Raw genomic sequence first — 144,179 nt, 5'->3', positions numbered from 1 at the left:
TATTATAATATTATATATATATAGTATATAATATTATATACTATTATTTCATGAAGAGAGGTGAGGCCCTGCCTCCCCTGCCTCCCCTGACCGCACGTCACTGTATGTATGTATGTATGTATGTACATATATATATATATATATATATATATATATATATATATATATATATATATATAGTCTCCCTTTATTTATTTATCAGTACAAATACAACACACACACACACACACACACACATACATATACATATATACATATATTTATACATATACAAATAATTACATTAACTGAAACAGTTTTAAGACTTAGTAATAATTTTCATTTAAAAACACATTTACAAAATTAAAATGCTGGCTTATCATTTGCATTTTAAAATAAGTCAACACACACACACACACAAATGAAATACCATGGATGCCCTAACAAAATGGCTGTCATGATAACATTTCCCACTTGTAAAATTACTGCTGTAGTGGGCATAGCTAACATCAAACACCCATTTGCCAGAAGACAAACTCAGGAGAATGTTCCCCATCATACCGTGAAATTCCTTATCCATGTCCAGCTACCTTTGATCCTTTTTAAGCCCTTTGGCAAGTGGTACATTTCTCAAGAAAGTCATGGATTATAGCCACATTTCTTTCAGCGATTAAAAATAAAAGCAAAAAAGCCACTTACGATAAGTTGCCAATTGATCTTCAAGGGAGATGACAATAGGCACAGTGTCCCAGAGCACTTTCTGTCACTACCCTGTTCTCTAGACATGGAGCACAAGGATTGGTTTATTTCTTCTTCTTCTCAAAAGAAAATCGCATTAGTAATCCAGATTATTGCATTAACATCATTGTCTTCCTTTAAAAAGTGAATTGTTCATGAGCGCTTTCCAAAATGTTCCTATCAGTTTCTCCATTCCTTTTTGGCTTTAATAGTATCTTAGCATCGATTGTTCTAAGCACTCTCAATGTTTCCATGCTTGTCATAGCAAACTACTTTCCAAAGAGGGATTTTCATTGCCTGTTTTATCATTATAGGTGGCCAGTCTTATTTGTGAGGGGTTGGAAGGGTTGTTCCAGCGTAGATCCATGGATAATTAAACTGTGAATAACAAAACTTTGCATCTATACAATTGGTGGAATTAGGCACCAGAGCTTGTGGTTGCTCTGTTCTTCCTTCCACAGGTTTGTTTTGTCTCTTTCTCCTATAGTATTTTCTTCCCAATGTATCTATATTAGTCCTCTCTTCTTATGTGTTTATGTCAGATCTCACTGGTTAGCCTGGTTGTGGGGCTTCATGTGATTTCTTGCAGCTGCTGGGCTTCTGCTTCTTTGGAGTAACTTCTCAACTGATGTCTATGGAGATTCTCAGTCATCCAGGTCATGGTTGTCCCAAAGGTGCTTCTTTTTCCAAAGGCAACTGGTCTTTCTGGGTTTTTTTTTTTTTTTTGAAGATGTTTTACTTCTCATCCAAAAAGCATCTCAGCTGATGACTGAGAGAATTGCACTGCACTATACTGCACTCGTGGTTCATGCTAACCTGTCTTCTTTGAATGGCTCTTCATAATATCAGCCCTCCTGATCATTCTGCTAGAAAGTAGTACTGCCTGCAGAGCACTTGATCATCTGGCCATGCTTTGCATATGCTCAAATATCAGTGCAGATTACCAAGACCAAGTTCTTATCTCCCGATATTACTTTAAACCCATTAACAGTGACAGTTCACACATTAAACTGCAAACCACCAAGTGATGAGAGATCTGAATGACAGAAATGCATGTAACAGCCAACTCCTTGATAGGCTTCTCACTTTTGAGGACAACATTTATTCCACCAAAGCACAAAGGAAAACCACCTACTTTTGAAAATGAAAACATGAAAACATGAGTAATCTCTGCCATGATGACTGATATTCAAATTCTCCTGAAAACTTTTAAGTTATCTAAGTTCTGGTCACGTTAGCCATCTGTCTTTTGGAGATGAAACATACTACTGCCACCTTGTTAGCTACTGCTGATGAGTTTTTCAGCAGCACTTTGAGAACTTTCAAAGATCCACATTTATTTTAGACTGTAACTAGATACCTTGTTTTAGGATTTGGCCATGCAAGAAATCAATCATGCCTGGAGATTCCAGAGCACCTAAAATCTAAGCAACTTTTCAAAGCACTTGGCAAAATTTATATAATAAGCTGTCATTCACAATCAAGAAGAATTGGGTTCTTTCTACACATCATTAAACTTGATACATATATTGAAGACAGAAATAGTTTCTATGTCGCAGAACATTAGAAGAACTATGGCTGTACAGTTAAATTTTGGCTGCTTGATATTGTAGACTAGTGTGATTGACCTAGTTCACAGAAGATTGGGGGTTATGATCCTGTACTTTCTTTTTAAAAATGCAAGTTGAAACAAGCCACATGATTTTTTAAAAAAGTGTTTTTTTGGATTAAATTTGTTCTATGCTGGCAATTTCTATTGAATTTAATGATGCAGAATCTCATTACTTCACAAAGAATACTATGTATTCTTTACTCAAATGATTTAAATTAAAATGATCAAAATATTTTAATCCAAATCCAGCATCATGTGATTTCTTTCTGATCAGAAACCCTGCATATAATTCTCATTTTTAATGGTAGTCCTTTCTAACTAGGCATGATTTTTTAGACTACTGGATTTAAAAACTGAGTATTGTATCTATTGAAAGTTAGACCTTTTTTCATGGATTATGGAAACAAATATAGACACATTACTACTTTAACATTCTGTATTTGCCAAAAATATGAGCAATTAGACATTTAGGCTGCATTCCTTAAATCATAAACCTACACATAATGTAAAAGTAGTGACAATGCACTACTTTACATAGCTCCAATTATTTAGATCAATAAAAAGTTTATTTTGAAGCAATAAAGCACTGAAATGCCTTACACCACAAAGTAAATTAATCTGTTTCAACTACATACTCTAATCACAGATTATTGTATTGCAGTTTGGATACTTAAATCAGTAATTGTCCACAAATCAGACCTTAACAATGATTTGCAAAGTATGCTGAACAAATGTCAATAGTAATTTTAATAGTAAACTACTATTTCTGGAAATTACGTTCCTATCAAAATCCATTGCCCAAACTTAAATGCAATGAAATTGTTTTATGTGAACGTTTATTCACTAAAAAAAAATGCTTGTACTCATAGAGGCATGTTTTCAAAATATTGTATGTTTTGTAGCTTTAAACTTTATGCATCAAAGTTATTACATAAGCAGTTCTGAATGAGAGAACCTGGTAACCATTTGGTAGTGCTTCTAAAGATGTACTGGAGAAGAAATTGCTAATTACCTTACTTTTTCGCTTGCCCCAAAGGATATTTTCAAAGACAGTTTACTAAGATCTCAGGGGCCCTTTTAATAAGGATTACAGTGGGCCCAACACACTGATTTATAGCCTGTTAGTGTGAAGGTTGCCAAAAATATAGATGCCTGGTTCTAAACATAATTTTATTTGCAATAAATACTGTGTCAATAATCAAACTATACAATTTGTATTTCTCACTTACAAGAAATATTCATCCAAGTGGATGACCTGTAAGTGTGTGTGTGTGTGCATTACAATAGTATTCTTTTAATAAATTCTTTTAATAAATCCCTAGAACATATAAATATATATAATATATTTGTGAATGCCCCAACACTGGAAGTCTTTAAGAAGATGTTGGATAGCCATTTGTCTGGAACGGTATAGGGTTTCCTGCCTAGGCAGGGGGTTGGACTAGAAGACCTCCAAGGTCCCTTCCAACTCTACTATTGTATTGTATATTGTATATAAAAAAGAATGATTATGGTGTCATCAATATTTCAAGAATTTTTTTAAAAAATCCAAATACCTAGCGTTGTTTTCTTACTTGTTCATTAAGGGACAGTTTATATAACCAATTAAGTTAGTGATATAATTAAATGCTTATCGCCTAACCTTCTAGCACAACTCCTCTCACTTTTCTGCACAGTATCTAAGGCAGCCTCACCTGTCACATCTAAGAGAAAACAGCAAGAAGGGTGAAATCACTAATGATTGGCATTAGAAGGGAACAAGTGACTATCTCCCCACACACACACACCTTCTGTTGTCATCCGTACCAGATCATTTCTGTTACTTCTGCTATTCTTGGTCAATGACACTGCCCCTACCTATTTCACAACTAAGAATTTAACAAGTCTTCTTTCAACTACATTCTGGATGAAAAGTAACTTTTCCTCTTTAAACCAATGGAATCCTCGCACAGCCACAAAATGTATATAATCAGTGCCATCCCACTTATTTTTAGGATAAGTAGACCATCTGATATAGTACCCTAGGCATAGATCTATTTGGAAATATGTTTGTGCCCCTTTCCTTGGGTTAATGAGAAAAATTCACTGACATGAACCATTAGCTGGAAAAAAGCATATAGGCCAGTCTTACCTCTGTCACAGTATAGGAAGCCAGATCAAAGTACAGTATACCCAACGGATAGCTGTCCAATTTCTCTGCTTGACCACAAATGGGAGCCCATAACCAGCACAGGATGAGCATTACTTCCTTTGGAAATTATTTCCACTACTAAGTATTCTTGTTCTTTGAAATGCTTTGCTAACCTTCAGCTAGAATCTGCCTATTTACTTAGAACCATTATTTCATATTTCACATTCAAAGAGGCTGAATTGGAAGTAACGTTTTGCTAAGTGACAACTGTTTAAATACTTTAAGAATGCCATTATACTTTCGAAATAGAGTTTCTTATCTCTTGATTATCTCTGTCCCATTTGGTTGATCTTGCTTCAGTTTCCCTGAATCTTTTTTATAGTCTGGCTAGTGCAGAAAAGAGCCTGTTTTTTCTGAAACAGAAATTATGATCTGAAAGCTCGTAGCTTTGGAAATATTGTACTATTCATGAATGCAATTCTTACTTCATGATTTGTTGACAAGTTTCCTCTAAATCCTTTGTTTTTTGTTCTGAGAAACAGTCTCAGATGAGGCCAGTAGACTTTATACTCTGGTATTAGACTTGCCATAAGCACCTAGTTAGTGTTGGAGGATACAATGAAGTCTTGATCTGCTACCGTAGGCTTCCATATTTATATATTATATTTATATATTATACAAATATATGAAGAACATAATCTAATTTTCATGTATCTTAATATTTTCCACAATCTTCATAAATTCTACGTGATAATTGAGTATTTAAATCTAAGCTATGAATACACAATCTCCATCTAAAATATTTTTTATAAAAATAATAGTGATGGTTGATTTAATATCTTAATTTAGCACAGAATGACATTGATTTAAATGTATATACTGGAGTCTATTTAATATATACATGAATAAACCAATATTACTGAAAACACAGAAACACAGAAACATGTGCACATGAGTGCACACACACACACACACACACACACACACACACACACACACACACATCTCTCAAGGGAATTTAACCTGTATTGTTAATTTGATGGAGTGCTAATAGGTCTCCTAGGTGTCACTGATTTTTCATAGCAGTTGTAATTTAAATGCTTATTTCTTGTTGGATCAACAAAAAGAATAGGTTCATCTTATAAAAATATGGAAAGATCCTTTGAGTAGCCTTGTAGGTATATTTCAAATGGAAATATTCATATTTCCATATTCATATTTATATTCTTCAGTAATTATATATGTCACTTTCCTAAATAATATATCATGTAAAGCTATCCGTTATTTTTGAATTATTGTCCAGACAAAAGTTTTGTTCTCAGCTGAGGAATAGGCCACAATGGAGTTTTTATCACACTTAACTTCAGTGTTCTTTGCTCAATTCCGTGTGAAAGACAAGTAGATAAGAGTGACTAAGTGAGGAACAGCCTGAAGGGGAAATGGGTCCAGATTCAATAATACAAACATCAGAATATATGTAGTTTAAGCTGCCATGTTTCATTTTGTCTTTCCCATCTAAGCATCATTAATCAGAGAACGACCATTATTTTTGACCTTTTGTGGTTCAGGGTGCAAGGTTAGAAGATTTTCTCTAATAATTACCAATCAGTCTGACAAAGTAACCTTAATTAGTGGGGCTTTTTTAATATTGCAGATAGGAAAGGAGCTTAAGTGAGAATACATGTTATTATGATTTAACACCTTGTTCACATCTCACATATATTCATTTTTTTCTTCTGACACCAATGTAATTAGAGAACCGAGATACAACAGATTTTGATGTTATCAATACCTCCTCAATTCTCTGTATTTCCAACAGGAAGGGAAGAGTTTATAGTCTACTTTTGCCATTTATTTTGTTTCTTCCTTTTAATCTGTTAAAGATTTAATATTTAATAATACAAAAATACAATGAACTGTTTTCAATGTATTTTTGTTACTACTCTTAATCTCTTAAATTGTTGCTTTGTACTGAGAAACCTGCAATCATAGAAAAACAAGGCAAAGCAGAAGAACATGTTTTCTGTTTTACAGGATTTCCAAAAGTGATCTTTTCAATACATTACAGTTCACCTGAAAAAGTTTCCTTTATCTGGTAGGCTACAATAACGTCTAATCATCATTGTGCACCCCCAATTCATAATTCTATATACAAGCCAAAGGAAAAACTTCAGGACGAGCTGCTGAAATAGGCTAGAGAGAAAAGGAGGAGGAGCAGAAGACTGAGCTTCGAAAGGAAAACAATACAGTCAGCAGAGAATCATAATCAGAGTTGGCTCTTCCCTGGTGGTCCTTTAAGATTGGCCACACTGTAAAAGGTTATACGGTCCAGTTTTTTTTAAAAAAAAAGAAGACAGAGACCTTCCCATCGAGGTGCTTAGCAGTTTGAATGGGCACACAAGACATCTTACTCATTCTCAGTGTGGTAAGAAGTAGAGTGTTTTATTAGTATCGATGTCATTGTGTGTCTCGGACTCACTTCACCAAAGTTTCTCTTGCCATAAAAATAGTACAGTTCTCCTCAGAACTGTGATTCTTTTTCAGCAAAGCATTCCAATGGGCCTCGGAACGTCATCAGGCGTCTCAGTTAGCTGGAAGAAATTTCTATGATGATTTATTTATGTATTTAGTTTGTCAAACATGTACGAGAAAACAGGTATAAGTATAAACATGGACATGAACACAGGAAATGGGTACAAATAAATGGGGACAGTAGGACAGGGACGGTAGGCATGCTGGTGTGCTTATGCACACCCCCTTACAGACCTCTTAGGAAAAGGGTGAGGCCCACGCTAGACAGCTTGAGGTTAAAGTTATGGGGGTTGTTATGATGCAGAATCTTTTTCTCCCGTCAACTATTGGCGCTTCGATCAGCTTGCAGAGAAAACTTTTGCCGGCTAACATAACTAACAGAAGAGTCATAGCAGATGAAGAAAGGCAAAGAAAGGCCTCTGGGTTTCACTTTTTAAAATGAGCGGACCACCTGCCTTCTCAAAAGAGTGGTAACGAAATGATTCAGTTAGAGCATGTTTGAAGCAAGCACTCTTTTGAAGCTTTACACAAGGGCAATAATTGGTTTGAAATTTTTACCTAGGCATGTAGATTTCCCTATTTCCCTGTTTCTAGCCCAGATCTACTTTATGGCTGGAGGTTAATAGTCCAATTCTCTGTACAATGCAGATAATTAGAGCTTCTGAATCTCTGACAGATAGCATTTAGCATCCATGGTAGAGATTGCTCATCCCGCTGGGCATTTCTTTCCATTGTCTTATTGTCAAGTTTCTCCTAATATTGAATAAAATCCTAAAAGGCCCTCATAACTGATCTTGCTATCTAGGGTAGGAGTTCCTCTTTTATAAGGCAGTACTTTAGATTTTGAAGATATCTATATAGTCTGCTTATTACCAGTTTCATTTTTATTTACTACCTTATACGGAAAAGCCATCAAATTGCCATTGCATAGATTCAAAATAGCCCATTACTAAATTCAAAGAGAGATGGACCTTATAATTTTTATTGATGTCGTACCTTTAAATGATTACTTGCACTATCTAAAGAACTTGCATGTCAGCTACTTTTTTTAGTGTGCAATGACTATATGTCATAAGGTGGGGCTCTCTATTTATTTAAGAATATAGGTCATTAAGGCCACATACAAGATGAAGAACCAACTAGATCAAACTATGTTGCACTTATTTTGGTGCATGTTGGAGCCTGGAAAAAGAAACGAAGGAGTTGAGGGGTAGGCTGAGAAATTAATTATGTAAAATGTGTTTATAACTATAGCAGGTTGGTACTGAATATAATTTGCATGCAAAGCAACAGTAAACTTGAAATTCACAATGATATCAATTCAGAATAGATTTTGCCATTTCAGGCTCACCCAGATGTTTCTGGATTCTGGTTCAGGCCAGCAGGAATATGATGAGATCTCAATATTTGGGAGACCATCAGGCTGGGGATGACTGCCTTGTAGATCTGCAAATCTAAGTGTTTAACAAAGCCAAACTATTAAGAAGATCACTTACCAATACCTAACCTGGAGAATAATTTCTGGATCCTGCAACTTGGCGTAGTAATTTTGATGTACATATAAAGTTTATGCACATAATCGAGGATTCAGCATTGCACATTGACTGGCAGGGGACTACATTGACCGCACATTGACCGTTCAGGGGAAATTTACATGCACAGCAGGAAGGCAGCCGTTGCTCCCTAGTTAGAGAGTGATTATTGATTCTGGAGACGGAATATGGCTAAGAAGACTAGTAGCAGTTGAAAAGACCTTCCTGCAGGTTTAAAATGGGAAAATCCAAATCTGATGGCCACAAATTCTATTTACATATGTATGGGTAATCAATTATATTTAAAATATATCAATTCCATTGAAAAATGAAAAAAAATATCATATTGAGATGGGAAGATAGCAGAATAAAATATAACCCAGTTAATATATTAGCTGCAAAAATATAATCTACTACACAAGTATACATTTGATTTCAAATAGACAACTTCGTTACATATAATTGAGATTAGAGATATTCAGAACAAAAGTTTCAAGTACATCTGAAATTGTCTACTCACTTGCATCTTTATTTAAACAACTTTCCCATTGTAATAAATTTATGCTACACCAACACTATCAAGGTCTCTTTATCCAAATAGCAAAAGTTCCCTTGTCAATATTTTTCTAAGTAAGCGAACAAATTCAACCTGACAGTTCCAGCTTTCTTAGAGCAGAAATAAATAAGGTATATTTGTTAAAAATATAGAGGCAACCTACGTATTCTATAAGGTAGAGTCATAAATGGTAAACAAAAATTGTAAACATCATCCTATTGGTTAATTATGCAATTGCCAAAATGATTCTGAGCTTAGATATTGCTAAAGAAATCTATCACTTCACAGAGAGTGGCATCTTTAACATATAATTTAGGGGTTAATGTAGCGTAAGTATCTGCTTTACACATTGTTGTCTAATGAAGACAGGGTGGTAATCTCATCAAAAATGCTAAAGGGTGTATAAGTCAACTGATTGTATGGAAGGCAGTGCCTTACTTCCTGTGCAAAATTATCATTAGAAGGAATTAGAAGAGGGGACAATCACCTATTCAAGCAGTTGAAACTAGTCTAGAGCTTTCTAGGATTCCTTAATTATCTTTTTCAAGAAAATTGAAGGAGAAAAATATGACAATAGCCAGATCAAAGTTATACAGAAATAGCTTTCAGTCTGCAGGCTGAGAAATCCGTATCAGAATATCAATTCTGAAACATAGTCAGATATCATAGTACAAGGAGGCAGGGAGGAGTGGTCAAAAAATCAAGCCACGACCAACATAACTGTAAATCATTCAACTATCTAATCAAAGATTATCTCTATTTAGCAAAGTTAATGTTCTAGCATTGTATTAGAACAAAGTTTGTTGGTTCTCACTTCTCACCTCTCATCATGCTAATAACAGAACAACAAAATGCATCTGAGACTTTGCCAATTCTTCTAGGCAGAAAGAGAAGTATTTTCACATGCCAAATGTCTATTCCTGAGTTATATATTTTTTTTATTTATTTGTATCCCGCCTTTATTATCTTTACAAATAATTCAAGGCAGCCAATACATCTTCCTCCTCCTATTTTCCCCACAACAGCAATCCTATGAAGTGAGTTGAGCTGAGGGACAGTGAATGGCTGGCCCAAGATAACCCAGCTGCCTTTCATGGCAGAAGGAAGACAATAAGAGATAAATGATGCATCATCGGGATAGGTACATTACATACCAGGGGGGGAAAGTGAGTAAATCTAATCAAAGTTTACCCATTATTATTTTTGAAAGTAATAGGCATATGTAAAAATATGTAATAAATGTAGTTTTTTAAAAAACAAAGCAAATTGCTGTTTGAATTTTTTCTTGCTGGTTTGATTTCATAGCAGCTGTAGAGCAAAGGTCAAGAGAGTTTCAATGACAAAAATTTCAACTTTAAATGCCTAATGTGGCCTCATCCTAATTATGATCCATTTTCTCCAGTTCTCTCTGGGGATGGGAGACTTGTTTGTTACAGGAGACGTATCTATTATTAATCTTAAAGTAGTTAGTGGAATCATTTGCAATGTTCATTAACCAGCATCACCTTATGGATTACTAAACAGCATCAATGTTTTTGCTAATGAGCCCCAGTAGTGCAATATTTTACATATATTATAGCTAGACAATTAGGGAATGCCATGATTTTTAGAGTGGATCTTAAAATAAATTGTTTTGGACATTAAGTAGATACAGTGATACAGACCTAAAATAGGAGGCTAACATTAGCTAATCTAATGTGATACAGAATAAAGCTTGTAAAAAATAGTATTTCCTTTCTTTTGTTTTTTAATTTCTGTAAGGACTATAACAGGGGACCATCTAGTACTCTCTAAGGACAGATCCTAGAATATTATTCAGCAATTCATGCCATAATATACTACAATTGCTTGCTCGCATCAATTGGTTTCAAATATGATCAGAATTCTGAAGCTGTTTGACCAATACAAAGTTGCCTCATCTATCTCTGAGAGCAACAGCAAATCTTTAGCTTTTGCCTTTAAATACATTAAAGCAGGGGTGTCAAACTCAAGGCCCACAGGCCAGATCTGGCCCATGGAGTGCTTAGATCTGGGGCCGCAGGGCCACCCTGGAAACAGTGAAAGACCGGCCCACGGTGCCACAGCCAGCCAAAACAGAGCTTGGAAGGACTGGATGCAGTCTACCAAACTCCGTTTTTGTTGGCAGAGGTTTGCAGGAGGTGGTCACAGCCGAAATCAGAGCTTGCGAGGGACACATGTGTCCCACCCAAGCTCCGTTTCACTGGCAGAGGGTTGCAGGAGGCCGTCGCAGCCGAAAACGGAGCTTAAAAGTCAATTTTCCCTGGAAGAGCACTCGGGCCACCACAGGCACCCCCCAACACAAGTGACATCAAGCTGACCATGCCCACCCCAGCCCCCTGAGATCAAACACAACCCTGATGCTGCCCTCCATGAAATTGAGTTTGACACCCCTACATTACAGTGATGTTACCATCTCAAGTTGGCATCCTTAGATTTTTGTATCAAGGTTTTAATTTCCTGGACAGCACCAGTGAATAATATTTTTTTAAAGGTAACGGTAAAAATGCCCTTGTGGATTTTACTCTGCTAGTTGTAGCCGACCATAGGGGCCATAGCTCATCTCCATTTCAAGGCCATTGAACCAGTGCTGTCCAAAGACATTTCCATGGTCTTATGTCCAGAAGAATGTCACAGAGCACTGTATTCTTCTCACTAAAGTGGTACCTATTTATTTACTCACATTTGCATGCTATGGAACTGCTAGGTTGGCAGGAGCTGGAGAGAGGACAGGAGCTCACCCTATTGTGCGGTGCTCAGGATTCGAACATGAACTGACAGCTTTCCAGCTGCCAAGCTGAGTATCTTAACTACTGAGCCATCATGCCATCATTAGTATTGGTGAATACTATGCAATAATAATAACAATATCCAATATTATCCAAATGGCATAACTTCAGGATATAAACTTTGCTACCTCACTATGTAATGAAGCCCAAGACCAGAAGCACAAATGCTCTATTTTGATTGCAGGATGGAACAACTCAGAAAATGAGCTGCATGTGCTATGCAAAAGAGAGTCACTGAAAATTTAAAAGAACACTACCATGGCAACAAACATATGCAACAAATATAGAAACATGCACTTCTAGAATCAGTAAACATTGAAAGGAACTGCTGGCTCTTCCTTGGGGTTTCTTCTTTGCTCCACCTGTTCTCTTGCTTCAGGGCCATGTTTTATTTTGGATCCCTGCTAGGGTGCATACCTCTACAGTGTTAAAACTAAAAAAAAAGTCTCATCCAAAATACTAAATTAAATGTGAAAAGATTTGCATTGAAGTTCACAGGTCGGTTGTCTGAATAGATGCAAAATTAGAAAGAGCAGAGGATAATTTAAATAGAAATCTACAGTACAGAACATTCTGCAGAAGAGCGCCCCAGGTGATCAATGTGCCACTTCTTCCAGTCTGTTGCTTTGAAATGGCACCTGGATTGGAGTGCTCTATCCTTATGAAGCAGAACACCTGCTTTCTCTGAGTATTATGAACATCTGGTATTCTATCCTTGAATTTAGTTTGAACTGCCCTGAGATAAGCAAAGGCCACAGGCTCACATGTGACAAAGTGGCTAATAATTTATAGAAAAGTGATGTATGCAAATCAGACCACTGGTTCACCTAACCAACTATTGGGTACAGCCAAATGGCTCCATTTCCATAGAGAAGGGATTTCACTTCCTAAACATATAGGAGAAGGGAGAATCAGAAAGAAGGAAAAAAGAACTCAGAATTGGTATTTAAGAGAGAGAAAACATCACTTGAAAACTAGAAATGGAATGTTTCATGTAATAGGGTATCATAATAAAAGTGAATACAGCATATAATTATAATTACAGTTACACTAAATCACAATAATAAAAATCCTATACCTGGTGATGGGAATTCCAGAACACCAAAATCTCAAATGTCTTCTTGAATAGCCAAATTTGATACACTTCTTAGAAGTTCATGAGAGTGCTACCTTTCTTGCATGAGGTGGGAGAGGTTTTCCAGAAGAGAACCCCCACAGAAAATGTCTACTTTTGGCCCACCTTCAATCACACCTCTTAATAAATAAGGCTCTTTAACAAGGAGTCTCTATGCCCTTGGATTGGGCAAATAGATGCTATGCAGGATAGGTGGCTTTAAGGTACCCACCCTTTGGGCCATATAGAACTATATAGGTGTCAGAGATCTGACTTGCTGGAAACATTCTGAGTGAGTGAGGCAAGATAGAGGAAATAGGACCTAAAAACACATTGTCACAGAGACAGGCAAGCTGCAGAATAACTGGCACAAGAAAATGCATTGGTAGACTTGCTACCTCATCCTTATTTTTAAAGCATGAGTTTGAACCAGTCTCTAAATATCAGCCTGGCACCCAGTCACTCATTTTTAAGACTGTCCAAATCATGCAGATCTTAAATCCATATTTAGAACATTGATAGCTGAACTGAAATCGCAGTTGTGTTAGCAGGATCAGCACAGAAATGAAGCATTTCATTAGCACAAAAGATCACATTGTCAGTGTTTATACTTGAAACTCTTAAAGAAGGTGAGAACTGAATAAAATAAACTGAAGGTCTAAGTAATACTAGATTAGGCGCCCAAAATTCACTGATAAGTAGATAATTTCATGAAAGAGTTAATCTCACTGGCCATATGCTCCTATTGGTGTGAGATAATCCACCACCTATTACCTTATTCTCTTATACAAATTGCAGCAATGTATGCTCCCTATATGAACCCCAAAAGCAGTAGATATATTAGATCTTCCATATGCTTCAGAGCTACCATATTTGATTTGAAATCTTCAAAGCAGATCTTTGTTTGAATTTGCAAATCAATATAGCGTTGTCAAATTAAATCACCCATTTTTTAAATGTGCTGTTCCTCTAGAAGCTAAAAGGGCACATATACCCTCTTCCACTATATTTCTACAATAACATCTCAGATGTATCACTTGATCAAAAGACACCAATAGAGTTTGCATGGTTGACAGGTTTCTCCAGACTCATCTGCCTAAACCTAGGCCAATACCTTACCCAATAAGAACCTTGTCTGTTGCCATGCTTTAGTTTTGCCCTGTTTGATGGCAGCCAGGAGAAAATGCTTTCCCACTAGCTATACATTTGAGTTATCTGGGAAAGGGTTCTTAATATGCACAGCAATCTAGGAACCAAGAGTCCTTCCATATGTACTGTGTGTGTATATGACTATATAGGGCCTTTTGAGGTATCTATCAGTCATGCATGTACCTATGAATAGATTTAAAAAGTAGAAGAAATTGGCTTACTTCTCATTTGAATTAAATCCCCAAAGGGTTTTCTAAGATTTCCTCTTACGCTAACTTGAATTCTAGTTATCCAGTTATGAATAGTCATAAACATGTGGCCGCTTATGTTACTTGAAGACAATATAAAATTATTTGCAGCAGCCAATTCCTGTTAAAGGAGTCCACTGAGTGCTGTATAAAACAATGCTGAAGAAGCCACTTTGCTCTTTTGCAAGTCCCTTGTGCACATTATCCCTAAAATATGTTTTCAGTGTTTACTATAAATGCAAAGTGTACTTCTGATTCACTTGACTGACAGGCAGGGAGAGAAGGAATAAGATTCCTCTCTGAAGAACAATCTGCTTGATTCTTAACAGGATGCTTGAGTTATTTTCCGTCTGAAATTCAACCTTATTTCTGTTCAATCTGTTATCTGGCAAAATGCCAATTGACCACAGACAATTAAATTATTACCAGGTTTACAACTCTGGAAATAAAATGAGCACTGATTTAGTTAATGACATGTAATGTTGATAATAACAAAAATCATCAGTCTGGCTGTGAATTAAAAATTACTATTCGCATACAACATTGTTACCAAAATATAAAGCTATTTTGAGTACCTTCAGTCAAGGATATGAGCTGTATTCTAGTCTCTAAATCAAGATGCTGCCAAAATGTGAACTCAGTTAATTCTAATATGTTTAAATGCATGACAAATCCTGAGTTCATGCCAAGGAACTTAATTTTTATTGTACTTCAGACTGAAACTGGTTATGCATTAATAGTTTGGGGATATTTTCTATATGGGTAAGCATATCAAGGAATTGGTTGGCAACATAGTGTCTCTAGGCACTATTATGTCCATTAGTATCTCCATTAGTATAATTATTTTCTTTGCAAAGAAAATAAAATAGTTTTATTTATAATGTACAAGCACACATTTTCTTAGAGCTGGGGAGATTTTGGAATACAATGAGTGTTTCCCATTCAACCAGATTAAAACCTGATAGCTGCTGATATTGCCATGCATGAAAAAAATAATAATCTAAAGCTACAATAACACAAGTACAATAGTAACATTGGAGAGTTAAGAAGCATGAGCCACCGAAAAGCTCAACACAATGAAAGATGAAGTGCATCAATTACACTCTGACATCCTGGACATCAGCAGATTGTAAGGACCTGGAACTGGATGATTTCAGATGGAACATCAAACGGTTTAGTCCTTAAACAAAAACAAAACCATTGCTTAACCATTGTTCAGGAAAGGACTGAGAACTCAGATTAACAGGGTTGGAAGGGACCTTGTAGGTCATCTGGTTCAACTCCCCACCCAAGCAGGAGACCCTACACCATTTATGACAAATGGCAGTCCAATCTCGTCTTGAAAGTCTCCAGTGATGAAGCTCCCACAACTTCTGAAGGCAAGCTGTTCCACTGGTAGATTGTTCATACTGTCAGAAAATTTCTCATGTCTAGGTTGAATCTCTCCTTGATTAGCTGTCATCCATTATTCCTTGCCTGGCCTTCAGGTGCCTTGGAAAATAGCTTCACCTGTTCCTCTCTGTGGCAACCCCTCCAATATTGGAACACTACTATCATGTCTCCCCTGGTCCTTCTCTTCACTAGACTAGCCACGCCCAGTTCTTTGTATGTTTTAGTCTTCAGTCTCCTAATCATCCTAGTTGCCTTCTCTGCCCTTTTTCTAGAATCTCAACATCTTTTTTACAATGTGGTGACCAAAACTGGATGCAGCATTCTAGGTGTGGTCTTACTAAGGCTTTACCTCACTTGATAACAAAAAGAGCAGTTAAGTAAAATGTAGTCAATAACCAAATCATATCAATTAGATTCTGTTTAATGTAACAGTTGTTGAAGTTTATGTTCTAATCACTCAAAAAGAAGAATAGGAAGTTGATGATTTTACAGGCAAATTCAAGTTGAAAATAACAGAATATGCAGGCAAGATGTAATGCTTATGGTTTGCAAATAGAATACCAAAGCTGGAAAGCATGTGGAAAACATAATTGGACTGTGTGGTCCAGGAAATATAAATTAAACAGGAGAACAATAAATCCGTTTCTTCCAATCCAATAGTTTCAACATTTCACACACATTCTTCAAATAATTCAATATATATACTATCCTTCATTTTAGGCTATCAATAGTATCAATAGTAAAGGAACCAGCTGACAAGCAGTATTACAGCAGACTAGTATTTGAGAGGGTAGCATTGAAGATCTTGGAAAAGACATCTCATATCATGATACAATCATTAAAAGCAAGCAGAGAATGGGTTTTCCTGTAGCACTTAATGTGGAGATGAAAATTGGTCTTTGAAGAAATATGAATGAACTTTGGTGTTGAAGAAGACCCTGAAAATATCATGGGTAGCCATAAAACAAATAGATCACAGATCACTCCAATCCAGAGTTTTCACTTGAGGTACAAATGGTCATGGCCAAACTATTATATATTGGACACATTTTGTAAAGACTCAATTCCCTTGAAGTTCATAAGATGAAAAAAATGAAAGGAAAAAGAGGTAGAAGACAACTAGTAGCAAGTGGTGGAGTCAAGTACAACTGGAACCTCTGAGTGTACCTAAAAGACCAGGTTAAGGTCGTTTTCTTAGAGCTGGGGTCTAAACTTAGAGCTTGAATTTAGAGCTTGATATGATGGTAGATTTTTAGGGGAAACCCTCCTGTACTACCATCTCTTACAATACTAAACAACACAGTATCAACAGTAGATACCTTCAAGTTTCTAGGTTCTATCATATCTGAAGACTTAAAAGGGACACCTATCATCAAAAACATCATCAAAAAAGCACAACAAAGAATGTTCTTCCTGTGCCAACTCAGAAAGCTCAAACTGCCCAAGGAGCTGCTGATTCAGTTCCACAGAGGAATTATTGAGTCTGTCATCTGCACCTCTATAACTGTCTGGTTTGGCTCCACAATCAAACAAGACAGACACAGACTTCAACGGATAATTAGAACTGGAGAAAAAATTATTGCTACCAACCTTCCTTCCATTGAGAACCTGTATACTGCCTGAGTTAAAAAAAAAGGTTGTGGAAATATCTAGAGACACCTCATATCCTGGACATAAATTGTTTCAACTTCTGACCTCAACGTTATAGAGCATTGCATACCAGAACAACTAGACACAAGAACAGTTTTTTTTTTCCTGCATGCCATCACTCTGCTAAACAACTAATTACCACAATAGTGTCAAATTATTTACTAGGACTATATTACCATTATTCTTTTCATCCTTCCCATTACCTATCTCCTTTTCTACTTATGACTATAACCTTGCTGCTTGTATCTTTCCAATTTATATTGTTCTATTTATTTTCCTAGTATGATTTTGATTGCTTATTTAGTATCCTATGAGCATCACTGTGTTGTATCTTATGATTCACGATGAATGTATTTATGTTGAGTATGATCATGATTTATCACTTATAGCTTTTATATACACTGAGAGTTTATGCACCGAAGACAAATTCCTTGTGTGTCCAATCACACTTGGCCAATAAAGAATTATATATATTCTATTTATCTAGATATGATTTTGGGAAAGTCAGTCTGTGTGTTTACACCAATTTGACTGCACTTAGTCAATTAATGACAACATCAGCAAGAATATTTATTTTTCCCACAATGCCAAATAGGCATTTTGTTTCTCTATCTGCAGCTCAGACTCTTATTTGTTTTAATATTTGGTACTATAAACAAATAGGAATATATTATAACAAGCAGTCAGAGAAAGGTGTATATTGATACATTATATGATGACACAAAAGAAAACAGAAAAGAGCACTGTTTTGCACACTTCAAGATGCACTTCATTGGCCTCCATAAACAAAAAGATAACATAAATAAAAAACATTCCAATAGGATTTTTATCTCATTATGTAATGTGATATTTGTAATCCCGCCATCTCCCTCATTAATTCCTGCTAAGTATTTCTTAACTTTTATTTGTTTTGAGGAGTTTCATATTTTAAAATCAACAATTCACTTAACAGTTATAACACCAGTTGAAACACTTGTCCTTTCTCCCTCCCTTCAATGCAACTCCAAAGAGATTATTACAAATCAAAGGGGAATAATTCATTTTCAGATCCCATTAAAATTTTCAGTCATGATGGCTAATGGGAGTTATCAGCTGGGGTACCAATTACTATCTTCCCTAGCGATGGCTGGTGCGGCTGTAAACTTCTATCTCCTGGATCCAAGATTCAGCAGACAATTCTCAGCAAGTTGGAATAGTATTGTGGACATGTACTAGATCAACACCCTGCAATCTCTCCTAGGAAACTGGCTTATTTTGATTATCTTGGCTACTGCAAGTCATAACAAAAGATAAGTGATGATTTTGGAAACTGGACGTTAAAGGTCCTGATCACTATCTTTAAAGCGCTCCATGGCTTAGGACCTAGTTACTTGCGGGATCGCATCCTCCCACATACATCCCTGCGGCCAATCCGCTCTCACAGGGAGGGACTTCTCCAGGTGCCGTCCACTAGGCAATGCCAGCGGGCGGTGCCAAGGAGTAGAGCCTTCTCTGTGATGGGCCCAACCCTCTGGAATGACCTCCCCCCCCGACATTAGAACCACCTTGGACTTCCGCTCCTCCTGACAAAAATTGAAGACTCACCTGTTCCGTTTAGCTGGCCTGGCATAATTATAAATGTTACATCTATGAACTTCTGGTAGTATACTCTCATCTGGTTATTTTAAGGGTAATGTTTTAATTTTAATTGTTTTTAGGGCTTTTAGCCCCATATTTATTCTTCTGTACAGTACTCTTAATTTTAACCTCCTCCACATATATATACGTATATTTATAGTTTTAGTGATATCTGTATTTTATCTGTTATTTATTGTGTGGACTGTACACCGCCCCGAGTCCCTTTTTGGGAGAGGGGGCGGTTTAGAAATGCGAAGAATAGAATAGAATAGAAAGGGGCCTTATGATTTTAAGCAGAAGGAAAAATGCAAGCTCACTTAAACTGGGACTTACAAAATGATACAAAGCATTATAATATAGAAACATTAAAGAAGATCTTTCAAGAACAGAGCCAGAAGTCAGTAAGTACAATATAAACCCTGTCAGTACTGATTTCTGCTTGTTGCAATGTCCTGGCAACTCTTGATACACTTTTCATTGACGCTAAGATTTAAAAGTTTATTTTTTATGGATTTGTTATAGAAAAAGAAATGGGGTATATTGGATTCTGTAAAGTTAAACAGAGCTATCTGTTTAACCTTATAGGAAGTGATCAGTTATTAACGTTGTTTATACTTTTTGTAATGAAGGTTGAACGTCACATCTTTATATATTGTGCCAAAGGTGTTTTTTCAGGAGTCAACTGGACTGTCTTGCTTTTTCTTTAAAGACGTTTCAGTTCTCATGCAAGAAGCTTCTTCAGCTCTGACAGGATAGTGGGGAATGGAAGGATTTATATTCCTTGCAGACAGCTGGGCATTTGCATCCTTTTAGAGGGCCACTGAAGGACTTGGAGGTTTTTCTGTGTTTTTCTGAGTTGCTCCTGGTTCCTGTAGTCTGCAGTTTATTTTCCCTGGAAATCCATTCCTACTCCCACACCAGTCAAAGGGTGTTCATCCCAAATTGTATAGCTAAAAGTCTGTAGAGATTCTCAGTCATCCAGGTAATGCTTGTCCCAAAGGTGCTTTTTCAGGAGGCATTTATATTCTTTGCAGACAGCAAATCAAGATGCTGCATTTAAAAATAGTTTTCGTTATTACGTATAGCATACATATGCCCAAGGAACCATGTCACTGGGAAACAAAATGTATTTATTTCTCATTTGCATTTTATTTCCGTTGTAAGTGTCTGAGAGCTATGGCCATGTTGGCTGAACAAGGCATAGGTTATTGTTTTCACATCTTAAATACATCATGATAAAATTTGCTATATTATACCTCCACCCCAAACTATCAGAATGATGTCATAATTGTCCCAATGCCTGAAAGCTTTAGGATCTGGGTGGGGTTCAGTAGCCTTCAGCTCAACTCTAGCAAGATTAAATGACTTTGGATCAGTGACGTGCGGTGAGGTTTATGGCTGGTGAGGCTGGTGACGTCATCAGGAAGGCGGGGAATGGGACCATGTGTGCTGGAGGCTGAGGCTGCCTCATCCTCCAGCACACGTGATCCCATTCCCCACCTTCCTGAGCGCGCTCCACCGGCTCGCACTCCGCGATCCCCAACAGCAGCTGCTTTTCAGTGCTTTTCTGTGCGTCTGGCGTTTAGGACATCCGGCTATCTACCTAAACGCCAGACGCACAGAAAAGCACTGAAAAGCACTTCACCGCCAAGCCACTTCATCTTGATGACGTCGCCGACGTCGCTGCTGGGCGTGGCCGGACGGAGGTAACCAGAGTGGCGCCGAGGGGTCCAGGCGGACGAAAGAGCGAGCGAGCGAGCGATGGAGGATCAGGCAGCCTGCTCCTCAGTCGCTCGTCCGCCGGACTGCCTCGGCGCCACTCTGGCTACCTCTGTCCATCCGCGCATGGCAGCTGCGGCGATGTCATCAAGCCCCTGCCACTTCTGGACGTCTATTGCAGTCGCGAGGAGCACACAAAGTATAGCGGAGGCAGGAAGGTTATGGGCACTTCCGAGAACCCTTCTGCCTCCGCCGGTTCCCCAGCTGGCACCGCCCCGCGCTCGCTCCTTCTCCTCCCTCCTCTTTCTCTTATATATATGAAACTCCCTCATGGATATTATTATTATATATCATCATTTCATGATGAGAGGTGAGGCTCTGCCTCCCCTGCCTCCCCTGACCGCACGTCCCTGCTTTGGATATTTGGGCTTTCCAGTGACAAGGTTTCTTCACCTTTCGTCCTGGATGGGATGACATCACTCCAAACAGAACCAGTGTGCAATTCGGGCATCCTCTTGGATTCATGGTTCCTGCTAGAAGAGCAGGTGGCAGCCATGGCTAGGAGATCCTTCCTATGCCTTCAGATTATGTATCAGCTGTAGTGGTCACCAGTGTGTTTCAGGTGCAATTCAATGTAGTGGTTTGTCACTGTTAAAGCCCTTCATGGCTTGAGACTAGGTTGCCCAAGAGACTGTCTTCTCCCAGTTATTTCCATTTGTCCAATTTGTTTCTATGGGTTGAGCATGCTCAAACCAAAGTATGTCAGATAACCAGGATTAGCAGGTATACCTTTTCTGCTGTAACCCCTGACTTCTGGAATATTCTCCAGAGGGTAGGATGGCTGCAACCTTGTTCCTTTTCCATAAGGCCTTGGAGACTAGGTTATGAGCCTGGGCCTGGAGCTCCAACAGGGCCCTGTTTCTTAGATATATTAACATATTATTATAACTTTTATCAATGTGTGTGTGTGTGTGTGTGTGTGTACATACATACATACATACATACATACATACATACATACATACATACAGTATACATATACACTCTGTATGTGTATGTTCATGTGTCATATGTATATGCATATGTACATGTGTAAGTATGTATTGTATAACCTAGAACTAAGGGCTCAGGTATTTGTCCAGAATAGTAAAAGATTTCCTACTTGAGCAGGGGGTCGGACTAGAAGATGTCCAAGGTCCCTTCCAACTCTGTTATATTATTTATTTATTTATTTATTTATTTATTTATTCATTCATTCATTCATTCATTCATTCATTTATAAAATATATAGGGCACTCCTCTCAAGGTAACTCATTATATTGTTACTATTACTAGATTTTTAACTGCTTTTATCATTGTTTACTGCCTAGCATCGCTTGCCTGAGATGGAGGCTATACAAATGTAGTAATAAATTAATCAAGATTTGTATTTCTGAAGAAAGAGATTTTTTTGTCATTAACATGATGTTTCAGGGTAATGGTCTTAAGACATCCTTTATAGCCACCAAAGAATATGATTATTTTTAAAAAGCCAACGAACAATGTAGCTGTTCATTCTTCCTTGTGGTGAAGTGAAGAAAATGCTAAGGATTCTAAGTATAAGCCTCAAATAAGCCTAAAGTGCAAGCCACATGTGACATAATTACTGGTACCTGGACATAATTTGTTCATTTACCTTGTTTAGTCATTTCCCTATATTCTTGTGGCAGGTACTTCAGTTCATAAGCACTTTGAAGTTCCCTATTGTTGATGTTTTTAATGAGTGCTTGGCAGAGATACATTCTTTTGGCTTGGCAATTTGCCATTATTTAATCAGTCAGAATCAAAGGATATATAAATAATGAGTACACTTATTTCTCAATAGTTTTGGAGTGAATGAGCAGATCTTTGTATTCGTCACTTGTAATCTTCTATTAGATTCTGGTGTTTGTATGTATATATATATATATATATATACATACATACCCTTTATTTATTTATCAGTACAAATAAAACACACACACACATATATGTACTATATATATATATATATATATATATATATATATATATATATATATATATATATATATATATATATATATATATATATTACATTTCGCAGTTGAAATAGATGCACTCGTTATTTATATATTAAAACTTCTTTTAGTTCTTTCTCTCTTAAGCAAAAATTAACAATTAAGATTTTCTGTAATCTACATGAAACTTCATTTGAAAAAATAAGAATGTTCTATTGAAAAAGTGGATTACATTTCATACATCATAATAAAAATGAACACACCTTGTCTCAAAAATGCTAAAATGAATACTATGTTTGTACTTCTCTTTGCGATTAAACTGTTTTGTGTACTATAAAGATTCAGGATCATCAGATGAGACCTACTATTCAGTTTATACGACTATTCAGTCGTATAATATAGTGGTATAACTATTCCACAATGATCTGTTCAAGTTGCACTAGCCCTCAAAGTATGAAGACCAATTTTTTTTCCAGTCTTGTTAGTTATAGCTAATTATACTAAAAGTTACATCTTGGGCAGTCTTTGGAACAAGAATGTCTTTCAAACTTTTTTTTAATGAAAAAGAAACTTTTATGTTATTCACACAAAAATAAGAAATATATTTTCATTTTCAGATTCCTGGAGAAGGAGAGGGCTTTCTAATTTCTTCTGCAATAAGAATACATTGCAGATTTATAATTTTTTCCTGATAATACATCCAAAGAAGAGAGAAGCTGTATAAACTGCTTTACAACATTCATCAAGGGTGCCACAGGTCTTTATGAAAAAAAGAGAGAGGAAGGGAGGGAGGGAGGAATTTAAACTCTTGTTACCAGCCCACCAACTTGCCCAATGTGTCAACTCCAATATAACTCACTGGCATTCAAATATGGAATATAGATTAAGAAAAAACAGATTGCAAAAGTATGTCATAGAAATGCAGTAATGAACGTAATAGCTTATACCTTAATTATGTATTCTGGATTGTTTATAAATCTTTTGTCAGTGGTTTCTATCTATACATTAACATAGATTTGACCATTATTTAGGAAAAGTTCTTGCCTTTTTGTGGTCATTTTAGAATTACTGTTATTCAGCATTTCTAGAACAGTCTTTAGAAGGACTGTGCCAAAGGCAATATGTTGATTTTATTACTGTCTCTAAAAGGCAGATGTTTCTTACAAGGAATTTCCTGCAATAAAAATCTGTGTCATTCCAAACAGGGAAGGTTGATGTTGTGAAACACCTTGCAGCTGAAATATGGTCTTTTTCAGATTGATCATGATGTAGGTCCTGCAGGTATTGTAAGAGCAGAAAGAGGAAGAGTCGAGGCTTTGCTGTTTTCCATCAAGTTGTCCCAATAAAAGGAAAATATTTATTTTGGGGGGGAAATGGCCAATGGGATCGTGTTTTGGGTCATGTGCCAGAGGTAACAGAGTACACTGAAATAACTAATTTTAAATTGTTCTTGGTTCCTCAGCCATTATCCAAATTGTTCTATTTTATAGAAAAATGCAGGGAAGTTGTGAGACAAAGGGGTACTTTCTGTACCAGTATCCTTCAGGTGTAGTAGTCAGGGTTTATAATCTCTGATCTCTTTCTGCTCTTTTGATCAGGAAGCTATTTTCACCAGGTCTAATTTTAATTTCTTCTTTTTAAAAAAATCAGTGAGAGAGCAGTGATGGGAAATTATGGGTCCTGAAGTTTGGCTGAGGGAATGGAATTCATCTCATGCTGCAGCTCACAGTCCATACGCTGAAAATGCATAGCTGTGAAAGTAACTAAAAGTATTTTCTCTCTGATTTCATGGCATCCCAGCCTAACTCCTGATTTTCTTTCTCAAGTGATGCTAAGGAAACAGTGGAAGTCTTGAAATGTTATTCAAGGGCACTGAGACTGGACAAATGGAAGAACAGGCAAAATTGAAATATGGTAATCATAGACAGGCTAACCTAAAATTGAGAAAACAACTTTTCCCAACATGAATTTAATTTGGGGGTGGTTCTGGATATGCTGGGGAATTGTCCAGAAATTTATTTATCCAACTATTAATGGTGTTCCAGCTTCATCTCTTCCTGAGAAAAGTTGATCTGGTCACAATGGTTCATGCCTTCAATATGCTGTGCTTGAAATGCTGTGAGTTGTTTTATGGCAGGTTGCTCATCAAAAGTGCATTAAAAATACAGATTAATATGCAGAGTTAATCCAAGCTTTCCAAGATACTTGAAGCCCCTTGGTGTTGGTGTTGGGGGGGGACATGTACATGCCCCCACCCCAAACACCAAGGGGCTTCAAGTATTTTGGAAAGCTTGGATTAACTCTGCATATTAATCTATACAAGTCCTGCTCCAGAAAAAAGGGCAGAAACAGCTGCACAGCATTTCTCCTGGATCTGCAGGACAATTTGGTTTTTCAGTGTCTTTCCCTTAGCTTCTCTTCTACCTCTAATATTGTCCACTCACTCTAGAAACTTTGGTTTCCCTCTCATCCTTGTTATCATGCACATTCTTCTTTTTGGTGCTCCTGGTGCTCAACAAAAAAGCACTGGCCAACTCAAACATGGAAAGATAGAAGTAGTTGCTGTAGTTGGGTGAAAACAATTGCCGTTACCCTAAAATAGTACATCTAAATTGTTGTCTACTATGGGGTTTACACATCATAAAACACCAGACTGTGAAATATGAACACAGACTTTCTATTTTTATCTTAACTGAATTCAAGTTTTTTTGTTTCTTACCTACAATGGTCTAAAATGAAGAAACAGGATAGGAAGAGTAACGATGCTTTTGAAAATTGGTGTTGGAGAAGACTCCCCAAAATGCCAAGAGCAGCCAAGAAAAAAGAAAAAAAAAGACCCAAGCAAACAAATCATCAAACAAATTGATACATGTTTTCCCTCAAGGCACAAATTATGAAACTCGAATTATCTTACTTCAGACACAATATGCAAAGTGCCTAGAAAAGGCTCCGATGCTGGGAAAGGCAGAAAGGAAAGAGAAAAGAGAGCCCAGAAGCAAGATGCATGAACTGAGTTACAGAACCAACTAGTTCAGTGATGGCTAACATTTTCCGGACCGAGTGCCCAAAGCGTGCATGCGTGTGCGCAAACCCTCAAAATGCAATGTGCATGTGGCTCACGCACACACCCTGCACCACCACCCTTGCACACATGCACACATTGCCTACTGCATGCACCCCCTGCACAGCCCTCCTCTGCACGCTCCCCGCCCCCATGCATGCACAGCAGAGACCTGAAGGTCAGCTGCTTGGCAGGAGACATGCGCACATGCGCACCGGAACTGAACTAAGGCAACAGCTTGTGTGCCCATAGAGAGGGTGCTGCATGCCACCCCTGGCACGTGTGTCATAGGTTCGCCATCACAGAACTAGTTCATTGTTGCAAGTCCATATGGATATAAGGGACTGTAATATTAGCCTAGTTCTAATCTAAGACTTTTAGGACACCTTTTTTCTCTACTGATCATTCTCGGAGTTAATTTGTATGATGATTTGGGGGGGGGTTGTCCACAGTGTTCTCTTTTCCAACACCAAAGTGTGCAAAAGTGTTGGAATTCTTTCTCTCCTTCTTCAAAAGTTCAATTTGCTTCCAGAGAATCACGATTCTGATCTTTGTAAGTATAGATGCATCACAGCATTTGAATATCTTTTCCAAAGCCTTCATGGCTACTTGAACAAAATGTTATAATGGGGCAAGCAGCTAACAGAAATAATGGATCAATGGAAAAGGGGACAAATATTTTTTATACTAGCTTAAAATTGCAACACACCTGCCAGTTTCTCAAGGTTTTGTTTGTATGGTGAATTGGCTAAATCAGAAATTCTGGCATTTCTAGCCTTTCTTTCACTCACAAACACGTCTTCTTGTACTAAAAAAAGTCAGACTTCAGAAATCAGGTTATGTAAATCATAGATGATTACCAGAGAGTGGTGAAAGGAGTATTTTTGTATAATGATATATACATATTTGACTGTTTGAATTTCTGAACTTATATTCATTTCAGCTGAGTTGCTGAATACAAAGCAGATGCCAAAACCATGGATTAAAGGTTACAAAGATGGATTTTCACATTGCTTTTGTTCAGTGCTTTTATCAACAGTACACATGAAAAAGATCTCGGAGGCTGAACTGAAGGCATTTAACTGATATAGATAAACAGATAATGAAAAGTTCAATTAACCCCCTTTTAAAATGCCCTAATAAGTGACGCAGCTTTAAATTCACAAGCATATAGTAGAATGGATGGAAAACTATATTGTAATATAATATTTGTTCATGGTCAAAACTGTTCATTTCCGCATTGCTACTTTCTTTTTATCAAAATGAATGTGTAGTTGGCCATTTATGGCCCACATGCAAAGTAATTTTGTGTCAGAAATACAATCTCTTTATGAAAAAAAAAAGTATTGTATATGGCATTTTACCTATAGAAAATAAAATCTGGAATAACTGCAGCTTTTTTATCTTAATCCATAAACTGGACTAGATTCCAAGGGCAGATCTCCTTTACTCTTAAAGACTATACAAATGGCAGAAGATATGTTTTTGAATACATGAATGAAAGTTATTAAAAGATGGGCATCTTAGTCTTTTTTCACTTGCCAACATTCTTCTTCTACATAACTAGATGTTCGTGAGATCCATCATTCTTGTCCTCTGGTCTGTGATGAGATAAGAAAGGTGGACACACAGATGCAATAACAGCAACAGATGGCTTATTCTATTTTCTCTTAAGGATGTTTTACCCTCTTTCCACATTAATATGTTAATTTAAATAAAATCACATGAAAACTCCACAGTGTAATATGTTCCCTGGCAAAGAAAACTTTCCTGGAATTTTTTATTTTTCAAAGATCTAAGTATATTGTATGTAGTTTTGTATGGATTTTGAGCTGATAATTGCATTCAGGGAAGTACAAAATTTAAAGAATACTTTCATTTTAATTACATATTAGCACTAGAAATTGGAACAGGTCAGATCACTTCAAATACAAACTGAATTAAACACTCAAGCATCTCTCATAAAGAACAGAACAGAACAGAATACGTGGGATTTACTATTGCCTGGTGGGGGTTAAAAGTGGCTATTTAATTGGAAAGCTCAAAAGACTGTTGTGCCAATTGGCAAGTTACATTATTTTAAGATGAAGTCAGCTTCTAATAAAATAAATTGTTGATAATAAGAGAAAGACGATATATTGTTGAATGTCTTCAATATATACTTGCTTATATCTGAGAAAGATTTCTTATGCCTAAGAAAGATGAGAGCCAATTTGGTCTAATGGTTAAGGCACCAGGCTAGAAACCGGGAAACTGGGAGTTCTAGACCTGCCTTAATTACAAAGCCAACTGAGTGGCTTTGGCCAGTCACTCTCTATCCGCCCTTGGAAGGAGGCAATAGCAAACCATTTCTGAAAGTTTGCCAGGAAAACTGCAGGGACTTGTCCAGGCAATTGTCAAGAGCCAATACTGACTTGAAAGGACTCCCCCCCCCAAAAAAAATTAAGTTTTTTCAACCTCCTTTCATATGCAAGCTTGAATTGCAAGGCTGAAATTTCACCCCATATTCTTCATGAAATGTAATTTGTCTCTGGAAAAAAGAATATGTTGAAAGGCGAACATGCAAACAATCTCCTATAGTTTCCATCAGGTCACTTTGGAAGAACCTCCATAAAGGTGCCTACTCTATAAACTGGTTTTGTTCTTCTGAATGGCTGCTTGTGGGTAAGAGAGTGACAGGTAAATCAGTCAATGGGAAAGAATCTTCTTTCTAGATAGTCATCCTGATCATTCTGTGTCCTGATCAACTGATGGACCATACTGGCGTAGGGTGATTGCATGTATTCAAGCATTGCTGACTTTCAATTGTTCACCATTGGCAACATTGAAATGCCATGTCCTGCTACCACTGCCACAACTCACAAATATTTCTGGTGCAATGCCCAAACTTTAAGAAAACCAGGAGCATATTGGGGGAGGCAAAATAACATCCATTCCATTCTGACATGCAAAATAAATTCTGAACTTCTAAATACAATTCTTTTGTACCTAAATTGGGTGGATTATTTGGACTGGAAAAGAAAAAGAAGACGATCCTTCATGCCTGCATCTGTTCTGATCACTGCTTAATTAAGGAATCAAATAATCAAAACTGTCTTGAGTTATTTGACTTAAAATTGATCTTTTATTCTGCTGAGTGGCTTGAGGTGCTGTTTGAAACCAAGCCTATAAGTGGAGGAAAAAGAGAATGTCGTACCTTTAGCAGCTAAAATATAAATGCCTTTATTTTCATTATTTCATTTCTACAGCCAGATGTTTTCTCCCTTACATACTCCCTCATATATAGACTTTCTTTATAAACCATTTTAGGAAATATGTCACCTCAAAAAACTTGAAAGTATAAATGTGCAGAGATCCTTATTCAAACTGCAGAATTATTTTATATGATGAAAGAATTATACCTGAAAAACATCTCAAGGTATCTGCAGATTAATGCATTTTTAAAATACATTCATATGTTGATCAACATATTACCTTTCTAGACCATTCATGACTCCTTGGATCATCACACCAAAAGTATTTCCTTATCTAAACAGGGAAATAGCATTACCCTAGGTGAGCAAAACAGAAAGTAGTAGAAACTACTTCCAAGAGTGAATTCCTGCTAGTTTCCATATTGACTTCCCTTGTAGGAAGCTGGCAGGAAGCATCGGAAATTATGGTATTGTGACTGCAACTGACTGCGACAACACCACCACAGGGGTAAAGCAGCCACAACTTTCAATCCAATAAAGTTGTGGGTAACAGATTTTGGACACATTCTGTAAGTTCAGCCATTTGAGGTAAGTTGATTCAAAAATTGTTGCCCTAGGGTACATTAATTCACCCAATTAAAGGTTACAAACAATTATCAAACAGCCAAAGAGGTTTTAGCAGTATATACCGTAGATAGTGGGGGAAACTATCTGCCTCTCCACAATTGCTTGTCAATGAGCATCACCAATGACTCAGGGCTTGGGTACCGAATAGTCCTCTCTTTCCAGATAGTTTTTATCTTCTTGGACAACCTGAGAGTTCCTGTTGAGAGGTCCCACTTATCAAGAGGTACAGGGGGGGAGTCTGGTAACTGACCTCTTTGTGGGAACTCTTCTCTAATGGAACAGCCTACCCTCTGAGGCAAGGATGGCCTCCAGTTTTATTTCTTCTCAGAAACTGGTATTTAGTTGTGGGACCCTGGTTGTCTAGATCAATGTATTATTGGAATTGGTGATTTATTGTTATTATTGAAAATTATCATTATTGCTGCCTTTACTTCATTTAAAAAAAACCTGTAAACCATGTAAAATTCCTCTGAATTGATGCAAAGATAAATCACATTTTTAAGAGAATGTTTGCTGCCTTTGTTTTTTTTTTTTTTTGCACTGCAATGGGACCTACTCCCATCTAAGAGGGTATCCAATGGCAACTCTAGTTAATTTTTAGAAATAATTAGTGTGCGTTGATATCCCACAAACAAACAAAAATATATGTAAAACACATATTCCCAAATCCAAGATGTTTACTTAAGAAAATGTGATTTGCATCCCATTCAGAGAGCCAAGCTTTTGCATATTTATCCATCTCATAAAGGCACATGGGGAGTAGAGTTTTCCTAGCTAAAAATCTTGGAAGCGTTCATTCTTAAAAATTGGCCCTTTTCCACTAAAGGAAGAGATGGCTTTATATTTCTAACAGCCATAAACAGTCTCATCATAAAAATGATGACTCAAAGTTTTGACAAGGTTTTAAAAATATTTTACACATGAGCATATGAAATCTTAATCTTAATCTGGGTTTCATATTGGGATAAATACATTCTTCTCACATGTGTCTGCCATTCTTTGCCTTCTGGGCCCTATAAATATAGCATTTATACATTTCATAGCAAACCAAAATAAAACATAACAAGCTGATCCCTACAGTTTGGGCGTGACTACACACAAACAAAAATAATGTTCCCAGAACAAAACTGGGAATAATAGAACAATAATGGCATGATTGCAAATTTAAAACCACAAAAATGTGCTCTTATCTGTCTCATCTTGTTATTGTTCTCTATTTATAAGATTGCATTTTAATAACACGTCTCTATATCCTAATTTAACACATGAATTATAAACAATCCAGACTATTTATTTATTAGACTTGCATTACACATATTTTAGTAAAAAAAAAATACATTATGTGGCTATTTATCTCAAGGCTTTTCCATAGATTTCTACAAAAAGTAAACAGTTAAAGATTCTTCCTCTTGAAATTAAATATTAGAAGCAGTTTGCAATTCTTGATGATTTCTTGTCCTCTCCATATCTTCATTTATTGATTGGAAACTTGAGAGAAGTGGTCTGAAATCAGAATCTAGACCATAGAGACAAAAACTTGAATTTTGGCAAGCAGATTTCCCTCCATTTCCACTCAGAAAACCTGGATCTGAAGGAAAACTGGATTGTTCACTTGATATAAGAGCAATTTTCAGTTTATTTTTAATAATTTTCTTTTAACAGCTGGTCTACTGTTACCAATTTCTCATTGCATCAGCATTAAGAAATTCCCCGAGGAATTTCAGGGAAGTAAGGAATGTTAGAAACACACTGATGTGTGGTGCTGCAAGATGCACATTGATTTGCTAGTAATAGTCCCTTTAAGATAAACTGCAGTCAATTCTTCATTACTCAATGGGAACATAATCCCTTTCACATACACCCCCTGAGTGCCTCAAGGCCTTACAACCTTTCCATTAGAAGCAACTGTCATCCCAAGCTCCGAATTTCATTATTTTCTGAAGGCACAACAGATAGGATGCTTTTAATACAGATACATAACCAACAAAAAGATCAGTTGCATGCATGACCCCTGAAAGTTACCCATTAACTCCCAAGGAGCTTTTATCACTATAATGTACACAGACACACACACAAGCCAAAGTGGGATTGATGTCAAGCACTCTGTTGACAACCATTGCCGAGGCTCACACAATATGCTATGCATGCACCTGCATTGTTTTGTTGTGCAATCTAATTCCTCAAACATCTGCATATATAGACTACATTAGAGTGACAAATGTAAGTTGTTGAGCTTCACCAGCTGTCCTTGCACATCTGGTTGGAAGTTGTTAGGAGGGAGAAAAGCATCCCTGCTTAACTCTTGTTGAAATTCACTTTGTTTCAATGCCTTCGTAGAATTTTTGGAGGGTGGATTCAAGACTTAAATGCTATGTAAATGATATACTACTGCTGGGTGTCAGGAGTCATGACTCAAATGGAAAGTCATTATTCAGCTTAGCCCCAACAAATAATTTTAAGAAGGCATGTGGTTAATGCCAGAATTGTTTAATCTTTCTACTTATTGCAAAAGACTTATTATCTGCACAAATCCGGACTATCATTAGATGGAAGCAAAGAGATACTGTACAGAAAACCTTTTGTAAACTTGTAATGGCCATCTGCATTTTGGCAGCCCAGATCCCGATAGCCCTTCTATAAATCAACATTTCTTTTTACTAATTCATCCTTCTTTTGCTTATTCTGAAATAATGGGTGCCGGCCTAACCGAAGAGTTTGTCATAGTCAAAATAGAGCAGTTAATTATATTCTAGGGAACCTATAAACTTGAAGATTCTGGATTTTCCAAAAGGGCCAGTTCACACCACTATGGAGCCCTGGTGGCGCAGTGGTTAAAATGCAGTATTACAGGCTAACTCTGCCCACAGTCTGGAATTTGATCTGAGGGACTCTACGTTGACGCAACCTTCCATCCTTGCGAGGTCGGTAAAATGAGGACCCAGATTGTGGGGTACAATATGCTGACATTGTAAAATCCTCAGTGAGTGCTGTAAAGCACTGTGGAGCAGTGTATAAGTCTAAGTGCGATTGTTATGTTGTTATATAAAAATAAATAAAGTAAAGTAAAACCATCAGGGGAAAAAACTTTTTTGAAGAACAAGAGATTTGTTTGTCTCCCACATGTGCTAGGAATTCAGCTCAGCACCTCTTGGCCGAGAATACAATTCTAAGTTTTCCATGAGGGAATGAGTCATCTTCTCTAGACAAGCGTCAGAGATATTTTGGAAATTCTACTGATGTTACTGAAACACATAATTAGCAGGCCCATAATACAATAATTCCCAAATGCATAACAAGCTCCTGTTCAAATGTGCCAAAAACTATAATATGTTCATAATTAAAAACAAGATTAACTACCAGTTAATTTCTCCTTTCATTGTCATCTGTACAGCTCACACAACTGGCTTGACAAATAGTATCCACTACCTTTGCTGAGACTCAGATCATGCTTGTTTTATCCCTTCAAGTAATTAGGAAGCGAATGTGTTTCTCCATGTTCTGAACACTCTTGTCTTTGACCTTTAGTTCTCTTTTCCTTTTTTTTTAAAGCAGAAAAATCATGTCATCATTATTCAGTGATTTACCACTAAATTTTAGCAGCAAGTTTTGAGGAAGCCAAGAAGTTCTAACAAAAAAAAAGTATGGTCTAATATTTTGCATATAGAACACATTGAAACGGTCCTACAACAATACACTGCAATACAGTAAGACTTTTAAAAATGAACTAAACTGAGCTGCCATGGTTGTGTGGTTAACATTTAACCATGACTCAAAGGTTTCAGCTCAGTTTTAACTCAATGCGACTATTAAATCATACTCAGATTCTAATCACATGAGCTCAATTCATTCATGTCCAGGAAATGCAGAATCCTTGATTAAGTGATTGAAACAAAAGTCAACAACAATGTTGCCCCATTATTTCACTAGCTTACTAGCTTTATCTGGATCATCCTCCAAACTAAGCAGGATTCAGAGCATGAAAAATGGCAGCTATCAGCAACACTGCCGAGTTTGTATATCGAAGCATGACGGACTCCAGATATATTTATTACCTCAAATTATTTATCAGCTATTCACCAAGTAGTAAAATATCTAAAGATGAATTAGCATAATACTCTGTGTGGAGTTGCTTTTTAAGGTGGTCAAGACTATTGACAGGCACTGATTGTAGAGACTATGTTAACCTTTTTAAAACTAATCCATCAGCCACCATTCTTTTGGAGGAACAATTCAAAGTGTGATGACATATACAATCCCCTCTAAATTAGGACTGGCCTAATTATACAATACAATACAATAATACAATACAATAGTAGAGTTGGAAGGGACCTTGGAGGTCTTCTAATCCAACCCCCTGCCTAGGCAGGAAACCCTACACCATTTCAGACAGATGGCTATCCAACATCTTCTTAAAGACTTCCAGTGTTGGGGCATTCACAACTTCTGGAGGCAAGCTGTTCCACTGATTAATTGTTCTAACTGTCAGGAAGTTTCTCCTCAGTTCTAAGTTGCTTCTCTCCTTGATTAGTTTCCACCCATTGCTTCTGGTTCTACCCTCAGGTCCCTCGGAGAATAGTTTGACTCCCTCTTCTTTGTGGCAACCCCTGAGATATTGGAACACTGCTATCATGTCTCCCCTAATCCTTCTTTCTCTTAAGCTAAACATACCCAGTTCCTGCAACTGTTCTTCATATGTTTTAGTCTCCAGTCCCCTAATCATCTTTGTTGCTCTTCTCTGCACTCTTTCTAGAGTCTCCACATCTTTTTTACATCGTGGCGACAAGAACTGAATGCAGTATATTGATAAACCAGAGACTGTCTTGCGAGCCTGCCTAAACTTAAAATATTTTTTTCAGAGAAAGTCCTTGTGAAAAGAACAACACAAAACCAAGAATGAATAAAATGGTCACAGCTTTATTAATTTAAAAAGCCTGGACATCACATGTAATCTGGACAGATAATAGACAGTAGCACATGTTAAGTATTTTCCAGCTTGTTGTTTACATAGTCAGGTCGTTTTCTAACAATACTTACCTGATCTGAAGGCAGACAAGGAATTCTTTCTTGTTCCACCTCTTTCTGGGAAGAACCTTTCAGGATCCCCATCCAAAAGCAATGAACTATAGACATGCGCAGGCTTCCTGACTTGTAGTCTTGAAGGTACTTACCAAATCATTTAAACCACTGTCCCCCCAACTTTTGGGGCACCAGAGACTGGTTCCAGTGGTGGGATTCAAATAATTTAACAACCAGTTCTCTGCCCTAATGACCAGCTGGGTAGGCGTGGCTCAGTGGTCATGTGACTGGGTGGGCATGGCCAACTCAATATCACTTATGTCGATGGGCGCTTCGCCTTAGCTGTTACAATGTAATAAGGGTTAATCAGAGAGGCAGTTTCTGTAAGCAGGGCAATAAAGATTAGGCTAGAAACAACACCAGAATGTTTCCTTCCTGCCTTCCTTACAGGATTAACCCTGTAAAGTGGAAAAAAACAAAAGGAGATTTCTTCCAACAACCAGTTTTCCGAACTGCTTAGAAAGCTAACAACCGGTTCTCCCGAATAGATTCGAACTGCCTGAATCCCACCACTGAATGGTTCTGTGGAGAGATGTTTTTCCATGGACTGGGGGGAGTGTGGTTTTGAGTGCAGCCTGTATCCCATGGATGGGGCTTCACTTATTTGCACAGCCTGGTTTCTGGCATGCTACAAACCAGCGCCGGTCCATGGATTGGGGTTGGGGACCCCGATCTAAACAATAGCCTACATGACTGGAGCTTCGAAAGTCTCTGATCAGAAGTAATTCAAATAAAATCAGGAAGGAATAGGTTTCCTCAAAGTTAGTCCTACTCAGCACCCACTAAAGAAGAAGTAGCAAATGCCTTAGTACAAATGGAGGAAGAAGAAAAAGTTTTCAGAAAAAACCTGGAGGGAAAGTGGATAGTCCCTGCCAAAGGAACAAAACTGGGTTTTGGGATAAACTCAGCCACATGCTCAATGAGAACCCATTAATATGTTCTCCCTGAAAAGGACACTGTTTTGGGACCAAGATCCTCTCAGTCTCACCCACTATCAACTCACATTTACTAATGATGCAGAAAAAGAACGCTCAGGATTTTCCCTGACAAAGATAGTTAAAGGAGCTTCTTCTCTATTATCTTCCAGGTTATGAGTCAACTTCTGAGAAGTGGATGCTGCAAATATTTTTGTTTGGGAAATATTCTCCATCTGTAGGCAGTGGGGAGGGGGGCCCATATAGTGTTTCTTATGATACAGCTACAAGTGTTGTTTTCTACAGAGACGTGGTTAGCTCACCCCTCTCAGTAGTGGTTTGCTGGCCCCATGTTCTTGCAGCAGAATCAATATTTACACTATATTTTGCAAGTAATCATTATTCATTGTCCAACTTAGAATTATATCTGTACAATGGTGTCCTTTGTTCAGTACCCTTAGGTGATCTGGTTACAGTTAATGTCGCTATTAAATAACTGAAAGGAGTTATTAAATAACTGAAAGGAGTCACTATTACCAAAGTGAAGGAAAATTGTTCTGAGGGAGTTCCATTTTGCCAATGAATGTGCCCTGAATGCTGGCTGAGAGCCAGAGATGCAAGCCAGTATGCACACATTTTTCTACAGCTTGTAAAACTTTGGAGTTACTACCAATATTCAAGTTACTGGCCTGCTCCTCATGCATCATATATAGGATCCAAAATCACAGTCAAAAGGCAGAAGCCAAAAGCAGCGGACCAGTTCAATTATTTTGGTAGGAGCCTCTACCAAATAGCAACCATTGATATGGAAATCAACTGCAGAATCGCAAAGGCAAGTTCTCTTTTTTGTAGACTGCACCCCATTGTGTGGGAATGTCAAAGAATGAGTGAAGCAGCAAAACTGAAGGTCTACAGCACTGAGGTACTCACTACCCTTCCATATGCCTGTGAAATGTGGACTGTATATTGAAGGCGTGCAAAGATAGCTGAATCATTCCCACCTGGCTTGTCTTTGCAGTATATTAGGCATGAGATGGCTTGATAAAATGCCAGATACTGAAGTTTTTTCTAGAGCACGTCTACTATCAATCCACACACACTGCTAATGAGCGTGCACAGATCCATTGAGTAGACAGATCATCCATATGTCAAGCAAGCGCATATCCAAGGTCTTTTCCAGGGAATTTTCTGATGGTAAATGCTGTGAAAAGCAGAAGAAACATTACAAAGTTACACTACACTCCCTGAAGTCACTTGACATAGATATTATCACCTGGGAAACCTCGCACAAAATCATTCCATCTTCCATAGCTTCATTCATAAGGGCTGTCAAACTTGCAAAGAAAAGCACACTGCAAAAGCACAACATAAGTCGCCTTCAGTTGCTTTGGATAGTGAGATGGGCAGCATATAAATATATAAATAAATAAACAAATAAATAAGCAAGCATGAACTGTGCAAGTCTAAAGGTATCAGTGCAATAATTGTTGTGTCTATACATGTTTGCCCAATGTGTGCTAGGACATTCCATTCCCAAATTGGCCTGACTGTCATCTTCAGACACATCACATTTAGTTTGAACATGACTGATTCGGGTTAAGGTCTTCATCCATGACAATGGACAAAACCAAAACATTCAATAGCTGCAGGAAACCTCTGCAAAGAAATCTGAAAGAGCTTCCTCTTTGATATTTACTGTAACCATACAGAGATGCAAACATTTACAAAGAGACAAGAGATGATTTTATGTTCTCATGCCTCTAGATAACGAATAGAAAATATTTCATTGTCTCTTTGGGGAAAACCAGATTCAAACCTGAACAGATTTTTAACAGGCCTATCGGTTCCTTCCCAACAGGTACACATGATTTAAAATAATGTTATTCTCCAAATCATGTCAATAATGCTATATAGATAGCAACTTGGTGGAGTTCCATCCCCTAAAACTGGGGATGTCTGTATAAAGCAGATAAAACTGATGCTATATAATGATTCTAGAAGTCTGAGGCCAGATGTCTGCCTGGTATGCATTTAAGATATGCAGTATGGAAAGCAGAAAAGTAGCTTGTATGGTTGAGCATTTAACAATCTCACAAAAACCTTTTAATTATATCAGTGAAAGTCTCTAGCCTCACTGGCTGCAGAGAAAACCTTGAATGCCCTCAGGAAAGGAGAGCCCAAGTCTAAGAAAGCAATGAGTCAGACGGAAGATGCTTCCAAGTTCAGCTAATTATTAAGCATGTACTTTGTTAGATCTGGGCAACGAGAGACAGACTGCGGACACGAAGTAACTTAACAGCTCTTTATTAGTAATAGTAGTGATCCAGCTTGCTCTGTGGTCGGAGGGTTCCCCTTTTATAGGGATTGGGCATGCCCCTTGACCAATCAGAGGAATACCTGTTTCCCGCTGTAGGAGCGGACCAGAGGGAAACCTTATCCCGATATATGTTAATATCTAACACCCCTCCCCTCCTAGATGGGACGTTACGGTAGGTGACATAGTCCTTTAGGTAGGTTGGTGTTTGTCTTGCTCGGGAGGAGCGTCGTAGTTCAGGTTGGGTTGAAGTGTTTGCAGGACTGGGTGCGTGTTGGTTCGAAGTAGTTGCAGGATCGGGTGCTTTTCCTATTTCCTGTTCTGGAGGTCTTTCGCTTTCGTTGCTTGGGCATTCCGGAGCTTGTTCGGCTGCGTTGACTGGGGGTTTCTCAGCTGCGTGCGTGTTGTCCTGTTCCGTGCTTCGCTTGCCGGTGTCGTTGTTTCCTGCGATGGAGTTTTCCTGCGGTTGGCTCTCTGTAGACAGGAAACTTTCATCTTCATCCCTAATGTTGGAGTGTGCAAGGCGACCCCGAAGTTGATCGATGTGCCTTTTCCAATTCCGCCCATCTTCTAGCTCCAGCAAGTATGATCGAGGACCCGTGATGCCAATGACCTTTGCCGGCATCCATAATGTTCCCCCCGTGTAGTTGTGAGCGTATACTGAATCCCCTACTCTGAAAGACCGGACCTTACTTGTAGAGTCTGGGGGAGCCGTGGCAGAGTAATTCGGGTGGAGCCGGTCTAGGTGAGACCGTAGGCGACGGCCCATGAGTAGTTCAGCGGGGCTCCTACCCGTCGTTGCGCTCGGGGTAATGTGTTGAATGAGGAGGTAATGGTCAATGCGTGTTTGCCAATCACCTGGACCCATCCTGGCGAGGGCCTCTTTTGCGAATCGCACCATTCTCTCTGCCTGACCGTTGGATGCTGGATGGAATGGCGCGATGAGGGCATGCCTGATTCCCAACCCCGCTAAAAATGTTTCAAACTGCATGGCCGTGAATTGGGGCCCGTTATCGGATACTACAAGATCTGGTAGACCATGGGTGGCGAAGAGCCGCCGAAGAACCTTTATGACTGCCTCTGCCGTGGTTGACGTCATTAGGACCACATCTAGCCATTTAGAATAAGCATCTACAACTATGAGGAATGTTTGACCATGGAATGGCCCTGCAAAATCAATGTGTATACGTGACCAGGGTGCCTTGGGTTTCTCCCATTCTGTGGCGGGCGCTTCTGGGGGTGCTGGTCTCGACTCCTGGCATGGGTCGCAAGTGGCCACCCACTCCTCTATTTCTTTGTCCATGTTAGGCCACCACACGTAACTTCTTGCTAACGCTTTCATTCTCACGATCCCCGGGTGACCCATATGCAAAGCATCTAATACTTTTTTTTGTAGAACATAAGGAATAACAACTCGATCCCCCCACAACAAACATCCCTGTAATACTGAGAGTTCGTCCCGTTTTGACCAAAACATTTTGAATTCCGGGCCCACATTTCCCTTCGGCCACCCCCTCCATACCCAAGTTTGCACTTGCTTTATTAAATTGTCTTTAGAGGAGAACCTTGCAACATCGTAGGACGAAACCGGTCCCGAATCCAAACAGTCAATGAGCAATACCGGTACTTCTGGAGTGGGGTCTGGCAAAATGTCTGGTAATGGGCAACGGCTGAGCGCGTCTGCGTGTCCTAGAGTGGAGCCCGGTCGATGAATTAACTTGTAGGAGTACGCGGCCAGGAAAACAGTCCACCTGGTCATGCGTGGAGAAAGGGAGACTGGAGTGGGGCGGTTTCCCGCCAAAAGTCCCAACAGCGGTTTGTGATCTGTGATCAGTTCAAAGTCGCGGCCGTAGAGGTATTCATGGAAACGTTTTACACCAGCTACGGCAGCCAGTGCTTCTCTGTCCATTTGGCTGTAGTTCCTTTCGGCCGATGAAAGAGTTCTGGAGTAGAAAGCAATGGGTGCTTCTTTTCCGTCGGGCATCCTGTGGCTGAGGACTGCTCCAACTCCGAAGGGCGATGCGTCGCAGGTCAATACCAGCGGTAGGGTCTGACTATATTGAACCAGCAGTGAGTCAGCGGTGAGCAGGCGCTTTACCCCGGCGAAAGCTGCAGCTTCGGCTCATCCCCATCTCCATGGTGCGTTCCTCTGGAGTAGACGGTGTAGTGGCTCAGCAACGGTCGCCTTCTGTCTCAGAAAAACGCTGTAGAAATTAAGTAATCCGAGGAAGGCCTGCAACTCGGTCTGATTTCGTGGTGTGGGGGCGTCCTGGATCGCCTTAATTTTCTTTGAAGTGGGGTGTATTCCCTGACCATCTATTCTATAACCCAGGAATTCTACGCTAGGTGCGTTAATTTGGCATTTTTCTTTTTTAAGGCGGAGACCCTTTTCTCTGATTCTGGCCAAAACAGTTCTGACTCTTTTGTTTAATTGCTCCTCATTTGCAGCGGACACCAAGATGTCGTCAAAATAGGGGACGACTCCTGGTATCCCTTGCAACAGTCGTTCCATGACGCTCTGGAACAATCCTGGGGCAATGCTTACGCCAAATTGTAGCCGGTTGCATTTGAATGCTCCTCTATGCGTCACTATAGTTTGGGCCTCCGCTGTGGCGCTATCAACTGGCAGTTGCTGGTAAGCTTGTGCCATGTCTAACTTTGCAAATACCTTTCCTGGTCCCAACGAGTGCAATAAGTGCTGTACTACTGGCACAGGATATGCGCTCTGTTGTAGCGCGACATTAATTGTGCACTTATAGTCCGCGCAGATGCGGACTGATCCGTCTGGCTTGACTGGGGTCACGATGGGCGTTTCCCAGCGCGCGTGATCTACCGGCTCAAGGATTCCTTGCTCCACTAACTTATCTATCTCTTTGTCTATTTTAGGGCGGAGTGCAAAAGGCACTCGTCTCGGTTTAAGTCGGATTGGCGCCACTTTAGGGTCTAAATTGAATGATATTGGTTTACCCACATACTTACCAAGACCGGGGCTGAACACATCCTCGAATTCCTTAAAAATCTGTTCAGCGCTGCTGTTTCTTACGGCGTTGATCCCGGTGACTTCTAACCCCAGGGCTTCAAACCAATCAAGCCCCAGAAGGTTCTGCAATGGCGCGCTGGCGATGGTCACGGGCAGCTGGGCTTCGATGTCCTTGAAACGGATGTGGAATGTGCCTTGGCCCACGATGGGGACTTGGTTCCCCTGGTAATCTCGTAGCAGGACGTCTGGGGTGTGTAGTTGGCTCTTTCTGAGGCTAGGGATAGCCTGTTTCATGGAAGCCCATGAAATGATCGTCAGGGTTGATCCTGTGTCAACTTCTAGCTCGCAGGGTGAGCCCTCCAAGAGGACTGTGACTTTCAGCCTTTTGGGCCGCTTAGGGCGGACCTGATGTATCGTGGTGAGATACGTTCGCAACTCCTCTCTCTGGGTCAACTCTATCTCATCGTCAACATCCTGAAAATACTCTTGTTGAGCGTCTTGATAGAACGCTCTTTCAGCTCTCTGTGTGTATTCTCTCTGGGGATACGCTCGCTCACTTCCTTGTGAGTAATCTCTCTGGGAATACGCTCGTTCAGCTCTTTGGAAATTTTCTCTCTGGGTAAACACTTGTGGATTTCTCTCTGGGCGCCCTTTTTGATTTCGCCAAGCCCCTGGGTTGGGCTTCTGTTGGCGGTACATGGGTGGCTGCCGTGAGGCAGGGACTCCGCTCCGGCACACTCGTGCGATGTGCCCAAGTTTGTTGCAGTGCGAACAAACAACGTTCCTGAACCTGCAAGTAGACCTGGGGTGATTCCCTCCGCAGCTTGCGCAGGGCGGCAAATGGGATCCGGGTCTCCCCCCAGGCCTCAAGTGACTGCTCTGCATCAGGTGACTGTCCTCGAACTCGGGATTTTCGTAGTCGGGGCTTGTGTCCTCGTAGTGAACTCTGGTTTGTCTCGGTGCTGGCTGGCTTACGCTGGCCCCTCGTTGTATGGTCACCGATGATTTCTCCGCTGATTCTGACGCTCTTGCTTCGTTTAACGCTGATTGTAGGGTTAAATTCGGGTTTGCCAACAGCTTCTTTTGCACAGAAATGTCTCTTATTCCACAGATGAGCTGGTCTAAGATGTGCTCTTCCAAATCCCTGTATTCACAGTGGGCTGCTGCTTTTCGTAGGGCTGCAACATATTGATTAATGGATTCTCCCACCCTCTGGGTCCTCATGTTGAATTCCTTTCGGCAGACATGGCGGGAAGGTTTTGGCGCGTAATGCGTTTGCAGAGCCTGTTGCAGCGTCGCCCATGAAACTGCTTGTATTGGAGTAGGTGCGGTGAGGTCTCTGGCCGTATTGAAGACTTCTTTTCCGCAGTAGCCGAGGAAGATGTTTTTCTTCCTTGCGTCGGTAATCCCCGAGTATTCGTTTGCTTCGAGAAAACACTCGAAGCGAATCATGAAGGCTTCCCATTCGTCGTTTGCTGGGTCGAAAGGAGCGGGGGGAGCGTGCATCGCCATCTTCTCGGTTTGAATTTGCCGCGCTGCGGTGATCTGAGATGGCTGCTGGAATTACTGCCGAATTCCTGGGCTGGATCAAATCCGGAGATTCTTGAAGTAGCATTCTTCGTCCTATCTGTCTCTCAATCCCATCCTCGTCGCCAATGTTAGATCTGGGCAACGAGAGACAGACTGCGGACACGAAGTGACTTAACAGCTCTTTATTAGTAATAGTAGTGATCCAGCTTGCTCTGTGGTCGGAGGGTTCCCCTTTTATAGGGATTGGGCATGCCCCTTGACCAATCAGAGGAATACCTGTTTCCCGCTGTAGGAGCGGACCAGAGGGAAACCTTATCCCGATATATGTTAATATCTAACATACTTCATTATCCTTTTGCAAGATCTTTAAACGGTTCCTTTGTACCTCAATCAGAGATACATGGAAGTTATGATTCCCTGTCACGTGACAGAATTATGGAATGTGGCATTTGGGGAAGAAGCTCAAGTTTCAATTTTAATAAAGAGTTTGTACTCAAGACCAAGGGTGCACTGGCATTTCAGGAAGAAATTGCTCTGGTTCAAGTTACTTTAGAATCCATGTTTTGCCTCAGATCCAAAGGGTGTTTCTGGTAAAACTAAAACTCTGCATCTTCTTACTGGCAAATTGACTGGGGGCTTAATTTATTCTCTCTCTCATTTTCTCTTTCCCTCTCACCCTTCTTCTGTCTGTCTACTTCAAATGGTTTTTAGAATTTTCTCAGGTGGTTTTTTCCCCCCTTTTTTTCTCAAGACAGAAGAATGTAAACGTTCAAGGTCAAGAGGTAACCTTTGTTATCGTTGTGTAGGGTGTCTATATACTGCCACAAATCTATTTGGAAACCAGGGTTTTGGTTCTTTTAAAGTAGATACATAAAATAAGTTTTAAATAAGAGAAAAAATCTAGTTCACCATAATAATAGGCCACTGCTAATCATTTACTGTTCCATGTGGATTAGCACCATGCCAAGGGACAGATATTGCTTTCCAAGTTCTATCTAAAAATTCCTAATATCTTGTTCTCAAGTGTCTATTTTCCTTTCCTTTCCTGGTTTTGGAACCCTCCCTCTGACCTTAGCCTTATGATTTATCATTTATTTTCTAGGAGATGGGGATACAATTCTGACCTATACTTCTGGTTTTAACTCAAGTGCTCCTTTTCCATGCTAATAAGCACAATAGAGTTATTCTTCAACTAATATGGAAACAATGAAAGCCATATGTGCAATTTGCTCGTACATTTTGTCTTTAATTCAAAGAAACCTGCTGAGAATCACTCCCTTCATCAGTGAGAAATGACTCTTGGGACAGGAAGATGCAAGAACTATAATACTCAACAAATACACTCTAATGGAAAAGTCATAAGATGGGGTCATTTTTTCTCCTCTTTTAGTCATGTATAAGCTTTCAAAGGGAAAAATTAGGATTGGGTTATTAGAGCATTAAGAGCAGATAATTATAAAAAAATTTACACAAGGGTGCACAAAAGGGTCTATGCTTGAAACAAACTTCCAAGTGTCCTATACTCAAAACAAAATCTAATGTTCTGAAACTTTTATTTCAAGGTTGAAACAAATTCTGATTGTTTTGAAACCAAATTCTGGCCAATCTAAGTCCCCTTGTTTCTCTTATACCAGGCTGTTCTGAGCATTGGAATTACTTTTTGTTCTTTGATGGGCGATTGTCTTGGTTTCTTCATCCAATTTTCCTACAAATTTCCCTCCAATATGCGCCCTTCCGCAGAAAAAACAGCCAAGCATAAAAATCACATTGTTGGGGGGGGGGGGGTTGGACAGATTAGGGTTGAAATTCAGTAGTGCTCACTGCAGTCTACATGTTTGACTTCTCTTGATGCAACCAAAGATGCACTTGGAAATGGTAGGGAAAAAAGAGATCCCGTGTGAAGTAGAATTCTACATTCATAAGAACAGAACTCAAAACGATGCTGAAAGTGGCATGAAGTTTTACCAACAACATAATTCGCTATATCAAGTGGATAGAATGGAATGAATACACATGGCTTATATAAATGAAAGACTGGCACCAAAACACTTATACACACAAGTAGCTTGAGCCTCCCTTAAGGATTTCTGCATGTTTTCTGCCACTGACGTTTATAATACTTCTTAAATCATGACACATCTAAAAAAATAATATCTGAAATATACTGAAAGGAACTAGAAGTGCAAGATTCCTGCTTCTGTCTATTATCACTGAACAGAAACTAGGCTTCAGGACTGTCTTTGAAGTCTTGCTCCCTCTTTCAACCTGCTCTACAAAAATGTTTACAAACACTTTGTGATAGGAGCTTTTTTTGGCAATGCTGTCTTCAAAATCCACCAGTCAGAGGCCTTGGCTCCATTCTAGCTCTTCTTTTAAGTGGCAAGTAAATCATCTGAAATAAAGAAAGAGAATCTGTGCTGAGCTCTTTTTATTTGTTTGTGACTTACCCCACCAGAGGTGAGAAATGTGGCCTTTGTGTAAAACCTCACCAGTCAGTCAACCACGTTCCCTGTGTAAACTCAGGCATTAATTCACAGGACAATTAATAGTGAAGGAGCAAGAAAGATTTTGTTTCTGGCTAGCTTTGGGGAGGATACTGTAATAAATGTCCACATTGTCTTCCTCAGAATCATCTCATTTCAACAGAATCTAGGTTGCAACACACAGTATCAATGATGAGTTGTTCTTACATAAGTATAATTGATGTCTAGGAAGTTAATGATATAGTCTTCTGCGTGGCTCCTTGCTCCTCTCCCCCTCTGCCATAAACTCCTGACCTTTTGACTAAAGCTATGCAAAAGATCAGGCAAAAAATTAATTGGAAATAATTCAGTTCCCTCATGATTTCCACTACATCAGCAAGGCTCTCAGGATTCCAACCGTTGGACACAGAAGCACAGAATGGGACAACTTGCCACAGACAACTCATCCTGGTCAACTTCCCATGAGCAATTTGTCGCAGCCATTTCACCACAGCCAACTCGACACCGGATAATTCACCATGGCCAACTCAACATGGGAGGCTAAGGGACAATTAACAAATCCTTTTAATTATTTAAAATTATTTTTAAAATTATTTTCTTTAATTATTCGATTCCACTGTTTCTTTAATATTAGTGTAACTCTTGCCCTGTGTCAAGTTGGCCTGTAGCGTGTTGGCCATGGTGAGCTGACCCTTGGGGAGTTGGCCGTGGTGAGTTGGTTGTGATAAGTTGGCTGTGGCGAGTTGTCGTAGACCCACAGAAGCAGCCCAGCCACCCACCCACCCGCAAACAACAAAAATCACATCCTACTAAAATTCTGAAAACTTAGGAAACTATAAATAGGTTTGGGGTAAAAGTCTCAGAGCTCAATTCAGTTCTGGTGCCTAGCATGTTCTTAGCTTTTAAAAATGTTTGTCATCTATGCCAGACTGTGGCTGAAAGATTTCAGTTCTGTGTGTGTGTGTTTTTTTTAAATAAGATATGTAACATATTTGGGAGATGGAGAGAAACAGACACTCAACTGCTCTGCAGCAGCTTTCTCCAATTTTTGTCTCCCAATCCCCTCCCCTCCCCCACACCAGCGCAGGATAATCAGGTTTGGAGGAAGACTATTTGTTCAGGATTCATCAAAACCTCATTATCAGACTTTCAACCTGTTCAAACAATGAATCAGGGACAGAACCGTTTGAAGCCAATTCCACAGAATTGAAGATCCCTTGCTCCCCTCTCTGTCCTCCCTCCCTTTTCATTTTGGCAAAAGCCCCATGCACTGCCTAAGCCTAGCGGAATTTTGAAAAAAGATGCCCCATCCCCCCACTTCTTTGCTTTCACTCTGTTTCAATAAATCAATCCCAAATCAACGTCTCCTCCTAAGCCTGGGAGACTGACTGGGGTTTAGCCTGTGAGCTTTTCCCCCCAGACAACAATTATGGGGAGAAACATCTGAATAAACACAGGATCATTTACTTAAAGAATTGACAGGCCTTCTACTTGAACTGCTTTAAATTAGTTGACGCCATTTTTTTGTGTTGGTCCCCCCCCCCCATAGAAACATATAATTACAGTCATTTTCCAATGGCTAAGGGGGAGGAATTAAGAGAAGCTTCAGCAGGCACATATGCATGCATACATAAACATCTTCTTGCCTATAGAAATATGGCCTGATTTGCAAAAGGTTCCATCCAAATAGCCACATTATGCCTTGATACAACTGCATTTCTTTGATCTGGTTTTTCCCAAGATCCGGGCTGCTTCGAGGTAGCTATTTCTCTCTTGGATTTGGCTGGGTCAGGATGGAGAACTAGTCCCCCGGTCCATATTTCCCATGAGTCAAATTAAGTCTGAGAAAGAGAAGATACACCCTCTCCTTCCAATAGTCTCTTCCTTCATTCAAACAGAAGCTGTGAGTAATTGCTCCCAGCCTCCCGCAAAGGAAAAGGTGACAACTTTGAAGTGGCATCTCCCCATTGAGTCAATGTTATTTGCTTCTGCCTTTTCCAAACAAGAGGGAGACCAGTGACTTTCGGTTGGAGGTGTTGTGGACCAAAGGAAGATGCTTGGTAAGTAGACAGGCATGGCCTCTTCCTTCCTTCCTGGCTGGGCTGTTTTTCATTTTATATTTACGTGAGGAGAAGACACTCTCTTAATGAAGAATGAAAGTCCTGCATTCATTCTTCCCAGGCTTTTAAGCTGATCAAAGGAAAAGCAGTGAGTTAGAACACAAGGCAATAATTATCTGGGGTACCAATTAGGGAAGAGACGGCTTCAAGGTGCTTTGAGAAGGTGTATGAAAGAATGTATCTGAGTGCATTCAGGGTGTCCTTGGCTGACAACTGAGGGACCCCAATCTACTCTCAAGCACTGGGCTTCTTTCCAAGATTATGAATGAATTTCATTTTCAAAAAGACCATTGAGAAAGCAAATAACCTAACCTTGTTTTAACTCATGCATCCTCCACTATTATGTCATTAACCCTTCAGGGGTGGGTTCCAGCAGACACTACTGCTGGTTTGCTTGTGTGTGTGCTCCGTGCATGCACTTGATGCGCACACATGCACAGTACAATTAAATTTGTTATGCGCATGCGCAGAATGGAAAAACAAGGTGGTGGCAGCCCCGGGTCGCTGGAACTGGTCCAAACCACTAGCGGTTCAGTCAAACTGGTCCAAACCGGTAGGAACCCACCAGTGGTGGGATACGACTGGTATGCCCTGATACGGGGCGTACTGGTGCCTGCTGGGAGCCCCAGGTACCTTTCCGTACAGTGCTCCAGAGGGCCCACCCACCTGCCCGCTCTCCTTACCGGTATTTGAGACGATTGGGGCTTTCGAGCACACGCACGGAGCATACGGCACTTGAGCGATGCCAGCTGGAGCATCGCGGGCGGTAAATACACATGCACGTGCTGCACGTGGGCTGCCCTTGTTCATGGGGTGGATGCCGGGCCTCGTTGCAGTGTACTGGTTGCAATGGGATCCAGAATCCATCACTGGAACCCTCGTGCTACTAAGAGTAATACTATTTTGGAAACTTTAGAACAGTGTTTCTCAACCTTGGCAACTTGAAGATGTCCGGACTTCAACTCCCAGAATTCCCCAGCCAGCATTCGCTGGCTGGGGAATTCTGGGAGTTGAAGTCCAGACATCTTCAAGTTACCAAGGTTGAGAAACACTGCTTTAGAAGACTATAACTCATGTGGACATTCCTATACCATCCTGAAGCTGAGGTAGCTGCCTCCTACCCTAGTTGCCTACACTGACTGCAGTTCAATGAGATTGATGCCTATAAGTTTACCTTTACAAGAGGGATATACAACTGCACCTTGAGCCACGCACAGCTCCCTTCCAGTGGTGGAATGGCGTCTAAAGCCCTGTGTTAAGACGTGGGAGTTATTAAATATATTGGAGGAAATGTTATAAAATATATTTAATTTCAACTTATTGAGTTGTTGCTCTAGCCCTCACTGTGTTTGTGACATGTTCTCCACTCATGGACAAACATTCTAATTCACGCTGGCTAGGGAATTCTGGGAGTTGGAATCCACAATCTTAAAGTTGCCAAGTTTGAGAAACAGTTGCTTTAACTGATTTTCTAACGTAAGAGCTGAAAGTGACTTTCAGGCTAAACTGGAGTCCAAACTCTCCTGATTTATAATTGGCACGTTTCCTGAAATGTTGCATGGGTGCAACACACTACCACCTTGTAAAATGGCATTGTTGCAACCGGCTGACATAAACCATCTTGCCAGTGATGAACTAATAACTTATACTGAGATGAAAATCAGTGGACAAAGATTTCTGCCTTCCAAAGCACTCTGGAGGGAACTTAAAGTAACCCACTTATATAGCTGATTTTGGTATGACTTAGTAGAGAACACACCATTGTGGGTTTTTTTCAACAAACCAGAATTAAGTGCAATTATTTGGGTCAAGCTAGGATGCTGCAAGGAAAACTCATCTTAAATTGACATCTAAACCTGCATTTGCTCTGAAAATTTATTCCCAGAGATCTTTATAAGCTAAAAAAAAACCTCAACATCTAACATGTGAAATGAAGATATTTCTGTGACATTCAAGTTCTGTACTTTATCTAAACTAGTCCCCTGCAAATCTGTCTGCATATAACTCTAATGTAAGTCCTCCAGTTGATTTCAAATGATAAAGTGAATGTTCTTAAAGCACAAACTTATATTTAAGTAACTAGCAAGTTTTATGATAGTCCATAAACCTATTCCTTTAATAATTATCTTTAAGATATAATCAAATGCTAATACAGTAGAAGTTTCCATCAGCTTCCATGGTTGTTTACATGTCAGTGGAACAAAGCTAGGGGGAGATTCACTCCCAACGCTATGCTTTGACTTTGGGAGTCCAAGGGTTTTAAAACTGAGGCTGAGTCCCCTGTTTGCCACTGGCCAAAGCCTCTGTTCCCCAGAGTTTGAGTGTAAATGATATGCCATGAAGTTCCTGCCTGCTAGATTGGGAATATTTTTTTGTTAATGGTTCCATTTCAGTGCTGGTTTCAGGCTGGTATCCACAAGTGATGATAACTGGTTCAGTCAATCCAGTTTCCTGGGCTGGTAGGAATAACACAGTAATCTAATCTAGCCACAAGGAATAGGTTTGCAGAACACAAGGCTATACACTCTGTCTAGACCAGGTGTCTCCAACCTTGGCAACTTTAAAACTTGGGGACTTCAGCTCGCAGAATTCACTGACTGAGGAATTTTGGGAGTTGAAATACACAAGTCTTAAAAAGTTGCCAAGGTTGGAGACCCCATGTAGATAACCTGTGGTTCAGCGTGCCGTTCAAACAGCAGCCACAGTGCATGTTCCTCTTGTTCGACCTAAACACAGCCAGCACCTCACTGGATTCACCTCCTCGCCTCCCAAGTGCTCGGAATTTCTCGACATTCATGGGAAAAGGGCAGATATGCTGGCGGCAGGCTGTGAGGGTAGGAAAGGAAACAGGCACGACCAATGTTTCAATGTTCAGAAGCCCTGCAAGCCAAGGGGAGGCCGCTCTTTAGCGGCGTGCTTGGGGGAGAGTATATGGGGCTAGAAGGGATCTGCACGGAGGAAAAAGAGAGACCAGGAAAAAAGATGCCATTCTTCTCAACGTCTAGGAAGGTTAAAAGTCTGTAGAGATCCTCAGTCATGCAGGTCATGGTTGTCCCAAAGGTACTTTTTTCAGAAGGCAACTAGACTTTCTTGGGGTGTTTTTTTCTTTTGAAGATGTTCCGCTTCTCATCCAAGAAGCTTCTTCAGCTCTGATAGGTTAGTGGGCAGTAGAAGGATTTAGCAACTGTTTGCAAGAAATATAAATCCTTCCCTTCACCACTCTTCTGTCAGAACTTTCCCTAGAGTGGGGATCCGAACTACTACGTTGTTAGCCCGACGGCGGCTGGCTGGAGAATTTTGGGAGTTGAAGTCCACAAGTCTTACAGTTGCCAAGTTTGGCAAGGACCCCTAGCCTAATGCAAGCAGGCTGCTGACTTCCCATCCCACCTGAATCATAATAACCGGCCCGGTAGCCTATCGCGTAAAAGAAGCCCAGCCATAGTGACTGAAGCAGCGCTTGCTTCCTGGAGAGCGCGCAGGGACGTCTCATACAAGCACCAGCATCTTGCCGCCGTCCGGCTAACAACGGGAAAGCCAGAATTCGCGAATTCACTCCAATGGCACGATGACGTCACGAGGCGCATGACATCATCCGTCTCCTCCATGGCAGACGCCCCCTACTGGCGGCCTGGAGCATTCTGCGCCTACGGTACCTCGGGCGCTCCAAGTTTCTTGCCTTCGCCGCTTCACCTACAAATCCAAGAGAGAAATAGCGTTGTAGCCCCCTTTAAAAGTCGGGGTGGGAGTTATTGTCAAATGTTAAAGAAAACTGGTGCTCTCCAATGGCGTTTAACTAGGACTTCCATTCAATTCCATGGATCTTGCCTTCAGCTTGGAAAAGATTGGAAAGGATGAGTTGGTATTGATGGTTCTTCCTATGGAAGAACATTATAAAAGCCACGATGTTTACGTTTGGGGAAAACAACATCAGGGACAGGGAGGGAGGAGAGAGAGGGGGAGGGAGGAAAGGGGAGAGATGGAAAGAGAAGGAGGGAGAGAAAGAGAGAGAGAGAAAAGGAAGAGAGAGAGGGAGGGAGGAGAGGGAAGGGGAGGGAGAGAAAGAGAAGGGGGAGAAAGAGAGAGGGAGAAGGAAGAGAGAGGAAGGGAGGGAAGAGGAGGGAGAGAACGAGAGAGGGGAGGGAGAGAACGAGAGAGGGGAGGGGGAAAGAGAGAGAAGGAAGAGAAAGGGAGGGAGGGAGGGAAGGGAGAGAGGTAGAATGAGAGGGAGGGAATGGGAGGCAGAGAAAGAGAAAGAGGGAGAGAAAGAGAGAGGGAGAAGGAAGAGAGGGAGGGAGGGGGGAGGGAAGGGAGAGAGCAAGAGGGAGCAAGTGAGATCAATGCGCCTCACCTTTGCTTAAAATCCAAGAGCAGAATAGAAACCTCAGTCCAACTGTTTTGTAACAAGCCTTTTTGTGGATCTGTTCTGCTGGGAGTTCCCCTTCCCTACTCCCCACCCCCTCTCCGTTTCTTCTCTAAAACGGCATATCGCTGGAAACATCCTTTGCTTTCAACCAGATTCCTGCGTCACTTTTCATTCCCTGTGGTGTCTCCATCCAGAGAGCTTTCGAATACAAGCCGCCAGTTCTCAGCTTAATGGCTTCGGGTCTCGGAACCTGCCTCCCCTTCACCGCCTAAAGATGAGTTGAAAGGTACCAGCAAACTTTCGAAGTTTTTTCTCATTTTTCCATCAGGAACGTGTTTTTTTTTAGTCCAAATATTCCCATTCAGTTTTTTAAGTTCAGATCACATCTCCCTACGCCCCTGTCTATAGGTTTTTTTCTCGCATAAACTAATTTAATTGAAAGCAGATCCCAATCTCTTGACACTTGAACGTGTATTATGCCCATTCTTTTGTCATTTGAAGTTCTCTCCAGCTCTGCGGACCAAGTAAGCACCGGCCTTTACGGCGTGAGGATTGGAGAACGTTTTCCTCGCCCTCCAGACTCCAACTCCCATCATCCTATTCAGAATCTGCATTATTGGGGCCGGTCACCTTATAGTCGGGAGGGAAGCTGAGAAGGTAAAGCTGGAGCGAAGGCACTTTCCTGATAGAGTACAACAATAATGTTCAGAACCGGGCCAAGCATAAAAAATAACATGCCGAAGTAATATCGGTGGCAACGTGGACGCTTCAACTTATCTAACAAAAGGCTACCAAACTCTTGGAAGTGGGGCGGAGGGTGGGGGGGGTAGGGAAAAAGAGAGAAGCAGAGGGCTTCCTTTTTAGTGGTGGTGGTGGTGGGGTTGTATTGGAAAGTATTTGACAGTCCAATAGCCCATCAATCAAACCCCAGAAGGAACAAAGCTTTCTAAATTGTCCGTCGTTTCCTGAGACTCACTGCGGATTCAGGAAGAGAAAAGGGTGAGTGTCCTTCTAGTCTCCTTACTAAATTTCATCCTACTTTCCAATAAGAGTAATCCCAAAGCAGGGATTACTTACCTCTAAGGAGACTTTCGTAGGATTGAGCTGTTCATCTCTCTCCGTGAAGCCGAATCAAATTCGATTGACTTAACTCTGCGGTCCACCCCCATTGGGGGAGATGAATAGAAGGCATCTCCGTTTGGGTACCCCTTTTTCAGCAGCCTCCAATTGGTGCCCTCCAGAGAGCTGGAACCATGACTCCCATTAGCCTGCTTGCAGGGAGATGATGGGAGTAGGAACTTCCAAGGCAACTGAGGCTCCCTTTTCCAGGCGAGGTGACAGCTATGCTGCACCGCTTTCCGTCTGCCTCTCCCCCTCCCATTCCCCAAAACGAGAACGTTCTTAAGCCCCCCCCCCCCCAGCCTGGCGCTTCGGAAGTTTAAAGAATGAATCCCCGTTTGGGTGAGGGTTTTCTCTGGGCTGGAAATGCCACCAGGTTCTTACCCGCTTCAAGTTGAAGAACTTGAGTTTTTCTAATTTATTCCGAGCTGATTTTTGGCATCGTGGAGAAGAAGGGAATGACGCGAAGAGAATAAACCCGGTTTTTCCAAATATCCAAGCCAAATGCCCGCCTTGAACTCCAGGCGTGACATCCGATTCCTGGGCATCCAAACCCTGGGGACGATTCGGCAGGCCAGTACCCTTCCGGAAGAGTGTCACAAGGGCTTTCTCCATTCCCAATTCAAAGAAAAAGGTTGCCTTTTGTGTGTGTGTGTTTGTGTGTTATTGGATCATTAGCCGGAAAGACACACCGGCAGGCCTGGAATGAGAGTGAGGCGCTTTCTCTTACCTCTCTTGGCCTTTGAGACGTCGATTGACACTTTTCAATAAAACGAATCCCAGCCCAAATTGGGGCTGAAAGAAGGACGGGCTACGAGAGATCTCTGTGTTTTGACCATTTTTTTTGCCACTTCCCTATTACAAAGGGAATAAGGCAACTAAGAAATGCTTTGGGGTTTAAGCCCCTCGGAATAGAAGACCCCCCCTTCCTTTCTCTGCTTGCAGAAGAGGCGAAGGGCCAATGCCTTTTAGTAAGTTACCTGCTCTTTTAATAACAACAACGACGGCAACCCCAGGTTAATAATAATAATAATAATAATAATAATAATAATAATAATAATAATAATAATAATAATAATAATAATAATAATAATAATAATAATAATAATAATAATAATAATAATAATAATAATAATAATGCTTTCTAAAGCCCAAAGGAGGCCATGCCGTGAATGGATAATAACCCTAGCTGAAAATTCCCTATCTAATTCGATAGTTAGTGCTAGGCAAAAGCTAGCCTTCGTAAATAATATACAAAGTAAGAAACCTAATCCAGCCGGCTAGAATGTTTAATTCATCATTATGCGAACTAATTGGAAGGTGATTATATGGTAATTGCTCATTAGTGGTGTATATTTATCGCTGTACCTTATGTCAAGGCCATGGGAATTGTGTAGAGTCTGTTCTCTCATTTCAAGATCAGTTTCAGGAGCCGGCTGGATCAAGTGGGTTCCTCCCCCACCCACCCACCCCGGCCAGCATCTTGACGTCAGGTCCAGCCAAGTGCAATAGGGAGCGGAGCTATAAATATTAGCCGGCTTTCCCTCACCGGGAGGGCAAGAGAAACAAGGAGGGCCGCATGTGGGGATAGTCAGAGGAGGAGGAGGAGGAGGAGGAGGAGGAGGAGGAGGAGGCGAGCGGGGTGCTGATCCCCACGGATAACTGCTTCACCAAAGGCATTTTAGGGGAAGCAAGAACCCTGAATCCTGGCTATTTGCCAGCGTAGGGAAGGGAGGAAGTAGGGCAACTTTTAAAAAACACAGCCATGCGATTGCTAGGCTAATCTTTCCCCAGCCACTGGGGTGCAGCAGATTAGGGACATGAATGAAGCTAGTCCGCCTAATGTTCCTGAGGCGCCGGGAAATTAGGGAGTATTTTATCTGATATTTTGAACAATATTTAAATCGGGGTTGGGAGAGAAGATGCTTGCCCCATGCAGAAAGTAAGGGGAACCGTGACCAGGTGTGGTGGGATGGGAGTCTCCCGCTGTCCTTGTGGTACGAGATGCTTGCAGGAGGCAAAAACTAGGAATGTTCCATTGACGAGATCAACTTTTCCACAGAGAGGAGGATCAATCCAGGGAGCGGAGAAAGGCTCCCTCTTCGTGGGAATGTTGGTTTTGGGAGCGGCTAGTTTCCCACCACCGATGAGGCCGAAGTCCGCCCTATTCATAACGTTGGGAGTCTTTGGGCCCTTTGGTTGAGAGCCTGAGAAATGGCCAAAAAAAAAAAAGCTAAAAGGATTTAGTGGTGGGAAGGAGCCGAGCCCGACCGCCCGACCACGGTTGGTTTTTTTTCTTCATTGGGGGTACCGGGTGAGATGCCTTTTCCAAGGGATTCCTTCGGCCCCATGTTCAGCTGCGCATCTGCGGTAGATAAGCTGCACAAGACGCCCAAAGTGCCTCCGAGTGCTTGGAAAAGAAAAGGCTTTTGTGAGCTCTCGGGTCAACCAGGCACCTGCCAGCGGATTAAATTCCAGCAAGAGGCGTCCAATGACAGTCTCTTGACACTCTTCCCTCCCCAAGAAAGGGTACATTTTTCCAAGGTAGCGGGCAGGAGCCAGGTAAGGCGAACAGCCTCGTTTTGAATAGCGAAGCCCGGACGCGTCTCTTCTCTTTTCCCCCTTACTGTCATTTCCCCTCCCAGCTGGGCAGTTCGCTTCTTTAAAGGTGGAAAGGTCCCTCCTGCTCTCGCAAACTTTTTTTTAAAACACAGCGGCTATGTTCCCACAACCTGCTTAACCAGATTAAGATTAAGGCCCAGCTGGTGATGGTTATATTTTTATAGACCAACGACCATTTAGGTAGGTTTCTTTCAGGGAGTTGAAAGGTGTACGAATCTGTCTCCTTTCCGTCATCAAATGCCGAACCCAGAAAATGGATTAATTTAATAACCAGATTAATCCGATGTGTGAGAAGGAAGACTTCCCCGTCTTCGTGAATTTCCCTTAAAACAAGTTCAAAATAAATCTGAAGAAAACTGGTTTGGCCTGTATTCTCTGAGAATGAAGGCTATCCTAACCCAAGACAGTCCTAAACTGAGTAACTAAGTAGAATTCCACTAGTTTGGTTTTCTACTTTTGAGTAGACGTCTACAAGGTCACGCTGTTATTTTCACTGCAAAGGTGAAGTCCTTAAGACACCCCTGTGTCCAAACTTGGCAACTTTAAGACTTGTGGACTTCAACTCCCAGAATTCCCCAGCCAGCTGCTGGGGAATTCTGGGAGTTGAAGTCCACAAGTCTTAAAGTTGCCAAGTTTGGATACCCCTGCCTTAAGATGTCTAACAATATTATCAGCCTGATGTCGAGACTTCGGAGCATTTTATTCCTGTTGTGACAATCCTCTTAGGTGCTTGGGTTTGTGGCATGCATGGATCCAGCCTTCCCAAAAGACCAATGCTAATTTCTGGAACATTATTTACCTGCAAGCTGGCCCAGTTTCCCTTTTCTCCCCCAACTTGCTCCCTCCCACCCTAAAAAAAACCTCCACCCTCCAAAATGAAATTGGCAGAAGAGAATGCACAAAGCTAAATTCTGAATGGATTTATAGCAACCTCTCCTAATGTGGGGCCTTTCAAGTTACTTGGGCTAAAGTTTCCCAAGTTTCAAGTCCGGATGACCTAAACTTCTGAATCAGCGGCTCTTGGCTTTGATTTAGGCTTGGAAAAAGGCTGCTCAGACTTCAGTTCACTGATCTGAAAGGGACTGAAGAAGTTCAGGCGGAATTGTTGCTGCCATCCTCCAGGCTATCCATTCACATCAAAGCCAAGGAGGAAAGGAGCGACTAGTCCACTCCAGCACCCGCTCGATTGTCTGGAGGGAGAAGAACTCCATTGATCTCAAGGGACTGGACTTCCTGGAGCTTTGAATACTCCTGATTGCTCCTGAACAATCTAAGGGGAGAATTTGTTACGTTCATTGGGAAACAGCTAAAGGGAGAAAAGGAGGATGTCTAAGCATCTCCTCTCAAACTTAGGTGGCGTCTACTTTCCCTGGCCCCAGCGCGAACACAAAAGCCTAAAAAATCAAAGCCAAGCGCCGCTGATTAATCAGGGGTCTCGCTTTCAGCGCTCCTTTCCCCCATCCCCGCCCCGCACTCCATGGCTGTGAGCGACCCATCAGGACAAGCCCGACCCGGCTCAAGGTTACCGTTTGGGGTCAATAGGTCCTCTAAACTGCGACGTCCGAGGCACAGCGGGGCTATTTAGAGAAGTAAATCAATAGATACATTATTATTATTATCTCCGTCACGAAAGAGAAGCAGAAGTTTGGGCTGGCCCAGGCGGTTAAGTCCGGTGAGTTGCGCGCTGCTTCTCTGTCCTTTCGGCAGCGCGGATTTCAACAGCTTTCCGCCAAGCGTAGAAGGGACAGATTAATGCCTGAGAAAGGTAAGGGCACTGTCAGCTCTCTCTGCAAGTTTCCTGCGCCCTTCAAGTGTTCCGTTTCTTGGGAATGGGAGCTCCGTCGGCGAAAACGGGCTAAGTATTGAGGCGTTGGGGAAAGTCTTGTTTTACACCCTAGGGAGACCCAAAGCACGACCAAACTCCAGCTTTTGTCATAATCATCAGCATAACTGTGGAAGGGGAGGAAACGATAATGGTGACTACGGTAATGGTTTGACATAGTGCTGTAACACCAAGTGGAGCTATCAAGGCCTATCAACTCTTGCCTAAGTAGAGAGAACTCCCTTCACATTTAGCCATTTGCCTGAAACGGTATAGGGTTTCCTGCCTATGCAGGGGGTTGGACTAGAAGGGGGGCAGGGGGTTGGACTAGAAGGCCTCCAAGGTCCCTTCCAACTCTACTATTGTATTGTATTGTATAGTATAGTAGTTTACAAGTCCTATTAGTCCTCTCTGTTGAGGACCGTCTCCCGGCCATGCACTTCAGCAAGAGACAATGGGAGCATTCTGATTATTTCTAGGGAAATCAGTTTCCCTGAATTTCACCACTTTACTCCTGAGTTAGGCTGCAGCCTAATTCAAATGGGGCTCATCTCGACGGCTAATCTTTGCCCATATTTCATATCCTGCCCTAGAGGCAGCCTCAGTACTTACATGTACGAAATTCCTACTAGGCTGAGAACGGTATGGCAATAGATAGATAGATAGATAGATAGATAGATAGATAGATAGATAGATAGATAGATAGATAGATAGATAGATAGATAGATAGATAGATGATAAATAGATAGATAGATAGATAGATAGATAGATAGATAGATAGATATAGAGATATAGATTAGATATAGGTATAGGTATAGGTATAGGTATAGGTATAGGTATAGGTATAGATATAGCTAGAGCTAGAGCTAGAGCTAGAGCTAGAGCTAGCTAGCTAGAGCTAGAGCTAGAGCTAGAGCTAGAGCTAGAGCTAGAGCTAGAGCTAGAGCTAGAGCTAGAGCTAGAGCTAGAGCTAGAGCTAGAGCTAGAGCTAGAGCTAGAGCTAGAGCTAGCTAGATAGATAGATAGATAGATAGATAGATCCCTCTCTCCATCTCCCTCTCTCCCTCCCTCTCTCTCTCTCTCTCTCTCACACACACACACACACAATTTAAGGGGCTGGGCGGAGTCTGACTCCGAAGGTGACCTCTCAAAGTTTCTATTGAAGGTCCCACCGCGTTTCCTAAGCAAAGTTTATATTCCCTACCTCCTTTGTTAAGGACAAGGAGGGCAGCCAGGAGTGGCCCTGATTGCTTTGGGCACCTTGACAGGGAAGTCAGGTTGTTGTTTTTTTTGAAAGACTAAAGAAGGCCCATGAGCCTCGGTTTAGAGCCGAGGGGGGGAAAAGGACCAAGAGGCCTGGGCAATTCTCTGCCTGAAGACTCAGAAGAAGGATCCTTGGACACCCCCCCCCCCCAAGGGGGCTGAGTTTTAATAAATGTGAATGCTGGAATGGGAAGCTTTCGGGATCTGGTACGGGATCTAAGATGCTCCAGGAACCAGATTGAAGCAACGTAACTGTTCTAAGACAATCGGGATCAGTGGGTAAATGGTTGGCTACGCTCTGCGCATGCGGAGGAAGCAGGCAGACAGACATAGAGAGAGGGGAGGGAGAGAGAGATTTTTTTTTTACTTCCACCAGTTTTCCGTTCCGGCCACTGGACGGTTATGTTAGCTATGAGCACCCGATGTAGATGCTAACCTCGCAACCGTTCGAGTTCTTCAAACAGCATAAAGAAAAGGATTTCCCTGGTACTAAAGCAGTGTATTTTCCTTACAAGGAATTTTCATTTAAAACCGAAGGCGGGGCTTTGGGGCATTACCACTCTGTCGCCTCTGTATATCACGCTCACGACACGACGTACACACGCACACACCCCGCGGAAGTCTACTGGCCTTCCTTGGTGGATCACAGCGTGGTTACTCCAAACTACACGCGCACCTCTAGAGTCGGTTAGATATGGCTGCGAAGAGCCGAAGCTTAGCGAACTGGGCTTCCCGCTGAGGAGACCCCCAGCACCTGCTCTGTAACCCTGGGCACCCAAAGCAGGAGTTTCACCCACTCCCTTGGGAGAAGAACGGAGCGGGCTCGGGTCAGGCGTCACAATAAATGGGCCTGACTCAGCAACCTGCGGCCCTGCACGTCTGCCCTCTCCCTGACCGCTCGCCATGCGGGAAGGAGTCGCTAAGAAGCGAATCCGGTCCACCCACCCAAAGGGGAGGTGCACGTTTCTCTCTCTTCGTCAAGGGGTTTATATTTCGGCCTTTCCCAATGGGGGGGCAGGTCCCTCTAAATTGATGGGCTTCATACATTTCCGGAGGGCCCCCGGTTGGGAACGGTCGCTCTTCGATTAAAAGTTAAAAGATGAGACAGAGCAGGTCCGCGTTTGCTAAAGAAGAACGCCGGGAAGCCAGTGGAAACGCGTAGCTAAATACAGAGTAACGCACCCAGCAGTTCTTATTCTACCTGGAAACGGCCTCTCCGAGAGTGCGGGAACCAGTTCTTTGATATAGCAGCTGCTTGAAGGCCGCCCCCTTTAAGGGAAAGGAGGGAGTGGGGGAAAGAGAGAGAGAAAAAGAGAGAGAGAGAGCAAGAAAGAAAGAGAGAAAGAGGGAGAGAAAGAAAGAGAAAGAGGGAAAGAGAGAAGGAAAGAGAAAGAGAACGAGAGAGAGGAAAAAAGAAAGAAAAGAAAGAAAGAAAGAAAGAAAGAAAGAAAGAAAGAAAGAAAGAAAGAAAGAAAGAAAGAAAGAAAGAAAGAAAGAAAGAAAGAAAGAAAGAAAGAAAGAATAGAGCGAGGAATAAGAGAGGACGAAGAAGACAGGAGGAAGGTTTGGCGCACTCTAGGAACCACTAAGCCGCAGCCCGTTTGGGCCTCTCGGCCGGCCCTTGACGGGCGGAAGGTGGCTTTGGCGAGCGGGAGCGCAAGCGAGAGACCGAAGCCGGGGAGAAGCACGAGCACTTTTGGTTTCTGGAAGTCGGGAGCTCCGAAGGGAAGAGTTGCCGCCCCGCTGCAGATGCTGCCCTCCTAACCCGAGTCCTCCAACAACCTAAAGAAAAGAGTTTTGGGGTTAAGGAGGAGCCGCGCCAACGCCTCGTCCTCTACCTGCTGCTCCCAACCTCGCCCTCCGCGCCTTTCAGCTTCAGAAGGGGCCTGTCCCGGCCGGGAAGGAAGACTTCTGCGGGGGCGCAAAATTCCAGCCTTCCAGCGCCGGCAGTACCAGCAGCAGCCTGCGTAATCCGGGCCCGCTTTAAAAGAGATGAATTAATAAAGCAAATGAGGACTTAATAATTCCGAGCGTCCTGCTTTTGCTTTTTGGAGGGAGGGGGGAAGGGAGGAGAAGGAAAAGAAGAAGAGAGCGAGAGACAGAAAGAGAGGGAGGGAGGGAAAGAGAGGGAGGGAGTGGAGCAAGTGCGCCCAAATTGTTTGCAGTGGATCAAGGCAAGCCGCCTTTTGCTTCACTTTCTTTATCTTAATTCCGACTTGAAAAGATATAATTATCTAGTTTGAACAGAGCTGCTATCAAATCCTTCTTTAGGCAGGGAAGGGGGGAAGCTAGAGTGTTCTGAGCCGCTCGGTGGAGTCTGAGATAGCGAGTAATGAAGTTGTGGAGTCCTCAGATACAAAGGGCATTAACCTCATTAGCATGAAACCTTTTCTTCTAGCCATTGTGGGACGCTTTCAGACCCCTAATCCCCCCTATTTTCAAAGCTTGGTTTGTAATAAAGCTTTTAGAGTTTTTTTTCTCCCCAAAGCTAATAGCATTCTCTGAAGATTTTATTGCTGTTACGCTACATAGGGCGCTTAATTCCCCCCTTCTGTCTCCTTTCTTTTTTTTACTCTTCTTTGGGGTTTCAGAAAAGAGAGTTTGTGTTATACGGGAGGGTGCGTGTATGTATACACACACACACACCCATTTATACACATCCATACTCTCTCTCACACACACACACATCCTTTAAAAATATCAAAATGGGAAAGAATTTTGAGTAATAAAAAACTGAAGTCTATGGAGAAGTGGTGGGGGTTTACATTTTATATTTTAATAGGATGGAGAGAAAATTTAAAAATATTAAAATGAATCTTTTGCATAAATTCTCTATTTTCAAAAGAAGGAAGAAGGAAGGAAGGAAGGAAGGAAGGAAGGAAGGAAGGAAGGAAGGAAGGAAGGAAGGAAGGAAGGAAGGAATATTTACTATAGGATTCCCTCTATAGGAGCTCTGAAGTGGAAAGTGATCGGAATAAAGGATTTTTAACTTCCCAACTAGTTTGAGTGAATAATGACTTAAGATTGAAGGAAGAAACAGGATAGATGATAGATAGATAGATGGATGGATGGATGGATGGATGGATGGATGGATAGATAGATAGATAGATAGATAGATAGATAGATAGATAGATAGATGATAGATAGATAGATAGATGATAGATAGATAGATAGATAGATAGATAGATAGATAGATAGATAGATAGAAAACTGTGTGTGTGTGTGTGTGTGTGTAATCAGATCTTTTAAACCCAATTTCTAAAAGGTCCTGTATTAGTCAGCACATGCATGGAATCTTTAATTTGAAATTTCCAAGGCAGGTTATTGAACAAAGCTGGTATTTTCGTGATGCATTGTAGCTTCACCTTATCACAGTGTAAAGGGTAGTCAGATTGTCCTAAATTATGTCCAACTAGCCCCCCTGGATCCACGGATTAAGAGATTAAAGGAGACCACTGGGCAATGGCTCCTCTTTCCCCTTCATATTCCTGGTATGATAATTGCCTAAACTGATTTGCACTTCCACAAAAAAGTCTTTGTAGCTGGAACACAGCAGACCGAGGTTTGTGCTGTCAATGGCAAGAAAACTGATTAATGCAGCCTATCAGACTAAAGAGCAAATGAACCATGAATTAAATTTAAAAAAAACTGGGGTATCCCAGAAAGCCAACTAGTTTCCTCCAGGATTATAAGAAACTTTTTGCCCTTCTCTATTGCTGGAATCCCTCTCTTCCCTTAGAAAAATTCTTATTGGCATCCCTCCCCTCTCCTTTAGGAAAAAAAATATCCTTTAAAAGATGTACACAATAATACCAAAAATAAAAAGAAAATAATACGACTGAAAGGAAGCTGATATGACTATATTTTTGAGGCTGCAGCTTGAATCCTCTGCCCCAAAGTAACATGTAAAGCATAAGTATTATATCATTACATGCTATTGGTGCATTGATCCTCAAGGCAATCCTGTGGGATGATCTTACACATAGATGTTTTGAAGACAGTCCACTGAGTTCAATAAAACTGCCAGGTAAATTGTAATTTGGGCTGCAGCCTTACTTGGAAGTAAATTAGGCTAGCACCAAAAGGGCTTTACTTCCAAGTCTCTTTTAAAATGAAGCTTCCCAAGAACAGGAAGAAAAGGAGGGAAGGTTTAATTACACTGGGCCTTTTCAAACCATTTTCATGATTGGATAGATTCATGGGTTCAGATGGGATTTAAATCCAAATTAAGGCTCAGTAATGCAGCAGATTGCAGTGGGCCAATCAGCAGCCCAATTATATTACTTCAATATACACCAGTATTAAAATGTTGACAGCCCAAAAATTCTAAGTAGTTGTAATAATGCACTTCCTAGATACTATTTTATAGACACAATATTTTTCTCCAACGTTGCACACCGAGCTACACTTCCAAGAGTTCAGGTATACTCTGGAAAAAAAACTGTTTTCTAGGTGGACTTGAATAACGTACAAAAACAAATCGCTTCCAAATAAATTCTGCATTTTTCAAAACGGAAACCCATTCCTTTGTTTGAAAAATCATCTTATTGTCAATGCGATTTGATATCAATATTTTTATCCCGTTACTAGCAAAGTTACTTCAGGATGGCTGGTTCCAATCAACATTGATCATAAAATGTAAAGGCTATTAGCACCAGAAAGGGATGGGGGGGGGGGGCATGGAAAGGAGAAAGTTTGTTTTTCTTTTTAAAAAATGCTTAAAATTGTTAAGCTGTATTGATAAATCTTTATTGACAAAATATTGACATTGAGATACTTCTTGGAAGTATATAGTGTGTTAGAATTCTAACAAATTAAACACACAACACAAAAATATTTACATTCTGGTAAATAAGACAATAAGGAAACATTTGTCATTTTAGTCAGCCTTTCCCAGCCTGGTGCACTTCAAGTGTCAATTCAATTCCCAGAATTCCAAAGGCCACATTGGCCGGGAATTCTGGGAGTTGAAAGCCACCACTTCAAAAGGCACAGTGTTGGAGAGGTTCATTTTAATAGCTGTATAATCTTGGAACAATTGACAAGGTATTTATTTCAGTGCTTGAAATCCCTCCCTGTGGAAAATGGGTCAGGGTTGAAATGCCTTTTCTACACTGGTGCCTCCCAGCTAGGCTGGACTACTATTCCCACCACCCCAGATGCTGGGCATTATGGGAATTGCAGTCTTCCGCATTTGGAAGGCCCAGAAAGGCTGAAATGTCTTCAGATCCCTCCATAAATCCTGTTTCAGCACAGCCCATTAATGGAAAGAAATATATATATATAACTGGAATTTTAGAACGAGGACTGTTTTCTTTAGATTTCTTTCTGTCTTGCAGCAAAATTATACAGGTCCCTTTCCCTTCCACTTTTCACAACCTTTTTCCATCTCTTCAGAGGGTGCCCCATTTGGGGAAAAGCAAAACTGATTGGGGGGGAGGGAAATAGAATTTGTTACCGCTACTTCGTTTAGTTTTCACAACCACATTGACACCAGAAGTTATCATAAAAAAGATTTACAAACTGCACAGCTTCTCATGAAATAAACTTAAAAAGCACACTGAACCTGTCTCGGGAGGAGGAAGGGGAGAAGTACACTTTATATCCTCGCCTGCCTTTAAGCAATATTTCCTTCCAGGTGCTGCACCCTCCTTCCTCCCCTTCCCAAAAGCTCTTTTAACCAACCAACCAAAAAAAGAAAAGAAAAGCATGCAGTTCAAGTTTCTGGAACAGGTGTGTCGATTTTGGCTAGATGGGATTTTCTCTCCCTCAGACTGGGAGAAAATCAGAATTATGGTTAATAAGAATAAATCCCTCGTGAAGTGCAAGGTGTCCCTACGCCGCGGCTGTTGGGAGAGTGTGCGCGTTTATTTCCCTTTGAAATTTGAAGTGATTTCATTCATTCTGAATGGCAAGAAACTGAATGTTGGTCAATCATCTCCTCTCGGTGATTTGGCTTTGATTGACAGTCTCTCCCTTTCCCCCACCCTCCGATCTCTCGCTCGCTCTCCCTCCCTCCCTCCCTCGCTCTTTTTTTTTTTTTTTTTTTTTTGTACCGGTTCAGGACCAGCGCGATCAACGCTCGGACTGACCCTCGCCGTTGCCTCTGTGTAAGCCAGACGGGGCCGTGCGAACAAGCCGGAATCTGTCTGTCTCTCTCTCTCTCTTTCTCGCCCGGCCACGACACTCACTTTCCTGGGCTTGTCCCGAGCCTTGAACACGTGTGCGGTGTTCCTGGAAAAGTCTGTAAAGCGCCAGCATCGAGTTTCTCTCTCTCTCACTCTCTTTCTCTTTCTCTCTCTCTCTCTCTCTCTCTTTGCTGCTTCTTTTTCTACTTGTTTAAAGGGGTGGCTTAATCGTCGGACGTGACGTCGATCTCCTCTGGGCTGGCCTGCTTGGTAGCGATCCTCCACCGGTTAATATGATGAGTTCCTTTCTTCTTCTGTTGGGAGTCCGAGCCTTCTTCTTCCAACTTTTGCCGCTTGAACTTTGTCCGTCGGTTCTGAAACCAAACTTTTACCTGGAGGAGCACAAGAAGAAAGGAGGAGAAAACAGAGGCGGCTATTAAGCTCGGGCAGGGACTCCCTGCCAGTTGTTAGGCTAATTCAGCATCATTGGGGGGGGGGATTTTAAGGATCCTTTTCTGCCCCTTGAAATGCTGCAACTCTTCAGGAGCTTCTACCCGGGTTGGAATACATGGGGCTTAAAGAGAACCGGGAAGCAATGAGAGTAACTCCAAAAAGAAACTTCTCACTCCGAAAATGTCCCTAATCCTCGCAGCCTCCTTTACCCTCTCCGCCTTACAGACGCCGAGAGTTTGGTTTTAATTCCAGAATCGACCTTCACCCACAATCCTTCCAACCAAAGGCCACTGGTGCTCACCTCGCACTTTTCCTTTCCCATCACTGTCGATGTATGAGTGAGCGCGCACTGGCTCCTTTCTCCTTGCTACAACGGAAGGGTTCAGTAGCAGCCCAGAGAAGTGCCAGAAATCCCCAGAGCCTCCTCCTGCCTACCTTCGATAGCAGGAGCCAGGATCGCAGGCGGGCCCTCGCCCACACACCCGCACGCAACGCGCACGCACTGCAACTACACGAAGGTATTCCCCAGTTTAAGAACTTAACACTGGAGTTGCAAACCTAAACCTGGCTGTTGCGCGGAATTCTGGTTTCGAGCTTACAATGATTCAGAAGTTAATTCGAAGACGGGTTAATAAAGAGCAGCGATACAGTAGGGTAGGCTGGAATTGGAGGCTGGGTGAAGGTTTTTAAGATTAAGCCCCTTAGAACACCGGTGTTTCCCTTGCAAAACGGCACCCGACCATTCAAGTGTATTTATAGAAACATTTCTCCACCGACATTAATGGGACTTGCTTTAAAGTAAGCGCCCAAACCGTGAAAAGCTATGCTCTTTCTCCTTTACTTGCTCTACCCAGAGCTTCGCCTGGTCTTGGAGCCTGACAATATGGCATTTCGTGCGAATCGGTGCTTTAAGATCCAATGCACGCTTACTGGGAAATAAATGCCATAGAAATTAATGGACTTCCCGTGGCTTCGGAAGACAATGCCAGGATCAAAGGCAATCTCATTGACTTCACAGGAACACTGACCTCCTGCCTCCCTGGAACTCAGTTAAACCACAGTAATTGGGCTTTAAGATTAATCTCCCACTTTAGGCACAGTCCTTGGAAAAATGCCCCCATTGATGTCAATTTAGGACTGCAGCTTTTTCACCCTTGACTGGAACTCGTTTTTAACATTAGATTCCATCAGAAAATCAATAGGGCTCCTCTCCCAGGAAAATCGTTGCGGATCAGGATGCCGAGTGTTCAACACTCTTTACAACATACTGCTTGGATCACGCCGGAGGATCGGATTTTGAACGCCACTGCAGCCTCTGACTGCGTTCGAGCTCCAAAGGCTTATTTTGAATTAGGAGACACTTCGATCACAAAACTTCTCGTTAACAAAGCATAATAATTCTATTAACATAACCTGTTAAGCCAAATTATCCCACGGCTTAACCCTAAAGAGCTGGTTCACACAGCAAATTAAAATCTGATGTGATTCGGTTTGCTTGGCCTTGTGTGAACGGTCTGTGCTGTAGTGACTTCCTATTTACTCCAGAATCGCTCTATTATGGTCTGGTGGGGGGGGGCAACCTTCTGTGGGCTCCACCTCCTCATATCTCAATGGACCACTGTCAGAAGCCTTATGCCCATTTACCTGGACCCAACCCTGGTGATTTGATTTTAAACACATTTACTCTGCTTTGCCAGGCATTTTGCTTTAAACAGAGCCTCACTGACCTTCACCTTCCATCCCCCCCCCCCCAAGAGTTGGATCTATGTACATTCATCTGCATACCTCTCTGTTTGCATTTCTCCTGTATATTTATCTGCATCAATCCATGATACATATCATATCGTATGCCATGTATGATATATACACACCATTTATATTAAAAAAAACGTCTGACAGCAGGGAAAGGGACCTGCTCCTGTTTCATTTACTGAACGGTGGCAATCACATCAACATATTGTAGGTAAGACACATAATATAGCAAATGTGTTCTGTTCTTGCAGAGAAGGGAATATTTACCCACCCAGTCTGCCTTCAGGTGTGTTTATGTATGTTATCACACCTGTACTCGATTCCTGAGTCCCCACATCTTCTCTCTGTGGTACACATTGCAGTACATTTTACACAGGAAAATGATGGTGACAGTACTTAGAAATTCCAGGGTTCAAGTTCTTACTATTAATCACCGCAGCTTAAACACAATAACAACTAAGCCAGACTTTTTTTTAAAAAAAATTCCTCCTCCACCCACTTTCTGCCATCTTTCGTTTGATCTCTCCGCTGAAAAGCGGCACTTACTGTAGGACCTTAGAAACCGATTAACAGACAGGCCTACCAACACTTAGCCCAAACCCAGCGAGGCTCCAGGTTAATTTAGGAGGGGGGGGGAGAGAAATCCCTTTAAAGGTGGAGGAGGGGATTATTCTACCGTAATTAAAAATAATCAAAGGGGGAGGGAGGGAGAGCGGGTGAACGAGCTCAGTTAATTAAGGAGGAGGTTCGAATCCTGCCAACTTCAAATAGAGCCCTCTTTTGTATCCAGCGCTTCTGTCTTATCAAAGGAGGGAAGGAGCTTCGGGGTCTCCTAAGAAGCTGGGGGGAACCGCAATTCGGGTTAAAAAAAACGGGAAAGTCCTTCAGATTGGGCACTTTTAGACAAGCAGGGAGGAAGAAGCGAGTAACCCCGTGGGTTTGCGAGGGGTGGCGGAAATCCGAATCAAACCCGGCCTGAGCAGGCTGCGAAACATTTAGTAACAGATTATATTGATCCCGAAATTATCTTCGGAGCGCTTGAAACTGACTTCCCCTCTGGCGGCCAAAGGTAAAGGCGGTTTTAAAAGGAGGAATAGGAAAAGGAGCGCTTTCTCTCTCTCTCTCTCTCTCTCTCTCTCTCTCTCTCTCTCTCTCTCTCTCTCTCTCTCTCTCTCTCTCTCTCTCTCTCTCTCTCTCTCTCTCTCTCTCTCTCTCTCTCTCTCTCTCTCTCTCTCTCTCTCTCTCTCTCTCTCTCTCTCTCTCTCTCTCTCTCTCTCCTCTCTCTCTCTCTCTCTCTCTCTCTCTCTCTCTCTCTCTCTCTCTCTCTCTCTCTCTCTCTCTCTCTCTCTCTCTCCTCCCCCCCCTTCAGCCTGGAAATGCCCGATAAAGGCTTTTCAACGGGAGGCGGGGGCAGGGCAGAATCCGAAAACGGGACTATTTTAATCAGCCCCTTTAACCCGCTTCGCTGCCCTTTCTGAAGCCCTTCGCTGCCAGGCGCCGCCTTTCCCCCCATCTCGGCTGCGTTTTCAGCTTCTCTCCCGAAGACCCTTCTTTAAGTAGTGCGAGCGGGGAACAAGGGGTGAGTTTAATTTGCTTTTCAGCGTGCTAATTGAAGGGGACGGCGGTTCATTTCTCCACGCCGGTCTCCAAAGGGGAGCTCATTTTGTCGGGGGCTGGGGCCTGACACCGCCACAATAGACCCCGACCAGCTTCGGAATCAAGCGGCACAAAGACCACCTTAAAGGCCGCTTTGCCCGTGGAAATCAGCTTGTCAGCAGCCCCCTTGTTCGGCGAACTTCATCAAAGCCTCGATCCCGTTGACTGGGGTTTTGTTAAGGGAGGCATGTTTAAAACAAAAGATTCAACCCCGTCCCTGCTCTCCTCCGCTCCGCCCCGAGAAAGGCAAGAAGGGTAAAGGGAAGGGGGGGAGAGGAGGGGGGAGGAAAAAGTGTTACAACTTAATCCGACCCAAGAACGTTACTGTTTACTGGGAACTTTGAACTAAGCTGGGTCTATTTTCCCCTTCTTCGTCTTTTTCCCCTCCCGCTTCCCTTCCCTCCTTTTAAACGCGAGAAGAAGCGCGTTTCTTCCGAAATGGCTTGGAGGGGAGAACAAGGCCCCCAAACTTAAAGGGGGGGGCGCAATAACCAAGCTGAACCAGCACCGGGAACTCAGGCTAAAGAAGGAAACAATAACCTTTCCCCGAACGCCTACCTTCAACCAAACCCTCTGGTGACAAAGATGCAGGCGCCCAGAAGGCAGCTGAGCAAGCTTAAAACACAGCTTGAGCGATGAATTTGATCTGCTTTCCCCTCTTCCTCCTCCTCGCCAACCCCTTTCCACCCCTCCCATCCCCACTCCCAAGATTAATACAATATATCATTGTCCTAAGCACACTTTTCCAAGCGTCGCTTACGGCCTTATCTTGGCTATTGTCAAACAACGCCATTCTGGCCCCGTTGCTTTGCCCAGCGCATCCAGCGTTTTGATGTGTTTATTCCCCTGGTCTCTCTCTCTCTCACACACACACGCACACTCACACACAAGCCCACTAGGAAACTCCTTTGGATCGGAGAACATCCCCGCTTCTCAACGGCAGAACTTCCAACCAGCCCAGAATTCAACTCACGGGGGGTGGGGGGCCAAGCTCTTCGACCCACAAAGCCGTGGAAGATGGTTTTAAGAAGATTTCGGCTTCACTGGAGAACGGAGGGACTTTTTAAAAAAAAAATCCGAGTGGAAATCCGTGGGGTTTAAAATCCAGGCCACTAGATCCAACAACTAAATCCTCTAATCTTTTGCTCGGAAATAGTAACGTTTCAATAGGATTTGGGGCTCCTAAGCAGAAGTGCTGAGGATCGCTACCCCTTGTTCAAATCCAGTTATTTTAGTCTCCTTACATATTGAATCAAGACGTGTGTAAATTAAAAACAGGACATTTCAATTTCAAAAACAAATCTGCAAGGGGAAACTATAGGATTTTCTCCCTCCCCCTCCGCCTCTCGTGGACACGTGATCTAGAGTTTGAAATGCCTTGTTAAATGCGCAGATTTTATTTAAAACAATCCCAAAACTAGTCCACACCCTAACTAAGAACACAATAACCAATCAAAAGAGCAGACCCTTTCTATTTCAATTGTCCCAACTCACACGGGACAACTGTAGCGGGAGGTCCTCATAAAGGCCCCTCGGTAATACTTTTAAAAATCCTCAAAGATGAAGAAGAAGCCCTGACACCCCAAAACTCCTGTTTTTTTATTCCTCTGCCTTGAAATTTGGCCCCGGATTATCCTCCCTGCGTGAGCCAAAACCTGTTAAGCCGATCTGCCTTGATCAGGGGTGTAATCCTAGGCTGGTCTACTTAGAAGTCAGGCCCACTGAATCGAACTTCCTTGGCTTCCAAGGAAGGCGTATAGGATTGCAACTAGGAAGATGATGAATTCCTTTTACTGCCACTCAGGTGAAAGATCTTATTTTACTTGGGCTTCAAGGAGCGCGTAGCGAGACCGCTGGCTTTGGGCACTGAACTCTTCTACTTTTTAAAGAGAGAGAGAGAAAGAGGCGTCGGAGAAAATAAGCATGAAAGGGGATATTTCTTTTTCTTTAAAAGATGTGACCAGAAGGAAATGTTTTCCACTCCCCCCACCCCCCATGAACGCGGCCCTTGCATTTCAACCACTGTACACTGGGGACCGTTTCCCCCTCTTCTTCTTCTTTCTTCCTTCCTTCCTACCTGAGTTTCCGTGAGACTGAGGCTGTGGGCCAGTTGCTTTCTTTCCGCCCCGACCACGTAGTGGTTTTTTTCAAAAGCGTGTTCCAACCTCAGTAACTGGGATGGAGAAAAAGCGGTGCGGATCCGTTTCGGTTTCCGGGCCAGTGCGTTGTGCAAGAGGAAACTCTCCGGGCTGGTTTCATTGCCTGTTTAACCAAAAGAGGGGAAAAAGAGTGAAGGCACCCCCCAAAAAAGAGCAGGAACCAACCAGGCCCAGCTAAATACTATTTTTTTGCTTCTCTTCCTCGAGATGACGAATACAACTCGGTTGCTTCTTTATTTAGCCCCTTTCTGACACGAGGTTTGTTACTTCGCTAGAGCTTCGATTCTCCCTAGAAGGCGGACTGGCATTAGCTGCCCTCTTCTTTTCTAGTACTTACCTCCAGAAAGGAAACTGGGGAGGGAGATGAAGCTGAGGGTATATTAATTGGCCATTTGGTATTCTTTTGTAGAAGGCAAGATGAGGTGTAAGTGTACTTCGAAAGCATCTAATTAGAATTAAGGGGAATGGGCAGTTACAAAACAAAGCGAATTATTTATTCTATGGGTCAGCCTTCTCCACATACTCCGGGAAAGGTGCAAAAAAAAAAAAAAGAATATTTCAGGAGAGCCAATTTTCTGAATAGATCCCCCACCCGGATCCACTGTAAATTCCCACTTTATTTTCTCGGTGTCACGAAGCTCAGTGCTCTACCTTCTTTCTCTTCCTCTTTTCCTGGCTGGGCACTTTCGTTTATTTTGAAAACTCTTTTTGTCAGTTCCCTACTAAGTATAAGCGGGTAGAGTTACTGCCCTTGCCACTGTCCGTTTTTGAAAAATGGGGTCGGAGCCCCGCTCTTGCCAAAGTTGGTTTTACGAAATTCAGAGTCCTGCTTATACGCCTCCCTCTCTCTTCTACAGAACGCAAGCCAGCCAACGGGCCGCGCAGAGGGGATCATACCTTAAAAATAAGTCTCGCTCAATCCATGGGGCCTTTGTCCTATCCTAAAACAAAAACGCGGTTGTGTTTTTCTTTCCGTGACACGCGCACACACAGACACACCCAGCGTTTCATTCTCCCATTGCAGAAGCAAAACAAAAACAAAAACGTTTTTAGTAAAAGCTTGAACATTTTTACCCCAATTGCCTCTACTGCCTAGTATTTTGTTCTAGTGATTTCCCCGCCTTGGTATCTCTCTCCTTTTTCCCAGCGAGGCCGATGCCCGAGTCTGACGAGCACCACAACCCCAGCCAAGCCCTTCCTTTCCGCTGGCGCCCTTCAGCAATCCGAGCACAACGGAGAGCGGATTACGGACAGAGCGAAACCCTTAATTTTCCGGAGTTTAGTCCCGCAATAACCAGCCTCTTGCTACCAGTTCTCTTCCTTCTGGGGAAGCGCTCCAACCCGAGAGTAGCGCCAGTGTGGATTCGACCTTTCTTCTCCACACCCCAAATTGATGCCCCAGAGTGAATTTGGCGGATGGCCTTTATTTAAGTGTTTGCTGGGTGGGAGAGAAGGGAAGCTTTATAAAACGATTGAAGCGCCAATAGGTACTTTTCCAAAGCATTGGCGTGGGTTAGAACTGCAACTGCACCCAGAGAGTGAGAGAGAGACAGAGAGCAGGAGCGCACGTAGAGCAGGACGAATGCCTTACAGACATGGGCAGAGGGTGCAGATCTCTCAGGCTGATTGCTTCTCTCTCCCCATTTCTCCCCCCCCCTCTACCCCATTTCTGCCTTCAAAAGTCTTAATCACTGGGCCTCCGAATTTCTCTCCCTTTCCCTCTCCCTCCCTCCCCCTCCCTCTCTCTCTCACACACACAAAAACGAAACTACGTTCTCCCTTTTTAACACCCTGGCTGTCTCACCTGCCACGGGTCCTTTCACCCACTTTCCTATTTAGTGGGAATTCTATGCGAACCCATGAAGAAAGAAAAGGAAGGAAACGAAAGGGGGAAAGCTGTTAGTCAGGAATCTTTCCCAAGTCTTTGCAGCTTTACTTTGTGCTGTTCTGAAGATCTCCCCGTTCACTGGAAAATGACAGCGGAGGGCGGGGGGGGGGAGGGGGTGTAGATGCCAAACCAAAACAGGGGGATGCGACTGCAGGGCGACTTAAGTTGTTATTTTCCTGAGAAGTTAAGACCCTTGGAGACCCTGGACTTCAAAGGGATGTATTCCAAGGAAGTTCCCTGAAAAGCCGCCCTTCGGAAGCCGATTACTGTAGCCCGAAGGGCTCACAAAGAAATAAGGCTAAGGAATGTGTGTATGTGCTTTTATTTTTGTTAGTTACAAATACACCCCTGCCCACCATACAAAGTCCTCTCCTGAAGCCGCTTCTCAAAGAAGTAGCCTAAATCTTTAAATTCAGGAGACAGCATTAATCCCCAATGCAGGTCACCTTTGGTTTGTCCGTTTAAAAATAAATTCGGTTGCGAGATATTAAAAGCCGCCCTAATACTAAGAAGAATTAGCTTCCACCCTACTCCTTTGTTCTCCTCCGGTTTTAATAAACTCGAGTGTCTTTTCATTGGAATTTCCAGTGATAGGTTAATTTACAGGAGAAGCCCCCTGCTCCGAGTTAAATGATTACACCAGTTTATTTCGTCGAAGATTCAGACGAAGGCGAAAAAGAAGGAAGGGGATAGGAAAGAAAACCTAAGCCGAAAGACGGGAATTTGTACAAAAATTCCCTCTCTTCTCCCGGAGGAAGGTGGAGGTGGTTGTTTTGAGCCAAATCGATTCTCGAAACCCTGCTTGCTCCACTCCCTTTGCACTCCCACTTTGCAGATCCATCAAGAGAGAGGGGAAACAAGCCGGAGTTCCCTTGAAGCTGATCCGGATTAGCTCAAACAATTCTTTAGCAAATGGCTTTCGAGGTAGCAGGGACAAAGCGCCGCCACTTCCTCCGGGCTCCCACCTGAACCCGAAGGCCGGCGGACTTGGCCCCCTTCCGCAATAACGGCAATCGATTTCTCTCCCCACCCACCCTGCGCAGAAAAGCCGGGGGAAGCGAGCGCGCCGGCCCTTCTCCTCGGCGCTTACCTTGGAACCGGTGGCCCAGATACCGGTATCTGTGGATGAGCCAGGGGTAGAAGGTGGACGGGTCCCTTTGCTGCGAGGCGAAGAGCGGGTGCGGCGAGGGAGAGGAGGGCAGCGGATGGGCGGCCAAGGCGTGGGGCGGGGGCACGGGGTGGACCGGGACGGCGGCGGGGTTCGGCGGGTGCGAGACCGCCTCGGCGAAGACCAAGTCCGGGTTGGAGTAAACTCCCCGCCCGCCCGAATGGAAGCCGTTGAGGAAAGGATTCATGGGGCTGGAGTTGGCATAGCTGAGCGCCGCCGGCCGGATGGGATCCTCGGCGCGGGAGGCGGGCAAGGAAGGGCTGTCTTTGGCCACCAGAGATTCGATGGTGAAGCAGCGTTTCGGGGTCGGCTGGAACATCCTGGCGACGAGCGGACGCTCCTCCGGCCGGCCTGCCGCTTGCCGCCGCCGCCGCCGCTTCTCCTCCTCTTTCTCCTCCTCCTCCTCCTCGGGGTCCTGGCCAGGAGATCGGAGGGATCGGCCCGCCTAGATCCAGAGTCCGGCCGCCGGACGGCCGCCAGCGACGGCAACGGGAGGGAAAGTGCTTGGCCGCCTGAAGAGGCGAGCGCCCGAAAGGGAGGCGCTCTCTGCAGCCGCTCCGCTCGGCTCCCGCGCTCCCTTCATCCACTAAGGGGAGAAAAAAAGTTGCTGGGCGAAGTTCTGGCTTTTTTTCTTCTTCTCCTTCTTCTCCCACCCCCCTTTTTCTTCGCCCCCGCCCCCCCGGCCGGCCGTCCGCCCTCCCGCTCGCTCGCTCGCTCGCTCGCTCCTTCCTTCCTTCCTTCCTCCGCGCAGCGCCCGAGGCGGCCCCTTTTAAGTCCAGCGGCAATCCATGGCAGGCGAGCGATCGGGGTCCCTTTGCCCAAAGTGGCGCAAACGATTTGTTAGTTCATGAGCCTAATTAGTGCCGCGGATCACATAAACAGCTTCCTCTGAAGCCTGGTAAATGGCTTGATGATTGGTCGCTATTACTCGCCTTGAGGTTGAAGGGGGAAAGACTCTTTAAAGTGCGTCAGAGGGGAGAGGCAAAACTTCTGGCCCACGCGATCCTGGAGGGATGGATCCGGGCCCGACTGGAACGGACTCCTCCGCCTGCCGGTCCCAGACGGAAGGGGGGCGAAGGAGGAGGGAGAGAGGCGCAAAATCACCGGAGGAGGCAGGGAGAGACGGACGCGGCGGCGGTCCCGCCAGCGGAATCCAAGCCCGCCAGGACTCAGGTAGGAACGGGCGGGGGGGGGGATCCTCTCCCAGCTTTGAGCAGAAACGGGGAGGAGTTGGGGGGTAAAGAGAAGGGAGTCTCTCCTCGCGCTTTAAAACCAAAACAAACGCCGAACCGGCTGGCTCAAGTCAAGAGGTTTTTTTTTGGGGGGGGGGGGGAGACCCCATCTCCAATCTTTCTGGGAAAGATGAAGTTCGGAGAGGGGGACGCGCGGCGCTTTCCCTCGTTCCAGCGCCTTCTCACGCCCCCCTTGACACCTTAGAAGCCTTCCCCATTCCCCTCTGCAGTCCCGGAGTCTGTGTGGGGGTTACTTTCTCCTTTGGAGACTTTTCCGGAACTCGTTTCGGGACCCCTCCACCATTCCGGCGTTTTCTCGCCCCCCACCCCCCCAAAATAGAACTCAGCGAGTGCCACACCGCCTTCCTTGGCTCCGGCCGGCAGCAACTTCGGGGAGAGCCTCACAGAGAGAGAACGGAGATCGGGGGAGCTTGGGGGGGGGGGGAGGACACAAAGCTGAGCTCGCGGTGAATAGACGGACTCGTCATCCGAAGATCCGGCTTCGTCCGGGTTTTCGAGCTTGCCGTGGCGTTCGGGGACGATTTTTTAGGCCCGAGTCCTCCTGCTCCCATTGGCTGCCGCGGTCGAATAATTATGATCACATCCTTACACTGCGGGCCGCTGCTTAGTGTTTATTGGTAGTTAAGGATCTATTATCTATTCATCAACCTCCTATTTTTACCAATTACACTCTCCTAAAGTGAGGTACCAGCAGGTATTTTTCACATTTACCATTAATGATTTTTTTTTAAAAAAAATCTGCGTCTTTTAAATCTATTGGGCGATATGATTTATTTTCTGAAAGGCGAAGAATTGTGTGTAAAGAAGCATATTTCTGCGATGCAAGAAATCCTCTTTCAGAACGCCCTAATTTTCTCCTGGGGTTCCCCCCCCCCCGTCCTGTTTTCTTCCCACTCCTTTACCTACAAGTAAATAAGATGAGCTATTATTGTTTAAATTGATCAGCACATTCATATAATTGGATACTTATCTGCCTTTTTTCATAACGGCTTTCAATCAAACAAAACAAGGACAAGGGTTGCTGGAAAAGCTTAGGATGACCACGATTTCTCGTGGGAAAGATAATTAGAAGTAGGATAGAAACGCTTGGGAATTCCCTCCAGACTGGGCATTTTGTGAAGGTCTAATACGAAATGTACTTTTAAAAAAATCCATAGTCCACGTGCACTGCTTTTATATTTCCTTTTATTCGACATACAAAAATAACATATACAATACAAACCTATTGAATATAAGCGAATGCTCTGAAACGAATACAATTATTAATATCATATATAATTACATAAAAGCCAAATATTTCTCGGTGGAGAATTTCTTGGTAGGTAGGCGAAAGGGGAGAGTAAATTAGAAACGACGTGGCTCCACGAAGAAGCATATTGGAGTGTTTTGGTCTGCCCGTATCGCTTACGTTCTCCTCTCCTTCTTCCTAGTATCCGGATGTGGTGTGTGTTTTATATTCTTTCAGAGGAATATCTAATTCAGAAATGGGTTAAAAAGAAAAAGGTTTGAACCTGGAGTTGCTTTTACTTTGCGATTCTAAGCGCCTTTTCATTTTCCTGTAAGAGATTAATCTGCACTGCAAAACAGTCCATCTCTTCCCCCCCCTCCCTTCCTTCTTCGTTTCACACGACTAAATATTTTGGCTAGAGCCTTAGAAAAGGGTAGAACGAGGGAAGTGTGGCCTTGGAAAGAGTGTTTTGTATCTCTAGGCGAATATACTAACCACGGCCGTTAATCTAGAATAGAAGATTTCTGTTGATCCAATTATTTTGGATTCCTAAGGAAAGAATCTAAGGGACCGCCATTTCTCTTCCACTCAATAAACGTGCGAAATTCACTCACTTCTGCCGGAGCACTTTTATCTCTGTCCAAGTGTAAATTCAAAATACAAGTTACTGTGGTGATAATAATTATTTTTATCCTTGGTGCACACAGAAGGAGAATTCTCCCCAAATCAGCGGATTTGAGAAGCTTGGACAGATTGGCGTATCAACAGATCTAAGGCCTCTTTACAAGACGCAGCCGTAGGCCAACAGATTCCGCCATGGGATTGGAACAGGGGTGGGAAAGGGGTTTGAAGGGGGGAAGGCTTCAGGGACCACTTTACAGCCAAACCAAGTTTGGGTTTTAAAAGTTCCCAAATGGTGGAGAGTGGAAGAAGCACAGGCACGCCAACTTGCTTCTAGAGTATCTCCAATTTTAATTTCTGCCAAGAAAGGAAAATCTCACTATCTAAATATCTCCAGCCTGGAGGTCTCAGCCCGCTTACCACGTTATAGTGAGTCTCAGGCCTTCAGTGGGTTTCTGGTACGCCGGAGAATATCTCCAACTTTTGAAACGGAACAGTTTCGGAATAGCGACTCCGAAGTGAGAAACCGGCGGGGCTCTTTGGCTTCTCGGTCTAACTTTGAAAGGAAGCCCATCCGGAATGGTCTCGGAGTCGCCTCCAACCAGATCTCACCTGCCAAGATCGTCCCGGCTCTCGTACAAGCCGAAGGAGAACTGGACTACTCCCCGTTTTTGGACCAGGGGCACAGAAACCTGCCTGCTTTAACGGGTCGGCTGGCGCTGGGGAAGGGACTGCTTTCCTCCTGGGCTGCGAGTCCATGGGGAAAACTCCGGGGTCTTTTTAATAAGCGTTCCGTTTATTCCACATTTCCCAGGAGCCGCTGGACTGCTGAGAGGCCTTTCCAAAGAGGTTTGCGCTTGGTTGGGACGGGAGAGGTTTTGATTTTGTGTGTGTGTCTGTGTGTGTGTGTGTGTGTGAAACAGAGGTAGGGGGAGGTTGCTCCCATTTTTTCCCGAGAGCTTTTCATCCCCAGTTCGGATTCCCTTCTCCGTGATCCTCCTTCTCAGTCGCCCACCAATTATTGATGGACCGGTTCAGACTAATCAACCCCGCGCCTCCACCATCGCGACCTCCAAAATTCTAGGGAAAGGAGTCAGCCCGTCTACACGCGGGCGCGGCTAAAAGTTCGGTCTTCCTGCTCTCCTAAGGCCCTCGAGGACTCAGCGGATCTGGCTCGGGGGATCTGGCTCGGGCTCACAAGAAAGACCCAGAGGGAGGCGGGCGGGAGGACTGGCGGAGAGATAATTATAAGTGACTCCAATATAGATTCGGCTCTATCTGAATGCAGATTCCTATTCATTGTCCGGTAAATTGAGCTACCCAGAGACCCCTTCCAAAGAGTTTTAAGTGCCCTGCTGAGCCAACCTGGTTGTGGAGGCCCGGCTGGCCTTTTCTCCTATCCTGGGATAGGCCAGAGCTGGATCTGCTAAGATACAGGAAGGCTCAACCCTTTGGGAATGGCAAGAGGCTCGTGGTCCCCAAAACGCCTGTTTCTCCGGACAGTCAGGTTCATTCAGATGCAGTGAGCAAGTCTTCTCCCGTCCTAGCAGTAGCAGGGAGGAAGGACCGGGATTGGCCTTCGCTCTCCTCCTGATTTCCGGAGCAGTTTCCCCTTCCCTTCTATCAGGAAGAAGAGCGGCCTTGCTACCTACCTTGCTTCGGGTGCGCCAAGGAATCTGAGTCTCGGCGGCTTTTGCTTGGCCGGGCGATGTCCACGCTAGCTGTTCCCTAGTAGTTTAAGGATGTCGTTCTTTCACGGGGATACCTCAGGGTCCCAGAGAACCAGATGAAGAATTAAGAACGAAGTTCAGGATAAACGTGAATGGCGTCTGGCCCTGAGCAAAACCTTTGGCCAAGTGTATTCAGAAAGAAACTTCTGGGGAATGCCAAGACGCCAACTTGATTCCTGCCCATGAATCAGTAGGAGTGGACCAAGTGGGCCCATCTTTCCTTTCCCCCAATTCTGAGTCCTTCCTCTTTCCCTGCTAAGAGACCGCCAGGATGCAGGTTTGAGCTGGTCCCTGGGTCCTCATCGCAGCATTTATTCCTCTCTCTGGGCCTATTGAAGATCCCCGAGCAGGCCAGCAGGGTGGTGCTGGAAGCTTGGAAGCAGAAGGGAGATTCTTTGCTTTGGGTAGAACAACCTGGGAACGTGTCTGATTGTGTGTAGCACTGTAAGTATGCAGTGTGTTGTGGGAGAGGCTCCCGGAGGCTGGCTGCTTGCTAGCTTCAGTATATAATTCCTGCCACTCCATTCCGGGCTCTGCTGAGGTCTGCAGGTGAGGGCGGATTCCCTCCAGGAAGCTCTTCAACCTGACAGGGGGAATTAAGCATCAGGGAACAGTCGGGATGGTCTCAGCAACATGACCTGAGTAGAAATGACCCTAAAGAGCCCGGCTGTAAATTAAAAACAAACAAACAAGAAGGGCAAACAAAAGCAAAAGCAGAAATACGGGGGAGGAGGGAGGTCATTTCCGGATGTTTGTGGATTTCCTCCTGTCCTTTTGGAGTAGAGGTTTGGATTTCAAAAGTTCGTCTCAGGAGCTAAAAATACTCCTTGTTCCCGAAGCTGGCTAATGTCACGCATTAGTTCAAGCGCATTTATTTGGAAGCAAGGCCCACTGATCCTCGCGCAGCTTATTTACAGCAAAATAAGATGATCCTCTGATTAAGCTATCAAGATAATTACTTCCCCGCTTTTCAAAGCAACCTCGGTAAAACTGCCACAAATATATATACTGCTCCCCTCCCAGATGTCTGCATTTGGAAGGCGTTAAGAATCAAACTATTTTAATTAGAATCATATTATCATATTATAATGTTTTTCCGTTCTCTCTGTCACCACATAAAATAACATATTCAGCCAAGCAGAGAGCCGGTAAGGACAAAAGTCTAACTAGCTGAACTGCAAACTTTTAAAGAATTTAATTAGCAATTTTTAAACCCTTCCTAGGATTACAAGTTATCAACTGTAGTTCGGGACCTCGTCTGCTTCATTTATTAGATGTGTTTAAATTTTTTTAATGAACTTTTTTTGGTGGTTTTCTCATTAGGATTAGATTCAAAATGTACCAAAATGTAGTTTTCAAAAATTTAGTAATAGAAGTTGCGACTATTTACGTATTATTGCTCTCCTTTTCAGAAACAAACATATACATTAAGAGTGGAAATAACACGTTTGTATCTTTTAAAATGCACAGTATCTATAATACAAATTTTAAGAGGCTGGAAAAAGTAGCATTGTTTTATTTTTTTAAAAAAAGTCAGCAACAAGAAAAACAAATAGCATCATCCAAACCTATGTTGTTATTTTATGAACAATTTTTAAAATAGTTTCTATTTTGCTTTGCAAGTGAACCTGGGTTTGCACTCTGTCCAGAACGTAGATGTATTATTCAATATTTTTATTTTAAAAATCAATTGCTCAATAAAGACACCTTTTAAAAAGTCTTTTCTGAACGAGGCGTCTTGTATATTTTAAATAAAATCCTAGGCGTGCAGCGCCGCCTAGTGGGCACGTTTGAAAATCTCGAACATAAATCTTACATCCCAGGGAAAACCGCTACAAACACCATTATTTTTCAGCATGCATTTTCCTGCATTTTCCTCTTTGAAAAAAAAAGAAGAGCCTTCTAAATATACTACTTTATTCACTTCAGAGCTGTTTTTGTATCTGAACTGTGACATAAACTGGTATCAAACATTCTGAATCAGTGCAACAGTTTTAGATATCTGGTTAAACTTACGAATCTGCAGGCGTTTAATGCTTCATCATAACGTGTGACTGTGACTCATTTTCAGCAAGATGTTTCTAAATTAATAAGTTCATTGGGAGATTGGGTTGGACACATCAGCAATCTGTCAGACAACAAACACTTCACAACCTGTGAGAATTTCCAAAATCTTGGCTGGAGTGAAATTGTACTCAACATTCTGAATTCAGTTATGCATACTAAAACTATTTAAAGCTGCTCTGTTTGCATTTGTTTCTTTCCTTCTCTGACTTTATGTTTCAGATAAAACACCATCTCAGATCCCTAATTTGACTGCATTCAAACATATAATTTGGGTGTGTTGTTGTTGTTGTTGTTGTTTTGTTTTGAATGGGACTTTAGAACCGACCAGATATCAATGTTTTAATGATTTGTAAATGTTTTCTGTTGCCGCAACAATATTTGTTCCATATTTTGATTGAAAATTGAAAGCTTTGCTTGGATTTGAAATGGCACAAGCAAACAAGTCCCCCCCCCCCGCACCCAATTTCTTTCTTCAATCCCAAAGGTTTATATCAGAGTTAGGGTGCCTCTTCTCATACCAATGAAACTGGTTTCTTGTTTGCAGCTCTGCATGGTGACTTTTCTACTGATCTGCTGTGTTCTGGGAGATACTGTTTTTCTTCTATTCCACAAGGTGTGAATGGTCAGTCCTTATCTCCTTGTACACTGGAGCAGGGATCTGCATCACACTCTACGAACTCAGATAAAATCTAGGGAAGCTCTTCCAAAGATTGTGACTTCGGTGGGGGTGCATTTGGCAACGTGTCCTGCTTACTTCCTCAAGCATGGGGTGCAGATAATTGGATGCTAAGTTCTCATGAGGTTGCTGTTAAGATTTGGTTCTTAGATTTTGGCCAGCTACTCCTTGTCTCTTGTTTTGCGTTTCCGGTATGATTCCAATCGGGTTTTGCCTTTGGTTTTTGCGTTCCCACGGCCTGACTGCTTTTCTCGTGTCACCCATTTTGCAGACCCAGCTCTTTCACCCTTTCACTTCGGTTTTTCTTTCGCAAGAAGCTCAACAACCTCCTCCCCGCACTTTCCTCCCCAGGGCATTATCAGCTAACTTTCTAGACAAATGCATGAAATTGTTGCAATTAGAATTGTGAACGTTGACACTACTTTCAAACCAAAATGAGCTAATTCCCATTTAAACATTCCCTTCAGTAAACTGATCTAATTAAGCATTTGGAAACTTATTTAAAAGTTTATAGTCCTTGTGGCTGAATGTCTCTCTTTGGGCATTTCCTTCTTTCTTTGGAGTAAATAGTATAGGCTTGGAATAAGGGGAGCTACAGAATTGCTTTGTCTTTTCCTTATCTTTACTGGATTGTGGACTGATTCAGTGCATTTTTACTAAAGATTACAAATCAGAGGTGCTCACCCATTCCCCTGCTCAGAGATTTGAGTCTGTATAGCAATGTTTTTCAAACTTGGCAACTTTAAGATGTGTGATCTTCAACTCCCAATGCTTCATTGCTGACTGAGGGATTCTGGGAGTTAACTGCGTACAGAAACACTGATGTGTATGAGAGAGAGAGAGGTGGGAGGGAGGGAATTTCCATAAAGGTACCAGAAAAGGTTCTGCAGGTTCTATGAAGACCCTCTAAAAGTTTTTCCTCTTGAGATATCACCTATATCTTTTTCTGGTCACAGGAGTGTCAAGCAATCATGAGCCCTTGGCTCAGGACTGATAGGTCCTGTCCGTTTCTATGTAGAAATATTTCTCATCCTAGCTAATTTAGCAACAGCTATATAACCTGATTATTTCCATGGCAAACAGACCCTAAATCCATTCTGGGACTCTGTTCCCACATTGACAAGCAAGAATAGCCATTTTGATGGGCTCTTCCAAGAAGATGTCCAGCCTAGCAGATCCTTCCTTTCTCCCTCCCTCCCTCCCTCCCTCCCTCCCTCCCTCCCTCCCTCCCTCCCTCATGGAGCAAGAGGGATTTGCCTGCACAAGCCACCAAATGAGAAATGTCAGTTTGTCGGCTGAGATCATACAATACCCTAAATTGAACTGAAACAGGCTGGATAGTTGATTGTTCATCTCCCAGTCATTGTCTTTGCATATTTTATGAACCAGGCCATCCAAATACACCATCATTCGGCATGGCATGTGTGCCTGTAGTGTGCCTTTCAACCCAGCTTGGGCTATGCCAACTTGACCCATCAATTCTCTGAAGTGGCGTTTCATAGATTGTTCTTAACCTCTGCACTGATTTGAGGGAGCCTCGGGCCTTCCAGAAAGCTGCTATTCCCCCACCTGCCTCCACTGCGCAACAGCAGGGCCATGAAACCGACAGGTTAGGTACAGAAAGCCATGCCCAGGTGAAACTTGATTCCTACTTTAAATGGTGTGATAGATTTATTTATTTTTCACACCAGGCTGAAAATTATTCTGTTCTAACATCACCCTCAACGATGTTACAGCACTGTGGGGTCCCTAGAGGCTCTGTTGACCCATTTTGCCAATAGACTAAAAGGCAGAGAGGGCGATAGGGATGCAAAATTACAGTTAGAAGAAAGTGGGTGGGAAACTTAAAGGAAACATTTCCCAGAGTTTCAGAGTGGGCCTGCTCAGCTTCCCATTTTTATGCCTTCTCCTCTCCATTTCTAGCCACTTCCCACGCGAAATTTTTGGGAGGAAGGAAAGAAATCCCGACATATGCAGATGATATCAACCAACCCCGCTTCTGAAGCGGGGATTCAATATTAGCAAATTAAAGGGGCCATTTGAGAAACCAATGAATACCTGGGTTTAAATCGTGCCTCGTGGGAAGGCCTTCACAGCAAGACCGCCAGTCCGAGGCACTGAAGGACACCGCCGGCCTCCCTCTGCCCACGACGCGGAGTCTCTCCGTCCTTCCGCGGGAAGCAGGGACCTCGGAAATGAGAAACTTCGAATAGGGGCCAGAATTCGGCGCAGACAAACTATTGAACTTTTCAAGACAGGATTCCCGGGGGTGGCGGCGGAGGGAGACAAAAGAAATGCGGATTGGGTTGAAGGTTGTCTGAGGAACCAGTTTATAGCAAACCCCAAAGCGTCCGAGAAACAGCCCGCTTCCCTCTGAGTTCCCCATCCCATCCCGACCTCTCCCTTCGGTTTTTAATGGAGCGATTTGCCGTATTTCTAAAGGAAAAAAGGGGGGCCGAGAAAGGAAAAGAGTTAGGAAAAGAGACGGGAAAAGCTGGGTCTCTTCCACTCTTGTCTAATCCTTTGGCCGTAAATTCAAGCTCAACTCAGGAGAAACGCAGCCGCGCTATTAGTATATATATATATGTATGTATTTGTGTTACAACCCCTGGTTTGCCCAAATATGCCCAGGTTCTAATCCCAGTAAGGGTATGGCTAGCTGATGAGATCTAAATAGCTTGAAATAGATCTATACTAGTCTCCCTTTATTTATTTATCAGCACAAATACAACACACACACACACACACACACACACACACACACACACACACACACACATTGACTCCTTAACCTCGAGGTCTTTCAAGCAGAAGCGAAAGGGAAGGATAACCGGAATCCCGGGTAGGGGGTGAGGCTGGGGGACCCATTTCAGGAAGAACGGGCGGGTGGCAGGTGATAGGAGGCCCTTGGCGTTGCTCTGTAACTAGGCTGAATTGGCTGGTCCCTCCAACCAACTTTTGCCAGGTGGGGGAAGGTGAACCATTGCAGGCTGTTGTGGCCAAACTGGGAGTTTGGGAAGAATCTCTCCAAGAGGCTGAAGACAAAACCCCAACTTTTCTGGAAGCGGAAAGAAACACCACCTCATTTGTCCCAGGTCACACAACAACAAACAAACCAACGCACAGAGACCCCTTTGCTTATGTTTACTTATTTTGTTTGTTTGTTTGTTTTGTCAAGCGTGTATAAGATAATAGAAATAAGTACATAGAAGATTATGAATAATGAAATGGATACGAATAAATGGGCTTGTTAGGACAGGGACGGTAGGACGTTGGTGCGCTTATGCACGACCCTTTACAGACCTCTTAGGAATGGGGTGGGGTCAACAGTAGAGAGCCTAAGGTTAAAGTTGTGGGGGTGGGTGGGTGGGTTTGTGTACACTTTTTTTTGCCCCGCCTGACTAAGTCAAGCTAAACTTGGAGAAAGTTCAGTCTGGGGAAGAAGAGTTCGAAGAAAAAAAGTTTAGGATTCGGTGCAGCCTAATTTGTCACGACTTGCGGAAGAGAACGGTGTTCATTTCAGAATAATTTCCCAGAGCTTCATCGTCCCAACCCTATTGTAAGCTTATCCAGTTTAATACCGTCTTCTTTTTTGTATAAAGTTTTTTTTTATTTTTTCCTTTCATATACATTCACAAATATACATTCCTGTAGATACTATTAACATTTATCTATTAACTAACATTTATCTCTCTTACAAATATTAAAAAAAACACAGCTGGGGTCACTTTCTTGCCACCCCGTACCCCCATCTTGTTTTGCAACAGCTCTACTCCTTCCTTCTTCTCAACCTCCCTTCTCTGCCTTCTTCTTTCCTCCTTCCTTCCTCTTTTCTTCCTCCCCTCTCTTTCCCCCACTCCTCCCCTCTTCTTCTCCTTTCTTCCCCTCTCTCCTACTCTTTCTTCCCCTCCCTTACTTCCTCTGCTTTGCTCTCTCTTCCTTTCCCTCCTCATCCTCCCTCCTTTCCGTCGTTGCCCTCGCTTGTTTTCTCTTTCTCTGTTGGATTCTGGGGGTGGCATTCCACTGATCCCAACTTCATATCTACATTTTAAAAAATTAATTTTTTTAATAGAATCTTACAACATTTCCCCATTTCCAAAATTCCCAAATTCAAGCGCAAGCCCCTTTATACCTAGCGCCTTGGAGGGTTGCCGCCCTCCTAGAGAACAAAAACTGCTGGCGAAATTGTCGAGTGTGTGTGTGTGTGTGTGTGTGTATGTGAGAGAGAGGGGGAGGGAGGGAGAGAGAGGGAGAGGGAGAGGGAGAGAGGGAGAGAGGGAGAGAGGGAGAGAGGGAGAGAGGGAGAGAGAGAGAGAGAGAGAGAGAGAGAGAGAGAGAGAGAGAGAGAGAGAGAGAGAGAGAGAGAGAGAGAGAGAGAGAGAGAGAGAGAGAGAGAGAGAGAGAGAGAGAGAGAGAGAGAGAGAGAGAGTCACACTTTTGGTTCTTCTGAACGGAGGAGCTGCTTCCTGGCTTGTCGATCCTAACGCTCGTCGGTTGGTGCGAAGAGTGAATTCCACCCGGTACCCGACGCGTCCAGCTTCTCTGCGGAAACGGAGGCGCCGCTCCGATGCCAACCTTTAGGTAGGAGCTTCCTTGCGCGGGACCCCACAATGTGGACTTCGTTTTTAGCGTGGCGAATTCTCAATCCCAGGCTGAAAGGGGCTTCTTGGAGGAGGAGCCCAAAGCATCTGGAGCTCCCACCCAGATTGTCTAGCCCAGGGGCTCTCCAAACTTGGCAGCTTGAAGACTTGTGGACTTCAACACCCAGAATTCCCCAGCCAGCTGGCTGGGGAATTCTGGGAGTTGAAGTCCACAAGTCTTCAAGCTGCCAAGTTTGAAGAGGCCTGGGCTAGCCGAAGGTAGGGAAAGCGGAGAAGCCCCGGGTGGGAGTAGCAGAATCGTTCTGGAATCTTATGGACGAGGAATATTCCTATATTCAGCTAAGATGGGGAGGCGAAGCCTGGAGCCGCCAAGATAAGATGGCTGGTTTGTTCTCCTCAAGGTTCAACCAGTCTTTCGGGGCAACTGCTTAGCTGCAGAAGGAGACCGCCAGCAACAGGGACAAGGCTGAGGCTTGGGATTTAGGGAACGCAACCAGAGGCTCTGCCTTGCTATTATTTTCTGCAGGGGAGAGGGCAGAGCGGGGACGGCGATCGCTCTTGAAGTTGGGCAGCGTGGTCTCGAGACCCTTTCTGGGCTTTAAGTTTCGGGTGTTTGTTCCGCCTTCTTCCCCAAATATCTGAAAGAATCCGACGTTGATTCGATCCCCGGAGTCTTGAACAAGAGAAACCAAAGGGGTTGAGTCGGTGAGGAAGAAGAACTTCAGGCAAAGAGCTTCAGGCGACCCGGAATGGAGCGATTCTTGGGCTCAGAAGTTCAGAAGCTGAACGAAGGATGGGAAGCGGCCGGTTGGGTTGGGTTAGGTTGGGGACATCCAGGCCTCTCAGCGAGTTGTCTCGATGTCCAGAAGTCTGAACACAGGCTGCTAATGGCAGAATTCACTATTTTAGGCATTGGGGTGCAACAGGGGTGAAATTCTAACAAGTTCTGGAGAACCGGTAATGGAAATTTTGAGTAGTTTGGAGAACCGGCAAATACCACCTCTGGCTGACCCCAGAGTGGGGTGGGAATGGGGATTTTGCAGTATCTTTTCCCTGGAGTGGGGTGGGAATGGGGATTTTGCAGTATCTTTTCCCTGGAGTGGGGTGGGAATGGGGATTTTGCAGTATCTTTTCCCTGGAGTGGGGTGGGAATGGGGATTTTGCAGTATCCTTCCCCTGCCACGCCCACCAAGCCACGCCCACAGAACCGGTAGTAAAAAAATGAATTTTATCACTGGGGTGCAAGTGGAGGTGCCTGTTGCCAATCCTCACATTTGCTGGAAAATATTTGTTTTTCGAAGGGTCAGAGAAGAGTTTAAGTGTTCAAGTTCCCAGGGTCCTACATTCACTTCTTTCCTTTGACACAGAGATGCCAATTATAATCAGTTCAATCCATCAAGAATTGAGACAAAAAGTAGGCTTTGTGAATAATATTGTGTGTGTCTTCTCTGGAGGCGTCTAAAAGCTAACATTTCAAAAGTAAAAATGTATAAACAAACTACTTTTTTTAAAAATGTAGGCTCTCTCTGGGCTTCTCCATCGTTTGTCTTGGTAGATTGACAGATGCCAAAGTGCACAATGAGGTTGGCTGTTCTTTTTTTTTTTTTTTTTAAGATGGTATAAGGCTAGCCCACACGTCATTTGTTTTCAACTATAGAGGAGCATTTGTTGGAAATGGAATAGTTAATTTTGTAAACATTTGGGGAAAGGAGCTGCTGGGCCATCCAAAATGCCAGGTTGAGAGTCACTGAAAAGAAGGACTGAAGGATGCAATACTTGGCCTTAACTCCTTATAGAGTTAAGTCACTATAATTGGAACTAGGATACTAATAAAATAATTGTGTTGAGGGCCATTTCACTCTTTAACTTAATGTTATCTATCTATCTATCTATTCATCCTCCCATCCATCTATCTATCTATCTATCTATCTATCTATCTATCTATCTATCTATCTATCTATTCATCTTCCCATCCATCATCTATCTCTATATCATATCTCTCTCTCTCTCTCTCTCTCTCTCTCTCTCTCTCTCTCTCTCTCTCTCTCCCTCTCTCTCTCTCTCTCTCTCTCTCTCTCCCTCCCTCCCTCCCTCTCTCTCTCTCTCTCTCTCTCTCTCTCTCTCTCTATCTATCTATCTATCTATCTATCTATCTATCAGCTTCATAAGAGACCTATTATGTTGGGAGTAAATCATTTCATAATAAGAGTTATAATGCTAGCATCATATAAGGTACTAGAAATAAAGCTGATGGAGAGAAAAAATGTCAAGCAGAGATTTAATGAAGCGTTATTTGGATCATTTAAGACTAATGAGTTCACCATAGAATAATGTTGTATGTCAAGTGGGTAGTTATATAAATCAAATCAATCAATCAATAAGCAAGCAGGCTCTTCATTGCTTTTAGTACATTGAATTAATGAATCCATTAAAGCAGCATTACTTAAAGCTTCCTTAGCTGCATGTACACATCAATTTAATTTTCTTGGCAGCAGTACAGAATTTTGCTATTTCTTTCTTCTTAAATTCTTTTAGTGTACTTCCTGTTTAGCTTTCGGTCCTGCAATTTCTAAGTAGTCTCCTATCAGCCAAAGTCTTCTAAGCAAGTGCAAAGATTTAACTGAGCAAGTTTTCAGGCCAGTTTTAGAAGGGGGAAAAAAACCCCAAACAACATTTTGATCCCAAAGACAAGGTAGTTGAATAATATATATTCAAATGAGACCGGCAAAAAGACCAGGTGGAGGAGGGAGGTCAGAGAGAGGAATGAAATGAAATGTGGAAGAAAAGTGTTCAATATTTATGTATTTTCCCATTTGGAGAAGAGAGAGCCTTGGGAGTCATTATATGGCAACAGCAGTATATACACAAACCATCCAGTCAGAGGCATAACTAACTTTCCCTATGCATTACATTCTCACCATTCTCCCTTTCTGCTTGCCTAGGAGATCTGAGCAACTCCTCAAAGACCTAACTTCTCACTCCTTTCCTATGAAAAATGAATCCACATGAAGAGAAAGTGAGGAAGGGGGAAGCACATTCAGATTTTCAAGATTCAACTTTGAACTGTGGCGGCGCAGTGCTTAGAAAGCAATATTGCAGGCAAATTCTGCCAACTGCCAGGAGTTTGATCCTCACCAGCTTAAGGTTGACTCAGCCTTCCAAGGTTGACTCAGCCTTCCATCCTTCCGAGGTTAGTAGAATGAGAACCCAGATTGTTGGGGGCAATATGTTGACTCTGTAAACTGCTTAGAGAGGGCTGTAAAGCACCGTGAAGTGGTATATAAATCTAAGTGCTATTGCTATTCTGTTACTATAGCTGTTGCAATAAAAGTACTCCTGACCAATATGGCATTTAGTTTCTTAGTGTGGCCTACTTTGTTGGGCTGACACCCAGAAACATGCTAAGTGGCACTTCGTTGCTGTTCTTGAGATATTAAAACTGAGACTAGGTGGCCAACTATGAAATATGTTATTTTTTTTGTACTCCATAAAGTGGAAAATGGACCGGACGATCTCCAGTATATCTTGCTGCACGGTTCTATTAATTTATAAATGTACTTTTTCAAAGGTTGCACAAAACGTACTTGCCTGTAAAAGTGAACTTGTTGCTTTTATTGGTGGATTATGGGAGTGCTTCTCATTAGGACTGGTTGGATAAGCTTTATATTTATTGCTGGCTAGAAAAACACTATGAATGTTTTTTTTTTTTTTGCCTGACAGAAAAAAAAGAACTTAGGATTTATGGTTTTGAGGTTTATACAGGCTAGAATATAGAAAGAAGATATCTTTGTTGTAACCACAGAGTAAGAGATAAATTTATAATTGTACTTAAAACAGCTGTAAAGATCAGAAGCCAGTTCTTTATATCTTTATTCTTTCTTTCTTTTCTATTTTACTTTCCCCTCTTTTTTTGGTCTTTTAGCTTTCTCTTTGATCTTTTTCTCTTTTTTGTATTAATGTATGTATGTATGTATGTATGTATGCATGCATGTATGCATGTATGCATGTATGCATGTATGTGTATATGTATACAGTATGTATATGTATAAATGTATATAATTTTATACACACACACATACATACATACATACACATACATACATATACGTACATACTCTATCTTTATTTCTATCTCTCTTTGTCTCTCTCATGTGTGTGTGTGTGTGTGTGTGTGTGTGTATTGTATGTATACTGTGCATGACTGGTTGGATAAACTCAGCTTAATGTTCTATCAATATCTAACTCATGCTTGACCATACAATAAGATACAGTCCTCTACAATCCACCATGGAAATCCTTTGGGAAGAATTGTTCCTTGCTCAATAGCCAATGGCTGGTTTGCAATGAGTTGCCTTTTGGCAGTCATTCTGGCTGTTATATTGCTGATAACATTATGCTCTTCCTGGGTGAAATGTTGATCAGCTCTTGTCTAGTGGTTTCATACTTCGAGTTTATTCTGCTGTAAGCTGACTTGAGAGGCAAGGTATCCATAATTATTTCTAAAGGTAGATTTAAAAAGAGAGTTGGTTCAAAGCTTTGAAACACAGCCTCCGGAGATGATATCTTTGGTATACAGTGCATGTCTGAATACTACCTCCCTTGGAAATGCACAGTGGCACATTAGTGGGGACTCAAATTTTCCTCCTTTTGACAAGCAAGATTTTTCTTTATATAATTGTGAGATTTCAAACAGGGGACACGTCTACATGTATACAAAACATTTCATACAGGTAGTGAATTAGAGTTCCAACAAGAATCACAGACTGAACCATCTAGTTCTCGCATTATGCAAAGATTTCCACAACCTTTGGTCTTATTTCTTTCCCTTTTGAAAATAACTATAAAAAGGGAACAATAAATTTAGAAAAATCAACCATACTTGGCAACTAGCAACTTTTATCTCAAGACTGTCTGGGTCCAAGAATATTTTTTCTGGAATCTTCAGAAGGTGAAATCTATGTACTTGAAAATGAGATGCAGCATCATATAACCAAATAAACTGGGTAAAAGCAAAAACTCTCTCCCACTCACTGAGTCTGAAAATATATACATACACTTTTGTCACCCTAAGGAGGGATATGGCTTTTTAAACATCCCTATTCAATTCTTGTTTCCCCAAAGCCATTTGTACAGATGGAAGAAATGTATTAGGTATTATTTTGCTGACTGAACCAAAATGGGAGATCAAATTTGAATAAAACACTTTTTATTTAAAGAATGCTTCAAAGCTGTCTGCTGCTTGGTTCTTTAGCCATTGCTATTTCCCACATTTTTAAATATTGTGGATTCAAATAAAAATGTACTTTTAGTTTTCAGTGTTTTGTTTTCTGGCAGCTAAGGACAAAAATGGCAGAAACAAATTGATCTCTCTCTCCCCCCCTCCCTCTCTCTCTGAAATTATCATGCTGAAGACATAATAGTAGTAACTGTAAACTGTGAAACTGGAGGTTGGCATGATTGATTGCACATGGGCTGAGAGTTCCAGTAATGAAAATCTGGATTGAATAACTGCATGGTGATTTTTTCCCCTTAATTAGCTTGAACTGATCATGTCTATAGCAAAAAGGTGATGTAATAATGATGATGATGATGTGGAAATGATGCTGACATTACTGCTGCTGGCTTTTGCTTAACTTGAATTCCCATCATCTTGAATTATAATTGGTTACTAATTATTAGTCGGAGAGGCAGATTTTAAATAAAAATAGGGAGCTTCTCTCTCTCTCTCTCTCTCTCTCTCTCTCTCTCTCTCTCTCTCTCTCTCTCTCCCTCCCTCCCTCCCTCCCTCCCTCCCTCCCTCCCTTCCTCCCTCCGTCCCTCCCTCCCCCCCTCTCTCTCCTAAGAGTTCTAAATTGAATTGCAAGGGTATGTTCCTGGACTGGTCCCAGGGATTCTGGTATAGGGAGAGAGACATTAATTCAAGTGTTAAAACTTTTGAGCTTTGTAGCCTTGTGGGAATCTTCCTTTGTGCTCAGCTGTGTCAATCCATGTTTAAACATTCACTTGCATGTTTTCTTCCTCCTGATTGCTAAAAATTAAAGTTCTGATCGTATGCAATTTCACATTGTAGACACGAAATGTAATGACTATAAGAATGCAGCAGTTGTTTCTGTTGTTCTCATTCTAAACAATGATTAGGGAATAAGCTCCTTGGTGCTCTCTGAGCTGGCTTGTTTTCTTGCAGATATTTCATTAACCAAACTAGGTAACATCATCAGTTCTGATGACGTTACTAGTTAGGGTAATGAAACGTCTGCCATAAGACAAGCAAACTCAGAGAGCACCAAGGAGCTTATTGATGTTACCTAGTTTGGTTAATGAAATGTCTACAAAAAAACAAGCAAGCTCAGAGAGCACCAAGGACCGGTCATTTAAACCCTGAGCTACAAATATTCTCCTTTATTGGAATGAGCTCCATGTTGGATTAGAGAAGGATATAATATATTTACAGGTAATGTAAAAATGAACACAATCAGATAAGTGGAAGTACACAACTGCCCTTTCACCTATAACTAACTGGTCACTCAAGGGACAATAAAGACATGAATTTTGGTGTCTGAATCTAGCCACAGTTGTACTATTGAAGAAGAGAAGAGGCTTTAACAGTTGTCAATGAAAGAACCAAAGACTTCATGAGCATGATCTCTGCTTGCCTCAATGTAAGCCTTTGTAACAAATGTTCCTAGTGCGAATGTAAAAAAGATGTGGAGACTCTAGAAAGAGTGCAGAGAAGAGCAACAAAGATGATTAGGGGACTGGAGACTAAAACATATGAGGAACGGTTGCAGGAACTGGGTATGTCTAGCTTAAGAGAAAGAAGGACTAGGGGAGACATGATAGCAGTGTTCCAATATCTCAGGGGTTGCCACAAAGAAGAGGGAGTCAAACTATTCTCCAAGGCACCTGAGGGTAGAACAAGAAGCAATGGGTGGAAACTAATCAAGGAGAGAAGCAACTTAGAACTGAGGAGAACAGTTAGAACAATTAATCAGTGGAACAGCTTGCCTCCAGAAGTTGTGAATGCCCCAACACTGGAAGTCTTTAAGAAGATGTTGGATAGCCATTTGTCTGGAACGGTATAGGGTTTCCTGCCTAGGCAGGGGGTTGGACTAGAAGACCTCCAAGGTCCCTTCCAACTCTACTATTGTATTGTATTATTGTATTGAATATGTATAGTTGTTGGTTTTTTTTTCTAAAGCAATTGTTCCTTTTTTATAGTTATTTTGGAAATAAAGAAGTTAGAAATAATGGGAAATAAAACTTAGCAAACTTAGCATTAACTAAAATGAAAGATAATGATAATAATTCAGGGGTAATTTTTTTGTGCAAGGTAGTAATTAAGAAAAATGCTTCATACTCATAGTACTACATTGGGGATCATCTCAATGAAAAATGCTCACTTCTAGATCCTTTTGCTTTCTTAAAATTTTGCTCTGACATATTCAGTTACCGTGGTACCATCTCTAATGCATTCCGTACTTGTGGGTCTTCGCTTATTCCAATAATTTTATTATTTCATACAATCAGGCAGAGGCAGATTTTGGCTCAGGCATCTGAGTACCCACAAACAGAAAAGGGGTTTGGTTGCATATATCCAGGGGTTTGTGGGGGGAGGGGACACAGAGTTGTAGAAATTATTTGTACAGATCAAACATTTTCTCTCTGAAACTAATAGTGTGAACAGATTTAGGTCTGTGAAGTGATGGTCACTATAATTTTTGAGATTCTGTGCATTGTATTTCAAATGTGTATTGATGTTTCAGCTTCAGTGCAATTCTTCAATAATTGAATGGAATTCAAATAAAAAAAGCCAGATCACTATAACTGACTAGTAATCGCTGGGAAAGAGGAGTGTTCAAATACTTCAGATAGCATCGGATAGATCTTGTGGTTTGTGTACATTCCTGTGCAATTACAAACACAGTCTAATCCCAGCGAAGAACAGCTTGGATTTATAGCTGGATCGGGATAAGATGGGACAGGGACTGGCTATGGGTCAAGGAACGTTAATTGGTTTGTGAGAATGGCTTGGAATACACCAAGCTGTCGAATGCATTTTTTGGGACCAAATTACACATGATTTACCTGGTATGAATAGAAAGGTCTAGATGTACTGGAAGCAGCAAGCATGATTTATAAAGCTAGAAAGACATTAACAATATTGGTTTCTTTCTTTCTATTTTTTTTTCTTGCATGTCTTTAATTTTTCTTGGCTTTTAAAAAGCATTTTTCTGCTTATTACATACAATTACTCGAATAGCTCAGTGGGTATATATTCACGTCTTTAAAATTAGGTGTTCAAAATAAATGCCATAATATTGGTATTCCATTCATTCATTCATTCACTCACTCACTCACTCACTCACTCACTCACTCATTCATTCATTCAACGTGTATGGCCACTCATCTCAAATTCATAACTCTAGATGGCTAACAACAGTTTTTTTTCTTTTTATGACCCTATAATCCCTTTTTATTGGGGTGGAGTTAGGGCAACTGAGTGGAGCTGAGCGTTTACTGGCCAGATGCTCTTCCTGACGCCTACGTGGAGTTCGCAGCAGATATTTTCTCTTTGCACCCTGATAGAGAAACATCTGCCACTGCCTGGGATTGAACTCACAACCTTCTGACTGGCAGCCTATATCATCTTCACCTCTAGACCACCGTGCCACTCTGGATGGCTAACCACCATTAAAGACACCATAAAAACCCGCAACAGCAGCAATAACAACCACACACACACACACATATAATCAGCAACCAAAGCAGAAACGAAACCACTATCCAGTGACGTGCAGTCAGGTGAGGCAAGTGAGGCACAGCCTCACCACTCTCATCATGAAAAAAAAAGTAAAAGGAAAAAGCTGAGCTAGTTGCTGCCTCACCGTGGATGACTCTGCTTAACCTCACTGGTGCTCTCCCTCCCCAAGTGTAGTGACTTCCTCCCCAGGCCCCTATTCATTTCTCTCTCACACACACACAGCTGGATAAAACTATATAAAAATCTAGCCCAGCTTCACTGATTACAAGTTTGAAAAGGCAACGTGGCTCCACCTGCAATCAAACTACACTTGGGGAGGGAGAGCACAAGCGAGCACTGAGGAGACCACAGGAGGAGGCAGGAAGCCAGGCAAAGAGCCATGCTGTAGTACACACACTTCCCCCCAGCCTCTTTCTTTTGGAAGGCTCGGCTCAGCTCCCCTCCGGCTTCTCTGCCTCTCCTCTCACCCCAGCCTGCCAGCAGGAGGTGGTGGGTGGGCTTTATTGTGTTCCAGGCATTTCCCACCCAGACAGCAGGCTGCATTTGCAATGGTGGAGGTGTTTGGGAAAGGCAGCAGTGGAATGGGGGGGGGATGGCAGAGGAGCTGCTTTCAAGCCACTGGAAAAGATATCCAATCCAACTTTTGTGTGTGTGGGGGGGTTGTTTGAGAGTGAGTGAAGAGGGAAGGGGTAGGAGAGATAGTCCAATCCAACTTCTCTCTCTCTCTCTCTCTCTCTCTCTCTCTCTCTCTCTCTCTCTCTCTCTCTCTCTCTCTCTCTCTCTCTCTGTGTGTGTGTGTGTGTGTGTGTGTGTTTGAGAGGGGGAGGAAGGGAGAGAGGGAGGAAGGAGGGGAAGGAGAAGAAAAAGAAAAAGAAAGAAGGAGCAAAGGAGAAAAACAAATGCTGTCACTTTAAATTGGAACTGAGCATGCCTGGCTGTGGAATTCTGGGAGTTGAAGTCCACAAGTCTAAAAATATTTGAAACTCAGCACTGTGTCAGTGCCTCACCAGTCATAAACCTCACCGCACGTCACTGCCACTATCAACAAACCAACATTGCCATTGCACAATTCTGCCCCGCATCTGGACCACCAAGTCCAGTGATAGTCATATTTCTATGGCTTTGTGAAAGGTTGTTCTATCCTTTTGGAGAATAATGATCCAAAGGGCAGACAGCACGATCACTTTTTTGTCCCTTCCAAATGGCTCTTCCTAACAGACAAGCCCAGGAGTATGCCTGCCCTATCAGATCTTGGATGAGTAATTGGGAATAGGCAATAACTCAAAGGGTCACTACCAACACCTTGAATTGGTAACTATACTGGTAATCAATGCAGCTCATAGATCAGTAGTGTAACATTGTGCTGTTTGAGGAACACACATACTGTCAGGGACGTGCGATCAGGGGAGGCAGGGAAGGCAGAGCCTCACCGCTCTTCATGAAATAATAGTATATAATATTATATCCTATATATATATATATATATATATATATATATATATATATATATATATATATATATATATATATATATATATATATATATAATATTATAATATTATATACATCCATCTGGCTGCGCCCGGGAGCTGCGGAGGCAGAAATGTTGTTGGCGCTCCCAGATGACGAAGGCACGAAAGCGACTGGGGAATGACGAGAACCTTCCTGCCTCTGCTGGATTTCGCACGCTCCTTGCGACTGCAATATGCAGTCGCGAGGAGCGCGCAAACTCCAGCAGAGGCAGGAAGGTTCTCGTCGTTCCCCAGTCGCTTTCGAGGACTGCGGAGCACGAGCCGGCGGAGCACGCTCAGGAAGGCGGGGAATGGGATCACGTATGCTGGAGGCTGAGGCAGCCTGAGCCTCCAGCACACGTGGTCCCATTCCCCGCCTTCCTGATGATGTCACCAGCCTCACCAGCCATAAACCTCACCGCACGTCACTGCATACTGTAACTGCTTGTGACTTGCATTCTGTATCAGCTGTAGCCTCACAAAGTTCTTTAGGGGCAGGTCCTTGCAAAGTGCATCAAAGTAGCTCATGTGAACATACAGATGTGAACTAGGTAGATGGTTTCGAGCGCTATTGAATTAAATTAAGCAGAGAGTACTTTGAGGGCAAAAAGTCTCTGTGAGTCTTCATTTGAAGTTAGATAATATGCAGATAGTCCACAACTTACCACCACAATGGAGTCCCAAATTTCTGTTTGTTAAGCGAGACAGTTGTTAACTGAGTTTTGCCCCATTTTAAGACCTTCCTTGACACTGTTGTTAAGTGAATCACTACAGTTGATAAGTTACGTGAATCTGGCTTCCCCGTAGACTTTTGCTTGTCAGAAGGTCTTAAAACCAGTTGCCAAGCATCTGAATTTTGATCACTATGATTATGGGGACATTTACAAAAGTCATAAGTGTGAAAAACGGTCATAAGTCACTTTTTTCAGCACCATTGTAACTTTGAATGCTCACTAAATGTACTATTGTAAGTCGAGGACTACCTGTACTGTTTGTTTATGGCAGGGGTGTCCAAACTTGGGAACTTTAAGACTTGTGGACTTCAACTCCCAGAATTCTGGCTGGGGAATTCTGGGAGTTGAAGTCCACAAGTCTTAAAGTTCCCAAGTTTGGACACCCCTGGTTTATGGCAACTGGAGAAACGAGCCCAGTGTGAATATGCCAACAGAGATCTCTACTGCTATAACTATCATCTATAACTATACTACAGTAGTCTTCAACTTATAACCGTTCGTTTAGTGACTGTTCAAAATTAGAATGACACTGAAAAAAGTAAGAACTGGTCTTCATACTTACAACCTCTGCAGCATCCCTCTGCACATAGTCATGTGATCCAAATTTGGGCCCTTGACAGCTGGCACGTATTTACAAGTGGTTGCAGCATCTTAGGGTCATATGATCACCAATCAAATTCGGACATGCAAAGTCAGATTCATTTAATAAATACACAATTCACTTAGCAACGGCAGTGTTTCATTTAACAACCATAGCAAAACAAGGGTGATAAAAATTGGACCTAACTCAGTGAACCACCTTTCTTAACCATGGAAATTATGTGGTCGTAAGCCAAGGACTGCCTGTATATCTCCAAGCTCCTTAAAGAGTATCTATGCCCCCCCCAAAAAATCCCACCTCCATTTGGATACAAATCTAACTATCACTACAAAATTCCATGTTTTATGCTGTTTAAAAAAACCAAACTCAGTTTAAGCCCTTAACCTCGGTGCCTAAACAATAGATAAATTATCTATTTATTTTGATGAGAGTTCCAACGATAGAGTTTTAATTGACGTAGTAAACGTATGTTTACATCTAATCCAAAAGTCTTTCTTGATTTAAAAGAAGTCCATAAAGGGTTCATATTTCATTTTCTATCCTCATTTCCAGAGATGGTGAGTCTTCAGCCAACAATGGTAACCTGATCTACCAAGCTAACTCATCTGGATTGAGGAGGTGAAAGCAAAGCCCCTCTTCGTCCTCTGCCACTCTTCCCTGGTTTCATCTTCTCCAAGATCTCCAGAACTTCACTGAAGGAAAAGGTAACGCATGAAAGAGAGTTCCATGATCATTGTTGAAGATTGTTTTCCTAGAAAGAGGGCGCTATTAAAATCCCAATGTCCCTTTCTGAAAGAGAAGATGAGGTCAATCAGTAGCAACATAGTTGATACAACGTTCGAAGATTTGAGGACAAACCATCCTCATCAGACCATAATAATCAATCGAATAAGGGTAGAGGGCTAACTTCTCTTATATCTTGCCTCCTTGGTAACTGAAAATTGTTGCCAATTTCTTCTTCTTTAATTAATAATATTTTCTTATCAGGATCCTAATTTATTACTTATTATATAATATATTATATAATTATTTAAAATCATTACATGATTTAATTTGTATTCATTATGGAATATTTTGTCTAGTGTCGCTTCTCATAGAAATTCAATAGACAATGTGTTATCTGCTGAGTCATTGTTCTAGAGATATTTTTTTTTTACCTGAACAGAGAACAGAATGACCCCAGGGTGGCAAAAGGGCATTAGAAGTAGGAGTGAATTCTGACTTACTTACCGGTTCCCCATAGATTTTCCTTGTGGAAAACTGGCAGGAAGCATTGGAAAGAGTGATTATGTGACCAAGTTGATTGTGACAATGCTGAAGCAGTCACGATTTTGCTGAATTTTAAACCCACAAAAGTAATCGTTTCCCAATTTTGAATGCATCCTTTAAGCCCGTTTGATTCAAGAAATGTTGCCCTATAATGTACTGTTTCGCCCAACTGATGTTCACAGTCAAACCGGCAGGAGAGTTTTAGTAGTATAGTAATAGAACCTAGACTCACATATAATAAATCATAATGCTTTATTGCACTCTCTTTAAAACATCAGCATATTTTCCCCAACAACCTGGGTATTCATTTTACTGACCTTGGAAGGCTAGAAGGATGAGTCAAACTTAAGTCCATCTAGATCGAACTTCAGACTATGGACAGAGTTTGCCTGCAATACTGCATTCTAACCACTGCACCACCAGGGCTCAATATAAATTTGGGAAAGATTCTTAGAGTCTGCAGAGTAGACCTTTTACGTGCCCTTCTCCTATTTCTGGAAATGTTAAGGGGAAAACAGAAAGACAGATGCATCTCACAATCGGACATTTATTTTATGAGCTAAAATGAAGTTCAGAGGAATTTTAAGTCAGCTCCAAACTCCTTCTCTTGTTTTGAAGTCTTCTGTCAGTTCTGAAACTTGGTAACATATGTGCTACATACAAGTAACAATGTGTACCTGAGAATTGAGCTTTAATTTATTTTTACAGTATCGAGCCAATCTGCTTTTCAAAATAAGCTGTGTGTCTTTCACAGAATAAAAATACACAACCAGCAATGTATACAGAGAAAGTCTATTTTCTCTCTCTTTTTACATCTCATTTGATACTCTGTATTTAAAAAGAAGAAGAAAAATCTCCTAAGAAATTTGCCATTAAGTGGATTGGGAAAAACAATAGGAAAGAACCATGCATTGGAAAGGAAAGGAAAGAACCATGCATTGAAGATATCAAAAGTTACTGTTCCTCCTTTTTCCCCCCAGATACACTTTTGATGATTTCACTGTTTAGTTGCTATTTCATGTATAAACCAATCTTGAGACTGATAAAGGGCAATTTGCCAAAAGTCACCTAATGACCATCTGGCTGGGCACTTCATTAAACTGAGGTTGAAGTTAAATTCCATCTACAGACCATCATTATTCTCCTTGTTATTCTTAGCCCAAATAATTATATCTGTATGTGTAGAAGTGGTTTTAAGATCATTCTAGGTACTGTGCTTTCTTTTCCTTGGCAAACTAATTTGATAGAAAACATATTCAATTGGTTGAATTGTGTTCTGGCAGAACACAACTATAAACATCTATTGTCTCCAAAAATGTTTTGGCTATCTGAATATATGAAATGTATTACAGATCTGGGGGGGGGGGGGCAGGATGTCTACTAATTCCCCAGTTCCTAATTCTTTAATTTCTAGAATGATGAATAGCTCCACAGGTTTCAAAGAGACAGGACAGCAGGTGCGTTCTGTATTAATTCATTTATTTGTCACTGCAATCAATGGACTCTCAGTGATTTACAGTAATTAAGAGCCCAAACAAGCAATTCTAATTAAAGCATTCACTATAAACAAACCCCATAAACCATTATAAATAGCATCAAATCAGTGATAGCCATCTCATTGTTTTCCAAAAGTCCTTTAAAAATTAGTTTTTAATAATTTCTGGAATGCTAGTAATGAAGGGGCCAGCCTGATTTCTAAAGGGAGACAATTCTCTAGTATAGAGCCCATATCTGTCAAGCAACACCTACACGCTTGGGAAGTCACCAGCATTTTGTCTTTAGATACGGTACTTTGGTTGAGTAGATGAATTTTGTTTGGAGAAAGTGGTTCTGCAAAATACTTGAGTGCCAAGCCATATAGAACATGAGTGTCAAACTCATGATGTCATGTTGCCATCATCACGTGACGTTTTACGACTTTTTCCCATTCATGGGGCTGCAGTGGGTGTGGCCTGCACATGAGACATCCAGGCCCCAGGCTGCCAGTTTGACACCCCTGATATAAAACTTTAATGGCAATAACCAGCACTTTGCCTTTCACCTCCTAGAAGCTAATAGGAAGCCATGTAGAGCTCGTAGCAATGCCTCGGCACCATATTCTGGAGTAGCTGGAGCTTCCAAATGATCTTCAATGTCAATCCAAATATGATGTATTGAAATACTCTAATCATGTACTAGTGAGGGCACAAATCTCTATTGCAAGTTCCTCCTGCTGAACAGAGGACCACAATCAATACACTAACTGATATTGGATCCTGACCCTGACCTCCATCTGCTCATAAAGCAATAGTTGGGAGTCCCAGAGGAACTCCAAGTCACAGACCTCCTTTAGCAGAAGCAATGCCCTTTATGAAGAGACAGGACTCAACTAGTAGAACACCTCAATGTACAATCACTACGTCCATCTTGATGACGTTAAACTCAACCAGCTTCCTTCTGTCCAGTTCTTATTAGAAACAGATCATTATAGTAGCCATGGGTGTTCTAAAATTTCTTAAACTAATCTAAATTCCCTAAAGGGCTATAGTTAGAATGCAGTATTGCAGGCTAACTCTGCCAACTGCCAGCGGTTCAATTCTGACTGGTTCAAGGTTGACTCAGCTTTCCATCCTTTTGAAGTCGGTAAAATGAGGACTCAGATTGTTGGGGGCCATATGTTGACTCTGTAAATTGCTTAGAGAGGACTGTAAAGCACTATGAAGTGGTGTGTATAAGTCTAAATGCTATTACTATTGCTAAATATATCTTACAAAGGCAGCATGCAGGTAGTCCTTGATTTACAGCCATTCATTTAATGACTGTTCAAAATTGCAATGGCATTGAAAAAAGTGACATGACTATTTTTCACACTTAGGATTGTTGCAGCATCCCCATGGTGACTGAACAGTGCTATATATTTCTTTCCAGTACTTTTGAGTTTTTTTAAAAAAAATATCACCGTTATATATAGTAAAATATTCCTTTTGTATTAAGGCATTTCCAAAGATGTTGTGTCTTTTATGATATTGATAGTATTGTCACTATTCATTTGTCGTATTGGGGATTTTTACTACATGTTTAGCAACTGTTTGCAGTTAACAAATGGCAATGAAAAAGTAACTTTCCTCCCATGTACAATCTTTGCAAGTTCATAAAACAAAGGAAAACTGAAGTAGGAGAATAAGTTGAATCATGGCTTAATTTAGCTACCATTTTGCCTAATGACCAAGTTGCCAGTCCAAATTCTCCTCATTAAACAAGGACTACCTGTACATAAAAATTAAGGGAATGTAAGGTTAAAAATGCTAGAATTGTAAATATTATTAATATTTATTACATTTGCATAAGTAAATCCCCCATTATCCACAATTTTTTTTAAAAAAAGACAGCATAGGTTATTCCATACCTATTCCTCTTTCTTTCTTGGGATGTTTTGTGAGAAATACAGGCACGCTTGACACCCAAGTATTGTTAAATGCTAAAAAGAAAAAGTGCCTATATCATTTGGTAAGGAAAAAAACAAATAACCTTGTTTATCTGTTCTGAAAAGGAAAGAATGTATGAGCAAAGGACAGAGAATGAAAATTAAAATTGAGAAAACTAAATAGGAAGGAAAACTGGTCATTGGAACACATCCAAGTGTGGATATGGCCCCTGTAGTTCCTTTCCAAGGATGTTCTAAACCACTGACAATATGTTAGGAAGGAAGGAAGGAAGGAAGGAAGGAAGGAAGGAAGGAAGGAAGGAAGGAAGGAAGGAAGGAAGGACAGGTATTTCTCATGGCAGAAACTAAATTCTGTGTAAGTTAGGGACAGCTTTGACATCAATTACCTCACCAACTAGCATCTAAAAATTGTTGCCAGGAACATCAAAAATAAGAACAAAATTGTTCAAGTCTAATGAAAAAACCACTGTCCCCACCCACTTAGTTTGTGGGAAAGTGATAATAAATAAATGTATTGTGTAAATGTGGAGAGAATGTGCAAATAAACATCCCATTTCTATCTACTCAGCAGAAAACCTGAATTCTTGCATAAAATGCATGAAAAAAATTATAGTATTAAAAAACAAAACCATAGGTTACCGACTTGGAAAAACCACTGTTTCCTGATGTGAATGTTATATTATTGTGCTGTCTTGTTATTATGTAATTGTGTGACACAGTGCTGTTGTCTTAGTGATTTTACTGTTTCTTTATTGTTCAATGGCCAAATAATTATGTCTAATTTCAACTATAGAATTACCACACTGAAAAGAAAGAAAGATTGGTAACACATGGAGCTAATGATAAATCAGTCATAACATTCTCCACCCATTATAGAACAGTAGACACAATCTTGGCATTTCTTTTTAATGACCAAATATTTTTGCAGTTGTTTGTTCATTTTCTTCTGAAGACATTGAGAAAGATAGTATTCCATTTTGAAGAATATACAAGTATTCCAGCCATAGTCATTTCTTCCAAATTACATGGTCAGGTTGAAGTTGATCTCAAATTCCTTTTGTCCAAATCCACCCTCATTTCTTCATAATAGACCATCATAATTTTGTATATTCTGCATTTTTGTATACCATATGGATATGATCACTTATCTCAGGTTTACTATATAAACTGCTCATTTTAGCTCACTCTAGTACATTCTATTGAATATTGACAATACATTTAGATCCTGATAATATTTTTATAATGCAACTGTGTTTCATAATTAACTGGTACTACAAATCCTACTAATAAAACAAAGACACATATGGCAGGCAAATAGATATAATTTGTTGTTATGTATAATTTAGAAAAATTCAGTGACAGGTATTACAGAAGGCATACCTTTCAAAACAGTTATCATTACAAAACAAAACAGTTATCATTATTAATGCTAATCATTTTTAAAGGTCACCAGGATGACCATGTATGATTTGTTCAAGTCCTTATCTAGAAATTAGACTTCATTAAGATGTTTGAAAAAGAAAAAGAGAATATCCATTTGATTGAAAAACCAAAAGACAATTTTTGACCTATTTTATGTAAATCTCCTCATAAGTGTTCTGATCAATATTATATAGTTTGCATAAAATGTACCCTAAAAATAGAACAAAGAGGAAAGAGGCTTCCATATTTTTTCTGTTTAATTCATTCTCTGTATATGCTCAGATGTACATCTATTCCACTTTCTCCACATACATAAACACACACACACAGTCTCTCTTACACACAATAAAACAAACAAACAATTTCAGGGTCCCTGTGACTTAGGCATTGATCTGTATTCTTGCAATCCAGAAACTCTACAAATGACCACCAGACATTATGGTGATGATATGTTACTCTACAGATCAACTGATCCAAAAATTATAGTACCACATGCTATTTGAAATGGGGGGGGGGGGATCCTCCAAGGGTAAGGATCATAAATCACAAGGTGCTATTTGTGGCTGTGCAATTCTTGAGAGCACTTGAACTCTTGTAAGCCTGCCCTGCTGTGATTCTAAAAGGAACACTGCCCACTCATGCAGCATCTCATAGAAATTTAAGAATTGAACATCAGTACTAGCCCTTCCTTCATTGTAAATAGCTTCTGCAGCTTGAATAGATGTTGGTCACCAAAAAAGAAGATGAAAGCAGAAGAGGGAGAAGCTGCATTGGAAGAGGAATTGGCACACAATATTGAGTAGAGTAGAGTAGAGTAGAGTAGAGTAGAGTAGAGTAGAGTAGAATAGAATAGAATAGAATAGAATAGAATAGAATAGAATAGAATAGAATAGAATATCATGTCACCCCTAGTCCTTCTTTTCATTAAACTAGATATACACAATTCTAGCAACCATTCTTTATATTAGGGAGCCTCCAGTTCCCTAATCATTTTTGTTGCTCTTCTCTGCACTCTTTCTAGAGTCTCGTTTTTTTTTTTTCATTGAGTGTGTGGAAACTAGAAGGAATTGTGTGAGAAAGTCAGGAAGAGCCAATTTGGTATAATGTCAGTGCAGAGAATGGCTGAAATGTACCTTCATCAAGTGAGAGAATGGAAGTTTCTGAGTGATTCTAAGACCCAGATTTTAACTTTGAGAAGAATAATTGTGGAGTCCTAATATTTGTATTTGAAATATTAGAAGTCCTTGAAGCTTGAATTTCAAAGCAGCCAGAGATAGCTGCTTTCAGATAGCTATGTATATTTTTCATTAAGATAAAATGAGCAAAGACTGTATATATTAGGTCTTGGCTCAGGATGCCTCTACCACGCTGAGATCTTGGGATACGTCTTGTTTCCTGCTGCGAGAGATGTCTGCCATGTGAGAACTAATGCCTTGCACATCCAGTCTGTTGTAAAATACAGAAAAAGCATGAGAAAAAATGAGAGTGGAAACCATATCTGGCCAACAGGCTAACATTTGGCCATCACTGATCCAAACCAATTACAGATGGGCTTCCATCTTTTGAAGGAAATTCAGTCTTCTGTGTATTCATATGTGTTTTATATATATACGTATATATTTGTGTGTGCGTGCACATGAATACATGCTATGCAAAATGATAAGTGATTATGAAATGGATAATGGATTACAGTTGGTGATTCTACAAAGAGCTGCCAATCTAACCTTCACTGGGTCTTTTTTTTAAAAAAAGAGAAGTTTTGCAGTTTCTCCTAATGCTGGATCCAGATTTACTTGTAATAGAATCATTAGAACCAGTGGAAATTGTTATTCATGACATTAATTGACTGACTGAAATATGAATTTGAATTGTTAACTCCTTTACATTAGCACCAGAAGGAGAAGGTATGCAACTTTACTAAAATAAGTAAATGTTGCATAATTGGAAATATAAATAAAAGGACAATGAAATCTAATGATTACCATGAGTCCACTCTCAATGTGATAAAGTTGAACACATACTGTATGAAAATCTGGCAGAGAAGCAAAACACATTGCTTCCTGCAGTCATTATTTTATATAGCGATCTGCAGAATTTTATAACTGAACTAGATTAGTGGCTTTCTGAGCTAGGCAAACTTGCCATGAAATGCCATACAAATGTTGTCACTATAAAATTGAAAACTGAAAATGAAGCTTAGAAACAACAAGTTAAGATTACTATCTGGAATAGTATCTAATTACAAGGATCACATATGTTTGATGAAAGCCCACAGCAATGAGTCGTTGGGATGAATGAACAGCCATTCTGAAGAGCTCTGGTTGATTAACTGCAGAGGATGGAAGGGTCTGTAATATATGGAGAACATGGCTATCCATCTAACAAAGAGGATAAAAATAAATAGTGAACAGCTGCCTGTTTAGTTAACCCTGGACCATCCTGCGCACTCCGAGAGCGTGGGATCTTGCTAGAAAACAGAGGATACGATTTTGGGTGCAGATACATGCAGAACACATTAATGGATCAGAGTGGACTGAATTAAATGGGAAGGATATAAAATCTCTCTTAAAAAAGACTAAGAAGAAATTGTGATATCTATTAATTAGCCTCAATTAGATGTGATTGGTTAATCAAAGCATTGACACCGCATTATGGGGGTGCCTTTTACATATGATTTTCAAACTGCAGGGAAGAATTTCCTAATTTCCCACTGTGATAAAAGAAAATCCCACACCCTCTTCTAAATGTCCATAGATGAACATGACATAATGATTGAAGTCAAGTGCATTGCTCACATCATTTCCTTATGAGCACCTGTTCATTTACTAATTCCCTTTGAAAGGCAGGACTTTGTGGAAATCTCTATTATGTTGATTTCCAATGTCTCTTGAAATATGAAAAAAGTATCCAAGGAGCCATTTAAGGATCCATTACATATTAAACACTACAAAAATGTTTTTGGCCACTGCAGCATAGCATCAAGCTATTGCTGCGGCCAATAATTCTTTCAAGATTAAAAACTCTTAAAGAGTTTTACAACATAGTATCTAGTAGCCCAAAATGTCACTGTTATATATTTCCTTAAGAATTTCATTCTAATAACCATTTTGGAATGACATCCTTTGCACATTTCCAGCAAGATAATAATTATTCTAAACTCTTGTGCACAGTTCTCCCTGGAGTAATATGATTTAGAATAAATTGTTGCAAATATGAGATTGCTGAGGAATTTCAGTTATCCTGTTAGTAATGGGACTCATAGGCATGTAAGCTTGAGAATGTTGATTCAAGCCAAAATACTCCTGTGTTATTATTACAATAACAATTAAGGACACTTCAGGAACCAATATGCCAAAATACCACATGAAAGGATAGTTTAAAAGATGATCGCATTTGTTCTGGCTCACAGTACACCAGTGGGAGGGGGAAACCTTTCCAAGATGGAAATTTCTATGAATATGGACAGATGAGAAACACTGCTGGCTCCTTGCCATACAGATGTTTATGAATGGATTGTTCAAAATGTGAGATTTGGCTTTAAGCAGAAAATCTGTAAAATAAAATATTCCAATTTGGTTTTCACTGAAAAGATATTACAGAATAATAGAACAAGATGGGTTTGTCTATTTTCTATTGTAGCTTTGCCATGTTTTGTACAGTTTCAATTATTTGTACTTTTAGGGTTGAAACATTAGCCTTCTTTCCTTAATTCTCTCCTGTATCTACTACAGCTTTCTCCAACTTTTGATGTGTTTAAGTTTATGAACTTTGCCTGCCAGAATGGGTGTTGAGGTCCACACATCTGGATGGCATCCCTATGGGGCATGTGGCCAATAGTGGTTTCTACTGCTTTTTAACCAACATTCCACTAGATCACTTGACAGCGTTTGGAAATGCATGCATTGCTTCAAATCCAAATTAAACACAGTCTCTAGTGTTTATGTTTTGGAGCCTTTGGATAACAATGAAGGTTATAGAACTGGGTGGGAAAGAGATACCAATATCTGCATTTAGAGTTCTGTTGGCAAAGGCACTGGAGTCTACTTCAGCTTCAGTATGCAACATTTCTTAAGAGGTTAGATTTATCCTTAGCCACTGTCATAATTTTAAAAACTGTCTCCCTCATTCTGAAGGGAACATGAGGCAAGGCTGTTTCTGATTCATGCACAGTGGATTTATTAAAACTGTCTGGGAACAGGTTTGGGTGCACACTTCAAACATTGTTCTTTAGGTCATGCTCTTTGATCCAACATCAGAATTTCATTCACTAGGTGGAGGGGATTAACAGCAGCTTCTCGCCAAAAATTTCCTTGTAGCCTATGCAGCTTGAACAGAGGAACCTGGATGTGTAGCTAGAATCAATCTAGAACCAGTTTGCAAGGCTGTTTTGATTTGCTTTGTCTGAAAAGTAATGATTCAGAGGAGACTGGCAGGAATCCCAGCTAAGCAGAATACTTTTTTGAAATGTAAAGAAGTATGAAGCATTCAGCTTTTACCGTCATTTAAAAAAATATATTTGGGAAACACGTACATTCCTACTTACAGTAACCATGTTGTAATGACAGTCTTTTGATTTATGACTTCATTATTCATATCTTTTCTATGATTTCCATTTTTGTGTGTATGTTGGGAAGGGAGGGAAGAAGTGAGAGCCCCCAAACTGCCAAATGCACTTTTAGCAGGTCAAAGAGTGGAGAAGATTCTCAGTGTCCGCCTATGTGGATTCCTATAATTTCCCACCTCTTTTACAGTAAGTTGAGGGGGAAAATATTTGGCAGAGCAAATGATCTGTTTTATGATCCACTCCTCACATTAAAACAGATTGGAAGAAAAATTAGGTGTTTGCTCAAACACAGGCAAGGTTCAAAATTGTGTGCGACCAATAGGAACTGAGGTTGAGCAAGCACATGGATTAATGAATGTCACAGTGGATGAACTACTTTCATAACGGCACCCATTGCTTGGGTCTATCAATGCCGCCAATACCAGGTTGAAAGCAATTCCTTCCAATGTTTGGATTCCCAAACCTATGCGTTTATGTGACTGTTACACGTCCCTATAATGCCTTTAGTTACAGCACCATCAAGTTTTTCTGCCCTTTATGACAGTGCTAATCAAGAGATGGATTACACCAAATGGAACTATATCAGCTGGGCAGGTGGCTTCTTCTTTGTTAAGCATTCCAAATGAATTAAACATGATTCCCATAAACATATATGAAAGGGTCTTATCCAAGCCTTGTTCAATCTGGTCCTTCCAGATGTGTTGGAATAGAATAATTCCATTCTCCAATAGAAAATTAGGAGAATCAGTTAAGGCACAAGGCTAGAAACCAGGAGACTGAATATCTATGGAGATTCTTAGTCATGGAGGTCATGGTTGTCCCAAAGGTGCTTTTTAAAGATTCTGAGTTCTAGTCCTGCCTTAGGCATGAAAGCCCTCTGGGTGACTCTGAGACAGTCACTCCCTTTCAGGCCAACTCACCTCACAGGATTCTTGGGAAAAACAGAATGAGGAAGGAGTACTATATATGTTCACTGCCTTCTATTATTTATAACAAAAATAAGGCAGGATTTTTAAATAAAAAACAATATAACCCCTGCATTTTGCAGTCAAGTTTATCTGAAGGGCATCCAGAAGCATACCACTTTATAATGCCTTGGTAAGGCCACACTTGGAATACTGCATTCAGTTTTGGTCACCATGATGTAGAAAAGATGTGGAGACTCTAGAAAGAGTGCAGAGAAGAGCAACAAAGATGATTAGGGGACTGGAGACTAAAACATATGAAGAATGGTTGCAGGAACTGGGTATGTCTAGTTTAATGAAAAGAAGGACTAGGGGAGACATGATAGCAGTGTTCCAATATCTCAGGGGTTGCCACAAAGAAGAGGGAGTCAAACTATTCTCCAAGGCACCTGAGGGTAGAACAAGAAGCAATGGGTGGAAATAATCAAGGAGAGAAGCAACTTAGAACTGAGGAGAAATTTCCTGACAGTTAGAACAATTAATCAGTGGAACAGCTTGCCTCCAGAAGTTGTGAGTGCCCCAACACTGGAAGTCTTTAAGAAGATGTTGGATAGTCATTTGTCTGAAACGGTATAGGGTTTCCTGCCTAGACAGGGGATTGGACTAGAAGACCTCCAAGGTCCCTTCCAACTCTGCTATTGTATTGCATCTTAGAATTCAGACTCTAATTCTAATTTGAGGAAGGCTGACCTATTTTATTTCAGTCAATATCATTTTTCCAACTGTAAAGCAGAGTTCTTCTAGCTAACTGAGATATTTTCTAATGGGGAGTGCCATGGATTTCAAATTGAACTATGCACTTTCCAAGTACATGATTTGCCATCTTAAAGGAAAAGCCATCATATGAAGAAAGGAAGGGGAAAAAGATTACATCAAGTGAATTGTGGAGGAATAAATCATAACAAAACAGTTGCAAATATTCCAAAGCTCTCCAATTTCTGTTTACTTGTTACTATGAATTATATTAGCCAAGCGTTATGCAGAATTCTTGTTTGTTCTTCTTAGGCTGGAAAAGAACAACTTGAATACCACATTTGGACCAAACTGTTATTTCTTCTATCCCTTTGTTCTGCTGTCCAAGAACCTGTTGCAAAAATGCAGTAAAGAATGGCCAAAATTGCATGTTTTTCTGCCATATTTTTTTAAGTTAAAAAGGTAATATAAAAACAGCAAAATCCAGAATATAATAAATGGGCCAATAATTCTGCCTCTAGATATCTAAGGATTTTATTGAGTGAATTTTTGGGTGATCAAAAGATATTGCAAATTATTTTCTCTCTCTCTTTTTTTTAATCCTAGCTCCTGGCCACAAAAAGGGTTTCTCACCTGTGAACATTATTACTTTGCCAACTGGAATAATCAGTCCTGGTCTTCACTTTTTACAAGTTGAAAGTACATCCAATAATGCTTTAGAAGGATTTGGTTATGCACATTCCTCTTGGAACAGCTTTATGGAACAAAAATGCTTTCAAAATTTTTTGATAAATCACTGGCGTTCAGGAGTGTTTGAAAAAAAAATCTTTCTGAATCTTGGTGAAATGAGAAGCAAGGTAGAAGATCATTCTGATTTGTGTACAAGTATGAGAGGAATGGGAACAAATAGGATGCACTCCTTCCTTCCCATCCAGAACTGAAATTTTAAATTCCAAAAATTATTTTTAAAATCAAGTTTCACTCTCAATGCTAAAATAGCCCTGATGGAATTATTTCACGTTAACTGATATACATAGTCAATGGAAGCTAGCATTATAATAGAACAGCCTAATACAGGACTAGAAATGGAAGATACCCTGAATCTAGTATACCACAAAGGCTTGCTGAGTATTGGAGACCAAATTGGCCTACAAGAAAGACCAAATAAAGACTACAAAACAGATGTAACAAGGCAAACTATGATATGCCAATACATAAAATATAATGGGTAAAGCAGATGGCAACAGGACCTGGCAATGTCTAAGAGCAGTAAAGTTGAAGAAAGAGACAGAGGAACTAATTCTGGCTGCACAAGACCAACCCTTAAGAACAAATGCATACAAAGCCAGAATTAAGAAGACAGGAACAGATAGTAAATACCACTTCTACAAAGAAGCTGAAGAAACAGTGAACTACCTAGTCAGTTGCTGTAAGAGTATCACATAGACTGACTACAAACAACGCCATGACGTAGTAGCAACAACGGTGCATTGTAATATCTTCAAGAAATACCACTTGCCTCAATCAAGAACTTGCAAAATAATAGAAAATGAAGCTAAATGGCCCTTTAGAAAGATACCTGTCACAAAATACCCCTTGCAGCTTACATCCCGTGACAATATCTATAACTCCATCAGACAACATCTGCCTATCACAGGTCCTTGTAAAGGAGTCAATAGGTGAATAATAATGCCAAATCCAGACTAAATAACTGGTTGATTTTGCAGCCAACATTAATAATAATGACATAGGTAGCAGCTGAGGAAGGTTTTTATAGGGTGATTACTGCTGCTAGTTTTTTTTTTCTTTTTTCAGTACCGAAACCCCATCTTTTAAAAAAAATCATCAACATTGAAAGTATTATCAAGGGGATAAAGGATGAACTCAGAACAATTTAAGGAAAAGCCAAGCTGGAAAAATCCAAAGATTGGGAATTTCTGCTTCCATAATAGCCTTTGAATAAAACAGAATACCTTGTAGCAGACAGTTCCAGTACAAACTTTAGCATTGTTATAGAATAAGTTATTGCTTCATCTAGACTGAACCAACATGGATTCCCCCAAGACTTCTTATAGGGTTTTTCTCCCAGCTGGGCTTTTTATGAAACGTATAACTGAACTGAGAAGATGTCATTTTAGAGTAAGCTGCTTTTTCATCTTCAAACTTGATTTGCTTTTGGACTTAACAGATCTCAGCTTTGGACCAGTATACAATCCTGTTCATGATAAGTGATGGATGCTATTCCAATCTAATAAATATACTTATTTATTTATATTATAGCTACGTTGAAGGAAACTTATGTGATACATGAGCCACATCAGAGGTCTTAATGGAATCAATTTTGCTGACTAGACATAAAGATATTCGTGATTTAAAGCCAATCCCAATATTACATTTTTGTTTGGTCACTGATATAAAAACCAAAGCAAGACAACATCAATAACAATATAAGTGCAAAAGTTAACATTCTAGTAGTAACCCTTGTTTTGGAAGATCCCAGTTAAACATTACATGCCCTCAAAGAAACTTGGTGACTTTCAAAATGATTCAAGTTAATCAGAAAAAGACAAAAAAATGTCAGATTGGCCTTGATAGTTTGTGGGAAAAGGAGATAATGCTCTAAACCAATATTTACATAGCACTTTCTATATAGAATATAGGCTGCTGTTTCACAGACACTCTGAGCAGCCTATATGTATATGGTAACTTCATATACCTTTGAAAGGAGATTGTCCAAAAAAGCATATGTGCTAAAAAAAATCATTCTGCAATATTTGGCATAATACATTGATATATGGACCTAGTTAGCTTTTGCTGTAAATCTGGGCACTTAAACAGACTGAACTTGTTATTTTGCTCTGATCATTTTGATGAACTGTAGCTAGGATCCTTTGACTAAGCTCCAGTTTAGTATGAACATAAATCATTGTGCTTACAGAACCTAAGGAGAAGTCATACTGGAACAATTTCTTCTCCCACATGAGCCTTTGAGTTTATGAAAATTTACATTCCAAATTGAGGGGTGCTAAGCGCCACAGATAAAAATTTAACTTTAGCCAAAGGTTAATCTTTCTTGCCTGGACTCAGTACAAATTCAATCAGCTTGCTATGTGGAAAAACTGCATTTAAGATGAATCAGGAAACCTGGAAGAAAGATTGTAAAACTGAGCTGGTTCTGAAAGGGCAACTTTGTTATAGGAACCCAACACACAAGATCTGGCTGAGAAAATCTCATTTGCCACAAGTTTCTTTTAAGCCGCTCTATGCTGAAAAAATATTGGATGACAGCGGCAATCCTTTGGACATTTAGTACCACGTAAACCAAATCTTCATTGGGCGTTACCAACAACTGAAGATCAAGGTATTTGATTGAACGTAAGAAACATTTTTAATTTCAGTTTCAAGGGTGCTGATTTTTCCCATCTCACTGACCTTCAACTGGGTGCTTTATTTTCTTCTTTTTTCTGGCAAGGTGTCCTTTCTCCTTTCCCCTTCATTATGTCTGACTTAAATACTTGTTTTAGAAATAGCTACGGCATTTGCTTTTTGAAAGGTATCCTCTAATCATCCTAGATATGCCATAGTTTTTGATCAGCACAAAATATTGGCTACACATCTACCTGAATGACAAGCTTTTTCATACTTGTTCTATCTAATGTTCACCATGTGCACCTATAAAGGGCATGAACTATGGGGAAGAAGCACAGACCCTCTTGCAGTACTTGTTCATTCTTGAATCTGTATAATTATGTGCCATGAGCTTACATGCCTGAAATTTGTGACATTTTGAAGACTCTGGATCAGAAGGTCAGGGTAATTTTGTCCAATAGGTCAATTAACAGAAAAGTATAAATGGATATATAGTATAAAGGGACGCAGTGGCTCAATGGCTAAGACACTGAGCTTGTCTATCAGAAAGGTTGGCAGTTCAGCGGTTCGAATCCCTAGCGCTTCATAACAGAGTGAACTCCCATTACTTGTCCCAGCTTCTGCCAACCTAGCAGTTTGAAAGCATGTAAAAATGCAAGCAGAAAAATAGGGACCACCTTTGGTGGGAAGGTAACAGCATTCTGTGCACCTTTGGCATTTAGTCATGACCACGGAGACATCTTCAGACAGCGCTGGCTCTTCAGCTTTGAAACAAAGATGAGCACACACCCCCCTTAGAGTCAGGAACGACCTTATAAATGGAGAACCAAAGTATTGAAACATTGCTTGGGACAGTATTTAACTGTTTTTACTTCCTTGAATGAAATATATGAGTCCACTTTATCATTTCAAATCCTGAATCACACTTTCATGTATGAATTGCAAGGCCATTGCCCCAACTCATGATCCTACAGTAATATAAATATTTAATTGTTGAGGTATACTAATTGGTTGTCATCAGAAGAGCTTGACATAGTATCAATTAGGTCACAGATTTCTCACTTGTGTACTTTTAAACAAAAGTTGTACAGGGAACCCAAATGGCCCACATATGCAAAACCCTGCAACATTAAAATTGTTATTAAATTCTTTGCCTCTCATTCTCTCTCTTTCTGATCATCCCATTCTACCATAAACCTTCATAAACTCAGCTTGCATGGTATGAAGACCAATTCTTCATTCCCTTCATAAAGACATGTGTATAGGCTTTAGATCCCTAGACAAATCTTCAAGGAGATTATATTTTAGAAACTTGTAAAAAAACAACAACACAAAACCAAGGGTAAACCTTGTCTGCTCTAGCTATTTCCTTTAATTTAATCTGTTTCCTTCTAAAAAGAAAATCTCCAGCTATAAAGTGAGTTATAGTGGCAGCCTGTGGCAAAATAGAAGAATTTCAATACCTTAATCTTATTGATTTTCATTCGCTTTTGATCTCCCTCGTTCTTCCTGCTTGTTAAGAAAGATGAAGATAGAGGAATTCAACCTAACTCCACTTATCACTACATAGGCAACTCTTCATAAGCAGTGGCAGAGAGAGGGAGAGGAAGAAGGCTTAGTTTCCCTCACACAATTTCTTCAGATTGCAATGGATGGATCTTGTGCCTGAAGGCTGCCAAGCAGAGAATCAAACTGTGCACATCCACAAGCTAATAGCTAATGGAAGGAACTACACCATTGCCAGGGGGACCCAAGCAATCTTTTCTGATAGGGTATTCTAATTAGCTGATTGCCACTGTTGCCACTATAACCAGTAATTTTCGATATTTTTCACACAAAAAAAAGTATAAATGCAGCAATCCTTTTAAGTACTTAGAAAATCATAGCAGCTTTTAGTTCCCATTAGGAATTCAGGCTATATTCTATTCTCCTTACTTTTAACTTCTATGAATATAATTTCTTGGATATTAGCAGTGCGGCGTGATCCATAGGGAAATTTGGGATATGAAAGGAATTTGGCACTGATTTTTATGGAAGTGGATTTTCAAGCTTTTTTTTTTTAAGACTTTGTCCATAGCATGGAAGATAGCATTGAATGGAATCTTCTATCATTCCTCCTTTGGTTGAAAATGTATGTTGTACCTGTACATGGATATAAAACTTTATTTGTGTGATGCAAATGAAACAGGTAGCCTTTTCAACCAACCCATAATCCTACATTTGGTCTTTTTACCCATCCAGCTATTATGCATGTATTCTCTCTTCATCTCTGTTTCCTAGCCAGAGCAAATACTGGACCAACTTACTGGTTTATTGTCAATTCTCTCCCAACCACTGCTTCATTCATTACAATACAATACAATACAATACAATACAATACAATACAATACAATACAATACAATACAATAGTAGAGTTGGAAGGGACCTTGGAGGTCTTCTAGTCCAACCCTCTGCCTAGGCAGGAAACCCTATACCGTTTCAGGCAAATGGCTATCCAACATCTTCTTAAAGACTTCCAGTGTTGGGGCATTCACAACTTCTGGAGGCAAGCTGTTCCACTGATTAATTGTTCTAACTGTCAGGAAATTTCTCCTCAGTTCTAAGTTGCTTCTCTCCTTGATTAGTTTCCACCCATTGCTTCTTGTTCTACCCTCAGGTGCCTTGGAAAATAGTTTGACTCCCTCTGCTTTGTGGCAACCCCTGAGATATTGGAACACTGCTATCATGTCTCCCCTGGTCCTTCTTTCTCTTAAGCTAAATATACCCAGTTCCTGCAACTGTTCCTCATATGTTTTAGTCTCCAGTCCCCTAATCATCTTTGTTGCTTTTCTCTGCACTATTTACATACTTGTTCTTTCTCACACATGTACCATGCATGGATGCCTGCCTCTTTATTCATGTGCTATGCATGGATCTAGCATCTTCCTCCAGTTAGATACATTAGGCCTTTCTACCCAACCACCATTTACCTCAATCTCTTCTACCTATCCTGTGTACCAGTTGTTCAGTCATAATCCAATCACATATCCAGTCAGCCTCTCTCCCCTATTTGTAACCTAAACACAGACATTCTGACCAAAGAGAATGTTTCCATCAAGCTGCATTGAAAACAAACTTATAGGTTTTACACATTCTGGGGAAAAAATAATGTATGGAATTATAAATGGTTAATTAATCTATCGTATATATTACTTTGGAGTTGTTGATGTTATTTGACTATACATCTCACTGTAAAAATCCTATAGATGCTTTCTACATGAACACATAATTTTTAAAAATTATTATTACAAAATAAACTGTGGGGAAGAGGCAATTTAATTCTTGTTTTCAGTGAACCTATAATGATTTTTTTTTTCCAGGCATGAGATCTTCTTTAAAGATTTTTATCTAAAATAAAATGGTAGGATTTTGCAAATGTGCTTTTTGATCCTCTATCAATTTAGGTTGATTAATTAGTAACCTATCGTACATGTTTGGGCCATTTTTCCCCATGAAAGGATCGGTAGTGGCATATGGCCTATTGGATATTAAATCCATTCTTGAGCAACGTTCTTCCAATTGGCTAGGCAACAATCTTCTATCTCACCACGAAGGCAGCAAACTTTGCTCATATAATAATAACATGCTGACAATTTTTCATTCTTGAAATGTCTGTGCTAGGCTGGGTTTTCTTCTTCTCCTTTTCCTCCCACTCCTGAGCAATAGAACTAAAAAAGAAAGGGGAGGATCTACATTCTGTCTAGATTCTGCCCAATTTAATCAAATAAATCTTCTTTAAAGCAATGCAAAATGAATCACAGATGGACTTGCCCTTTTGCAGGTTGCAGGGACTCACCATTTATAGTTCGTTTAATTTATCAAAGGCAGGGGAGAAGAATTAAGGTACCTCTTTGCTCTTTTGCAGTAATAATCAGAACCAGTCTATGTGGCAATCTAATTTACTTAAAATATATAATGACAGTTGCAACAAGGAATATGTGACCTCCTTGGAAGTCACTAACAGTGGTCATGAGCTTTTATAAAACTGGGTTTAATAAAAAAGAGTGTTATATTAAGCATGGTGGCTGGTAAATTTAAGCATCTGGTTTTCATATCTGGAGGAAAGATGGCAAACACATGCTTTACCTTTTTGACTAACCTTTCGTAAAATTTCTCTTCCTCACAATAGAGGAAACTCTTTTCTGATTACATACTTTTAAAGGTGAGGAAGGAACTTCCTAGAGCAGGGGTGTCCAAACTTGGGAACTTTAAGACTTGTGGACTTCAACTCCCAGAATTCCCCAGCCAGCATGCTGGGGAATTCTGGGAGTTGAAGTCCACAAGTCTTAAAGTTCCCAAGTTTGGACACCCCTGTCCTAGAGGAAGTTCAACATATGAAGGAAATGCTAAGTAAGCAAACAAATTTGAGTTTCACAAGATCACTTTTTTTTATACTTATCAAGGCTTCTTCCAATTCTCAAGGAACACAAGAAAAATGCAAAGTGCAAAATGTAATAAAATTAATGCAATTAAAAGCAAACTAAAATTGCAATTATTTAAATACCAGTACTTAACGATTAAATACTGGGAGTACGAGAGCCAAACATATCTCTTTAAAGAGCAGATATCATAAATCTGATTCCTTTTCCAGAAATCTACACCCAGATAAGCAGGGATTAATACTAAACAGAAAACAATATCCTAATCAAGGAACTACCAAGGAGAAAACCTCACTGCCACCAATCCTGGTAGGCCAAACTATTGTACATAAGCAATCATAGATAGATCACCCTCAAATCTGATTGTACATAAACAATGAGTTAACCCCAAACTGAATAGCAATGATGATGTTACCTAGTTGGGTAATGAAACATCTGCAAGCAAAAAACCAAGCTCAGAGAGGACTCCAACTTTCAATGGAGGATGTGTTGTCCAGCACTGAGAAGGATCACCTGCCAGGTGGGTGGGAATGCAATCAAGGCATAGAAGTGATTCCTCTTCATTACATTCACAACAAAAGAATAGGCAGTCAACTCGCAAAGCATCCCTGACCTGCTCTCGAGTTGGAACCCTGACGGTAGCTTTCTTTTATCAAATAATTGATCTAGATTCATGTTGACCAGATGCAATTGGAACCAGTTTATCATGGTAGACTTCAGATTCTGAGCTTTTTCCTGACTGGGCAATCACATCAGAGATGGTGGAATCCTGCAAGACAAGACATCTAATGTAATCCAGATATTTCCCCAAAAGATTTTGTCCCACTTACCGAAATTAAATTTGCAAACACTCAAATGGTCTAAGGAGCTTTAGGTCAGCGAGAGTCCCTTACAGATTACAGCTTCTTGCCCTCTGTCCCTAACATGTCACATCACAGAACATCCTGGCTGATAGAACTCTCTGCCAGTTCAATACTTCCATCCTGCTGCATTCAGCCGTAGCAAATCCTAGAAAGTGACTTGGCAATTAAAAAAAGTGGGGGAATCTTTAGGCTGGAGGACTCACCTTCATTGTCACCTAGATTTTCTTGATTATACAGATTTCTAAAAGAAAGTCGGGACACCCACTACCTTCCTTTCCCTGCAATGGCCAAGTTGTACCCTTCTGTCATATCTCCCCCTGCCTGTTATTATGGAATAGCTAAGCATTATTCCCCAATCTCTCACTGTCTTTCTAACACATCCCATGGTGCCAGGCAACACTTAATAAAAACCTCATTTTCCAATTATTCAAGGAGAGATATAATTGGAACAGGCTATAGCTTGATGAATTCTTCACACATTGCTGGTTGCCTGATTTTGGCCCTCAGCCCAAAGTAAAGAAAATAGATTCAATTTTTAAGGTGGTGAAGTGCCTGTTTAGCTTCACAGCAGTCTCTCCTTTGGATTATAGTAACTTTAGGTAGGTTACTATATGAGTGGACATAGTTATGAGGATAAAGAATCAAGATCCTAACACTCCAAAATCTCTTCTTTGCCCTTTTCTCCAAATATTCATTGTGATTCTCCCCCATGTTGGCTGGAGCAAGACTTGCTGTGATTATATCATTAGAATATTGGTACCGTATCTTCATGTTTGTATTATGGTAATTTGAAAGCATTTTTGAAGGCTGAACATTTTTAGTATGAATTCATATATATATATATATATATATATATATATATATATATATATATATATATATATATATATATATATATATATATATATATATATATATATATATATATATATATATATATATATATATATATATATATATATATATATATGCATAATCATGCTCAATTTCTATACAAAATATAATAGATGTAATTGCATACTCTCCAGTGAGTATTTACAAATTGTTGACATTCTGAGTCATCTTTCTTCAATGAAAAGCCAAATCTAATCTGTACTCTTCTTTTCCTGTACCCTTCTTTTCCTTCCTAATTGCTAACATCTGCTTTCTAATGACTATTTCACATGTTTTTCAGAAGAAATCAAAAGAAGCATGCTTTAATACCTAGTTTATTCCCCATAGTTCTTGAATTATGCATGTATGTAAATGTGCAGGGGGGTGGTGGTATGTGGTAAGTGTATAGATGTATATATAACCCTGAAAATAATCCTCAGAATCTGCATTTTTTAAAAAAAAGTTATGAGAAAATGCTGGAAAGGAAGTTAAAGAAATTTATAAAATCTGATGCAGATCCAGAATATGTTCAGAAAGCTCTTTTCCTTACTTTCCCTAGAACTGTGAAGGCATCTAAAATTTTACAACTATAAAAAGCTATTTTGAGCTGTCTCACCTGTGAGATGAAGGTGAAACAATGAGATGAAATGTTATAAAGATATGTCATTTAAAATTGTTTGTATTAAGATTAAACAATGTGTGGATTTGCTAAAAGCATTTATCCAAAGGTGTGTAAAGGGCACAAAACAGCAGATATTGTTCAGTGTCCAGTGATTTATGTTGGATCAGTAAAACAATAACAGAGTTGGAACGGACCCTGGAGTTCATCTAGTCCAACCCCGTGGTCATGCAGGAGACCTGTACTAAGGATTCCACCCACTGAACTGCTAACCTTTCTGATCAACAAGCTCAGTATCTTAGCCACTGAGCCACCTAGTCAGGAACAAGCAAACAAACCTGCAAATTTTATAGCTACATTAATAGTTTCGAATTGACAGTGACTGGAGGACACTTCTGTGAAAATCTCAGTTCAATATAAAATCAAAAGGCACATATATCCTTGCTTGGAACATTAAGAAAACTCTAGAACTGCAGATCACGCTTGCAGTATTGAGTATACCAGTTATCTTTTGGTCACTATACTTAAAAAGTATATTATCATGCTAGAAAAACTGCAGAGAACTCTAGAAGAAAGAAAGTCTGTAACATGGATAGAAAGCAGTTCTCCCTCTCCCACAATGTTAGGATTTGAGGTCATCCATTGAAAGTACATGTAGGAAAACTCAGAATCATCAGAATTTTTTTTTCCACACAATGAAATTTGTTGCCTGCACTTGTAACTATGATAGCCATTTTGCATGTCCTTAAAAAAGGAGTTCACGTCAGACCAAGCAACTAATAGTAATAGCTATTTACAACCTCATGAATCTTTGGGCCTTTCCTTACTTGCACCTAATCATAGCGCAAACCTGGGCTGGCAATCTATTTTTTTTCTATTGAGTCCTCATGGTATTGCCCATGAATGAGACTGTCTTAAATCATTCTTAGTTGTACCATTGTTAAAGTATCGCTAAGGACAGCTTTCCCTTTAATTCAACAGTGTCCAGAAAGAAAGAAAAACCTGTTCTTATTGTGTATTAGCAAATGTGATTGACTAAAGCAAGTAAAGAGTTTCACAAATTCATCTGGGTAAAAACAGCTCTGTGAGCAAAGCTGTAGGAGGAGTGAGTGGAATGATAGGTCTCATTAGTTTTATCAAAGGCAGCTTTCAGTTTGCACTTATGCAAACACAATTCTGTTGCCTGTTAACATCTTGATAGGTTTACTTAGAGAGAAAGAGATGGATTCAGATTTATTTCACCATTCTCTTTTGATCTGGCTTGTCCTTTCTATGTCACGTTCTACCTTTCCGTCTGTCTATCTCTTTTCATCCTCTTGCTTTATGAATACCTAGTATATTTGGCTGAAATGCCTAGAATATTTGGTCTCTGTACAGGTAGTCCTCAACCACATTTGAGCCCAAAATTTATTTGTAAAGTGAGAAATTTGTTAAGTGGGTTTTGCCCCATTTTATGACTTTTCTTGTCACATTTGTTAAGTGAATCGATGTTCTTAAATTACTAACACAGTTGTTAAGTGAATCTGGCTTCCCCACTGTCTTCGCTTGTCAGAAGGTTGCAAAAGGGGATGACATGACCCTGTCACAGAGGTGGGTTGCTCCCAGTTCAGCCTGGTTCAGCCGAACCGGTAGCGAAATTCAGGCCTGGGTCAAAGAACCGGCAGCTTCCCAGGCCTGCCACATCCCTCGCGGCTGCTGGGTGCCGCCATTTTGGATTTTAGTGACTGCGCATGCGCAATTCACTGTAAATTTTTCTGCACATGCTCAAAGAACAATTTACATTCAACAGCGCGTGCACACACATTGTGTGAACCAGTAGTAAAACTGGCAGCAACCCACCCCTGAACTGTCATAAATATGAACCAGCTGTCAAGCATCCAGATGTAAATCATGTGATCATGGGGATGCTGCCACAGTCATAAATGGGAAAAATGGTTAAAAATAACTTTTTTGTCAGTGCTGTCGTAACTTCGAATGGTCACTAAATGAATTGTTGTAAGTCGAGGACTACCTGTACCTGTCCGTGTACAGTTTTTCAGTCCCTTTTGTTTTTTTCAGATCAACTTTTCTCCCCCAAATAGAAAGCAAAGCCTCTTTTCATGCTTCTTGTTTATCTCTGTCTAAATTTTCATAAATGAATTTTCATCTTCATTACACGTTGGTCCTAATCTAAGGAGGTGTGCTTTTCTATTGCATTATTGCATATAAAATATATGCATCTTTCTTTATTTCACAATAGATTGTATAAAGAGTGGCAATAATACATTTCTCAGATTTAAATGTGTGTATGTGTGTGTGTTTGTGTGTGTTTGTTTGTGTGTGTGTGTGTAGCACAAACAGTGCATAATACCTCATTCCGAGAAGAAGCTAACCTTGCCACTAAGTCATGCCAATAAGCCTGCCAGGCCAAGAAAGCAAGTGTCATGGGGTTGGAGTGCTCTTTGATCTTTAGTTAGAGCTTAACTTTTAAACAATTTCAGTTTTGCTATTGTTATTTGTTTGTTTTTAAGCTGGAGTAGGATACTTTCTGCACTGCGTCAGTGCAACATTTTTTTTATCACCCCTTCCCGCACAGCTTGGAGACTACATAGCTCGGAGGATTTTCTTATCCGTAATATTTCTGCTTTAAAAGAAGACCAAGAGAAATATTTCAAAAGTTTTATTGTGGTGTGCCTTGAAGCAAACCAATTGAATTTTTCCAACATTAGTGTCCTCTAAATGATGTAGTAACCCCCATAATTTTATCCAGTTCAACCCAAGAACTCAGTGTACCTCTAATTATACTGGCTGGAGAAGAAACCTTTTGGCCCCGACTTCTTGCCTTTTCTTTCTTTTTGTAGAAATACTTTCAGCCTTGGAAATCACCTTCCTATGAGCTTCCTTATTTCAAATTATTTTGAACTTCAGAGTTGTCCAAATAAGGCAGGGAGGAGAAACTGGAAAACCAGCCTAGACAAACCCAAGAAGAGTCCAAGAACTGAACAAAAGCATCAGGGCTGTCTCATTCCTCCTGCCGTGCCCCGACTGGTAGATGTTTTCTTCTTGTTGGGGATACGCTGAAGGGAAATAATAGCATATCAGTCATACCAATCATACCAGCCATACAGGCAGCATGCTTATAACAACTGGCACACTCTCAAATAAAGACAATGTAACTCAGCAGGAATTTGTAACAGATGCCACAGAAGCAGGGCAGCCATTGCCAATGCAGATGTCTCAGCCCTGATTTCATAGCCTTCGTTGTGTCTATGGCACAGTTAGAAGTCTGATTTCCATGTTGACATCTTTTTCAAATCCCTATTCATATGACTAAAAGAGCTGATCATTATAAGTTCCCCCAGTCTGGAAAATAAAAGCCAGTTGGGTCTGCAACGTATGGAACAAGCTACTATTCCCCATTTTTTTCTCTAGCTAAGGCTCAAAAAAATGCTGGAGGGTCACTGAAGATCCTCCACCTATTCAGCACATACTTCTCGAAGCCTTTCTTCTTTCTCCATCCAAAGTGTAGGGAGGGGTGGGGGAAGGACCTGTTCCTTTCTCTTTTTTCTCATTGATCAATGCTGTAGCCATGTTTGTAGGCGTTATTGCACCTTCTGTGCTACCAAAAAGATGTGCCAAAATCAGAGGGGAAGGGAACCCCTTCTCTTTCCCTGCCCATGGCTGGAAGAGCAACAACACGAATTATGGAAATTGTGGGTGTGGGGGAGACAGTAATAACTGGCCAGTGCTATAGATGGGACTTAGGTCTCCAAAGATATTGATTCTTCCATCATCATGGACACCAGAACAGGCTCAATGGTATTCCGAGATAATTTTATAAAAACTTTTCCATGTGCTTTAAGAGCAGAGCCTAGGCTTCAATGGAATCAGAAGGTGCTCTCTCTAATGAGAATCAGAGTAATTTAACTTTGGGGGATTTGTTTACATTTTTTCACTTCAGATCTGATCAGAGCGGAACAGTAGAAGGTCCAGTTTCATTCTGTTTAATTTGCACTCCAGAGATATAAGTTAATAACAAAGATTTAGCAAGGTCGCATTTGCTGATAAATTAAATAAAAAGGAGAAAGGCAATGTTTTTCTTGATGTTCCATCATCAAATTGCCCTGTTGACCCCGATCAAGCAGTTCACATAAGGAAGATGAGGAGGAGGTATCGCAAAGCAGTTTTGATAAACGATAGAGCTCTTTTCATCTTAGTTTTGTTGTGCTTGAATTCTTAGGTTATCAGCTTGCAGGGGAACACAGAAAAGCAATGAGTGATGATTCCTTTAGTGTGAACTGTACAGGAAGAATGAAAAATAAACACTGACACTTGTTTCTTAATAGTTGCTGGTTTGCAGCAGAAAGTTGTAAATCTATTGGTCCGATTGCTTCTTCCTCCGTTGGCTCATCCTGTGCCGCTCTTTTTATGTGTAATAATTGCTAACATCTGCTTTCTGATCTGGGACTGAGTGGAATTGCAGAAGCACTTTCTAGTCAGAAGAATCGCAACAGCTGTTTTATTTTGCCCTGGGCAGCACTTCCTGTTCAGTCTACAGCTGTCTTCCTGTGTCCAATTTAGGCTTGAGACTTTCTATCTTTCTGTCTTTCTTTCTTTCAAAACCTTTTGCTTTACCACAGGGAAGGAAAGGAAATAACTAACCCAGATTATGTTGAATATAATTTCCAGTGGAGGATAGTAGTCATTATTTAAGGTTACACTGAATGTATAGGAAAATTCCCAGATCACATCTTCAATAATAATAAGTAATACACTAACCATATCAAGTAATCATACATCATATATATTTGCATAATATGCTAAGCTATATTAATTTTAATCTTGTTTTCTCTTAATGTTTTATAAATCCAGCCTGTTTGGTTCCTTATAGTGCCTGCATATTGTGAACCTAGAAGCTTACCCATTGGTATGAAAGAAGGCATTGTGGATTGTGATCATGAAATGATCACATTTCTGAGTGAAGGTTGCAGGAATGAAGCACCACAGAGGCAATAACAGGTCTGTAATTTGGAGTAGAAGATCATGGTAATCACATGGAGGGAGCAATTGATAGGGGTGATGTCTTCAAGGGTAATTCTAAATTAGTGGTGCATAAAAGCAAAATGCTTGGGAGAGGAATAAGTAAAAAGGCAAAGCTAAACAGTGGATATTTAGATAATAATTATTTAAAAAATTAAAAATGAATAGAAGTCAATGCAAAGTAAGGAAGAAAGAAAGAAAGAAATAAAAAAGGAAGCTAAAAATATAAAGAATGAACAAGTAAATGAGAAATAGAAAAAAAAAAGATATAAAGCTGCTTCCAATCTTCTTCATAGCAGTTATAAATGCAATTTTAATTTTAACTTGTTTTTTAAAAGTTACATAATGACTCTCTTCTTTACATAAACTATCCTGTCTAATTATCAAAAACATAAATCATAAGTTCATTTCCCCCCTGTATTATGCAATATCTCTAGAGGGGGTTCCAGTCAGGAGTAAAGTGCCTGTCTTTTGTCTTTTTTCTAAATGTAAACTCAAGGAGTCGTTTGACAACTGGTCAACCCTTCCCAATGGAGAAAGTATTGGGAAGATTTGAAAAAGACAACTTAATGCAGACAAACAGAAACAGTTTGCTCTGCTTTCCTTGAGTGACGGATTGCAAGGAGCAGCTGGGAGTTTTCCCAAAGCCCCAAATTTTTAAGGTCAATGACAAAAATTAGTTTCACTTCTTTAATGTCCTAATGTGTACTAAGCTGAAAAATCAGGGCTTCTTCTTACATTAATTCCTGTTGATGTTAATTCCTGTGGATCAGATTTTTCTTTGTCCTCTTAAAAGACTTGCCTTCTAGTTAAGCTTTTCCTCTAGCTTTTCCTTAAGCCTGCACTGAGATGCAGCTTCCATGCTCCAAGCTTGCATTTGGATTCTGGAGAGAAAGCAAAATAATAATCTCCCTTCTCTTCCCGCTATCCACAACCTGACTATATTTAGCTAGTATGGTTCTTTAGAAAAATAAGAGAGACATCAATGTAGCAATTCATGTAAATATACAGCCAAACTCACTGCCAGGAAATATTGGTATAGTTAAATTAATATGTTTCCAAGAAATCTTATGCATGTTGACTCAGAAATAAAGTTTCCCCCTCCTTCTTATTCCATGGTGTTTCACCCCATATAAGTGAGTTGGCTTGCAAGTTTGACTGGCATGAGAGTAAATGAAGAGAATGTGTCCTATATTTTTCTCCTTAAGTTGCCTGATGTAAAAGAATGATTGGCTTTTGGGAAAAAAAAGATCTCAAAATTATACATGGGAAAGACCTGAATTATTTCTAAAGGAAGAGGGACTAAGCCAGTGGTGAGATTCAATTTTTTTCACTACCAGTTCTGTGGGCGTGGCGTGGCTTTGTGGGTGTGGCTTTGTGGGCGTGGTGTGGCTTTGTGGGTGTGGCTTTGTGGTCATGGCAGGGGAAGGTTACTGCATAATCCCCATTCCCTCCCCACCCTACTAACCTGCTTTCCAGCACCATTCTCCTGTTCAGGGCAACAAAGAAGATCAGCTGGGAGCCTGGGAGGCAGCGGGGATGGGGCCAGCCTATTTGCCAGTTCTCCAAACTATTCAAAATTTCCAATACCAGTTCTCCAGAACCTGTCAGAACTGGCTGAATACCACTTCTGGACTAAGCATTTTACCTACTGTCCCATGTAAAATGTTTCAAGAGTACATAGGATGTCTGAGTAAGATTCCTACCCAGATGAATTAAAATAAAGCATACCAAACGACATGCAAAGCAGACAAGAGAATACTGATAAAAGAGAATATTTGTAACTTGTAATAATGAGGAGTCCCTGGTGCTTTCTGAGCTTGGTTGCCTTCTTGCAGACACTTCATTACCCAGGCTAGGTAACATCATCAGTGTGAGTAACGAGTGGGGTTTGCTCTCAATTTAGAGAGGAGAATACACTTTAATTAAATAGCAGCAGTACAGTAGTAGTAAAAAGCAAATATTTCCATTTATCTTGCTTGTTCAAATATAAGAAAGGTGCCCATTGTGTTTTGGACACATTGCTCAACTTGATTAACTTCTAGTGATCTAAAACAAGATAGGATCAAATCCATGTAACTAGCTAAATGTATTCCTACTATGTATTGTGAAAAATTCTAAGCTATGAAGATTCAAAATATTTTCATGTGAAAGAAGGATAGGAAAACAAGAACCCTTCAATACAAAATAGTCCTGTCATTTCTGTTTACTGAACAGTCCAGCTTCTTCTTGCTCACACTGTCCTCCTCGCTTGGGGGCCTGTCATATTTCCATGTATCAGAAAATATGTCTGGCTTTCTTTTGGATAAATATAAGCTTTCTGTGAAGTATGCTTTGATCCTGAAGTTTTAACCTTAGGACATTTCTCTCAAGATAATCTTGTCCAAAAGATTTACATACATACCAGAGGTGGGCTGCTAATTCTTTTATTACCAGTTTGGGTGCGCTTCTGCGCACATTCCTGCGCGCACATGACACTTCTGCACATTTGCATGCGCAGAAGCATGTGGGTGGGTGGAGCTTCCTACCACCGCCACTACTGCCAGTTTGATTGATCCAGTCCGAACCAGCAGCAACCCACCTCTGATCCATACCTGTTTTATTATTGTTCTGTATTTTATATTTTGTATTCTGATATAATGGCTAATCAATAAAGTACTACTATGTTATTACTTTATAGTTTATGTGAAAGTATGTTGATTTTTAAAAAAAAACTAAACAGAATTTGAGCATACATGAAGTTAGTTGCATTAACACTGAGATTATATGCATATCTATCAAGAAATAAGTCCTTTTGTATTCCAAGATAAATCAATTTAGAATTTAGCTTTCATTCCCACTGATTTTCCTCACACAAAAAGAGGAATAATTTACTCTTATGTTGTTTAGGGCAACAATGAGAAATTGGGTACCAGTTCAGTGTCTTGACTCTTTGGATAATCACAGCAGATTCTCCAATGATTCTATGGGCTTAGAGACCAAGACAGGAATTCTACTGGGAGGTTTCTGGGAGATTACCTTCTTCCATTCTCTTCTTTAACACATACACACACACCACAATTGTTGACAAAACTGGGAATGCTGAAGAAGACACACACGGAGATCTTGGGGCCCACATGCAATTTGACAGATAGTCACTCTAATTCTGTGGGGGCAAGAATGAACACACTAATTGTGCTTACCCTGATATTATTCTTTTTTGCTGTCCACAATTAGAGATTTATGTGCAATAGGGTGCCTCTTCTATTTTCATAAACAACTCAATGGATTTAAGAGCTCTGAAACATCAAAAACACCTCTACGTGTATTTTTGGGGATCAAAGAGAATAAAAGTGAAAGCAGCATACTCAACTGGGACCTCCCTTCTTCCCTCTTCTTCCTTCTCACCTCTAAAATGGCTAATGTGGTGCCATCATGTCACCATTAGCTGAAAGTGCAGATAAGGCATAAATTATTTAAGAGTAACTTATTTCTCACCTGTGCTTTCAACTAACAGTGCCATGAAGATACTCTACTAGCCATTTGTAGAGATCATGTCGCCATGATGCACCATTTGCTCATCCATAGTCTACTGCAGAAGTAATGTAAATTTCTCCTTAATTGTTCAGTTTTAAAGTGATATTTCTTAATCATTCCTTATCCAAATCTTGGGATGTGAATGACCTACAATGTTTCATTTATGTTTTTGGTGTCAATGACTGGCTTCTTCTAAGCTTCTGTTGGCTGTTGAGGCTACTACAGGCATGTCCTCTACCATCACTAGTTTCTGCTTTTCATAACTATTTTGTGTTGGATTGCAGGAGAAACTGGACAACTGATTTTTACAAAGGCATCTGCTCATGTAATACCTGACCCACTCTTTCCAAATATGGAGTCATTACTTTGGCTGCTTACATATACTAGCATAGAAGTCTTGTGAAAGAATATGTCCTATTATATTAAGCCTTTTGGTGTTTGTTGGCCTTCAAAGAAATAGATTATGGGTCTATAAAAACTAACCATGCCTGATGATTTTAAGAGGGAAAGAGACCAGCCAATCAGGTAGGAAAGGTTTGTTGCAGATACCACCAGTTAAAGAATATCGACCAATGGGATCCAGGCACAGAGTCTTCCCTGTCATTGCCCTTGCTCTTTGAGACATCTTACCTCCAGAGGTGAGGCAGGCCATCACTCTCCTTCTAAAAAGAGTGTTAAGACCTGCCTCTGCCAATGGGATGAAGGTTGAAGAATGATATACAATCCTGGGAGTGGCTGGTGAAAAGAGTATGGTCCCTCCGGCTTTTTAATTTTAATTTTGTTCTTACTTCTGTTTTAACTTTGTTGAATTCATGTTTGTCCTTTTGTACTGCTTTTTCTGTTTTTATTGAAAACTACCCAAGATTGCTTAGGTGAGATAGGCAGTTTAGAAATGTGATAAGATAGATATTACATAGATGATAGATAAATGATAGATGAGAGAGAGAGAGAGAGATTGATTCTGTCACAAAGGAATGCATTAATGTTTTCTTTTGCTTCTGTAATAAGGATTTTGCATAGCCATGTTTTCTTCTATTTTCATTCCTTTGGGAGAAAAGTAACATATTCATAGTCAGTATGGTCTAATACAGTGGTTCTCAAACTATGGGTTGAGACCCCTTTGGGGGTCGAACGACCCTTTCACAGGGGTCGCCTAAGACCATCGGAAAACACATAGTTTCGATGGTCTTAGGAAACGAGACACCAATTTTATAGTTGGTCACCACAACATGAGGAACTGTATTAAAGGGCCGCGGCATTGAGAAGGTTGAGAACCACTGGTCTAATATAATGTGGCATATCTCATGAATATTTGTGCGTGATATTGACTGATGCCAAACACTGCCCATTTAATGTACATGGAATGTTTTGAACCTTAGGAACCTTATTGACAAAAGTTATGTCACTTTCCTCTTCTAGGTCCCAAAGGTGCTTTTTCAAGAGGCAACTGGTCTTTTTTTTTTCTTTTGAAGACATTTCTCTTCTCATCCAAGAAGCTTCTTGAGCTTTGATAGGATAGTGGAGAATGGAAGCTCCTGTCAGAGCTGAAGAAGCTTCTTGGATGAGAAGCGAAATGTCTTCAAAAGAAAAAAACAAAGACCAGTTGCCTCCTGAAAAAGCACCTTTGGGACAACCATGATCTGGATGACTGTGAATCTCTACAGACTTTCCTCTTCTAGGCAATTTTTGAACATTGGTGTTTACAGTTTACTGACATGGAACACTTCTCACTGGTGACCTACCAGTCAGGCAAAAAACCCCATCCTAGGTACTCACCCACACTTGCCCTGGCATACTTCAACAAAAGCACTTGGAAGCTGACATTACATGGGATGGGGTGGGGGGGAGGAAGCAAGTCAATTTACCAACTACTACTCTTAAATTGTGCTGCAATAAAGCTGTACGAACAGATTACTTTTGTGCCTCAGTATTGACGCACATTAGAGCTCGGCCATCAGAGCAGCACAATTGTGATGTCATATTTTTCTGCTGACTCAAGGACTGGAAGGATGCACATTGTTGTGGGCATGAGGAAGCATCTTAGCCTGAGACAGCTGGGTGAAATTGAGAGCGAAATGCCAGCAGATGAACAGAGGGTAGTCCTGGTGGTTATTACTGGATTTTTGCCATTATTAGTCATATTTTTCTCCCCGTGTTCTACTTTAAGCCTGCACAGCTTAAAAGGGAACAAAATTGATCAGGAAAATAAACCTTGATTAAAATTCAATCAAGTCATTAAAATCAACTATTCTGTACTTTTGACTTCCAACTATTTGTTTTTGTAAAACCACATGTATCTTTCTAGTAGCATCCTTGAAGTTTTTGAATGTTAAAGTCACTAAACTTTGTTTTCTTTTTCCTGAACATTTTATGATCCTGAAATTTTGGGGGGGGGGGGTGGCTTTGTGTCAGCATGATTCTCTGATCAAAGACCATGTTGGTGCCACTAAATTTGGAAGGTGTCTTTGAGAAATATTACAACACCCGCCCTTCAAGACTACTGCTAGCTTGGCCCTTGTTTTCAACACAGCAATGCAATTTTCCTTTCCACTGAATGCATTGCGTATATTGTATTTCTTTCTCATTTTTCTGATTATTAACTCTAGTTTTCAGGCCACATGGCAAGCAAATCTGCTTTTTCATATTAACAGATGAGCCTCCTAACCTAATACATGTTAAAGACACCAAGCATGTCACCAGCAGCATTAAAATTTTATTAGCTGATTATGGAGAGCATAATTCTGTAAGCCCTAGACGTCGCTAAACAGAACCAAAATACAATTGCTTACATATAAAACCGCAATATATGGTCCACACAATACTGTACTTATTAGCTCTGTTCACATAACAAGGACAGCCAGCATATTACAGAAACTGTCTAAGCTGCATAAATGACCCCCATAATTATGTTCATATTTATCTCCAAACAGATCCTGTCTTGTTTAAAGCTGAACTGGCTCTCTATTGTGTGAATTATTTAATCATCGGTTGACTGTATCTCAAGACTGCGGCATCAAGTGGATCTCAAGTCAACCTGTTGCAAATATGGACCAGCAACCATCTCGAGGAAGTAAGAGAAGACGTCATCTTTTAGTTACCCTGAGGAAACTGAAACCACAATCTCTTAATATATTGTGCGCGCACCGAACCGGCAGTAATGCCAGCAGCAATCCGCATATATACATACATACGTACATTTGCAGTTCTGGAAGCAGGTTAGCCAAAAAGTTCCTTTTTTTTCTATCCTGACCCTATAGGAAAAATTGCCAAATTCTACTCTGATTTAGCAGAACTCTGCATGGGAATTTTCAATTAATTATATTTTTTTGACTATGAATTCCATCACCCAACCAAGAGAAAGCTTCAGAAAAATTGAGACTTCATCTTATACTTTTGGAAGAAATTTCCTTAGTGATGACACTATTAGCATTTTTTCCCCTCAAACTAATTGTATCTTTTTTCATGCCCTGAGCCAGATAAGGCATATCTCATTAGAAAGGAAGAGAGAAGATATAACATGAACTTAAAAGCTTCTTTTGAACATTAAAGAACAAGAATCCCTAATCAGCATGGTATATATTTTATATAATTACATGTTGGCAATCCTTCTCTTGCTCATTTAGCAGAAAAATATAAATGGTGTGTTTCTACAAGGCAAGAGAACTCTGAATCTATTATTGTTTATATCTACAAAGTATGCCTGGGATCTGTAGAATCTTCTGTTCTCATAGATATAACTAAAATATTATCATTAAAGCCTATCTGGAAGCAGGGAACTCGGTTTTCAGCCACTATAAACTGACCTAGCTGTCCTAAAGCTATTACATTTATTGTTGTTTTTGCATCTGCCACATCTATTTGCCCGTTTAGAATCTAGTCCTAAGACAGAAAGAAAATTAGTGTTTGTGCCTTTTGGCACTATTCGGATGAACTGTATACCCAAAATTTGTCAAGATAAAATTTAAAAGATAAAAATAAGCTCACAGAGATGACCAAACTGCCTTCTGTTGAGCTGTATAACATTGGTGGTTGGTTACGTTTTGGCAGAATCCTGCTCAAAAAAACATGTGGTCACATGTTCAGACTAGATGAATCATGAAACAAATGATCAATAAGTATTCCCCAGCCTTTTTTTAAATGCACATGGACTGTAAATTCCAGATTTTTCAGCCCATGTGGCCAACAAGACTTTTGCAAGTCACGGCACTCACACATGTCATTAGTATCAAATTTTAAAAGGTTGTGATGAATCAGTGATAAGCTTTATATGCTTTGTACACGCTCAGTGTTGCAAGACAATGGATTAGAGAACACACGAAAATATACTATATCGTCAAGAGAGTAAAAGAATTGCAACGGAAATGGGTTGGTCACATAGCAAGAAGAACTGATGGCAAGCGGACCAAGGCAGTCATAGAATAAATCCCACTTAATAAAAAACATCTGTGAAAGAAAGTTAAACAAGTTGGATCAGTGACATCAGCAAGTATTATGAGCCCAATTGGCAAAAGAAAGCTCAGGACCTGTATGGGTTGGAAACATGAAGAGGACTTCATCCTGCAATGGATAGACAATGGCTAAGATGAGGATGAGGATGAGTACATATTTGTTGACTCTTAACATTATCTAGATCTATATTGTTTTCCCTTGCAAAGAAGGAATCTCTTCACTAATAATGAGATCCCTGTTGGGTACATTTAGAATATGTAACCATGAAACAAAAAATATTTTTAAAAAAAATTTCAAAGTTTTTTAAATAACCTAAGAAAGTTAGGGTCTGCATTTCGCTCCAACTACTCTCTTAAGACCTTTCTATTGTTCTAATCTTTTAGTAATTTATTGTAGTCCCAATAGTATGGACAGCAGTTTTAATTTCAGTGTTGCCTAGCTATGCTTATTCTGTACTAATTTTTTTCCCCTTAAATATTGTTTATGTAGCAAGGATGAGCTACTAGGCTGGACTACATTTTAAATATTTTCTTTATTATTTTTATATTATTTCTGAATTTTGTATGACACTTAAAACATTTAGATTTCCAAGAAATACTACGGTAACAAATAAAAAATAACACATCCCAATTTCTTGAGAAAATATAGTTATCCTGTAATTACTTAAAGGGTTTTCCCTAATTTGAAACAACAGTAATATTTCACAGAATCAGATAGATGATAGAGACAGGCAGACAGACAGACAGGCAGGCATAGCATAGTTATATTAGCTTGAACTGAGGAGATTGTAATAAACTAAACTGGTATTATTATGGTTGGTTGCACAGAGCTAGATATTTAGGCTGAATTTGGCAGGATCCAGCTGAACAAGGGTCTGCTTGAATTTAAGTCAGCTTTATATGAGCATCATCATACGAAACCAATAATCACATTGGTTAAGTTAAAACTTCTATCATGGATCATTTCAATGCAGTCTATGACAGTTTTCCATTGAAGACTGTTCCAAGGGTTTCATTGGCCCCAAATGATTATATAACTTCAAAATATTGATTCCCATATTTGGTTGTGGGGAAAATAAAAAGTGTTCATTCAACTGTCTAAAGCCCTAAATGTCTTAAGACCCACTTGTTCTTATATATTTGTAAAAGTAAGCCATAAGGAGAATTTAGGAGAACAACTCCCTCTCTTTATTCCATTACTGCTATGCTATCCATTACTACTAGTTGATTAATTCAATGTTGATATATATTCTCCCTATCTTTCTCCTTCCTCCATTTCAACAATAACGTTTTTTCCTCCTGCTTGTTTCAAGAATTTCAAACTTTAAGCTTCATAACACTTAAGTATTCTCAGATCCATGGTCCATTCAAATTTTCAGAGCTGAAATGCAAGTCTTTCAAATACTTTAAAAAAAATAATTTCTATTAAAAAATGTATATACATTATGAAATACATACAAAGAAAACATATAGTAAAGTAAATGTGAAAAATAAAAAGACAGGAAAGTTAAAGATGACACAAAGATAAAGGATGTAGAAAAAGGGAAAGAAAGTAAAAGAATGAATATATAATCAAACAACATTCTAATCAAATTCCTTGCTCTAAAGTTACATAATCCCTTTTCTATAATCTGTGTTTCCTAATTCTCAAAATCATAAATCACAAGTTCTTTTTTTTTGCACAAGAAGTCCACAAAGTGTTTTCAAGTCACCAATAAATGTACATATTATCCTTTTCTCCAATCAAAAAAATCAGTTTGTCCATCTCAGCAAGTTTCACCAAACATCTCAGCATCTTCCCCAAGTTTTACCATTTCACCAAACATTCTTCCATGGTGGGTAATGCCGAATCTTTCCAACTTTGTGCAGATAGTAATCTCACCACAGTAATCATCTATTGCAGTGGTTCTCAAGCTTTTCTTCACCACAGACGCCTTTAAATACTTTTGTGGCCACAGACCCCGGCCACAGACCACCAAGACTTAACTCAAGATTTAAATCATAACATTTCTTCAAGCCTTTATGGATCCCTTGTGATGACATCGTGCCCCCCCCCCAGGGGTCAGCAAACCACAGGTTGAGAACCACTGATCTATTGAAATAATCTTCCATGGGTTTTTCAAGATAATTATTGACAGCAAAACGTCCTCTACCTGTGATGTTGGGATTTCGGGTAGAAGGGTAGGCAAAAGTTCTACCTTCCTATAGCAACATTAGACAATACAAGTGAGATCTTTTGAGAGATTTAGGGTTAGGATGATCAAGAATGTGCTAAGGGAAATTTACCTTTATCTGTCTTCTGAGAAAAAATGTACTTGATTCCATTCTTTTTACGGTGCAACAAACAATACTATAGCAACCTTGACCAAAAACATTTATTAGCAGTTACATTTGTTGGTTCTAGGGACACACACTAATTGAAAAAAAATGTGTTATCTATCAGGTATCTAAGTTATTTGTCTAGCAGACTATCAAAGCTGGTAGAAAAGAATGCCTCCTGTAGATATATCCCACCGTGATTTTAATGTTGACAAGAAGCTGGTTTTCTATTAAAACGAGTTAAGGCTTAGTGAAGACAAACAAAGAAAATAGAAGCAATAGTTGAAAATGGGACTGAGCTGGAATCTCTTCCAAGGAAACTTGTGTACGATAGCACCTTGTAGGTGGGGGAAAAAAAGCTTTGCAAGAGGCTGGTTTTGATGAAATACAGAAATTTTGACATGTGGATTTTATGCCTGGTTGGAACCAGATGCAGACCTATGTGGTTGTGATTAAATCCATCTCTCACCTTCGTTACTCAAGGCAACTCTCTTCCCCCAGAATTTAAGAATACTGGTGATTTCAAGGGAAGTTCCCCATCTCCTTTTTCAAACCCCTTAGCAGCGTGTGGGTCTTCTGCATAAGTACATGTGGAAGTGTATTTCTTGTCACTTCTCACAGGGGCTGTTAAATAGAGGAAAGGTAGCTTCTAGGTAGCTCTAGGTAGTTTTAGAGTTGCTCAAAGCAAGAATTCAGGATTGTTATTGTTTTGCATGCTTCTGGATACACGCATAAAATGTGATCTAAAATGTGAGCAAGGGGTATATGAACAATGTTTTTATTTCCATTTTATATAACATTGGAGGGAGGGAACTCCAACCACTCTTGAACGTAAGCTGGTTCAGAGGGTGAGGTATCAGCTAAATTTCCTTGCCTTCATCTGTTGGTCAATTGGAAAGGGCACTTCATCTTTTTTTCAGCAAATATTCTGTATTTCACGAATGATAATCCTGGTGGGTTTGAACTGGTTGGGTGACACTGGTGGAGGCGATTTATGTTTCATGAAAATGGTATCCAATCTTGATCTATAATCGCTGACAACCTGCTTGTTGGAGAGATACCAGGAAATTAGGACTAGCTCTACGTAAAGCTCCACTTTTGTACTTAATTAAATCACCGTTGTCAGAGTAATCAGCCCAGCTCCATTAAGGCTATGATCTTATTCTATTCTTGTTTGAAAGCAAGCTTTGTTGAAAACAGGACATTCTTTTGAGCAGATGTGTATAAACATTCACTCATGGGCAAATCTTGCAGAGTTCAAGCTATCATTTTGTTTCTAGCTCCAACCTGATCTCTATTTACCCATTGCTTTAATAATAAGAGAGAGAACTAACTTCCTGAATATTGTTCCTCATGACTGTAATCACTGTCATGAAAACATACTTAGTTTATTTGCTCATATGGTCATCGCTGTCTAGTTTGGTAATTTCATATGTTTTATTAGCCTATCTATTCATCCTTTTATCCTGTCAGACCCAAGTATGCTTATTCTACACTAAATGCATTCCATATTTCAAACGGGCTTTTATTTTTCAGCCCATAGCAAGCCTTTCGTGTTTACTCACTGCCATCTACTGCAAGTCAAAGTAGCTGCAAGTGAAATTACTCCCAAATAATCTGTTCTGAAGGCCTAGAAAGGCATTCGACACTGAAGACAAGCAGGCCTGGCTTTACCTTGGTGGGAGACCACTGAAAAAGTTCTGGAAGCTTCTTTGAAATCTGTAAAGAACAAGTTTGTATTTATCTGAAGATCTATCAAATAAATAGTAGAATCAAGTGAATTCTCTCAAATTCAATTTCTCACTACTTCTCTTGTCTTAGGCAGCCCTTTAACATATTATATTATTTATTATTTGTAACCTGCGTTTATTATTTTAACAAATAACACAAGGTGGCGAATATATCCAACATCCTTTTTCTTATTTTCCCAACCATCTTTTGAGGTGGGTTGGGCTAAGGGAGAGCGACCAGCTGGCTTTCAGACTAAAGCAGGATTTGAACTCACCATCCCCTGCTTTCTAGTATAGTACTTTAACTACTAGATCAAACTGTTTCTCATTATGATTATCTGATTATTGAATTTCTGAGTATTTTCTGAGAAAGAGAAATAATATGTATCTTGGAAAATCTTCTGAAACCAGCCAGGTCTAAATCAGTGGGAATATTTAAATTTATATATACATATACATTTTATGAGGTAATTTACCTTAGCCAATATCTTTGCCAGTCTGCAAATATATCCTCAAACATTTTAAAAACCAAAAGCATCCAACAGTATTTTTCTCTTCCAATGTAATGTAATTTTATATCAGGGTTGTTATAGTCAATGTGCATAGTGCAGTTTTGGCCAATAAAATAACACTATATAAAGAAACCTATTGCCACGGAATTTGAGATGCAGTTTTTCAATGGATATTTTTCTGTAATATTGCTAGCAATCATTATTAAATTGGTCAAGAGCTAGAATACGCTATGTTCCAAATGTATTTTAACAGGGCAGACATGTCTCTCTTCAGCCTGAATTCTGTTTCCTCCAACCTTTGGAATATGAAATCCTTTAGTAAAAGGAAAGAGGTAAATGTAGTTTTTTTCTGCAGTTCTCCATTTACAATTAGGAAGACCAGGAGAGAGAGCCCTGGCCTGCAAATTTAGCCATAGGAGGCAGATGCTTCTGTGTTTATAAAGAAAACAAATGTTGCATAGATATCACTGTTTCCCAAAGTTATGTCATCCAAAGGAAAATAAATCATGTATACCTTTCAGGAAAATGGGGAGCAGCATTGCCTGCAGCCAAAAATGATGTGAGAGATTTAAAAACTATGTGCTGCAACCAAATGGCACTTTTTTAAAAAAAAGGAAAGTTCTGGATCTATAGGAAATCAAAAATTTTGGATAATAATCTAGAGAATTATTTCTAGCTGACACTGGCTTCCTGTTATACCTCCGTTCAACTGAGTATGAAGTTGTGGCAGATATCTGAGAAACAGCTATTGTAGAAGTTCATGGCTAGGTCAGGATGAATCTTTTTATAGTCCTTCCTTTATCTTTGCTCCAGATTCTGTAAACTGGGTCATAACAGCAGGTAACCTATGAATATAATCAGGGGGATTCAGGGGTGGATTTCTGCTGACATTACTGCTGGTTCGCTCCGTGCACAGTTGCCGAAAAAATTTTCTGCACATGCGTAGAACATTAAAAAAGGAGTAAAAAACATGCCAGCAAAGGCATGCACGACTAGGGAACAGGTTTGGGGGCGAGGCCAGCCGGCCGTCCCTACCAGTTCAGCAACCCAGTTGCAATTTCCACTACTGGTTTGCCTGAACCGGTGTGAACCAGTAGCAATCCACCTCCGGTGGGATTGTGTTTTTCCCCCTTGCAGTCAGAAAGGCAGATACTTCCACAATAGGAGCTTCCGCCACAAGGGTTATACTCAGGGGTGATATTAACTTACCTTCCCTACCATTTCGCAAATGTGATCATGCGTATTCCATGTTCCATGCATGCGCTTTGCTTAAAAAAGGGGCCTAAATGGAACGCTGTTGAGCTGGGCAGGTGGGCAGGGCCACCTGCGTTTTCTGCTACCGATTCAAGTAAACCGGTCAGAACACCATCTCTGGTTATACTCTATCAAACATAATTTTCTGTCTCCACCCTCTTCTCCTTCCTCTTCTCCTCCAACCAGACACCCTCCAGGAGGCCACATACAGTGGTTGACAATGTCCAACATCACTTATTCAATTGACTCATTCCAAACACCTGAGACACCCAGGGTGATTTCAGAGGGGGCTTGGAGTTTTCCCCAAAACATGTAATAATATGGTTTGGCTGAGGTTCTTGATACAGCTGAGAATGAGCAGGTGGTGGGAGCCGTGGACCAAACTGTGTGAACTTTCTCTCTCTGTGGATTTTATAGAACCCCATGGTTTACTGAATGATTCAGAGAGATGAAACAAGGTAAGAGATGCCTACAGTGCTATCAAGAAGAGGTAAGAGTCTTATTATCTGGTGATAATAAGGTCGGTGAAGCATAATTACATCTTTGCTCTCATTGCATCAGTAGATAGCCATCTAGGCTTTTTTTTGAAAGTGTAATCCTTGTAGGTTCACTGTGAAAAATATTCTTGATATCTGACAGATAAAGTCAATCCTTTTTGCTTGGAGTTGGATTCTGGATGGGCAGATCCTTTGGAGATGACAAAGACATGTGTGAGCCTTGTTATTCAGGAAGAGTTTGAGTCACTTTCTCTCAAGGAAGTGGATAGGCTCCTTGGGACTTTGAGCGTGGCTACCTATGCCCCTCCTGGTTGGTTAAGGCTTCCTGGGAGGTGGGAGGTGGTTGGGTCCAAGTGGTAATTAATGTCTCTTTGTGGGAGAGGGTAGTACAGCCTGCCCTGAATGAGGTGAGAGTATACAACTTCTCAAAAGGCCATCCTCTTGTATTTGGCAACTTTCACCCAGTCTTTAATTTTCTCTGTTTAGGGAAAGTTGAAGACAAAGTGGTTGGCACACAGCTGCAGCCCTGTATTAAGTAGACTATCTGGACCCTCTTCAATCTGGACTCAGGCCTGGGCACAACACTGAAATGGCATTGGTCGCATTTGTTGTTGACCTTTGGAAAGCTTGACATGGACATGATGCAACCATTCTGGCCTCCTGGAGCTCTCAGCGGACTTTGATACTTTGACCATAGTATCCTTCTGGACCGGTTTTGGAGGGTTGGGCATGAGAGGTACCTGAGTTATGGTAGTTCTCCTCCTTGTGTTTGTGGGAGGGGAGAGGAAATATGGGGTGCTAAAGGGGGATTGGCAACTTGCAGCCTGTGGATAATATGTACCCCTTTTTTTTGCTTCCAGGCTCAGAAACTCTGAAGGTTATACTGTCAATATCTGGTTTAAAACTCCATTGTAAATATCCACGTGTGTGTGTGTGTGTGTGTATTTTAAAAAATTTTTTTTAAAGAGAAGACAAACTAGAATAAGTGCATTAAGCCTCTAATAGGAACAAGGATAACATTTTTACTTTCAAAAAGCCTCCCTAAACCTCTAAAAAAATGTTTTTAAAATCTGGAGTAGAAAAAGCTACCTTATGCTTTCATGTTGCTATGTCACCATCACATGCCCTGTAAGAACTGTAAAAAAGGGTTTAGGTAAGGTTTCCAGTTTAGAATCCCTAACTTAGTAACATATTGCCTTGCTATATGTTGGCATTTTGGGGTTCTATAGTTTTTGAACGTCTAACACAAGTAAATGAAGAATTATTACATTGGATGAAAAAAAAATTGCAACGTTTCACAGCAATATCATTGTAACTGTAAAGTTTCTCATTTTTCGTATGTAAAGCCTTGCCCTCAAATCAATTGGCATCATCTGTTTGGATGAAGGAAGTAGGAAAAATAAATGCAAACTTATGAGCAATAAATGAAGTATTTGTACTAATACTATGCTGGAATGTACTTAAAGTTTTCAGATTCTCAAAGCCACCCCCCCTCCCCCACATCCTGCTAAAGAAACTTCTAATTTTCTACCTTATTCTCAGGATGCTGAGAATGTCTTTTGAACTTCCCTTGACATTGTTTCACCTTATTATTAGAGATTTCAACCTGCTAGTTTTATTGTTTTTCTGTAACACATCTTTCCAGCAGTCTAAAACTCCCTGGCTGACCACACTACCCGTTGTGAAAAAAACTTAATACAGGAGTTGTCATTATCAGTTTCCTTGGGATTTAAGTGTGGGAAACAAGGGAGCTACAAAACGATAACACAAACGCAAACACACATATTCTTCCATCACCTTGAATGTTAGTAAGACAAAAACATTGCTCATTGTCCCATAAAAATTTGACCGGAATCATCCTGTCTTGAAAGAAATTATTATCTTTCATCAAGTTCTGTGACAACTGTTAGAAAAAAAAATCACAGAAGAATGTTTTCTGCGTAACATTAATCTGGATGTTAGATATATATATATATATATATATATACAAGTGGAACCCACACTTCCTATGCTGAGACTCTACTACTGCAGAGAGGTTCACATGACCTCTCTGAAGTACTGAAAGAATGCATGGGGAGATACGGTTACACAGGCTTTCGGTTACACTTCGAGCAGTCACACAGTTGTTCTTCCTTGGCAACAAACTGTCCAAACTTTGGAGTTGGGAAAGGAGTCCAAGTCTCTCTGAGCATCTCCAAATAAGGGAGAACTTACCTAAATTACGTACTAACAATAGCAGGATGAAGTATCTATACTTATATAGGTGTGGCTATCACACCTATGTAGATCCTTCACATTTCATGCTGGTAAAATGCAAGAAAGTGATTCTGTTACCCAAAGTGTTCTTTTATTATAAAAACAGAGAAGTCAACATTAGTGCATATTGCCCTAGAGCCCCTCCCGAAACCAGCATTCACCAGTTTCATAGTCTGTTTGACTAAAGTCGGTTCCATAGTCGGTTTGACTAAAGCTTCAAATGTTGATGGTATATCTAGAGCTACATTAGAATGTATATCTGATGAATAATACTTTATTATACTTTGTTGATGCCACAGCAAAACAGACCCCAGGTGTCACAAACTGCCAGATGCTTCTCCTTAATAATCTACCACTCCTGTTTAATACGGTCCCAGAAGACACATCTAACAGCATGATGAGGTATTATCTATTAGGCCAAACACAAGGTTTCTACTCTAAGGAGCCTCCAATCCAAATTACACTGATAACCTAATGAGACCATACACAACAGCAGAATAAAAGGGTGTGAGAGACAGAAGGGAGAATCTAACACAAATTGAGAAATGGGCTCTTGAGGAAACATAAATTATAGAGAACAGAGGCAGTATAATTAGGTATATTGCATTCTTAGGTGTAAGAAAGAAAGCAAAGAGATACCGATCAGAGCCAAAGCATATATTGCAAAAACAGGGGGAAGTGAGGTAGGCCATGATGGTCAGGTCAGCTTTTCCAAACCTGGGACCCAGTGGTGGGTTCCTAACCAGTTTACTACCGTTCGCTGAGCGCACGCACCAGACACAATTGAACAAAGATTGGTCAGGAAAAAAGCTGAGGAGTAGCAATTCAAGCTGCTGCCCTGGATCAACTGGGTTTCAGAAGCCTGAATAAAGGTAAGTATAACCCAGGGACTCTTTTAACAAAAACAGAGAACCAGTTCTCTCTCTGTTGGAAGGCAGCACTACCAGTTCGGGAGAACCAGACCAGTGGTGCGTTCCGGATCCCGTTGCAACCGGTACGGTGCAATGCGACCCGGTGTCCACCACATGAACGGGCGCAGCACACACGCACAGCACGCATGCATCCTTACCTCCTGCAACGCTCTGTGATGCTACGCGACGCCTCTGTAACGCCTCCGCAACACTCCTGCTGCTCGGTGCACGTGTGCAGAAGCACCAAAGAGCTCAAATACAGGTAAGGAGGGTGGGTGGGCGGACAGGCCCTCTGGAGCACTGTACCGGAATGGTACCCGGTGCTCCCGGCAGGTACTGGTACGCCCGTAACAGGGCGTACCGCCTGCAACCCACCACTGAACCAGACCGAACTGGTATGAACCCACCTCTGCTGGGACCCCCCCTCCCCCAATTGTATGAGTTTTTACTTCTCATAAGCTCCAGCCAGCAAACAGATGTTGCAAACTCAACATATCTGGAAGGCACCAGAAAAGGAAAAATCGATTTAGGCCAGGAAAACCTGTCTCTCCTTGGGACTAGGATAGATGTTCACTATGGAATCTCTGAATTCTATATGAGGCCAGACATGAGGAGGACCATTTTGCCTAAGCTGGATCTTAAGGAGTCCATACATTTCAATACTTGCAAATAGTTTTTTTTAAAAAAAAGATTTAAACCCTGTTCCACTTAAGGTTGAATGCATGTGTGTCTTATTTTATTTTCACATGTTCTCATTTATTTTATTTTGGTGCACCTCCAACAGCTGGAAAAGGCCTGGGGGCTTTCCATTCCCTGAAAGAGGCTGATGGGAGGAAGTATCTGAAAGAAAAATATAAAATGTCTCTACTTGCTAGGGGAACTAAGACAAAAACCAGGTTCTGTAATATTTTTAAGAAAACTAGAAGAAGGAACAAGGTGAGAACAGAACTCATCAGATTGAAAACATGATCTAATATAATTGCAGCAGAGGTTTTACTTATGACAGGAGTTGAACCACAAATTATAACTCTGTTTTATCCATCTTTATCTAGTACTGCTGACTAACGCATCCCAAAAAGGGGACATTATTGTAAAATATATATTTTATTGCAAGATTCTTGTCTCTTTATGCAGTACTCTGTTGAAATTACCAGGATGCCTGAGAACAGCCTTCAAACGCTTCTTAGGTATTAGAGTTTTATTTTAAAAAATGTTTCTCTGTCCAGTCTTTGGGGAATAGTAGAACTATTACATTTTCTTTCCCTCCTCTCCATTTCTTCCATCATGAATAGCTCCTCTTAGCCCACTCGGCAAGTCTTTTGGAAAGCGGATTTTCCTCTTCAGATTAAATGATCTCCAACGATCTTCCCCGCAGCAAATCAGCAGAAAGTTGAAACAGAAAACAATTGATTTTGGTTGTTATATAGGGAAATATGGGTGCACTTATTTCAACATCATTGGGTAAATTCATAAAGAAAGATGTGAGCTTTCATGGCTGAGGTTCATCTGATACAGTTTCAGAAAGGCTGTTCTTTAAATCTGAATTTAATTGGCACTTTTCCTTTAGAGTATTATTTTTGTTTAATTTGTATTTATATTTACTGCTTTGATTAGCATTTGGTATATCTACTAACAAAAGTAAAAAATAAAATGTAATTATGGAAGGATGAGTATGATTGAAAATATTACAGACTGGCTCTGGATTAAATAATAGCTTAATTTGTCTGGTCTATGCAACCCATTAGAACTTATTTCCTAGTTCAAGACTGTATCTGTTGCCTTATTTAATGACCATTGAAATCAAGTAGACAAATCAATTTGAATGGTTCTCAACTTACGACAGTTTAACAACTGGAGTTATGACAGCAATGAAGAAAGTGACTTATGATTGACTAATCCTCACATTTACAATCGTCACAGTGTCCCCATGATTAAGTGATCAAAATTTGGGTGCTTGGCAACCGGTGT

The 144,179-nt window shown here is 40.8% G+C and overlaps 1 protein-coding gene and 3 long non-coding RNA genes across 6 annotated transcripts in view; 2 read left to right on the top strand and 2 right to left on the bottom strand.

The window, feature by feature from the left end:
* Positions 1 to 27,295: 27,295 nt before the first annotated feature.
* LOC309393549 lies at positions 27,296 to 29,694 on the bottom strand. Its single transcript, XR_014175606.1, has 3 exons — positions 28,844 to 29,694; positions 28,313 to 28,385; positions 27,296 to 27,456 (listed from the first exon to the last, which is right to left on the bottom strand). It is a non-coding gene; the product is annotated as an uncharacterized lncRNA (long non-coding RNA).
* A 33,325-nt stretch (positions 29,695 to 63,019) lies between these two features.
* Positions 63,020 to 74,507, bottom strand: EMX2 (empty spiracles homeobox 2). Its single transcript, XM_081953734.1, has 3 exons — positions 73,409 to 74,507; positions 70,349 to 70,533; positions 63,020 to 64,802 (listed from the first exon to the last, which is right to left on the bottom strand). Exons 1-3 carry the CDS (start codon positions 73,803 to 73,805, stop codon positions 64,635 to 64,637), a joined length of 750 nt encoding a protein of 249 aa, XP_081809860.1. The 5' UTR covers positions 73,806 to 74,507; the 3' UTR covers positions 63,020 to 64,634.
* Positions 74,508 to 74,511: 4 nt separating this feature from the next.
* On the top strand, positions 74,512 to 139,880 carry LOC309392475. 2 transcript variants are annotated; one of them, XR_014175448.1, is made up of 5 exons: positions 74,512 to 74,659; positions 97,822 to 97,973; positions 131,215 to 131,354; positions 138,965 to 139,037; positions 139,531 to 139,880. It is a non-coding gene; the product is annotated as an uncharacterized lncRNA (long non-coding RNA). The 2 variants fall into 2 exon arrangements; XR_014175449.1 differs by lacking the exons at positions 138,965 to 139,037; positions 139,531 to 139,880 and adding an exon at positions 136,588 to 136,805.
* Positions 139,881 to 143,284: 3,404 nt separating this feature from the next.
* LOC309392476 overlaps positions 143,285 to 144,179 on the top strand; it is an 8,870-nt gene continuing 7,975 nt past the window's right edge. For both annotated transcript variants that reach the window (XR_014175450.1, XR_014175451.1), the window contains exons 1-2: positions 143,285 to 143,398; positions 143,504 to 143,692. This is a non-coding gene — a long non-coding RNA (uncharacterized lncRNA). The remainder of the gene's footprint in view (positions 143,399 to 143,503; positions 143,693 to 144,179) is intronic.

Source organism: Natrix helvetica (genome assembly GCF_964273705.1).
Source record: "Natrix helvetica genome assembly, chromosome: 5".
Lineage (NCBI taxonomy): Eukaryota > Metazoa > Chordata > Lepidosauria > Squamata > Natricidae > Natrix > Natrix helvetica.
This window is presented reverse-complemented; position numbering and strand designations above follow the sequence as displayed.

Coding starts and splice junctions, on each gene's coding strand:
- EMX2 (XM_081953734.1), bottom strand. CDS start 73,805: ATGTTCCAGCCGACCCCGAAACGCTGCTTCACCATCGAATCTCTGGTG. Junction 70,534..73,408: donor TCTGGGCCACCGGTTCCAAG/GTAAGCGCCGAG, acceptor TTGGTTAAACAG/GCAATGAAACCAGCCCGGAG. Junction 64,803..70,348: donor TCAGTCTCACGGAAACTCAG/GTAGGAAGGAAG, acceptor GTGCTCCTCCAG/GTAAAAGTTTGGTTTCAGAA.